This window comes from Loxodonta africana, chromosome 4 (genome assembly GCF_030014295.1).
Source record: "Loxodonta africana isolate mLoxAfr1 chromosome 4, mLoxAfr1.hap2, whole genome shotgun sequence".
NCBI lineage: Eukaryota > Metazoa > Chordata > Mammalia > Proboscidea > Elephantidae > Loxodonta > Loxodonta africana.
Window position 1 is genome coordinate 144,811,121 of NC_087345.1, and position 144,179 is coordinate 144,955,299.

The window sequence follows — 144,179 nt, forward strand, 5'->3', positions numbered from 1 at the left end:
TCCTTCTCCCTGGCATCTTTCAAAAGGGGAAAGGAGCTTCGGCTGTTATCCATAAAAGATAACAGGCCTATCTTTTACAAAGAACAGAACAAGTTAGAAGTTGATTTCAATTAAGAAGAGAGAAAGGACCGCAACTACCCTAACTTTCATCAGACTGAACCCAGAACAACTAGATGATACCCGGTTACTACCACCAACTGCTCTGGCAGGGATCACAATAGAGGAACCTGGACAGAGAGGGAGAAAAGTGTAGAACAAAATTCAAATTCACAAAAACAACAACAACAAACAAACAAAAAACAGGCTTGCTGGTCTGACAGACACTGGAGAAACTCCAAGGGTATGGCCCCTGGACATTCATTTAACTCAGTACTGAGGTCACTCTTGAGGTTCACTCTTCAGCCAAAGATTAGACAGGTCTATAGGGCCAAAAATAATATGTGTGAGGGATATGCTTCATAGTTTAATCATGTATATGGGACTAATGGGTACACCAGCTCAGAAACAAAGATGAGAAGGCAGGAAGGGACGGGAAAACTGGACGAATGGAAACAGGGAAACTGGAGTAGAGAAGGGGAGAGTGTTGACACATCACAGGGTTGGTAACCAATGTCACAAAACAATTTGTGTATTAACTGTTTAACGAGAAACTAATTTGCTCTGTAAACTTTCACCTAAATCACACACAGTTTAAAAAAAAAAAAAGACAAAAGAAATATAGAAGATACTGGCTACAATGTTTCAGCTTCTTCCCCTTGTTCATTTCACCACATAGAAAGTAAGCAGTTGCTATTTGCATGGGCGCTGTAACTATTAAGTGATATGAGAAGACAGTTCTTCCCATTATTTCTTCAGAGTGCAATATAAAACAGCACCTTTCATAGGAATTGAATCTTATCTTATAGGGTCACTATGAGTCAGAATCCTCTCGGAGGCAACCGGTGTGTGATGTGTGACCTGAAAGATGGTCTGCCTTTGAGACATTTGAGCCCACCACATAAGATATTTTCTCAGTTGGTCTTATAACAGAGATAAAGTTAGTAGGAATGTACAAGATGACCCCCCCCACCCATTTCTCTGTGTATAATTCCTTGTTGTGTGCCTTCAAGTCTATTCAGACTCATAGCAGTATGACAGAGAAGAACCACCACACAGGGTTTCCTAGGCTGTAATCCATAAAGGAGCAGATGGCCAGGTCTCTTCTCCCCAGAGACATTGGTGGGTTTCAATTGCAGACCTCTTACTTAGCAGCCCAGTGCTTAACCATTGGGCCACCACGTCTCCTCACAGTTCCTCAAGTTCCATTATTTCTTTTGACAATTATTGAGCTGTGTGCACAAGGCACTGTTCTAGGCTCTGGGGAAACATCAGTGAACAAAAAAGAAAAATCTGCCTGCACGGACCTCACAAATACAATAAGTTTGTCAGGGCAGTGATACCGGGAGTACGGGCGATTTTTAAATTAGGGTAACCAGGAAGGTTATTAGAGATGTATTTTTTGAGTTGCTCCCTCCAGCCCTCATTTAATTTCAGTTCAAGTCAACTAGCCATTTCTGCACATCCCCTGTGCCTACTCGATTTGCCTGAAGGACATAAAGACAAAAATGGGATAAAATCCTTCCCCGCCCTGACACTCTTTCTAGGGATGATGCCCCCAAACAGTCCCAAAGAGCTGATGAATTAGCTGATTTTCATCCTTAACCAGGAAGAACTTTTCTTTCCGTCAGGTGTCAGATGGAAAGGGAGATCGCAGCTCCAGTTCCCTCGCTTGGCCGGCTCACGGCCCCCAGCCAAGTCCCGAGACTGGCGGAGAAGCTCTTTGCCGCACCTGGCCAGGTGAGTGGGGGGGACAACGGTTCCGGGCTCCCAGCGCCGGCGGGGCGCCTTGCAAACATCCTGGGGCCTCCAGCCTCTTCCTGCCCCACCCTCCATCCTCGCACCGCGGAGCACCAGGAGGGGAGGGGTTAAGCAATTTCCGAAAGTGTCCGCCTGGGCGTTACGTTTCCTGGTTCTCAGCGGTCCTCCCTCCGCTCGGGTGACGCGCCAAGGCTTTGACCAAATATGTCCGTTCCCTCCTCCCTCGACCGGCGCCTGCCATCCACAAGCGCCCCCGAGCCGCGGGGCTGGCACTTAAACGTCTCCCTCCCTCAGTGTCCAGGGCCGCCTGCCGACTCAGGGCCAGTACCGCAGTGAGCGCCACCGCAGTAAGCGCCACCACCGCTCCAGACCACACCTTTCCTCCGAGCCCTCCTCCGCGATGCCCTTCAGGAAAGGTAGGCAGAGTGTCTCTGGCTTCCAAAACTAACTTGTTGAAGGGTGTGGGTACAGATGCTCGGCTCTCTGGGGGACGTGAGATCTGCGCTGTGGCCGGGCACTGACCGGCGGTGCGGGCTTGGGCTCCGCGAGCCTCCGTCCGCCGTCAGGTACGGAAAGCCCCACGCGCCCGGGAGCGCTGCTGCGATGCTTGGGTGCTGGCCCGCCGGCTCGGTGTCGAGACTCGGTGCCGCATTGGTCCCTCGGCCCCGCAGCCCCGATTGCGCCCGCGGGAAACCTCGCGGGGAGGCCGGCGACTCCGCGGCGGAAACCATCTGCCCGAGACTGCGCAGCGCTGGAGGGCAGAGGGCAGTGCGCAGAGCGTCCGCCGAGAGTCGCGGGAGTTTTAACAAAACCCCCAGTTCTGCTGCGTTCAAGTCCCGAAAAGCTGACTAAGTAGGGGTCGAGAATTTCAGTGTTCTCTCCTGGAGATTTTAGTTTTATCCCTTGGTGGGAGCTTTGCGCGTTTGATACCGGTTGCTCACTCTGACTGCAGTCTGCGTCCTGGAGAGGGGTTGGAGAGGCGGGGGAGGCCGCGCTGTGGTGGAGAGGCAGATGTGTGTGAGAGTTCTCCCACTCCACTTTTCTAGCCCTATGACAATGACAAAGTTATTTAACCACTCGAATCCTCAGTTTCTTCATAAGCAAAATGAAAACAACTGTAATAGGGACGGCTGTGTGAGGATCGGTGAGACCAGCTGGCCTAGGAAGGTGCCCTCCGGCAAGACCTTCTGCCTGGCACGCTTGCTTGCATCAAGCACCCCACTTGGTCCAGATTCTGCAGGCCCTTTCTCTCTGCGATTACTCTAGCATTTACGCTCTTTCACTCATGACTTTCTCCTTTGCACATGGCGGTGCGAAAGGACTGCCAGAAAGTCTCAGTTACCCGGGAAGGGGGTCGCGGTTGTGTTTGGCCCCATTTTACAAGTCAGGCGGTGATGGAGGCCCAGCCGCTCCTCCAGGTTGTCTAGCTCTCCCTGCTAGGGCTGGGCTGGAACTTTGGGGCTGCGCTCAGGTCAGAGCCTGAGGATAGAAGATAGAGCGATAGAAATAGGAGTTGCCAGACTGCCTTTGAGGATGAGGGGACTTAATTTTAATTTCAAACTCGGAGCTGTCTGGCTTCTACGTTTTCTATTTGTGTTGGGAGGGGCTTGGGCTCGGGCGACCAATTGTCACTCAAGACCCAAGACGCCCCTCCGTCCCCCACCCCCACTTGAGTACAGTTGACCCCAAAGAACTGACAGAAGCAGCCTCAGCTCCTCGGATACCTAGGATGCATGCTGTGTGGCTTTCTGTCCCACTCCCTCCACCCCAGTGGTGTCACTAGGGTTGGTGTCACCCAGTGCTGATAACTCATGGCGTAACCCCCCCATGCTAATTACCACAGTATTATAGCTAAAACACCAGAAAATTTGACAAAATCATAGACTATAAAAACACTGCAAGCAAGGAGAACATCAGTGCTTGAAACAGGTGATTCAAAGCATCATTGTAGTCAGGTAATAATGATAACTCTGACAGGAGCGCATTAGAAGGTTCAAAAAGTAAATTAGCATAGAGTTTAGCCTCGTAGGTATATTGATACATGTAAACTGGGTTTACAGAAACATGTTTTTGTTGTTATAACTCTAGGGATATTTTTATAGACAGTCATTCTGGTGTCACCCCCTCTGACAGTGTCATCTAGTGCAGTCCATATCCCCCTAGTGATGCCACTGCTTCATCCCACCTTTCTTGCCTCTATCTCAACTTCTCTCATAATTCAGATTGTCAGGTTGCTAGTGACACCATACTGGCCTTTGTCCTTTAAACAGAGGTTGCTAAGATGCCATTATGAGCCCCTTGCTGTGGAGGGAGGTGGTTGATGCTGCCTGCCCTGTTGAGGATGCAAAGATGGGAGAGGGTGGTGAGAAGGAAGCCGACAGCTAAAAAACAAGGGTGATGAGATCTGTTCCATCCTCAGTCAGCTGATGCCATTTAGTCCCATGGTCACCGTCTTCAATGTCATCGTCATTGTTATATTATGTGGGTACCTTGCTTTGCCAGGCTCTCAGAGCTCCTCCCCCTCATTTAAATGCAGTGTTAACAGTCATTTATCTTGCGGAGTTCATCACTTCCCTTGCCTGCTCTTGTCATTTTAATCTCTGATGGCAAACTCCTCCAAGGTAAAGACATCTATTTACCAGCCACAGGATTCAGGACATTGCCTCATGCAGCTAGGCACTAAATAACTGGGCTACTAAATTATTTTTTATCTGTGAAAATTTTGCTTTATGACAGTATATTTTAGTGCCTTGTTAGATCACACTGGACAAAAACACTTGCAAACTGCCAACCAGGTATAGCTTTTTTTTTTTTTAATCTTTAAGAGGCAGAGCTGCAATGAGAGGAAAATACTGTATACCCGTTCTGTGGATGCTACTTCCTGAAGGTCCCAGGGTGAGAAGAAGTTGTTGTTTGGAATAAATGCTGTTTAACCTTTTGATGTAAGCTAGGACATGGATAGACTCTGGAGGACTTTACGTCTAAGGCAGAACTTCCCTACTTTATTGAGTTGTGATCCCTTTGAATTTACACGTAAGCACCAAAAAAAAAAAAAAAAAAAAACCTATTGCCATCGAGTTGATTCCGACTCATAGTGACCGTACCAAAACCAAACCAAACCCAGTGCCGTCAAGTCGATTCCGACTCATAGCGACCCTATAGGGCAGAGTAGAACTGCCCCATAGAGTTTCCAGGGAGCTCCTGGCGGATTTGAACTGCCAACCTTTTGGTTAGCAGCCATAGCACTTAACCACTACACCACCAGTGACTGTACAGCAAGTAGATATTAGAGGGAGACAGGGCTTAGTTCAGTACAGTGGGGAAATGTCATCTGTAACTGCTTGGAAGTGAAAAGGTCTGGCTTGTGAGAGAGAGAGTGCAGTACTCGACTCCTGGAACTGTTCAGAAGTGGTGGAGATCTCAGTAGATACATTCTTTTATACTTTTTGAATTTTGAACCATCGGAATGTATTACCTATTCAGAAAATAATGTAGAAAGCCATAGGAAAAGAAAAGACTTTGCTACCACCTCCACCGCCACCCCCAAACCAGAGAAGCCAGATGGAGAAAGACTTCCTCAGTGGGATAGAAGGTTAGAAGAGATGCCTGCCAATGCCCTTTTCCATTTCCCACTGTCTCTGTGTCTTGACAAGCGTAAGACTTCAGGGTTAGGTCAGGGCCCCAGCAGGAAACACATGGCATACTTGTATTGAGTAAGTTGAGAAGAGTTTAATAAAGGGACTATTACCAAGGTTTGGGTAGGGTATAGGAAAACCACAAAGGGTAGTGCAGAACACTAGTCATTACCCTCCCTAGGCCTAAAAGCGTAAGGGGCAGAGCAGTTACTAGCGACAGCTGCCTGATAGGAGTGGTGGCCTCCCCTGGAAGGACGCAGGCAGCTTGTGGTAACTCCTCAGGGAGGAAACTTGGACAATGGACATCCAGACCTCACTCCCTCTGACCTCATAGCATTGGTAGAACTCAGCTGAAGCCAGAGCCCATTGATGTTGTGCATATAGGTCAGTCTGCTGGGACAGAGACCTGGGTGCATTTACCTTTTGGTGGAGAGTGGAGGTGGCAGGACAAACAAAGGTCATTACCTAAGGATCTTACCTACTGGTTCTGTGCCTTGCATATGGGAGGAGCTCAACAAATTGTTATTGGATTTAACTGGGGCCAAGTTGAGTGATGGTATGACATGGCATTTATTTGTTCATTCTCTAGGCTGAGCACTTGTATGTACCAGGCACTCACTAGGTACTAGGTGAATACCACAGATGTAGTGGAGTTAACCTCCTATGCTCTCCAACAAGTGCCAAGGAGGCGTTAGTCAGACGTCAGAACAAAGCAGTTTTTTGGGGGGGATTTAGGTGAAAGTTTACAGAGCAAATTAGTTTCTCATTGAACAGTTAATACACAGATTGTTTTGTGATATGGGTCGCCAACCCCATGACGTGTTAACACTCTCCCCTTCTCCACCCCAGGTTCCCTGTTTCCATTTGTCTAGTTTTCCTGTCCCTTACTACCTGCTTGTCTTTGCTTTTGGGCTGGTGTGCTATGATTGAACATGATTGAACTATGAAGCACGTCCTTAACGTGTGTTATTGCTGGCCCTACAGACTTGTCTAATCTTTGGCTGAAGGGTGAACCTCAGGAGCGACATCAGTGCTCAGTTAAAAGGGGGCATACTTTTGGGGTTTCTCCAAAGAACAAAGCAGTTTTTTTTTTTTAATAATTTTTATTGTGCTTTAAGTGGAAGTTTACAAATCAAGTCAGTCTCTCACACAAAAAACCATATACACCTTGCTAAAAAAACACACTCCCAATTTTTCTTCCCCCAATGAGACAGCCTGCTCTCTCCCTCCACTCTCTCTTTTCATCAGCTTCTAACCCCCTCCACTCTCTCATTTCCCCTCCAGGCAGGAAATGCCAACCTAGTCTCAAGTGTCCACCTGATCCAAGAAGCTCACTCCTCACCAGCATCCCTCTCCAACCCATTGTCCAGTCCAATCCATGTCTGAAGAGTTGGCTTCGGGAATGGTTCCTGTCCTGGGCCAACAGAAGATCTGGGGGCCATGACCACCGGGGTCCTTCCAGTCTCAGTCAGACCATTAAGTCTGGTCTTTTTATGAGAATCTGGGGTCTGCATCCCACTGCTCTCCTGCTCCCTCACGGGTTCTCTGTTGTGTTCCCTGTCAGGGCAGTCATCGGTTGTAGCCAGGCACCATCTAGTTCTTCTGGTCTCAGATGATGTAGTTGCTGGTTCATGTGGCCCTTTCTGTCTCTTGGGCTCGTAATCACCTTGTGTCCTTGGTGTTCTTCATTCTCCTTTGATCAGGTAGGTTGAGACCAATTGATGCATCTTAGATGGCTGCTTGCTAGTGTTTAAGACCCCAGACGCCACTCTTCAAAGTGGGATGCAGAATGTTTTCTTAATAGATTTAATTATGCCAAATGACTTAGATGTCCCCTGAAACCATGGTCCCCAGACTTCTGCCCCTGCTATACTGGCCTTGGAAGCATTCAGTTTATTCAGGAAACTTCTTTGCTTTTGGTTTAGCCCAGTTGTGCTGACCTCCCTGTATTGTGTGCTGTCTTTCCATTCACCTAAAGTAGTTCTTATTTTTTTTTTTAATTAGTGAATACCCCTCTCCCACCCTGCCTCCCTCCCCCCTCTCGTAACCACAAAAGAATGTTTTCTTCTCAGTTTAAACTATTTCTCAAGTTCTTATAATAGTGGTCTTATACAATATTTGTCCTTTGGCAACTGACTAATTTCACTCAGCGTAATGCCTTCCAGGTTCCTCCATGTTATGAAATGTTTCACAGATTCCTCACTGTTCTTTATCGATGCGTAGTATTCCATTGCGTGAATATACCATAATTTATTTATCCATTCACCTGTTGATGGGCACCTTGGTTGCTTCCATCTTTTTGCTATTGTAAACAGTGCTGCAGTAAACATGGGTGTGCATATATCCGTTCGTGTAAAGGCTCTTATTTCTCTAGGATATGTTCCAAGGGGTGGGATTGCTGGATCGTATGATAGTTCTATTTCTAGCTTTTTAAGGAAGTGCCAAATCGATTTCCAAAGTGGTTGTACCATTTGACATTTGCACCAGCAGCGTAGAAGTGTTCCAATCTCTCCACAGCTTCTCCAACATTTATTGTGTTTTTGGATTAATGCCAGCCTTGTTGGAGTGAGATGAAATCTCATTGTAGTTTTGATCTGCATTTCTGTAATGGATAATGATCATGAGCATTTCCTCATATATCTGTTAGCTACCTGAATGCCTTCTTTAGCGAAGTGTCTATTCATATCTTTTGCCCATTTTTTAATTGGGTTATTTCTCTTTTTGCAGTTGAGTTTTTGCAGTATTATGTAGATTTTAGAGATCAGGCACTGATCAGAAATGTCATAGCTAAAAACGCTTTCCCAGACTGTAGGTAGTCTTTTTACTCTTTTGGTGAAGTCTTTGGATGAGCATAAGTGTTTGATTTTTAGGAGCTCCCAGTTATCTAGTTGTTCTTCTACATATGTTATAATGTTTTCTATACTGTTTATGCCATGTATTAGGGCTCCTAATGTTGTCCCTATTTTTTCTTCCATGATCTTTATCGTTTTAGATTTTATATTTAGGTATTTGATCCATTTTGAGTTAGTTTTTGTGCATGGAGTGAGGTATGGGTCTTGTTTCATTTTTTTGCAGATGGATATCCAGCTATGCCAGCACCATTTATTAAAAAGACTGTCTTTTCCCCATTTAACTGTTTTGGGGCCTTTGTCAAATATCAACTGCTGATATGTGGATGGATTTATGCCTGGATTCTCAATTCTGTTCCATTGGTCCATGTATCTGTTGTTGTACCAGTACCAGGCTGTTTTGACTACTGTGGCTGTATAATAGGTTCTAAAATCAGGTAAAGTAAGGCCTCCCACTTTGTTCTTCTTTTTCAGTAATGTCCTATTTATCCGGGGCCTCTTCCCCTTCCATATGAAATTGGTGATTTGTTTCTCCATCTCATTAAAGAATGTCATGGGGATTTGGATCGGAATTGCATTAAATGCATAGATTGCTTTTGGTAGAATAGACATTTTTGTAATGTTAAGTCTTCCTATCCATGAGCAAGGTATGTTCTTCCACTTATGTAAGTCTCTTTTGGTTTCTTATAGAAGTGTACTGCAGTTTTCTTTGTATAAGTCTTTTACATCTCTGGTAAGATTTATTCCTAAGTATTTTATCTTCTTGGGGGCTACTGTAAATGGCATTGATTTGGTGATTTCCTCTTCGATGTTCTTTTTGTTGGTGTAGAGGAATCCAACTGATTTTTGTATGTTTATCTTGTATCCTGATAATCTGCTAAACTCTTCTATTAGTTTCAGTAGTTTTCTGGAGGATTCCTTAGGGTTTTCTGTGTATAAGATCATGTCATCTGCAAATAGAGATACTTTGACTTCTTCCTTGCCAATCTGGATGCCCTTTATTTCTTTATCTAGCCTAGTTGCTCTGGCTAGGACTTCCAGCACAATGTTGAATAAGAGTGGTGAGAAAGGGCATCCTGGTCTGGTTCCCAATCTCAAGGGGAATGTTTTCAGGCTCTCTCCATTTAGGGTGATGTTGGTTGTTGGCTTTGTATAAATGCCCTTTATTATGTTGAGAAATTTTCCTTCTATTTCTATTTTGCTAAGAGTTTTTATCATGAATGAGTGTTGAACTTTGTCAAATGCCTTTTCTGCATCAACTGATAAAATCACGTGATTTTTGTCTTTTGTTTTATTTATGTGGTGGATTACATTAATTGTTTTTCTAATGTTGAACCATCCCTGCATACCTGGTATGAATCCCACGTGGTCATGGTGAATTATTTTTTCGATATGTTGTTGAATTCTATTGGCTAGAATTTTGTTGAGGAATTTTGCATCTACCTTCATGAGGGATAAGTCTATAATTTTCTTTTCTTGTGGTGTCTTTACCTGGTTTTGGTATCAGGGATATGGTGGCTTCATAGAATGAATTTGGTAGTATTCCATCCTCTTCTATGCTCTGAAATACCTTTAGTAGTAGTGGTGTTAATTCGTCTCTGAAAGTTTGGTAGAACTCTGCAGTGAAGCGGTCCGGACCAGGGCTTTTTTTTTGTTGGGAGTTTTTTGATTACCTTTTCAATCTCTTCTTTCGTTATGGGTTTATTTAGTTGTTCTACCTCTGTTTGTGTTAGTTTAGGTAGGTAGTGTGTTTCTAGGAATTCCTCCATTTCTTCTAGGTTTTCAAATTTGTTTGAGTATAGTTTTTCATAGTAATCTGATAAGATTCTTTTAATTTCAGTTGGGTCGGTTGTAGTATCACCCATCTCATTTCTTATTCGGGTTATTTGCTTCCTCTCCTGTTTTTCTTCTGTCAGTTTGGCCAATGGTTTATCAATTTTGTTGAGTTTTTCAAAAAACCAGCTTTTGGTGTTGTTAATTCTTTCAATTGTTTTTGTATTTTCTATCTCATTTAGTTCAGCTCTAATTTTTATTATTTGTTTTCTTCTGGTGCCTGTGGGTTTCTTTTGTTGCTCTCTTTCTATTTGTTCAAGTTGTAGGGATAGTTCTTTGATTTTGGCCCTTTATTCTTTTTGTATGTGTGGATTTATTGTTATAAATTGGCCTCTGAGCACTGCTTTTGCTGTGTCCCAAAAGTTCTGATAGGAAGTGTTTTCATTCTCATTGGAAATTCTATGAATTTCTTTATTCCATCCTTAATGTCTTCTAAAATCCAGTCTTTTTTGAGCAGGGTATTGTTCAGTTTCCAAGTGTTTGATTTCTTTTCCCTGCTTTTCCTGTTATTGATTTCCACTTTTATGGCCTTATGATCAGAGAAGATGCTTTGTAATATTTCAATGTTTTGGATTCTGCTAAGGTTTGCTTTATGACCTAATATATGGTCTATTCTAGAGAATATTCCATGTGCACTAGAAGAGAAAATATAATTGGTTGCTGTTGGGTGGAGTGTTCCGTATATGTCTACGAGGTCAACTTGGTTGACTGTGGCATTTAGATCTTCCGTGTCTTTATTGAGCTTCTTTCTGGCTGTCCTGTCCTTCACTGAAAGTGGTGTGTTGAAGTCTCCTACTATTATTGTGGAGCAGTCTATCTCATTTTTGAATGCTGATAGAGTTTGTTTTATGTATCTGCAGCCCTGTCATTGGGTGCATAAATATTTAATATGGTTATATCTTCTTGGTGTATTGTCCCTTTAACCATTATATAGTGTCCTTATCCTTTCGGATGGATTTAACTTTAAAGTCTATTTTGTCAGAAATTAATATTGCCACTACTGCTCTTTTTTGATTGTTGTTTGCTTGATAAATTTTTTTTTCCATCCTTTGAGTTTTAGTTTGTTTGTGTCTCTAAGTTTAAGGTGTGTCTCTTGTAGGCAGCATATAGATGGATCTTTTTTTAAAATCTATTCTGCCACTCTCTGTCTCTTTATTGGTGCATTTAGTCCATTTACATTCAGCGTAATTATGGATAGGTATGAATTTAGTGCTGTCATTTTGATGTCTTTTTTTGTGTGTTGACAGCTCCTTTTTCCCACTTGATTTTATGTGCTGAGTAGATTTTCTTTATATATTGTCCTTTCCTCATATTTGTTGTTGTTGATTTTTTTCCTGCTGAGTCTGTATTTTTCCCTTATATTTTATTTTGATGAATAGGATAGTTCGTTTCCTTTGTGGTTACCTTATTATCCTTGTTTTTCTAAATTTATAACTAACTTTTCTTGGTATTGCAGTATCTTCCTGTCCATATGAAAGGTGTATGATTACATTTCTTAGTCCCTCTTTATTATTTTAATGTTGTCTTCTTTTATATAATAACATCGCCTTTAGCCTGTGTTGGGCTTTTTTTTTTTTTTTGATTTCCTTGTCTGCGTTGACTTCTGGTTGCTCTGCCCCAGTGTTCTAGTCTTGGGTTGATACCTGATATTACTGATTTTCTAACCAAAGAACTCCCTTTAGTATTTCTTGTAGTTTTGGTTTTTACGAATTCCCTCAACTTGTGTTTACCTGGAAAAGTCTTAATTTCACCTTCATATTTAAGAGACAGTTTTGATGGATATATGATTCTTGGCAGGTGATTTTTTTTCCTTCAATTTTTTAAATGTCATCCCATTGCCTTCTTGCCTGCATGGTTTCTGCCGAGTAAAAAAAACCGAGTAGTCCGAGCTTATTCTTATTGGCTCTCCCTTGTAGGTGACTTTTCTTTTATCCCTCACTGCTCTTATAATTGTCTCTTTATCTTGGTTTTGGCAAGCTTGATTATAATATGTCTTGGTGACTTTCTTTTAAGATCTACCTTATGTGGAGTTCGATGAGCATCTTGGATAAATATCTTCTCATCTTTCACAGTATCAGGGAAGTTTTCTGCCAACAAATCCTCAACAATTTTCTCTGTATTTTCTGTTATCCCTCCCTGTTCTGGGACTCCAATCACTCGTAGGTTATTTCTCTTGACAGAGTCCCACATGATTCTTAAAGTTTCTTCATTTTTTAAAATTCTTTTATCTGATTTTTCTTCAAATATATTAGTGCCAAGTGATTTATCTTCAAGTTCAGAAATTCTAGCTTCTACTTGCTCAATTCTGCTCCTCTGACTTGCTATTGAGTTATCTAATTCTGTAGTTTTATTGTTAATCTTCTGAATTGCTGATTGCTGTCTGTCTATGGATTTTTCCAGCTTATTAAACTTTTCATTATGTTCCTGAATAATCTTTCTAATTTCTTCAGTTGCTTTATCTGTGTGTTCCTTGGCTTGTTCTGCATATTGCCTCATTTCCTTCCTGATGTCTTGAAGGGTTCTGTATATTAAACTTTTGTATTCTGCATCTGGTAATTCCAGGAATGCACTTTCATCTAAAAGATCCCTGGATTCTTTGTTTTGAGAGCCTGTTGAGGTGATCATGGCCTGTTTCTTTATGTGACTTGATATTGACTGTTGTCTCCGAGCCATCTATAAGTTACTGTATTAGTTTATGCTTGCTTACTGTGTCATAGCTGCTTGCTTTGTTTTGTTTTGTTATACCCCCATGGGTTGCTTGAGTGAGCTAGCTTGATTATTTTCACCTTTGGAGCTCTGGTGTCCTGTTCCCAGCTGGCTAGAGCTGTTATCAGGTATATCAGTCTAGGAGTCCATTCAGTTTTCTTGTATGAATTCAGCTCAGGTTTCCAGGTAGCTGATATGAAGTGTGTGGTACAGGCTCTGTCCTACAGTTTTAGAGGGGCAGGAGTGATTGGTGTATACACCCATATCTGACTGCAGCAGGGGGTCACGCTCTGAACAAGGCAGGGGGCTGAGAACTGACCCCCAAGTGTCTCTGAGGAAAACGCATCTCTGTTCCCTAGAGCGTGCTAGTGGGTGGGCTCTGCAGAGGGACCATGGGCATCCAAAGATTTTGTTGTAAGGACTGGGAGGTACCAGTTATCCCTGGGCCCCTGTTGTGGGTGGCTGGGTGACCCAAGTGGAGCCACCAGTCCTTAGGTGCCTTTTGTGGGTAGGTGAGGACCTTGTTTAGTAGGTAAAGCAATGTCAAACTTCAAACACCTACCTCTCCACCACACCACTGAAAGGGTTGGAGTCTGCCAACAAGGGCCTATTCTCCTAAAATAGGCCCACACAGGTTCATGCAGAAGGGAAAGGTGCTCAAGGTCCACGGACTGTTTATGCCTGGACAGGAGCCGGTTCTGTCCTGAGCTCCCCCAGTTAATGGAGCTAGCAAATTATCTTTTCCCCCGAGTTGGAAATTTTTTCCTTCCCCCAGGCCGGGAGGATGGCTTCAGGTGCTCAACAGAGTCTATCTCAGGCCTAGGGATTCAGCTGCTGAAGCCGGCTTGGTGGGTGAGGGGCACGGTAAAATATATGCAAGTACTTAGCTTTTGCCGAGAGCACCCTTCTCCTCAGGTTCCGGAGGTGTAAGTGGGCTGTGTGGCTGGCTGCTTCTCCCTGAGGAAACTGCAGCCCAAAGCTAGGACCAGCCCACCGCCGCTGCCGCCGCTGCTGCTGCTCCAGGAATGGTGCCTGAGGGCTCCCCGCAATTCAGGTCTGGTAACTCTTCTCCGCTTCTGAACCGTCTCTTCCTTCCCCTGCCCCTCAGTTCGTTGTCTAAGCTTGCCTTTGATGCTCAGGGCTCCCAGCTTGTCACAAATATACTCGTTTCACTTGTTTTTTCCGGTCTTTGTTGTAAAGAGGGCTCGACGGAAGCCTCTGTCTATTCCGCCATCTTGGCTCCGCCTCGAGAACAAAGCAGTTTTGGGTCAGAAAGCACCAGCTAAAAAAAAAAATGGACTCTGGATTGGGAGCTATGTGGCCTGACAGACCACACTGGACTGTCAACAGGCTGTGGTTGTGTTGGTGTCATGGTGGTGGCTGGAATTGAGCAGCCATGCTGCCCTTACTCAGGGTGAGACTCAAGTAGCAGCTGACAATGACCTTCTTGGCCCTAGGCAGGTGGGAAAGACATGCAAGCACTGCCTTCAGTGCTCACACCTCTTCTTTGCCAGTCTCCAGGGTAATGGTGGCTGCAGAGGGAGGATAGAAGTTGGACCTTTGGCCAAGCTCTCTGGATTGGGAAGTAGATCTTTAGAAGTAGGTTTTGAGGTGGATTTGAATAAGGAGAAGAAAATGTCTTGACATGAAACATGGGAGAAATTCGTAAGAACAAAAAGGGCAGGAAGGACGTAGGCTAAACCCAGGAAGGAATGTTATAACAGGGTGGTTAAATAGGCAAATGGATTATGAAGGGAGGCTGAGGCAGTGCCTTCTCTGGAGAACTTGAAATGTAAGATAGATGAATTTTCTCAGGTGGTTTAGATGTGGCTGTACTTGAAGATTGGGGTCTTGACTAAATCCTTGAAGTGCTCTTCAGGTCCAGAATGCTATAAAAATGCCTTCAGATAACGGCATCCCAAGGTTTCTTTCTTTTTTTTTTTTATTGTGATCTAAGTGAAAGTTTACAAATGAAGTCAGTCTCTCATACAAAAATTTATAGACACCTTGCTATATACTCCTAGTTGCTGTCCCCCTAATAAGACCGTATACTCCTCTCCACCCTGTATTTCTGTGTCCATTCAGCCAGCTTCTGTCCCCCTCTGCCCTCTCATCTCCCCTCTAGACAGGAGCTGCCCACATAGTCTCCTGTGTCTACTTGATCCAAGAAGCCACTCCTCACCAGTATCATTTTCTTACAGTCCAGTCCAATCCATGTCTGAAGAGTTGGCTTTGGGAACGGTTCCTGCCTTGGGCTAACAGAAGGTCTGGGAACCATGACCTCTGGGGTCCTTCTAGTCTCAGTCAGACCATTAAGACTGGTCTTTTTATGAGAATTTGAGATCTGAATCCCACTGCTCTCCTGCTCCCTCAGGGGATGTCTGTTGTGTTCCCTGTCAGGGCAGTCATTGGTTGTAGCCGGGCACCATCTAGTTCTTCCGGTCTCAGGCTGATGTAGGCTCTGATTTATGTGGCCATTTCTGTCTCTTGGGCTCATAATTACCCAAGGTTTCTTTTTTAAAAAAATATTTATTTTGCTGTTGTTGAGAATATACACAGCAAAACATATACCAATTCAACAGTTTCTACATGTACCATTTAGTGATATTGATTATATTCTTCGAGTTGCACAACCGTACTCACTGTCCTTTTCTGAGCTGTTCCTTCTCCATTAACACAAACTCACTGCCCCCTAAGGTTCCTGCATGATCTTTCAAGTTACTGATGTCAATTTGATCCTGTATATATAGTTCTTAAAAGGCATAATGCTCAAGGCAGACTTTTTTTTACTAATTAAGGTGAACGATTTTTTGGTTTTAAGAAGACTTCAGGGGATATATATATATATAATTGTGCTTTAGGTGAAAGTTTATAGCTCAAGTTAATTTCTCATTCAAAAATTTATACACATATTGTTTTGTGACATTGGTTCCAATCCCCACAACGTGGCAGCATGTTCCTCCTTTCCACCCCAGGTTCCCTGTGCCCATTCGTCCAATTGCTGCCCCTTCCTGCCTTCTCATCTTGCTTTTGGACAGGAGCCATATATTTGAACTAAGAAGCATGTTCCTCACGTGCGTTATTTTTTGTTTTGTAGGCCTGTGTAATCTTTGTTTGAAAAGTGGGCTTCAGGGATGGTTTGAGTTCTGGGTTAGCAGAGTGTCTGGGGCCCATAGTTTCAGAGGTTCCTCCAGTTCCTGGAAGATCGGTAAGTCTGGTCCTTTTTCGTGAATTTGAATTCTGTTCTACTTTTTTCTTTTGCTCTGTTCGGGACTCTGCTGTGATCTCAGGGGATATTTTTGGTTTAAAGTTTAAGGATTTTCTTAGAGCAATAGCTTCAAGGGTTTATCTAACCTTCATGGCTCCAGGAAGCCTGGAGTTCATGAGAATTTGAAATTCTGTTCTGCATTTTCCCCCTTTTGATCAGCATTCTTCTACAGAATCTTTGATCAAAATGTTCAGTAATCATAGACAGGCACCATCCAGTTCTTCTCGTCTCATGGCAAAGGAAGTAGTTGTTCATGGAGGCAATTAGCTACACAGTCCATATTTTCCTTCTGTTCCCGACACTCCTTCTTTTGCTCCAGGTGAATAGAGGCCAATTGTTTTGCCTTAGACAGCTGCTTGCAAACTTTTGAGACCTCAGGCAGTATGCAAGGAACTAGAAGGTAGAACAGAAGCACTAAACAAATTATTAGCCAATTAATTGGCTGTCCCATGAAACTATGACCCTAAACCTCCAAACCAAGAAATCAAATCTCATGAGGTGTCTGGTTGTACATAAGCAGCCTCAGCTGCTCTGTGCAAGAAAAGACCTGGTGATCTGTTCCTGTAAACATTAAACAAACCCATTGTCGTCGAGTCAATTCAGAAGCACAGCGATCCTATAGGATAGAGTAGGTGGTGGATTCAAACTGCCTACCTTTTGGTTAGCAGCCGAGCTCTTAACCACTGTGCTACCAGGGTTCCCCTGTAAAGATTTACAGCCTAGGAAACCCTATGGGGCAGTTCTCTATAGTCCTATGGGGTCTCTAGGAATTGGAATCAACTTGAAGGGACCTAACAACAACATGTCAGGCACAAACCATATAGTATGATAAGCCTACCATAATCAACAGCTTCTTTCACATTAGAGACAAGTAGAGAAACAGATTCAGATGCCTGAATCTTCTCCTAACACCCGTTCTTATCTTTGAGGATGGATGCAATGCAGATGAAAAGCAACGTAGATGGCAGGTCAACAGGGTCTGGAGGGCAGTGCTGTCATAGGTGCTGAACTCATAAACCCTGGTAGGAGTGTCACTGAGAATGATGGGCCATCCAGATGTCAAGGCAACAGCTGCACAAGGTGCTGCCAGGAGGGCTTTGGTCCTTGCTAGGCACAAAGTTTCCATGGATGCTGAGGGAACATGATGGAAAAACAGGATACACCATCTCAAGGGATGAATCTCTTTTAGAATTCCTGTAGGTTGGCCACTTGCAACAGGAACTGAGTCAAAGGTAGGTCAGCACTTGTGGGCCCTAAATCTGGGACCTCTCTTTCTTTTGTCTCCACACTGGAATTACAAAGAGCAGACTCTGAAACGACATAGTACACAGGGAGGGGTGGGTGGGTACTGATGCCTTCATTCCTTTGTTAAGTTCATATGCAGTGCTAGGCACTATACTCGGCTCTGGGTTTCTACCTCAGTAGGTTATTTTCTTAGTTATCTAGTGCTACTATAACAGAAATACCACAAGTGGATGGCTTTAACAAAGATAAATTTATTTCTTCACAGTAAAGTAGGCTAAAAGTCCAAATTCAGGGCATTAGCTCCAGGGGAAGGCTTTCTTTCTGTCTGCCTTCTCAACAATCTTCCTCCAGACTAGGAGCTTCTCCACACAGGGACCCCGGGTCCAAAGGATGCGCTCTGCTCCTGGCACTGCTTTCTTGGTGATATGAGGTCCCCCCATCTCTGCTTGCTTCCCTTTCCTTTTTTATCTCTTGAGAGATAGAAGGTGGTACAGGCCACACCCCAGGGAAAGTCTGTTTACATTGGATCAGGGATGTGACCTGGGAAAGGGTATTACAATCCCACCCTAATCCTCTTTAACATAAAATTACAATCACAAAATGGAGGACAACCACAGAATACTGGGAATCATGGCCTAATCAAGTTGACACAATCCATGACAGTTATGTTCTACAGACTACCTCTTCTCTCCTTGGCACGGAGGAGGTTGCTGGTTGTGAAATGGTTCCCTGGGCATTTCAGAGAATCTACCCCTGACATCCACTGCAGGATGCTCCCCAAGGAAAAGGGACCATGTGACATCAACCTTGGGAGGGCACCTGGCAACCAGGCTGAGCAAGCTCAGTTTGATCAGGAGCTTTCTGTCCCCCAGGTTTCCTCTCTGCAGGTTATCACAGGAATTCTCTGCTAACCTTTTATCACTTAGCTGCACCCTTCTAAGATTTTTCCATTAGTATAGTTTCTGCTGTAGTCCGGTGTATTCCTTAGTCTCCATCAAGTGACCAGCCTAGGGCCTCCTCTCAGCCATTCACCTGTAATATTCCTCCCTCACTTTCTTCTCCCCTTCTCAAGCTGAGCCCCACCTTCCCAAATGCCTTCCACCCTTCTCGCTATAATCATACACACACACGCATATATGCTTCTGGTCATTCTTTAAGGCCCTGCTCAAGTTCACATCTACAGTGACACCTTTTCTAACTACTCTCTGCACAGGGTGGCTCTTGCAGGTATATCCTACCCCAAAGCCAGAGTTGAACACCAATTTGTCTTCAGAATGCCTTCTCTATGTTAATTTTGTGAGCTATTTGAATTCGGGCCTGTATCTTTTTTTTTTTTTTTTTTTTTGTGCCTGGTGGTAGCAAGTGCTTTATAAAGTCTTGTACTTGGTTAATATGTTAAAAACTCCATTTTCTTTTGGAATGGATATTTGCAGAGCCAAATTAAGGCCTTTAGAAGCCCTCAACACTAAAAAGATTATGGTCATCCTCCCATATGTAATTTAAAACAAAGACAGTGCCAAGCCATAAATGTAAGGAGGACAAACCCATTTCTGATTTTTACTCTGACCACTATTTTATTGTTTGAAGTATCAATTTCTGAAAACAAAACGTGATGCTACAAGCATGAGTACACTCTGTGTATTGGTTAATTCAGACATGGGAGTCTCATTCAAGAAAGGTTTCTTGTTCTGTTGTATTGTTGTATGCCATCTAGTCGATGCCAACTCACAGTGACCCTATAGGACAGAATAGAACTGCCCCACAGGGTTTCCTAGGCTGAAATCTTCACAGGAGCAGATCATCAGGTCTCTTCTCTCACAGGCTGGTAGGTTCGAACCGTCACTCATTCCACAGAAATATGGTCATTTTTACAGACCAGTTAGTCTGTTAGTGTTTATTAATTGTTACTGTTGGGACAGTTCTGAAAGAGGCTTGGGCAGGTAACCACAGGCAGTAGAAGTCATGACGTGGTAAGCTGCATGAAGCATCAAAGGAGTGCCTGGACTTGCCTCTTTTGAGGAATTGAGTGTGTATAGAAATAACCATGGTATTGGGGAGAAAACACTGACCTGGGAGCTAGGAAACTAGGTACTGACAAGTCCACTTCTATCAGTAACTGGCCGGGTGATCACAAGTAAGTTACTTAGGATCACTTGGCCTCGGTTTGTTGTTGTTAGGGGCCTCAGTTTACCCTTATGTAAAAGGAGGTTGAACTAAGATTCCATCTGACTCTTTTAAGATCTGTGCTTCCCAACTGCTTTGACACTTGTCACACACACTGCATCTCTAACCTTCCAACCTGTGTGGCCAAGTTGGCTGCAGGAGGCAAAAAAGAATTGTGTCTGTACCTTTGGCCTCTGAAGACCTTGTCCTGGGCACCTGGGCCTGTTATCTCCCAGCACCTCCAGGCAAGAGGCCAGGTTTCCAGACAAGTGGCAAATGTTGCACCTCTTCCGGATGCTCCCCAAACATTGTGTATGACTCCTGGCTGCATCTTGTGTCCAGGGTCTGAGGAAGGGGAAGCCCTCATAAGCAGGCAGGCAAGGGATGTCTGAAGAGCAGGAGGGTTTGGTGGTTGTGTCTGCTGCCTCTGAGTAGCCTATACAGATATTGCTCCAAAAGCCATTCCTGACGTGACAGTTCAGCAAACACACTTCCCCCATCCTGTGTTTTAACTGTCAATTTTGTCCGGTCCATATGTTCCTTAGACTTTGATTTGATGACTGAATTTTATGTCAGAATTCAAGCTCCAGGGATACTTACACTTTTCTTCCTATTAATCAAGTCTAGAACTCTGTCTCTGATGTCAGGCCACCATAATCGTGGGCCGGCCCTTCCTTCAGGTAGCTCTAGGCAAAGAATCCTTTGATAGTTTTCTCAGAGTCTAAAGTAATCCTTACTAACAGGTCTTTCCCTTCAGTGAAGAGTGACTACGTAGTGCATTTTCACAGTTGGGCAGATGAAGAGATTTTATTAGGAAAAAAAAAATAGGAAGCCCTATATTTTTGTAAATATATTCAAATATTAGAAAATACAGAAGATGATAAAGTACACAGAAATTGCTCACTAATTTCATGACCTGGAGAGGAATTATTTCCAAGGTTTCTTCCTGGTTGATGAGGACAGTAGAGTGGAACAACAGTAATAGGGGACTTGGCTGCAGATCTATAGAATGTTGCCCCTCTTCCGGGTGCTCCCCAGTGTATATGACTCGTGGCTGCATCTTGTGTCCAGGGTCTGAGGAAGGGGAAGCCCTCATAAGCAGGCAGGCAAGGGATGTCTGAAGAGCAGGAGGGTTTGGTGGTTGTGTCTGCCACCTCTGAGTAGCCTATACAGATATTGTTCCAGAAGCTATTCCTGACGTGACAGTTCAGCAAACACATTTCCCCCATCTTGTGTTTTAACCATCAGTTTTGTCAGAAAGAGAGCTTCCCTCCTCCACCTGTCCTTAGCATGCAGAAAATAAGCAGATTTCTCAGAGGTAGCAGGCCCTTTCTTTGGGCTCTCTTCCCTTGGTGGGCAGGGTTGCTGAAGTGGTACCGATGTTTTTGAGGTAACAACTGTTTTCTGTCTTTGGGTTAAATTGGTTTGCTATCTTGACTGTCTGCTTGAGATTCTGAACTCTAGCCATAGGATCCAGGAAGCCCTCTCCCCTCGGTGCTTAAGTTATCCAGGAGGCTTGGGGAAGTGGGCCAGTGTAGTCACGGGAGTAGAGAAAGGTTTAATCAGTCAGTGGGTGGTGAACAGGAACTTAGTGAGGTGTCTTCAAAGGAAGTGTGGACTCTGAAACAGGAAGAGACAGTGTGTCTGCTCCAGGCCATTGGAAAGATCCATTCTATGCAGACAGACTCTGGGGACACACTGGCTCTCAGCACCATCATGTGACTGTTCTGGCAGCCAGATGCTGGCTTAGAACAATGGGTACAGAAGCATCATTTCTCTGCAGAACAAAACCAGACTCCTGTGGCTCTTATTCCTGGCTGCACATTAGAATTTAACCAGGGAGCTTTTAAAACATTCTCATGCCTGGGCCCCACCCCCCAGAAATTCTGAGTTAATAGTTCTGGGTTAATGCCTAGACAGAAAGTTTCACGAAACAATACTTATCCTTAGAATATGGGGTATACTCTGATGCTTTTCCAGTCTATTCCATTTCATTACAAAAGGTTCTGGTCTTGTTCCAACAGGTTGACTTCAAGGCCACTAATGGGCTGTATAGGGTCACTGAGTTGGAATGAAATTGATGGGAATGGGTTTGTGTTTTTGTTTTTTAATGGACTGTAGCTCTCCATTTTGAAAATACTGTTCTGGCGCTTCACCTGGTACTACAGAGGATGGGAAACTATAAACTACATTTCCCAGATACTCCTTACAGTTAGGGTTCTGCGTGTGATCTTGGTTCTCCGGCAAGATCTGGATGGTGCAAGTGAGGCAGAGGCCCTGAGTTGGGTACTGCTGCTGAGGCACCTGACTTTTCCCAGGGGGCTTCCTGAGCAAGGCGCCGCGCGGTAGGGGCAGTTTCTCAATTGGCGGTGAGCTTCCTGATGTCACAAGAGGCAATCTGCTTGGTAGTTCTGCAATGTGGCTCCAGAATTTGTTTCTGAAAACTGAACCTAGAGACTGTCTTTCAGCATTAATTTCATGTAATAAGTACCTTTCTGTTTAAACTCTCTAGAGTTGATTCAATACTCTAAAGCTGCACCTACACTGATGTGTACTGCTCATAAAGTAAATAGGGAAAGCACAAAAAAGTTAAAAGCACTGATAATTTCTTCATCCAGGGACAACTGTTTCAATATTGGTGACACTTGGGTTGATTCCACTTTTTGGCTATTATGCGTAATACTGTAGTGAACGTTGGTGTACAAGTATCTGTTTCAGGTCCTGCTTCCAAGTCTTTTGGGTATATACCTAGGAGTGGAATTGCTGGGTCAGATGGTAATTCTATGTTTAACTTTTTGAGGAACTGCCAGACTGTTTTCCACAGTGACTGTACCATTTTATATTCCCACCAGCAATGTATAACGGTTCCTATTTCTCTGGATCCTCTTCAACACTTGTTATTTTTCATTTTTCTGATAATAGCCAGTAGTGGGCGTGAAGTGGTAAGCCAGGTGTGGTTTTAAGTGTTGAGGATACAATGAGTAAAACAGAAAAAAATTCCTGCCCTCTGGAGCTTACATTCTAATGGGTGAAGACAGGCAATAAATGGATAAGTAAGTACAGTATGCCCAATGTGGATGAGTGCCGTGGAGAAAAATAAAGCAGGACAGAGGAAGGATAGGGAGAGCTGGGTCAGGTGGGCTGCTGTTGTAAATGGGATGGTCTCTGAGATGTGACATTTGGGCAGAAACTGAGAGTCAGAGTGGACCCTGCTATCTTAGAAGAGCATTTCAGGCCAAGAGAAGTTCAAGGGCTAGGACCCTGAGGCCCACATGGGCTTGAATGTGGGAGGAACATAAGGTGCAGTTGAAGCAGAGTGAGTGTGGGAGAGCCAGGTAGGAGATGACCAGAAAGGTGGCTGGGGGACAGGGGGAGCGGATCATGTAGATCCTTATGGGCCATTGTAAGGCCTTTACCTTGCACTTGGAGTGAGATGAGAAGCCATTGGAGGCTTTTAGTAGAGGGGAGAGGGGTGATATGAATTAACTTTATATTATAGAACACAGACACTGTATATGGCAGTTTTCCTGAGAACAGACTGTTGTGACAAGGGTGAAGCAGGGAGACCAGGTAGGAGTTGTTATCCAGGAGACAGGCCATGATGGCTTAGGTCAAGGTGGTAGAGTTGATGGTGCTTGTAAGTGGTTGGATTCTGAATGTATTTAGAGTATAGAGATGGCAGGATCTGTGGATGGCCTGGATGTGGGGTGAGAGAAAGAGTGAAGTCAAGCATGATTCCTACAGCTGGTAATACCTACCATTGCATGGAAGAGTAGAGGTGGTAGGTTACAGCGAGCTCAGTAACTACGTGCTGAGCAGCTACCACAGTAGCAGCCACTTGCTCCTGCTCTATCTTTGACAGATGCTCTTGTTTGCTCTGGGCAGCCTATACCAGGAAACTGACCTCCCTGAGCAGTGATTTAGTTTCTGTCTGTCATGGATTGAATTGTGTCCCCCCAAAATATCTGTCAACTTAGCTGGGCCATGACTCCCAGTATTGTGTGATTATCCACCATTTTATGTGATTTCTCTGTGTGTTGGAAATCCTATCACTCTGATGTAATGAGATGGATAAGTGGCAGTTATATTGATGAGATACACAATTTTAGATAGTGTCTTAAGCCAATCTCTTTGAGATATAAAAGAGAGAAGCAAACAGAGAGACAGGGGGACCTCATACCACCAAGAAAGCAGTACTGGGAGCAGAGTGCTGCCTTTGGACCTGAGGTTCCTGCACTGAGATGCTCCCAGACCAAGGGGAGTCTGATGGCAAGGACCTTCCTCCAGAGCTGACAGAGAGAGAAAGCCTTCCCCTGGAGCTGGTGCCCTGAATTCAGACTTCTAGCCTACTGGACTGTGAGAGAATAAACTTCTGTTTGTTAAAGCCATCTACTTATGGTATTTCTGTTTCAGCAGCACTAGATGACTAAGACACTGTCCGTGGTTCAAAAGGACTGGGGCTCAGCAGACATTCAGAGATTGAGTGTGCTTTGGGTCAATCACAGACAGATACTTCAAGAATAAACTGGTTCTTAAAATCAAGGTTGATAATTATTGGCATGTATAAAGCTTTAGTGTGATTTACTTATGGGCACTGAGTAGGTATTTTCCAAGTTGGTAGGAAAGCATTTTCTAGGTTTTCTACATTCCCAGTGTTTCCATGTAAATAGCGAATATAGTGGAGGTATGGTAAATATCTCCCAAAAAACCAAACCCACTGCCGTCGAGTCGATTCTGACTCATAGTGACCCTGTAGGACAGAGAATTGCCCCATAGAGTTTCCAAGGAGCACCTGGCGGATTCAAACTGCCGACCTCTTGGTTAGCAGCCGTAGCACTTAACCACTACACCACCAGGGCTTACATAGTAAATACAGCAAATAAAAAACCCACTGTTGTTGAATTGATTCCTACTCTTAGTGATCCTAAAGGACAGAGTAGAACTGCCCCATCGGGTTTCCAAGGCTATAAATCTTTACCGAAGCAGACTGCCACATCTTTCTCCCGAGATGCCGCTGGAGGTTTTGAACTGCAGACCTTTCAGTTAATAGTCCAGCGCTTTAACCACTGCTCCACCAGGGCTCGTTGGGGCTCCTTATACAGCAAATAGTGTATATAAATAGTACCCAATTAAATTTCTGCTCTTTCCTCATTTTCCATAAATTGTGAAGGGTTCCACTGGGGAGGAGAATAAAACCCCATTCTAGGAATGCTTCCTGAACAAACTTAGCTGAGCTACCAGCTGATCAGTTTAGCTTTCAAAAAGAGTGACTGACTTAGCCTGTTTAGCCAGGGATTGTCCTGGTTTTAGCACTGAAAGTCACGTATCCTAACAGTCTCCTCGGTCCCAGGCAAACCAGATAACCCTTGTGCCATCGGCTTGATGACAGCTACATGGCCTCATTTTAGAGAAGTAGGTTTCGAAGTCTCATTAATGTTTGCACAACAGAAAGAAAGAATCCAAATTAATTTTATGGCCCTGGGCTATAGCTTGAAACCATGCAAGATATTTTTAAAACCAATTCTGCCAAACAGACTGTCTTAGCCATCTAGTGCTGCTCTAACAGAAATACCACAAGTGGATGGCTTTAACAAAGGCAAATTTATTTTCTTACAGTTTAGTAGGCTAGACTCCAAATTCAGGGTGTCAGCTCCAGAGGAAGGCTTTCTCTCTGTTAGCGCCGGAGGAAGGTCCTTGTCATCCATCTTCCCCAGGACTAGGGGCTTCTCTACGCAGGAAAATCAGGTCCAAAGGACATGCTCTGCTTCTAGGACTGTTTTCTTGGTGGTATGAGGTCTGACCCCACCCCTGCTCACTTCCCTTTCCTTTTATCATCTGTTGTAAGATAAAAGGTGGTGCAGGCCATACTCCAGGGCAACTCTCTTTACGTTGGATCTGGGGTGTGACCTTAGTAAGGGTGTTATAATCCTACCCTGATTCTCTTTAACATAAAATTATAATCACAACATGGAGGACAACCATACAATATTGGGAATCATGGCCTAACCAAGATGGCACATATTTTGGGGGGACACAATTTAATCCATGACACAGACATATCAGAAAATCAAAATAAAATTTTATCAAGGTACTGCCTCATAGTAAGAATAAAGGAATCTGAATCTTCAAATTGCCTAGTTTCTTCTCTGAAAAATCTAAAACTTGAATGGCATTCCTTTGTAATAAAAATAAGTCAGAGTCAGTTAGCACAGGCTTTACCAAGAATCATGTTTGCTGCTGTCATATTATTTCCTGTGGCCTAGATATGAGTGGAGAACAACAGAGGGAATCCACTTCAGGCTAAAGTCATATTTTGTTCAAATCATGGATTATATAAAAACTTTTCATTTAAAGTCAATTGAATGAACCAAAAGATCATGTTATCACTATGGCTTTATTCTAAAACTTAAAAAAAAAAAAAATTTGGAATGAATACCAATAACTGCTACACAGCATAACAGTAAAATCCTAACCAACACTATAGAAGAACAAACTTTATGGAGCAAGGAGACAGTTCTTTGTTGCATTTATAGATATGTACCATTCTCTGGTTTCTGTTAGAAATAACTAAATGACAAAACCTTTTAAAAACCAGGTAGTATGTAATGTAAGGAAATAAAGAAATTCAACCTCTTTGGTAATCAGGAAAATGCAGATCAAGACCATAACAACAGACACAATTTTATCCCTATTTGCTTGGCAGAAATTAAGAAACCTGACAGTATTAACTGTTGGAGAATGTGGATCAAAAGGATCTCTTATACTTCGCTGGTGGGAGCATAAATTGGTACAGGTACCTTGGAAACAGTTTGGCATTATCTTGTAAAGTTGAAATTCACATACCATAAGGCCAGCAACTCCATTCCTAGGTGTGTTACGGAGACAAGCTTTTGTGCAGCCGATGTTCATACAGTAACGTTCATAGCAGCCCTCTAACAGAAAAACCTGTAAACGCCCAAATGCACATCAGCAGGAGAAAAACGAAATAATGCTTAGTATAGTCACATGGTGGAATACACTATTATGAGCTACACTCAAATGTACAACTACACTCAGTATTACGGATGGCTGAGTGCTTAACGACTGCACTACCAGGGCTCCATACATTTCTTTTAAAAATACAAGATTCAGGATAATGGTTTCTTCTGTTTGAAGGGAGGCAGGGGCAGGGGATGGAGGAACATATAGGGAGAGGTAACTTATTATCAATAATTTAGATGCCAGTTGGCTAATGGGTTCATAGCTGTCTGTTGTATTATTTAATGAAAAAATACAAAAGAGGATGATTCTAAGATCAGTGACCAGTAGTTCCACTCGATAAATGTCCAAGAGACTTGAAAGCAGGGACTCAGACAGATACTTGTACACCAATGTTCACTGCAGCATTATTCACAATAGACAAAAGGCGGAAACAATCCAAGTGTCCATCAACAGATGAGTGGATAAATAAAATGTGGTATATACCTACGTTAGAATATTATTCAGCTATAAAAATAAAAGACATTCTCATACATGCTATGACATGGATGAACCTTGAAAGAAGATGTTGAGTGAAACAGATCAGACACAAAAGGACAAATACTGTGTGATCTCACTTATGTGAAACATCTAGAATACACAAATGCAGACAGACGAAAGTTTATTAGTGGTTACCAGGGACTGAGAGGGGAATGGAGCGTTTTTGCTTAAGGGATACTGAGTTTCTGTTTGAGGTGATGAAAAACTTTTGGAAATGGATAGTGGTGATGGTTTGCACAACATGGTGAATATAAGTAACGTCACTAAATTATACACTTAAAAATAGCTAAAATGGAAATCTTTCTGTTAAATATATTTTACCACAATAAAATTAAAAAAAAAAAGATCATTAATGAAAGATGAACCAAAAATTATGATTAATCCGATTCTCTCTGAGGTCTAAAAATCAAGAGAATGAAATTTTCCCTACTTGTTGAAAGATCAGCAGCTCCCAAAGTTACACATTTTTATTGTTTATAAAATAGTTGTAAAGCAATGAGATTACCGTTTGTGACTACTATAGTGATGGTTTTCTAAATAAAATGGACAAGCATCGAGAAAAGTATGGTAAATGTAAGACTGAATGTCACACTTCATTGAATATAACAGTAACATTTTCTTAATCTTAAAATTCTTGCTTTGTATTTTTACCACTTATGTGTTTTAACAGAAAAATGAAATTATTTGGAAAATTTCTTTTCCAAAAAGCTAAATATGGCCTTTTAAGTAACAGGTCCTCCAGGAAGAGCACACATAGGTGCTAAAACCAAAGAAAAATCCAAACCTGTTGCCCCAGTAGATGCCAACTCATAGTGGGCCCCACAGGACAAAGCAGAATTGTCCTATAGGGTTTCCAATGTTGTAAATCTTTATGCATCTTTCTCCTATGGAGAGACTGGTGGGTTCCAACCACCTACCTTTCTGTTAGTAGCCAAATGCTCAACCACTGCACCATCAGGGTTCTTTATATAGGTGCTAAGTTGAACAAAATAAATGACAGGCAGTCTCGTAATATAAAATGGCATTTCTCTACCCTACCCTTGGGTTAGTTGTACATCTAAAAAGTGGTTCACATCAAGACCTAATCACTCTCTTTTGCTGTTACTGGCTTACATTTAAACTTAAAAACAAACAAAAAACCCAAAAAGTTAAACGTATGTAAATATACATATCTCAGTCAATTTTACATATGCACACATCCATCTAACCATCACCGGGATCAAGCTATAGAACATTTCTATCCTCCCAGAAGGCTACCTTGTGCCACTTTAAATTAAAAAAATCTTCTCCAGCAGTAACTACTATTTTGACCTCTCTCATTATAGATAACCTTTTGCTCCTTCTTGAACTTCACATAGGTGGAATTATACTTTACAGACTCTTTTCTAAGTGGCTTCTTTTGGTCAAAATTTTATGAGATTTATCCCTGTTGTTGCATGTAGAAGTACTTGGTTCATCTTTGGTGCTTTATAGCACTCATTCTGCAAAGGTACCACGAATTTGTCCATTCTATTATTGATGGACATTTGGACTGTTTTCAACTTGGGTTATTACGACCAAAGCTACTATGGACGTTGTATTTTGTGCCCGTAGCATACAGTCTACCTGCGAAGGTAATGCAGGTAATCAAAGACTATGATAAAGGGGTGGTGGGTAAGCAGAAGATACAGTGCTCTGGGAGCCTCGATTCCAGCTGGGAGGTCACGGAGGAGAAAAGACCCCGCAGAAAAGCAGCAGGCGGCGGTAGCTGTACACAGACGATGCTCAGCCCAAGATTCTAAAACCGAGGTCAAGGTGCTCAAACACCCCTCGGTACCCTCTCCAGAAAACTCCGCTTTGGGGAAGGTGCGGTGCACCCTCGCGCTAACCTGAGAGGCCGGTCCCTCTACTCAAGGGTCTCCTGCAGGGTACACCGGCCAGGGGCGCGGTGGGGCCAAGCAGAAGAGCCTCCTCCTCTCGCTGCGGTAGCCCGGGTCGGGCCGTCCGCCCGCCCGCCCGCCCTCTCTGCCGGGACCAGGCAAACTCCGGCGCGGAACTTTGTGGAGCCCAGCTGGCCAGGTCTGGCCCCACCTCCCCAGAACAGGTCAGTCGGGGACCCGCCGCAGCCGCCGGGCGAGGCGGGGCCGAGCCGGGTGGTTGGCGCGGATTGGCCGCGACACGCGGCGCACGGCTCACCGCACGGGCCGGTCAGCACACGCCCCGCCCCGCCCGGTCGCGCTGCACGCTGCGTTCACGTGCGCGCCGCGCGCCCACCCCAGCCTGCCCTGCGCTGTCGCAGCCGCTTTCCTGGGCTCGTGAGCGCGGCGTGCACCAGCGCGCAGCCGCGGTACATTGTGGCGACTCCGGGGGCTTTTTCCCTCCTGCGGTCTGTTTTTGTTTTCCTCTGCAAGGATATTTTCCAAGAAGTCCTGGGAGCGGCTGTGCTTTGTAAATACGCCAGAGGAAATAGGTTGGGCAGGTGGTTTAGCTGAATCCCGGAGTCGGGCGGGGCCCGGGGCGGGAGCGCAAGCCGCAGAAGAGGAAGGACAAATGAAATGAGATATCAAAAAACCAAAGCCATTGCTGTTGAGTCGGGTCCGACTCATAACGACCCTATCGGACAGAATAGAACTGTCTCACAGGGTTTCCAAGGACTGGCTGGTGGATTCGAACTGCCGACGTTTTGGTTTGCACCTGTAGCTCATGACCACTGCACCACCAAAAAAACAAAATATGTATACATACACACATACTTATATGTATATATATGTCTGTGCGTTATTATATACATATATATAGTTTTGAATTCGGGAGATAGCATAAGAGCATGCAGTGTTTTTATCTTTGCTTAGAGAGTAAATACTACTAACCGCTCCATGGTACACGTTTCCTGCTTGGCAGAAGGGTGTACCAGTCCCGATGTTTGTGGACACCATGTCCGATAACGTGTAAACAACCCACTGAAACCCTGTGAGAGGAGGCCTTCTGAGAGTCGAGGGCAACTGTGGCCCTCAGGTGATGAAACTGCAGCTGCCTCTTCAGTACATAGTGTTTGAGAACTGTAGGACCTCTCTTGGCCCCAAGTTTGAGACCCAAACCCAAACAAGCTGAGGCTCCCAAGGGCCTAGATTGCATTGGGACCATGATTACATCCAATTCTTTGTTAAGAAGGCCTGAAGTTAAACTTGGGGAGAGTGACTAAGCTGGTGAAGGGTCAGGAAATAAAGTCATGAGTGATGGTTAAAGAACTGGGGATGTTTAACCCAGACAACAGAAGATTTCTGCGGTTACAAGTACCTGGATTTGAAAGTCTGCTTGTGAACAAGGGATTAGATTGGGCTGGTTGTGCCACACGGGCTCGAGGGACAGAAGGGAGACTTACAGGAGGCAAATTTCAGGTCAGTTACAAAGAAGGAGAAGGGGTGAACGTTTATGGAGTTCTCGCCAAGGGCCAGGTATCAGGTGTTTACCTATATTAGAGAATAGTGGGTCTAAGATTCTAATCCTGATTTGCTAGACTCCAAGCCTTTGCCTTTTCTTGATGCATCTATTGGAATGGAATGGATTACTTCAGGAGTAATGATACTGCCAGTGATTTTCTGCACTGGTTGATCGCACTGGACTAAAGAATTCGTCCAGCCTTCTTTAGCTATGTCACTGATTCTGTAACTCAGGTAAAGAGGGAGACTGTCCTGGCCCAGGTGAGGATGTAAGGGCTGCTCAGGGATGAAAGAGGCCTTCTGTCTCAACAGCAAGTCAGATTTTCCAGCAGAGTGCAGTTTTCTGACAGCTTCCCTGCAAGTGCCATTGTACCTGCTAAAATAATAATCTTGACTTTGTGTTTAACAAATGCGATCACAGCATCAAGTTGTCCTTCACCTTCCCACTTCCTCCTAGCCCTGTTTTCACATCTGACAGTCCTTCCCTTCCATCACCCCATCTGCCTAAAAAAACCAAACCCATTGCCGTCAAGTCGATTCTGACTCCTAGTGACCCTGTAGGACAGAGCAGAACTGCATCATAGGGTTTCCAAGAATGTAATCTTTATGGAAACAAACTGCCACATCTTTCTTCTGAAAGGCAGCTGGTGGGTTTGAACTGCTGACCTTTTGATTAGCAGCCCAGAGCTTAACCACTCTACCACCAGGGCTTCCCCATGTGCCTAGACCGGACTAAAAAGTGGGATCAACCCAGTAAGAGCTGAGAACTGCAGGAATGAATAGCTTCACCTGAGTTCATCTAAGCCCAAACCAAAGCCAAATCCATTGCTGTCAGAAAGCAGACTGCCACCATCTTTTTCCTGTGGAGAGACTGGTGAGTTCAAACCACAGACCTTTCAGTTAGCAGCCAAGCATTTAACCACTGTACCACCAGGCCCTCTTAACACAATATATAGGAAACCAAAAACCCGTTGCCATTGCGTTGATTCTGACTTACAGTGACGCTATGGAACAGAGTAGAACTGTCCAGTAGGGTTTCCAAGAAGCAGCTGGTGGGTTTGAACTGCCGATCTACTAGTTAGCAGCCTAGCTCTTAACCACTGCACACCAGTCGTGGAGGAAACACCTGGGCTGGTCTAATTCGGCTCATTGGCCACCACTGTTTGATATTTTAGAGTTTAAGCCTATAGGGAAGACGAGTAAAGGAGGTAGTCCTCTCAGACAACTTGGATTTATGAGTTAATATCTTTATGGTTTCTGAAAAAAACAAGAGCACTTTAGAAGTCTCTCTTTGTTTCCACCACATTTATTCAATTGTCAAAGATGAGCCATCTTAACATCCCTGGAGAGAAAGTAGAGGTTATGGAATGGGTACAGAGAGTCCAGGGGTGGGGTCTATCTGTTTTTTCTTGGGTCTATAGCAGACCTAGTTACAATTTCTTAGCAAGAACTTACCTAGTAGGATGTTTGGTTACCAGTAGACAAAATACCAAACTGAGCCCTCTCTCTGTAGAGAAGTTTGCCAGAGGCAGAGTCCCTACTTGATCACCTGCCCTGAACACAATTTTTAGAGCCCTGGAAGTCATTTCTGAAGGTCCTTTTTCCCTCCTTTTAGTCTCCTGTTTTATCCTTAACTTCCTTGGTCTCATTTCTCTCCTCTGCCCTCAGGGTATTAAGGAGTCAGAGATCTACAGAGGTAGTGAAGCCCAGCCCTAAGCCACACTGTAAAGAAGCTAAAACATGTTTGTGTTTGCCAGCTTCCTTCTGACCACTTTGTCCACTTGGTAAGTGCCTAGGTCTCAAGTACTCTCCTACACTTATCAAATCTTCAGATCCTTCAATTGTATCATTTAAAAATCGTAGATAATAGCTCAGTTTGTATTTTAACTCATCTTAAAGACCTTTAACTCAAAAGGTGAAATCTTACCGATGGACTTAGGGCACAGTTTATGGGTAGGGGCATGGGAAAAATCTAGTAGTCTGCTTTCCTTAACCTTCCGCCCACCCCCAGCATTTTCATACAAAAGGACAAGTCAGGTAGGGGCAGCTGTGGTTGTGGTGGGAGGTTTGTGGGTGACTGAGGTATTGCTTTTGAAGGGTGGCCCAGTGGTTAAGGACTTGGCTGCTAACTGAAAGGTTGGTGGTTGAGGGAGAAAGATGTGGCAGTCTGCTTCTGTAAAGATTACGGCCTTGGAAATCCCATAGGGCAGTTCTACTGTGTCCTGTAGGGCCGCTCTGAGTAGGGAGTCGGAGTCAACTGAACGGGAGTGGAATCCTGGGCTTTTGCTCCCATTTACTGAGCTGATGCCCTGGTCACCCACCTGGGCGACCCTCCTGTTCATAAGCCTTCATAAAGTGTGCTGCTTCAGACGTCAATTATAAGATGTCACTTACAAGCTGAAGGGGATTCATTCAATGAGACTGAACCGCCCAGGCTCTGTGCAGGCAAGTGAGAGGCAGAATGGTGTGATGTTGAGCATGGTTCTGGAGTGAGACTTCCTGGGTTCAAATACCACTCCACTACTTGCTCCTGTGTGACCTTGGAGGGGCTCTATAATGTCCCTGTGTCTCCATTTCCTAACCTGTCTTGAACTACTAGCACAAAGCACTTCAAATAGGGCTGGCACCTGCTTGTATTGGAGCCCTGGTGGCACAGTGGTTAAGAGCTCAGCTGCTAACCAGAAGGTCGGTAGTTTGAACCCACCATCACTCCTTGGAAACCCTATGGGGCAGTTCTTCTCTGCCCTATAGGGTCTCTATGAGTTGGAATCGACTCAACTGCAACGGATTTATTCTTGTCTTAAAGGAGCTCTCAGCCCAGCGTTAACAACTCGGGGGTTTCTACTACCGTGCACCTCTGTATAGTTGAAAGGGATGGGATGATCAGCACAGCAGCTGCACCTGCTGTCAGGTGATAACTGGTCTCTCAGGTCTGTTTTGAGCCCTAGCATTCAGGCCTGCCCAGGGAGATAACCAGGTGGTCTTCAGTACTCTGCCCAAGGCAGAGCCTTTCAAAGTCCTGCTGAATGCCTCTCTATCCTGTCCTCCCAAAAGCTCTCCAACAGTCTCTTGTCATACTTTCTTGCCACAGTGGACCTCCTTTGGTGGTAGAGACACCTGGGGGGAGCTTTTTTTCCTATTCTTTCTCACTTTTGTGCCTGTGGGATTGTATTGAAGTCTCTGGTAACCATGAGCAGAAAACAAAAAAAACAAAAAAACCTGTTGCCATTGAGTCAATTCCCACTCATTACAACCCTATAGGACAGAGTAGAACTGCTCCCTAGGGTTTCCAAGCAGTGGCTGGTGGATTAGAACTGGTGACTTTTTAGTTAGCAGCTGAGCTCTTAACCACTGTGCCACCAGTGCTCCACTACAAGCAGAGTTAAATCTTAATTTTAGCAATGAGTAGGGGAAAAGCAGCTCAAAACCAGGCCATAAGCCTATGGAGTTGTTGGGGAGGGGCTAAGAAGCAGGCTTTATCAGTAAATACTGAAGGGACCAATGTAGCCTTGGGATATTTGACTTTGATCTTGGGCTATTGTATCTATTCCTCAGGCAGCTCTGGCTATGATCCTCAGATAGGAAGAAGCTAGCCAAAGCTGACTGGTGGAATGGGGGATGGGCGAGGAACAGGAAGGAGGCGGTTTGCTGAGGGCAGAGGAGCATATAAATTTGCAAAATCTTTAAAAACTATTCTGAAAAAGTTGGCACCATCTGAATGTTTATTCCTGGCCCGAAACCCTAGTCACTGAACTGTGTACAAAACTGGCCACAAACATTGAGACCTGAAGAAGGTCTGGCTCCTGCCTGACTCCCAATTTTGCTTTCATAAAGATTTTATTTTTTGGATGTAATTTTCTTAAACTTTCCCAGCTTCTTTTAGGTTCTGGATCTAGGATGCAGAGAGCGTGGACACATTGATGGTGTACATGGCTTGCTCTCTAGTAGGACTTTATTTTTCCTATTCCCTAATTGCAGGACTTTAAAATTAGTAACATTTGGGGGTTCTTTTTTGCACTGAGTTTTCTGGACTACTACTTGTGGTTATTTTGAAGGTGTGGGGGACCCGCTTCGGAGGCCCACCCTCTGTTTCTTTAATGTGGAGACTATGGTTTTGCTTTCAAGCAAGAGAACTGTGTTTGCTATATACCGGGGCTCTGGAAATAGATACTCATTCCAAGGCATGTGGTGGTGGCGTGCCTGGAGGCAATTTTAAAACCTCTATAGTTGGTTATAGCTTGACTAGTCACCTTGTCTTGAGTGACTTCTTGGATTGTTTGGTGACCTAGAAATTAAAATGAACACTAGTTGCTTCAACCTGAAAAAAGAAATCTACCTTCCAAACTCATTCCCATCTTCGCACTTCTCCGTCTTGTCTTTGTTTCCTTTCTAGTTCCTCTAACAAATATATAGAAGACAGAAATTAAACCGGTCTAGAAACCTGCAGCCACAAAATTTAGCAATATCGTGGATGGTGCAAATGGGAAGATTAAGAATAGAAGTGGCCAGGGAAGGGTGTGGGCATGTAAGGAGGTACTGGTTGAGGGGGAGCAGGGAGGGAGAGTCATTGGCTGGCAGGAGCAGTGGGAAGCAGGGTTGGGGGGTGTAGTGAAGGAGTGAGAGCCTGGTGGAAAGTGATTTCAGAGAAGTCAGAGGAGATTACAAATACTGGGGACTGTGCAACTATGCATTAAGAACTCTCCCATTAATCCAAAAAACTCAAAGCCAAACCAGCTGCCACTGAGTAGATTCTGACTCACGGAGACCCTATGTGTGCAGGGGAGAACTGCGCCATAGGAGTGTCAAGGCTGTGACCTTTCAGAAGCAGATGCCCAGGCTTTTCTTCTAAGGCAACTCTAGGTGGGTTCCAACTGCCAATCTTTTGATTAATATTTGAGTGCGTAACCGATTTCGCCACCGAGGGACTCCTCCCACTAATTCAGCAGCCAAAAAAGGCAGGATCTGCCTCATGTCCTTCTTTAGGCTCCCAAAGGGTTATTTTCAGGGCAGGAAGAAAATACTACAACTTCTCTTTTTTTTTTTTAACTCATCCTTTTTTAATTTTCTAATTTTAATGGAAGTTTTATAATGTACATAATGTATCAGTACAGTAGCACATATGTATAATTTGGAAATAAATAACAGGAAGTAGTAGTTTGTGATCAAAAAAAGTTTGGATCCCACAGCTCAAAGAAACGATTACAGAGTGGGGAGAGAACTAAAAAAAAACGCACAGGCACACAAATCATCTGTAGATCTTGTTAAAATGCAAATTCTGATTCAGTAGGTCTGGGCTGGGACCCAAAATTCCTTAGTTGGAAGGCTTACTCAGAAAGTATGAGTTGGACTACTGTATTCCCCCCCTTTTCCTGCAATATTCCATTTGGAGGCTTAGTCATAGAGGGAAACCCAGAAACCACGAGGATGTCAGGAACAGATGCTATGACGTCTCCTCCCTGAAACACTGTGAGGAAGTCCCCACTCAGTGGAACCCTCGGAGAATTTGCTGGGATCTGTTCCCGTAAAGGATGTGTAATGTGCTTCCCATTGTTGATCTGCTTCTTGGCCTAGGTGGCTTCTGTAGCTCACTGCAGAGAACGTGAATGTGCTGGGTGTAACCAGCGATGAAGACCAGAATCCTCTGAGAGGGGGCGGCAAACAGGCACACAGATTAGAATGGGGGGAGACAAAGAAGCCAGGAGCCCAGGACTGTAGTTCTCCCCAACCCAGAAGCCCTCTGAGTCTTAGTGTTCTGGGCTTTTTTCTGTCAGTCCTGTATGATAGGCCAAATCATGCCTCCTGAGGCTGGTTGTTATCGGCCTCTCAGGTGAGTCTTTTTTGGTATGGCTAGCTCCCACTGGCCAGCACACATTCTTAGCCGTGGCCTGGAAGTCCCAAACCAAGGCACCCCAGTTTTTCCAAGGGTTATTTTTCCGGAGTCAAGAACAAAGGCCACCTTATTTAGGATAAAGCTAGGTCCTTTATCCCACACACATGATCTGTGTTCCCATCTTGATGGCTTTACCCATGCGCGTCCTCCTACTGGGGATGTCCTCGTCTCTCAATCCTGCCCCTCAGAACTCGCCTCACACCATTTCCTCCATGAAGCCTTCCCTGACTTCTTTTGGCAGAGTTGGAGCATTATTTTTGGTACTTCCATCAGGCCTTGTACTTTTATAGTAGAAACTGTTATGTTGCTGTCATCTTGTTCGTATCTGGCTCGCCCAGCAGCCCATGAAAGGGAAAGGCCCTGTTCTATACTCTTCATGTTCTTAATGCTGAGTGCACACTTCCAAACCAGAGGGAGAACTTAAGAAGGTTGTCCCTATTTTTTGCTTCCATGTGTATCTAGTCAATCAACATATTTTTAGCACCCACTTTCTATTAAGGAAGGAGCCCTGGTGGCACAGTGTTTAAAGTGCTTGGCTACTAACTGAAAGACCAGTGATTTTTTTTTTTTAATTGTGCTTTAAGTGAAAGTTTACAAATCAAGTCAGTCTCTCATACAAAAACGTATATATACCTTGCTGTGTACTCCTAGTTGCTTTCCTCCTAACGAGACAGCGCACTCCTCCTCTCCACCCTATATTCCTGTGTCCATTCAGCCAGCTTCTGTCCCCCTCTGCCTTCTCATCTTGCCTCTAGACAGGAGCTGCCCACATAGTCTCATGTGTTTACTTGAGCCAAGAAGCCCACACCTCACCAGTATCATTTTCTGTCTTATACTCCAGTCCAATCCCTGTCTGAAGAATTGGCTTTGAGAATGGTTTCAGTCTTGGGCTAACAGAAGGTCTGGGGACCATGACCTCCAGGGCCCTTCTAGTATCAGAAAGGCCAGCAATTTGAACCCACCAGGCACTGTGCAGAAGAAGATGTGGCAGCCTGCCTCCATAAAGATTACAGCCTTGGAAACCCATTGGGGCAGTTCTGCTCTGTCCTGTGAGTTGGAACCAACTCGATGGCAATGGGGTTGGTTTTTGGGTTCTATAAAGGAATTGTGGTGTGTGCTGTGTCCGAGTATTCAAGCTCTAAAGAAGCGTAGAGTGTAGATTTGAACACACACACAACAACCCACATGAAAGGGTGCAGACAACACAGTCTTTTATGTAATATAGGAAATAAAAGTTAACGGGTGCAACGAGGGAGAGGTGCTAATAGACATGGAGAATGGGGAGGGATTACACAAAAAGGAAGGCAGAGGGATTTCTGGTGGAATGCTCTATAGATATGCAGAGGTGAACAGGGGGAAAGCATGGTGTTTGGGGGAAAACATCAAATGGCTGAAAAGGAGAAGAAATAATGGGGAAAAGGTTGTATGAGACCCCATTGTAGAGGACCTTCAGTGAAGGCTGAGGAGGTTGAAATTGGTTTAGGAGGAAGTAGCAAGCCAGTAACAGTTTCCCAGGAGAGGGAGAATGAACCTAAGTATTGTTTTAGGAAAATGAGCCTTTCAGTGGTTTGCAGAATGGATTGGAATAGGAGAGGCTGGAGGCAAAGAGATGAGAAGCAAAAAGGCATATGGTCTAGGTTAAGTTCTTAGGGTTTAAATGACTGCAGTTGGTAGGAATGGAAAGAACATATATTAGTTATTTGAGAAATACTATGTAAGGTAGAACTGGGTGATTTATTCATTACGAGGCTTGAGAAAAGCAAGTTAAACAGTAAAAGGAGGAATCAGTGATAACCAGGTTTTCCTTACTCCAAAAAACAAAACAAAATACAAAAAAAATCCAAACAATCTATTGCCTCTGAGTTGATTTAGACTCAAGGCAACCCCATGTGTTACAGGGTAGAACTACTATATAGGGTGTTCTTGGCTGTCATCTTTATGGAAGCAGATCTTTGGGCCTTTCTTCTGTGGTGCTGCTGGGTTGGTTTGAACTGCCAACCTTTAGATTATTACTTGAATGCAAACCATTTGTACCGCAACCCATACTAGCTTCACTGAGCTTCAGTTTCCTTATCTGTAAAATAAGGCGATTGGAGATCGGTGACTCATTCTGGTGCTTATATTAGGAACACAGATTTGCTATTTACATCATTTCCCTGATCCAGGTGTGTTTACCAGAAGAAACAGACCTCTCTGACCTTTTCCTGTCTAGCCATATAACGTATTTTCCCAGTCCAAAGTAGTTGTTCTTAGAAAAGTCACCTTCAGTAAGTAATAAACAAGCCTATTTCCTGTCATAGCTTCACAGTCCTTCCAACACCTGGCCTGACCCATATTGCACATCACTGAGGCAGAGAACATCAAGTGTCCAGCTCAAGTTCTGCAGGGTGGGGATTCCATGCTGAGGGCTAACCTCCTGTGTTGATCTCCTGGGTTTTGGCCTAGGGCTACCTGCAGTCACCAGCCAAGGAAAACCAAGAACAGAGCTCAGTTGTCAGGCTTATTTTTGCTTCTCTGGAGTCAGGATTGCCAGCACTGGACTGCAGAGGCCTGGCTGAACAGACCAAGAACTCAACCTTGGGTGGTGGTGGACAGTATGGGGATAGGGTTTACACGGGATAAACCTGGAGTGAAGTACTCCCTCTTTTCATAAGTGTTTTTAGAATGTGATCTTGTCATGAAATGAGAGGAAAAGTCGTGGCCAGTGTCACGTGCTACGTTTTCGCTTGCAGGGAAGGGCCCCTTCAGCCTTTGTGTCTCAGTGTCACTCCTCTGCAGGGCTTTGCTGGGTGACGCCTGAATATATGGTCCTTTTTAGTATAAAGAACTAGGGTGCCAGGAGTAGCTACTGTTTCATTTCTTTTCAATTGAGATTAAATTGTCTTCTGCTTTTCTACTCAAACCACCAGTCTTTACCTCTTCTTTAGTTCTCATGTACAAGGGAAATAGCCAGTGACTGCCAGGCTGTAGGTTAGAGAGGCAACTTTTATTCAAATCCCTGTTTTCCCTCTGATTACTGTAGACCTGCCTGGGAACCTGCGGCTCCATGCTGACCTGCAGAGCTGTTGTTCATATATTCATCCATTCAACAAATATTTATGGAGCACCTACTATGTGCCAGACCTGATTTTAGGTTTTGGGGATCCATCAGTGACAGAAAGGGACAAAAATGTCTGCTTTCATGGAGGAGAAATAACAATAAACAAGATAATAAAACAAAACACAAAGCTTGTGTCTTAGTTCGATAGTGCTGCTGTAACAGAAATACAAGTGGGTGGCTTTAATGAACAGAAATTTATTTTCCCACAGTTTAGGAGGTTAGAAGTCCAAATTCAGGGCAACAGCTCCAGGGGAAGGCTCTCTCTCTTTTGTCTCTGGGGGAAGATCTCTCTTCAATTTGTGTTAACCCGACATTCCTTGATTCCTTGGAGATCTCCATGTGGCATTTATCTTCCCCTCTGTTTGTGCTTGTTTGCTTCTGTGTAATCTACTCCTTTTATTTCTCAAAAGTGTTAGATTTAAGATAATCCTGCACTAATAATGCCTTATTAACATAACAAAGAAAACCCTATTCCCAAATAGGATTACATCCACAGGTATAGGGATTAGGATTTACAACACATATTTTGGGGTGACACAGTTCAGTCTGTGACAGCATGTTAGATAGTGATAAATGCTTGTTGTTGTTTTTGTTAAGTTGATTCTGACTCATAGTGACCCTAGGTACAACAGAACGAAACACCATCCGGTCCTGTGCCATCTTCACAATCATTGTTATGCTTGAGCGCTTTTTTGCAGCCACTGTGTCAATCCATCTTGTTGAGGGCCTTCCTCTTTTTCACTAACCCTGTACTTTACCAAGCATCATGTCCCTCTCCAGGGACTGGTACCTCCAGATAACATGTCCAAAGTATGGGAGCCGAAGTCTTGCTATCCTTGCCTCTAAGGAGCATTCTGGCTGTACTTCTTTCACATGCATATGAGGTGACTGAAAACACCCTGGTTTGGATCAGACACACCTTAGTCCTTAAAGTTGCCTCTTTGCTTATCAGCACTTTAAAGAGGTCTTTTGTAGCAGATTGGCCCAGTGCAGTGGATAAATGCTTAGGAGAAAAAATAAAGCAGGAAAGGGAAACATGAAGTAAGTAAAATTTAACACAAGTTCCATTTTAGAAAGGTGTCCTGGTGGTGCGATGGTTAAGCGCCCAACTGCTAATCTAAAGGTCAGTGGTTTGAACCCACTAGTGGCTCCATGGAAGAAAAGACCTGGCGATCTGCTAGTGTAAAGATTACAGCTGAGGAAACCCTATGGGGCAGTTTACTCTATCACATGGGGTCACTATGAGTAGGAATTGACTTGACAGCACCTAACAACAATGACATATTTAGATAAGCCAGCAAAGGCCTCACTGAGAGGTGACTTTGCAGTAAAGACAAGGAAGTGAGGGAATGAACTAGAGTATCTGGGGGAAGAGCATCCCAGGCAGCAGGATCAGCCAGCCCCTGAATTGTGAAGTGGACAGAACTTACTCCTTCCCCCCTTCCCTTGCTGTTCTCTCCTCTCCCTCAGGGCCTGACACACCAGGCCTCTAGATACTTCTCTGGAATGGAAGGAAGCCAGACATTATTTTCTCCTGGGGTTGAGGATACAGGTCTTTGCTTTAAGTTTGGTTTCTGATTGTGAAATAAAAGAATTTATTGCTGGTAGAGCAATTTCAGCCCTGGCATATTGAAGAAATATTTTAAGGCCAGTGGGCTCTTTGGTGCCCCTCTGTATGTTCAGCCTCTGGCTGTCTCCTCTGCCTTGGCGTTCCTGCATTGTCATTTGTTTCTGGAAAGTGGGCTTGGTGAAAACATTGATGGAGGGCATTAGTTACGGCTGGGCCCTGCCTTTGAAGCTAGCTAGCTGCCTTGGGAAATGGCCACTAGCCCCAGTTTCCTCCTCCCTCTCAGAGATAACTGCTATCAAAGTCCTCCACCCCTCCACCACTTAGTGTCCTTGGGCAAATTACTTAATCTTTCTGAGTTTTTTTTTTTCTTCTTCTTATCACTAAAACAGCAATAATATCTACCTGGTTGGGTAGTCCTAAAGATTAGAGATAATCTATGTAATCTATGTAAAGCAACCAACACAATACCTGGCACCTCCAATAGAAGGTGGTGGTGGTATTGTTTGGTGCCCCTGAGTCCCAGCACATAGTGACCGTATGTACAGCACAATGAAACACTGCCTGGTCTTGTGCCATCCTCACAATCCTTGCCACGAGCCCATTGTTACAGCTACTGTGTCATTCCATCTCGTTGTGGGTCATCAGCTAAGAATAAAAACAGCAAACATTTATTGAGCTCTATTCTGTACCCTGTTTTACAGGTGGAAAATCTGGGGCACAGAGATTAAGATATTGGCCAAGGTTGCACAGCTAGTAAGTGGTGGAACTGGAATTTAAACCCAATTAGTCTGGTTCCTTTCTGGGGAAGAGCTGTGGCAGATGAAGGTGAAGCAGGCAAGGCCTTGCAGCTCTATGCTGCTTTTGAGCTATTTGTCTCAATTCCTTATTCTGTACTTGTAACTATCTGATCATTTATCAGTTAACAATTTGTTCCCTTCTGTGCCGAAAGGCCCACATCTCTAGGAAGAAAGAATGAGGCATAAGGGAGGTAAAAACAAATCATTCAGACAGTTCCCCAGCAAGCCCCTGGGCGATGTACAGCAGGATTTTTCTCCTCCTCCTCCCTCTGCCCTGGGATGTTGCAGTCAATGGGGCTGTCAGACTTGTGTGGAGGCCTTTGAGGGGCAGCATGCAAAAGGTGCCAGAAGGGTAAGAGCCCATCCTGTGACTTTCACCTGTCACAGGCTGTGTTTCCAGTGGTTAACTGAGAAGCCAAGGCCAAGGGAGCTGGAGAGATAGGAAGGGAACACTGTTCCAAACATATAGATACCAGAATAATAGAATATATAGGGTGGAGTGGTGATAGTTAAATTCAGTGTTTATTCTAGTTTGATAAGTTGTGAGATGACCATGAGCTACCTGAATGACAACCAATCATGTGAACATCTCAAGACTGGGACCCATCATTAACAGAGCTTATTAAAAAAAAAAAAAACTTGGGTTTGCCCTCCAGTTGATTCAGACTCATAGTGACCCAATAGGACAGAGTAGAACTGCCCCAAAGGATCTCCAAGGAGCAGCTGGTGGATTCAAACTGCCGACATTTTGGTTAGCAGCTGAACTCTTAACCACTGTGCCACCAGGGTTCCATCAAAGCTTCCAGCAAAATTAATCTAAGAGATGGTCATGACCAGCATCAAAATTCCTGGGCTCATGGAAATCAACCATACAAAGTAATCAGCTTTTAAAATGTTTGCAGTTCACATAATTTTGAAAAAAGCAATTTTTTTTTGAATGATAAAAATAATACAGGCCCATTTTAGAAAGTACAGGAAAGTATAAAGAAAGAAGTAAATTGTTCATAATTTCATCACATAGAAGTAGTCATTGTTAACATTTTGCTGTATTTCATTCTGGTTCGTTTTCAATGTAGTTGATCATCTGATGTATGCAGTTTTGTATTCTAATTGTCTACTTTTAACAATCCAAACTAGCATGTCCTACTCTGTGTATTAGTTCTTGGACAAATAACAAGATTGTTGTATGTGTTCCTAAAACTAGGAGATATCCCTGCCACATAACATAGAGGCTGATATTCACAATCCTTTAAAAGAGTTTGGAGCATGGTCCCTGGTTTCTGCCCCCCTCATGTCTTGCCTTCCTCCTCCTCCTCTCCCCACCCCACGGTCTTCTTTCTCTCCACTTCCTTCTCTCTTACTCCTCCATCTTCAGTGTACGCACACACACACACATACCCTGGAGGAGATGAGGGATCCTAGAATGCAGAGGGCCCGAGGCACAGAAAACAGCAGCCATGTTTGCTCAGGTGTGGGCAGGGGAGAGACTGGGGCATAAGATGGGGAAGAATGAGAATAGCCCGTGGATCATTAATAACAAGTTGTCTTGCAGCTAATACTGGGCCAGAAAAGGGCAACAGGCAGGAAGACATCCAGCTGGATTGGAGGCCAGTGTGCAAGTGGGGCAGCCTCTCTCCATCCTAGTTCCACGTTGGGGAGAAGGAGGAGACTCTGAAATAAGAGGCCCAGCCCCTTCTCTAGGGTCTCCTAGGACCAGTGTCCAGTGGCCTCCCATCTGCTTTCCACTCTAAAGTACAAAACAACTGGCATAACAGCAAGCTTTGATCTGTTAGGAGTAGAAATACGTCCTTGACCTTGGTAAAGCAGAATGCCCCCTTCCTAGCACCCTCACCCAGGCCTCATCACACCAGGCCAAGCATATGCAGTCTTGGTGCCCGTGGAAACCTGTAGAAGAGAGAGGCAAGCCCCACCTTGTGTTTTCACTGAGTTGTCAGCTGAACTGAATGATACCCAAATGTGAAGTTTTGCATCCAGTCCAGGGCCAGAGAAGGGAGGGCAGAGTACTCGGATTTCTGCCAGACAGTGCAGTACCTTTGCCAACGCCCTGGGGTCTCCACTTTCTTCAAGTTGGGGTTAGCCAGAGTGGCTTTCAGTTCCCCTGGACCCACTCTTTGGGCCTCAGGTTCGGAAAGTGGACGTGGTGAAGCTCAGCAGGGTCTGGAGTACCAGAGGACAGAGTGTGCACCCAAGCATGCACACACACACATATGCACACACCCTCAGGGTCAGTTCTGCTCCGATGCTCTGTACTTTCTAGTCTCATCATCTCTCCCAGGAATCTCTCGCGCCTCTTCATCTTTTGGCTGTGGCCTAGAGATAAGAGGAAACCTGTAAAGCCTGATGGCAGAGTTCAAATCCCACCTATATCATTATCTAGCTCTGTGATTTATTTTAGGTAAATTTTGTAATGTCTGTGTGTTTCAGTTCCCTCTTCTGTAAAACGGAGATAAAATAATGCAAATCTCATAGGTTTTGGTGAAGAATGGATAAATTAATATATATGACACAGAATAAAGCCTAGCCTGTGGTAAGTGCTGTGTAAGTGATTATGATCACTGTTGTTATTGTTCTTGGCTGCTAAATCCGTTGCCTGTGTTGCCAATAGGGTCTGTTCCTATCAACTCTGCTTTCTGGGGTTAGGGTGTCAGAAAGTGGGTAGCCTGGAAGGAAGAGACTGGAGCACCAAACTAAGTCCCCTAGCTTCCTCTTCTGCATACGACCTCCAGGTTGATGGGGAGGGGAGGTTTTCACCAGTGGACCCGGCAGAAGCCCTGTGTGTGACACCTGATTCCCCCGATTAACTAATAAAGGACCTTGGAGAAGTCACTTAACTTCAGAGTCTTAGTGTATTTGTCTTTAAAGTGAGCATTATTATAATGATACCTATCCTGTCAATCTCACTGTTATGGATTGAATTGTGTCCCGTCAAAATGTGTGTCAGCTTGACTAGGGCATGATTGCCAGTATTGTGTGGTTGTCCACCATTTTGTGATGTGCTGTAATTATTCTATGTGTTATAAATCCTAAACTCTATGATGTTAATGATGCAGGATTAGAGGCAGTTATGTTAATGAGGCAGGGTACAACCTACAGGATTAGGTTGTGTCTCAAGCCAGGCTCTTTTGAGATATAAAAAAGAGAAGCAAGAAGAGAGGAGAGGTACCTCATTAGCACCAAACAAGAAGAACCAGGAGTGGAGCACGTCCTTTGGACCCTGAGTCTCTGCGCTGAGAAGCGTTTAGTCCAGAAGATTGATGACAAAGACCTTCCCCCAGAGCCAACAAAGAGAGAAGGCCTTTCCCCAGAGCTGGCACCCTGAATTTGGACTTCTAGCCTCCTAGACTGTAAGAGAATAAATTTCCATTTTTTAAAGCCATCCGCTTGTGGTATTTCTGTTATAGCTGTGCTAGATAATGAAGACAGTCCGTATGCCATTGTGAGGATTAAATGAGCCGATCAAAAAAAGCTGATGATGAAGAAAGCCACTTTATATCGTAGAATTCAGCATGTGTGAGATAAGTGATAAACACATCCAGGGGAGATCTGAGGAAACCCAGATGTGTTTTCGTCTGCTGATAAATGGGTTAAAATAAACTCTTGGGAGGAAATAGGTGGTCAAAGCTGGATGTAAAAGTTCTGGAACCTGTGTTAAGACTATTTCCCTTAGCTTCCCTCATCTTTACCCAGCCTTTAATACTGTACAACTCAGGATGAGCCAATAGTATCCACCCAGCCCCATCCCTGGGTGACTTAGTCCTTACATTCCACACTTGCTGTTCACACTGGGGGACTCCCAGTGGCTCCTTCTATCTGGGGTGAAGGGACTCCTGAGGGGGCTTTTATAGGCTATAGTAGCAGGCATGAACAGGGAATTTTCTCTGGAAACTACCTAGTAGTTTTAGTATCCTAAGAATTTACCCAACCTACTTTGAGGTCAACCCAGACCTTCATTCCTCAAAACAAACACACACAAAACTTTTAAGCCTGCTAAATGGCTTGTCATAAGCCGCATAAGAAAAAAAAAAAAAAAAGGCTGCAGACATAGCATGAACACCAACTGCAAGGCATTGATTTATTCTAGAATTTCCCCAAAATACTTCCAAACTCTACTATGATTTATTTATAACTGCTTCCTGTACATATATCTCTTGTTTCCTCAACAAGATATAAAATCTCTTTAGTCAGGTACCATCTAACCCACTGCTGTCAAGTTGATTCCAACTCATCCTATGGGAGAAAGTAGAACTGCCCCATAGGGTTTCTAAGGCTGTAATCTTTATGGGAGTGGACGGCCACATCTTTCTCCTGCAGAGCAGCTGATGGGTTTGAACCACCGACATTTTGGTTTGCAGCCAAGTGCTTAATCACTGTGCCACCAGGACATCTCTATATTCCCATAGCCCTAGCCTCATGCTTAGCAACAAAACTGGTACTGTGTTTAGGAGGTAGTGATAACTGGCCAGCCGGGCTGATAGAATTTTTATTTGTCTAGCCATTAGAATCACTTGAGAAGCTTTTTAAAAATTGCAAAGCCTAGGCTTCACCCCAGCAGTGCTGATTTAATTGATCTTGAATGGGGTTTATACAGTGGGTATTTTTTTAAAGTTCTCTGGATGATTCTTAGGTGCTGCTGGTGTTAAAAGCCATTGAGCTATACCATGGTTCAGGTTTAGTAACCAGTTTTGTGTGTTTAGATACTCTTTCCTCCCCCTCCTCCCCCTGTATTACCCAACAAATCAATCAGCCTTGGATTTCAATTTATGAAAACCCAAGACACAAAAAACTGATTTAAATGGCCAGGAGACTGGGTTCTTAATATACATGAGGAATCTATTAGGCAGAGTACTCTTTACTCTATAGGCTGGAAGAAATACTTAGGTGACTATATATGCCCAGAAGGTTTCCTGGTGATGTTGCATCACGTCTCCATCCGCCCACAAGACCTCTGTGAAACAGGTGTCGAGGAGCAGAGGGTTAGATGCTCTGAGGCACATATCCACACAGCTGTGATAGCCTGGAGGAGCCTGGCGGTGCAGTGGTTAATAGCTCAGCTGCTAATCAACACGTTGTGAGTTGGAACCCACCAGCTGCTCCACGGTAGAAAGATGTGGCAGTCAGCTTCCATAAACATTACAGCCTTGGAAACTCTAGGGGGCAGTTCTACTCTGTCCTGTAGGGTCGCTATGAGTTGGAATCAACTTGGGGTGATAGCCTGAAAAATCCCCTACTCTAGAGTGAAACCCTCTGCCGTTGAGTCGATTCTGACTCATAGCCACCTCATAGGGTTTCCAAGGCTGTAAATCTCTGCAGAAGCAGGCTGCCACATCTTTCTCCCGTGGAGTGCTGGTGGTTTTGAATTGTCGACCTTTCGGTTAGTAGTCGATCACTTTAATAGACACTATGGTAATGGTTCTCAAATGAGGGTGATGTTGCCCCTCCCCCAGGGAATATTTGGCAATGTCTGGAGTTATTTCGGAGCCCTGGAGGCACAGTTGTTAAGAGCTTAGCTGCTGACCAAAAGGTAGGCAGTTCAAATCCACCAGCCACTCCTTAGAAACCCTATGGAGCAGTCCTACACTGTTCTGTAGGGTCACTATGAGTCAGAACCAACTTGGTGACAATGAGTTTTGGCTTGGAGTTATTTTGGGTTGTCACAACTGGGGAGTTGTTACTGGCATCTAGTGGGTAGGGGCCAGAGATATGGCTAAACATTCTGCAGTGCAGAGGCTTGCTCCCCACAGCAAAGAATTATCTGGCCCGAAATGTCAGTAGTGTCAAGGTTGAGAAACCAGCTCCAGAGAGATTTCTATCAGAACGTTCCCTCCAAGAACCTTGTGGAGTCGTGAGAAACAGGTCACCTGATCTTTAGACACTGTTAGTGGGGGGAGTCACATCTGGCTTTCTTTCTTTTTTTTTTTTTGTAGTCTCCTAGCATGCTGTGTAAGATAAAAAAAAAAGCTATGCATTAATATTAGGACTTGAAGTGTGGGAAACCAAACCAAACCTACTACTGTCGGGTTGATTCTGACTCATAGCGACCGCGACTGCCCCATAGGGTTTCCAAGGCTGTAATCTTTACGGAAGCGAACTGCCACATCTTTCTGCTGAGAAACAGCTGGTGGATTCAAACCACCCACCTTTCAGTTAGCAGCTAAGCACTTAACCACTGCACCACCAGGACTCCTTGAAGTGTGAGCAGCACCCTGAGTTTCAGAGGGACGACTAGTTAGTCATCCTCACTCTCCTGGGAGACTGTAGAAACAGCCCCTGTTTTCATCAGCAGTCCATTTATAAAGCATCGCAGGATGGGCTTTGTCTGCAGATAACTTAACACACCCATTCTACACTGACGCTTTAGCATCTGTTGCAGAGATGAACCTGTCTAACGTTGCCCCGAATTCTGGGAGTGCACATTAGAGCCTGTGGCCTCCATTTATTAAGTAATACATGTGTGATGGATAATTTTGAGTCATGAATGACAAACTGTAGTCCACTGCTTGTTAAGCTTATCGTTTCAGACAAAGCTATTCAAGTTGTAAAACCTCTCCAGAGTCCCTGAAGGCGATGATGTGATAACAGGCCAAGTGACTGGTTCTCTGTTTCATTTATGGAAAGGACTGAAATGGCCCAAGTGTTCTTCAAACAAGGGCCCTCACATCTCTGAGACAATATACAGGGGCTTCTCAGTTATTGAATCCTTTGGGATGAAAGCTCCTTTTAATATTATATAATGCATCAACAAATTTTAACAAATTGTAGGAAGTACCAAAAATACCCTTGTCTAGGCACAGCCTTCCTCTATCCCAGGCTGACCCAAAGCTAAGCTGCTGTAATACGGGATTTTCTTCCTTTTTTGGTTTCCTCCAACCCTTCAAATTAGGGCTCCAAGCCCTTCCTTCTCTTGAACCGCCTCCCCCTCCACCCCGAGGCTGGGGAGGGACAGGAAGTGATCAGGTACCACCTTTTATATTTGATAACTGGCTAGTTCCATGTTTACTGTATCTTGTTTTCATTAAAATGTTATTCAACCTGAGTTTGCATTGTATGTCTGACTAAGAAATGAGAGGCTTTGTGTTCTACCTCAAAAAATATTTGAGGACCAGCAAATAGAGGGAAGTAGTAGGGGCAGTGCAGGGGAGTGGCTCGCACACAGCTGCTTCCTCTAAGGGTGGGGTGGCCCCTCCTGGCTAGGGTTCCCTGGCAGACCTTTCCCATCCCCAGTCCTGCTGTTCTTCCTCATTTCTTGCCTGTCTGTAACCCACACCCTCCTGTCTCTACCCTAAGGCTACTAGAATCATATAGTTGTTGTTGTTAGGTGCCATCCAGTCTCAGTTCCAAATCATAGTGATCCTATGCACAACAGAACAAAACACTGCCCGGTCCTGCCCCATCCTTACAATCATTGTTATGCTTGAGCTCATTGTTGCAGCCACTGTGTCAATCCATCTCCTTGAGGGTCTTCCTCTTTTCCACTGACCCTGTACTCTGCCAAACATGATGCCCTTCTCCAGGGATTGATTCCTCCTGACAACATGTCCAAAGTATGTAAGATGCAGTCTTGCCATCCTTGCCTCTAAGGAGCATTCTGGCCGCACTTCTTCCAAGACATTTGTTCGTTCTTTTGGCAGTCCATGGTATATTCAATATTCTTTGCCAACACCACAATTCAAAGGTGTCAACTCTTCTTCTGTCTTCCTTATTCATTGTCCAGCTTTCACATGCATATGATGTGATTGAAAATACCATGGCTTGGGTCAGGCACACCTTAGTTTTCAGGGTGACATCTTTGCTCTTCAATACTTTGAAGAGGTCCTTTGCAGCAGATTTGCCCAATGCAATGCATCTTTTGATTTCTTGACTGCAGCTTCCATGGCTGTTGATTGTGGATCCAAGTAAAGTGAAATCCTTGACAACTTCAGTCTTTTCTCCGTTTATCATGATGTTACTCATTGGTCCAGTTGTGAGGATTTTTGTTTTCTTTATGTTGAGGTGTAATCCATACTGAAGGCTGTGGTCTTTGATCTTCATTAGTAAGTGCTTCAAGTCCTCTTCACTTTCAGCAAGCAAGGTTGTGTCATTTGCATAACGCAGGTTGTTAATGAGTCTTCCACCAACGCTGATGCCCCGTTCTTCTTCATATAGTCTAGCTTCTTGTATTATTTGTTCAGCATACAGATTAAATAGGTATAGTGAAAGAATACATCCCTGACGCACACCTTTCCTGACTTTAAATCAATTAGTATTCCCTTGTTCTGTCTGAACAACTGCCTCTTGATCTGTGTAAAGGTTCCTCATGAGCATAATTCAGTGTTCTGGAATTCCCATTCTTCGCAGTGTTATCCGTAGTTTGTTATGATCCACACAGTGGAATGCCTTTGCATAGTCAATAAAACACAGGTAAACATCTTTCTGGCATTCTCTGCTTTCAGCCAGGATCCATCTGACATCAGCAATGATATCCCTGGTTCCATGTCCTCTTCTGAAACCAGCCTGAATTTCTGGCAGTTCCCCGTTGATATACTGCCACAGCCGCTTTTGACTGAGCTTCATCAAAATTTTGCTTACGTGTGATATTGTTCTATAATTTCCACATTCGTTTGGATCATCTTTCTTGGAAATAGGCATAAATATGGATCTCTTCCAGTCAGTTGGCCAGGAAGCTGTCTTCCGTATTTCTTGGCATAGACCAGTGAGCACCTCCAGCGCTGCATCTGTTTGTTGAAACATCTCAATTGATATTCCATCAATTCCTGGAGCCTTGTTTTTCCCCAGTGCCTCCAGAGCAGCTTGGACTTCTTCCTTCAGTACCATCGGTTCCTGATCATATGCCACCTCTTGAAATGGTTGAATATTGACTAATTCTTTTTGGTATAATGACTCTGTGTATTCCTTCCATCTTCTTTTGATGCTTCCTGCGTCGTTTAATATTTTCCTCATGGAATCCTTCATTATTGCAACTCGAGGCTTGAATTTTTTCTTCATTTCTTTCAGCTTGAGAAACACTGAGCCTGTTCTTCCCTTTTGGTTTTCCATCTCCAGCTCTTTGCACATGTCGTTATAATACGTTACTTTGTCTTCTTGAGAGGACCTTTGAAATCTTCTGTTCAGTTCTTTTACTTCATGAATTCTTCCTTTTGCTTTAGCTGCTCGACGCTCAAGAGCAAGTTTCAGAGTCTCCTTTGACATCCATCTTGGTCTTTTCTTTCTTTCCTGTCTTTTCAGTGACCTCTTGCTGTCTTCATGGATGATGCCCTTGATGCCATTTCAGAACTCGTCTGGTCTTTGGTCACTAGTGTTCAATGCGTCAAATCTTTTCTTCAGATGATCTCTAAATTCAGGTGGGATATACTTAAGGTCATATTTTGGCTCTCGTGGACTTGCTCTGATTTTCTTCAGTTTCAGCTTGAACTTGCATATGAGCAATTGATGGTTTGCTCCACAGTCAGCCCCTGGCCTTGTTCTGACTGATGATATTGAGCTTTTCCGTTGTCTCTTCCCACAGATGTAGTCAATTTGATTTCTGTGTGTTCCATCTGGCGAGGTCCATGTGTGTAGTCGCCGTTTATGTTGGTGAAAGAAGGTATTTCATATGAAGAAGTTGTTGGTCTTGTAAAATTCTATCATTTGATCTCTGGCATTGTTTTTGTCACCAAGGCCATATTTTCCAACTACTGATCCTTCTTCTTTGTTTCCAACTTTCGCATTCCAATCGCCAGTAATTATCAATGCATCTGGATTGCATTTCATTTTTGACAATTTCCAGTTTTCCTAGGTTCATACTTTGTAGATTCCAGGTTCCAGTTATGAATGGATTTTTGCAGCTGTTTCTTCTCATTTTGAGTCGTGCCACATCAGAGAAAGAAGGTCCCGAAAGCTTTACTCCATCCACGTCATTAAGGTCATACTGTGGGAGCTTGTATGTTGCTGTGATGCTGGAAGCTATGCCACTGGTATTCAGATACAAGCAGGGTCATTCAAGGAGGACAGGTTTCAGCTGAGCTTCCAGACTAAGACAGACTAGGAAGAAAGACCCGGCAGTCTACTTCTGAAAAGCATTAGCCAGTGAAAACCTTATGAATAGCAGTGGAACATTGTCTGATATATGCTGGAAGATGAGCCCCCCAGGTTGGAAGGCACTCAAAAGATGACTGGGGAAGAGCTGCCTCCTCAAGAATTATATAGAGATTTCCTTAAAGAAGATTTCATTTCAGGAAGATGGTAGAGCACAGTGGTTAATAGCTTGGTCTTTTGATTTTGAGATGTGACACATTTGAATTAGAATCCCTGTTGTGGGACCTTGTGCAAGATTTTTACCTCCCCAAGCTTGGGTTTCCTTATCTGAAAAATGGAGATCATATTACCTGTCTAATTGAGTTGTTGAGAAAATACGTGTAAAACCAGGGGGCCTGGCCTGGAGTAAGTGCTCAATAAATAGTAGCTATTTTAACAGTGATTAATATTATAATTATTCTTTGCTGTCTGGTGGATTCCGACTCATAGTGAAGTCTCCGTAAACTCCTTTTATCTGGAACAGTTCTCAGCCTTTCTTGTCTCTCATGACCTTGATATTTTTGAAGAGTACAGGCCATTTATTATTTTTTTTAAGAATATATCCCTCAATTTGGGTTTTACTTTTGCTTTCTTACAGTTATATTTAGGTTCTATGTTTTTGGCAGAAGTAGTGATGTGTCTTCGGTCCATCTATCAGGAGGCGCCAGATAACTCTTTGTTTCATTACTGGTGATTTTAACTTTGATCACTTGCTTAAGGTGATGTCTAACAGTTTTCCCTATTGTAAGTTTGTGGCTTTTCTCTTTGTAATAAGTATCTTCCGGGGAGATACTTTAAGACTGCAAATGTCCTGTTTCTTATCAGACTTTCACCCACTTGATGATTCTTGCTGGAGACAATTATTACAAAGATGATTAACGGGTGGTGACTTTGCAGATTCCACCAGCCCTTTTACATTTATTTGTTGGCAGGCCACTGTAAGGAAAAAGCACTTTCTTCTTCTACATTTGTTTATTTACTCATTTATTTTATTTATATTTGAATGCATTTACAGATTCTTATTTTTTTCCTGGAGTATAACCTGTTACTGTCATTATTTAGAGCCCTGGTGGCACAGTGGTTAAGAGCTCAGGTGCTAACCAAAAGGGTGGCAGTTCAAATCCACTAGCCGCTCCTTGGAAACTCTATGGGGCAGTTCTCCTCGGTCCTATAGGGTAGCCATGAGTTGGAATTGACTCGACGGCAACGGGTTTCGTTTTGGTTTATCATTATTTGTTTTGTTGGTCATATTGTACCAGATTTGGCCAGTGGGAATCCCTTAAAGTAGGCTCAGGTATCTTTCTTGACATTTCCTCCCCAATTTCTCTTTACTTTCCATTTCAATATTGATGTTTCCTGTGCTTCTTACTTTGAAATAATGATTAATTATGGGTATAAATTAAATACTAATTAACTAAGGTTAAATCAATTTAAAGTTGGACAATGACCAAATCTACCACAGTGGCCAGTGATATTCATCTGAGTGAGAAACCAACTGAATGGTAGGAGTACACTCATCTAGCTCCCTAACCTCTGCACGTGCTCAGTGGATGCACACTTGGAGGCTCTCAAATGCTTTCGTTTTAAAGGGAAATCTGTTGGTTGTGTCCTCCAGGAAGCAGACATCAAGATGGAGTCAAAAATGGAAAGGATTTATTGTGAAAAATGAGAGGGTTGCAGGTCTGATACTTGTGAAAGGAGAAGGGGAAGGAAGCAGGCTTGAGCAGGAAGAGCCTTAGACTGCTAGATAGCTTGGAGAAAATCTTAACCCACCTGAAAGGGAGCTCCAGTGCAAAGACTGGCTGTAGAGGAGTCCCACGTGAGGCAGAATGGCCAGGACCCAGTGCCCTGCTGTGCTCAGACATTGCCTGAGGGCTGCCTGGGCAGAGTTACCTCAGCTCATAGACTACAGTGGCTGTTGAGGCGCTACACTTGGAGGCTCCTTTAATTGTACTCCTTGCAGCTGATAAACAAGTTCTTTCTTGAAGGGAAATCTGAGGGTGAGATCTCTAAGGCTGCCACAAGAAAAATATTTAAAGAATATATATATATTAAAATATTTGAAAGTGAAACAGAACTATTTGTACTTGAGATGCGAACCTCATATCACAATTTTGTGGATCCCTGAGGTATAATCACTAGACAACAAACTAACATCTTTCTGGTCTGGAGTTTTGAGCTAGGAGTCTTTGGTTTGGTTGCTTTTGTATTTAGCTGCCATTGAGTCAGCCTTTGTGATCCATAGAGTTTCCATTGGCTGATTTTTCAGAGGTAGACTGCCAGGCCTTTCTTCCTAGTCTCTCAGTCTGGAAACCCCACTGAAACCTGTTCAGTGTCATAGCAACACATAAGCCTCCATTGACAGACACATGGTGGCTGTGCTTGAGGTTCATTGGCCAGGAATCTCCTGCATAGAAGGCAAGAATTCTACCATTGAAGCACTACTGCCCCCTTGGTTTGGTTGAGAGGTACCATAATACTCTCCAACTACTCCAAGGCATGAATGGGAAAAAATTAGTAGTCCAGTTCAAATTGAGATGCCAACTGTTGTGAATTAAATTGTGTCCCCCCAGAATATGTGTCCACTTGGCTAGGCCAAGATGCCCAGTTATTGTGTGGTTGTCCACCATTTTGTAATTTGATATAATTATCCTATGTGTTGTAAATACTAACCTCGATGATGTTAATGAGGCAGGATTAGAGGCAGTTATGTTAATGAGGCAGGACACAATCTACAGGATTAGGCTGTGTGTTGTTGAGTCAGTCTTTTTTAAGATATAAAACAAAGAAGCAAGCAGAGAGAGAGGGACCTCATTACCACCAAGAAAGAAGAGCTAGGAGCAGAGCATGTCCTTTGGACCTGGGGTCTCTGCATTGAGAAGCTCCTAGGCCATGGGAAGATTGATGATAAAGACCTTCCTGCAGAGCCAACAGAGAGAAAACATCTTCCCCTAGAGCTAGTGCCCTGAATTTGGCCTTCTAGCCTCCTAAACTGTGAGAGAATAAATTTGTTTGTTAAAGCCATCCACTTGTGGTATTTCTGTTGTAGCAGCATGTGATAGCTAAGAAACCAACTTTCACTGAAAACACAATAAAATATTAAAAAAAAAATTGAGACATCAGCAGGAATCACTCAAGAGCCATTGCATTCCAAGGGACTCGTCAAAAGAATGCCTCACCCAGCCTGTGTAGTTGGCTGCCATCCCTTTGACTATCCAAGTTGGTCAAATGTATGACTAAATGCTACATCAGCAGATTGATACCCAGATTTACTTACTATTGCAGTTCTAACATTTAAAATGGAAAAGGACCATTGAGATCGTTCCAAGCTTGCAGTGCAGGGAAGTGATTGTGCAAAGTCACCATTGATAGGAGAGGCAGAGCTAGGACTGGGCATTGGGCATCCACAGAATCTTAGGGTCCCCGATGTGCACGGGTAGTCAGAAGCCAGCTAATTTCATGGTAAGCTGTTGTGGGAACCCGTGTACAACGTTTTTGACAGATGAGAGTCTGGCTGCTGCTGGGAATCATAATGGGGCAGGCACTTACGGTCCCTGTACCATTGTTGTCCACTGTAGGACAGCTGATGGCCCTCTCTGTCTACCTTCTAGTCAGCAATCTCCTTTCTGCTCACGGGAACAACACAGAATGCAGGGCAGCTCCTCCTTTACTTGTAAATAGCATTTTATCTCCTTGTCTTGTTCTTTATCACATGTCTGTTCTTTAACTATTCCTCACAGGCAGTTTCCAGATGTCTCCAACATCCTGATTGTCCTTCTCTGCGGGTATATGAGCTTGTTAAAGTTCTCCTTAAAAGGAGTCACTAGAACTGAACGTGATACTTCAATTTGGTCTGATCATAGGCCATTACAGTCATATTCTGTAATTTGAATGCTACACATGTATTAATACAGCCCAGCTGTGGATGGTTTTGCAACATTTAGTCAGCATCTCTTTCCAAAATCGGCTTTTTTTGCGGGGGTGGAGGGGAGGCTTGATTAAGCTCTAGTTTTACAATGTTTTCCACTGCGAGAAATAAGACTTACGAGAGGGAACAGAGAAGGGAAAGAGTGCCTGTTCTGATTTGTCAATCACAGGCTTGCACGACGCCACACTGTCTGCACCACCCCATGTGAGCAGGCCTTGCAACATAGTGCCCGTTCCCCACTTTCTCAACTGCATGATTCCTCTGCTGAGCACCGTGGTGTGCTTTCCCAGTCACAAGGTGGTCGGTCTGGTTGTCAGTCACTGCTCTCACCAAAGTCCTGGGTTAGGAACCTCAATTTGATTTTGGCTTTACCACTCACTCTTGAGGGGGGAGTGTGTGAGTTGATCTGTTGAGGAGACCGAATCACAGAGCAGTAAAGATTCGAGAACATCTATTCAGACATCAAAGGATCTCTGGTAGTGCAATGGTTAAGTGCTCAGCTCCTAAATAAGAGTTTGGTGAACCCACCCAGTGACTCCATGGGAGAAATACCTGGTGATCTGTTCCTGAAGAGATTATAGCATAGAGAACCCTATGAGGCAGTTCTTCTTTGTCACATAGGGTCACTATGAGTGAAAAATTGACTCAATGGCACCTAACAACAACAACATTCAGACATCTAAAACCACCAGCCTGGGGGTGGGCCTGCTCAATTAAGAAATGCTAATTCTTACGTATTTACTAACTACTGTGCAGTTTTTCAAAGAGATTTGATCCTCATAACAACCTCTTGAGGTAGACAGGGCAGTTATTATCCTCATTTTACAGATGAACCAGCCGATGGTCACATGGAGTGGCCATCTATGTACCTCAGAACCTTGTGGTTTCTAGAGGATTTATGGAAGCTACTCCCATCCATGAGGTGAGTCAGTACATTACAGGTATGATGGTTTGTTCACTAAACAAAGGTATTTTGAACACCTGTGAACCTGACACTGTGGTAGGCTCCAGCGATACAAGGATGAATAGCTGTCCTTGTTTTAAGTCACCAATAGTCTAGTAATTACTATAAAGTTCCAATTTCTGTTTCATTTTGAACATTAGGCTCATTGGTCTTTGCTGCTGGAGAAGTAGAAAAGATGCTTAAAGACCATCTAGCTGTGGTTAGACGCCTCATCAGCTGATGAGGGAACTGGGGTCTGGAATGGGAAGTCCTATGACTAGGTTTAGACAGGGTCAGAACCAGGATCCAGGTCTCCTAACTCCCAGCCCACGTTCTCATCCCCACACCACGCTATCTCTTCCCTGCTCCCTTTTCCCACTGGAGTAAGCTTTGGAGATGAGACAAGCCTGCTTCGTAGTGGTTGAGTATGTAAATCTAGGTTAGTCACAGGTTTCCTATAATTTTTGTCTTAATAATTTTGAGTCACTAGCTCATTTTGGTATTTACCGTAGGTCTAATAGTGCCACTCAACACTTAGCTCTTCATAGAACCTGATTCTGTTAACACCATACCATGAGGCAAATTCACTCTTTTAGTCCACTTAGCTATGTGCCATATGAAAACTGTGTTTATGCTATTTTAAAGTCCAGGAATGGGCTCCTTTGTCAGGAGAATGCACCTTTTAATGGGAACACAATAGCCACTTACAAATGTTTGAGGGCAAGCTTCTCTTGTTGGAAGAGGGCACAGGCTTATTTTGTACGGCTCCAGCAGACAGAATGAGAGCCAGTGGAGGAAAGTTATAGGAAGATAAAATTGGCTCAGTGTAAAATGTATCTTTCTAACCAGTATCAAAAAAAAACCAAACCCAGTGCCGTCGAGTTGATTCTAACTGATAGTGACCCTATAGCGACCCTATAAAGCACTGCCTAATAATTTTTTTTTTTTTAATAATGGAACAAGCAACCTGAAGCCAGAAGGTCAAGCTGAGGCTGCTTGTGAGGGCTGTTGGGGAGGGAGTGTGTAAATACAGTGGGAAGACGACCTAGGAGGAGATAGCCAAGGGCCCTTGTAGTTCTGTGGTTCCATAGGAAGGACGTGGTCTGGAAGGAGAGCAGTAAGCTTGTTGTTAGGAAACACAATTCCTGCTCCTCATTGAGAAGCTGTTGCAGTAGCAGAGGAAGATGCTTAGTGGGGAGATGAGTGAAGCTATTTGGAGCTTGGAGCATTCTCCTATAGCCTCAACTTCGTCACTTGGCCATATCTAACCTGGAGGTCCAGAAAAAGATTTAGTTAGACAGCTAAATATTGGGGTTCTGCAGCGAAGGAAGATGAGGAGAGTGGATATTGGAAAGTAACTGGCGGTCTGCCTCAGGAAACGGAACCTTTAAATACGTAATAGGTTTGACTGAATTGTATGGAATGGGACAGAAAGAGGAAGCAGTGGAGGAATCGGGGAAACTCAGTTTTCTAGCTTAGGTGCCACCAACTGGTTTAGAGAGTTCAGGAAGAGATGCAGATTCTGTGGGAAGCTGATGGGTTCAGTTTGCATACAGTTCTTGTACCAAATATTGAGCACTACTATGTGCCAGGCACTCAGCTGTGTGCTTTTCATACAAAAACCCTATTAGAGAGATATTGTCCCCATTTTAGAGTTGAGGAAACTGTGACTTGATGTGAAATGGGTTGTTGAAGGTCCTAAAGCTCTTAACTCCTTCTCTTTCTCTCACCCTTCACCCTTCATGTTTGATGCCTGGGAGGCCTCCCAATGAAGCCTGACAGCTGGATGTCAGACCTACACTGTTGACGGAGAGGTCTGGACTGAAGGTGTATTTCCATTCATCTCAAGTCTATTGGGTTCGCTTTTTCCTATTCTTTCTAGCATCCTCTTTTCCTTGTCTAGTAAACTGTCCTGACTTTGACAAGTTTAATACCCCTATTTTCATATATCCTTCCGTCTCTCTCTCCTCATGCACCATCTTTTAACATCAAAGAAGTTATTGGTGAGTTGGAGGATGGATGGGAGCGTAGGGCCAGGTGAGAAATGGGTTATACCATCCCTGACAAGGGTGGTAAGTGGCTACCTGCAGATTAAAAGCTGAGCCCCCCATATTTGGGTGGAGCTGGGATTGTTGTCTTTCCTTAAACTGGTAAACAAAGCAATATTGATTGTTATGGCAATGGGCAACGGGGTTACAGATTAGTTAGGAGCCCTGCTGGCATAGGGATTAAAGCGGTTCAATTAAAGCGGTTCGCTGCTAACCCAAAGGTTGGCCATTTGAACCCACCAGCCACTCCTTGGGAGAAAGATGTGGCAATCTGCTTCCATAAAGATTTAAAGCCTTGGAAATCCTGTGGGGTAGTCCTCCTCTGTCCTGTAGGGTCTCCATGAGTCGGAATCAACTCAACGGCAACAGGTTGGTTTAGTTAGAGATTAGTAGCAGCCATGGTCTCATCTACCTCATAACAGCTTTACCTAGAGCTGTTATATCAATTTATTTGGGTCTTACCAGAGTTCTGGATTTTTTTTTTTTTTTAATCAATATTTTGTGCCTGTGTCTACAAAATACTGTTGCTGAGAAATGTTTCTAGTGGGAAACAAAGGCACAAATATTCTAGGGTATATTTCCATGGCTTACAATGAAAAGAAGCAAGATTGAGATGTCAGGGAGCGAATTGGCCAGCCCCTCAGCCACACCTCACTGGGTGGCTAGCCATATCTGTGTGAGGTCACTGTGGCCCAGGGTTTTGTCCGAAGAGTTTCCTCTGTAGAAGCTGGATTTTGGCAGTGTACCCATAGACAGTCAAGCTTAGAAGACTGAGGTACAAACCAAACTGGTAAAAGAGAATGAGTATGATATATAAACTAGGATGCCAATGTGATACATTTCCAGGAGGATCACAATTGTGAGTCAGAATATTTAGGTTGGCTTACCAGCAAATTCTCTCTGTTATAGAAGGTGCGTGATCATTAGAAGGCTACTGTACATGGTGGAACAGAGAAAAGAGAATGCCAGCTATTATAATTGCTACTATCATGGGCCAAGGTAGCCTGTTACATCAGTTTCTCAATAAGTTATTAATTTATTCTCGCTCAGAAGGTAACTTTTTTTCCAAGATATGAGGGCCCCTTACTACAAGGTTACACAACTGGTTTGCACTTGACTATGGAAGAAAGGCCTGGCAGTCTGCATCCGTAAAGATTACAGCCAAGAAAACCCTACCCTGTAACATACGGGGTCGCCATGAGTCAGAATCAGAATCAACTTGCCGGCGATGGGTATTTTTTTTTTTTTTAACATAATATAGTGTGGTTACAGTTTCTGATATCCTGCTGTTCTTTACCCCACCTACCTCTTGTTTTCACACCTTCGAGAGGGATTTTCCAGAATAAATTTTTTGATTCACCCTCTTTTTTTAGTTTTGGGAAGGGGTGGTGGCAAATAAATAGTTTGAAACCTATCTCAGATGTAAGGTCCTGCCTTTGGTATCTCCTTTGCTCCCTTCTCATTACAAACCAGGTCAGGGATTCGTAACCTCTTGAGATGTAACCAGATTTTTAAAATTCAGTACCAAAACTAGAATGTAAGGTATCTCAATATTTTTTTACTTCGTAACATGTTGAAATGATAATATTTTGGATATGTTTGGCTAAATATATTATTAAAATTGTTTCTCCTATTTCTTCCTGCAACTAGAAAATTTTCAGTTGTGTATGTGGCTCACATAGTAGAGTGCTGCTCTACGGATTGTGGAAATGTCATTTCATGAATGCCTGCATGAGGTAGGCTATCCCATAAAAAGGTACTTTTTAACAACAGAGTTTTGAGATGTACCTAATAACTTGAATACTGATGGAAATTAGGCGTATTTCTTCTCTTCATTCCCTTTACTAATAAGTTAGGGTATTTCCGAAACTATTGAGAAGTACACAAAAGCCCAAAACTTCCTCCACATTCTTTTCTTTTTTAATGCTGATTCAGTTTTATTCCATAAAACTGCTACTTCCTTTTAAATTGACTTTACTGTGACTTTTCTGCATCACAAAGTGGAAGGACTCTCCAAGTGTGACTGCTGAAGCATAAAGGACCCTGTGAATCTCTTTGAGAGGCTGGCTTTCTGTCCCCATGTGTGAAGTAGCACTTTACATGGTGGGGTCATTTGTAAATATTAGTCTTCTAAGTAATAATTTCTTAGGATGATTCTTTTTCTTATTTCCACATTAGTTAACTTACAGACTCTTATCTAAAACACTTGAATCCAAAGTTTTGTTGCCAATGTTATTGAGGAGATTGAGTGTTCTAGTTGGAAAGTGATTTAATTGAGAGAAACTTGAAAGAATATACCAGACTACCTGAAAATCTTGTTTTTTATTCCTTGGCTTATTAGTTATATGATCATAAGCAATTCATTTAATATATCTGAGCTTAAGTTTCATCAAATCTAAGGACAAAATGTGTGTGTGTGTTTGTGTTGGGGAGATACTATGAAATTCCAAACTGAATTCGTAATTCTGACAAGGACCATTCTTATTTGACTTTATAGCCCCTGGTATAGCTGGCTGATGGTGAATACTTGTTGAAGATAGAAAGAAATGAGCGATTTTGACTTTCGGTTGTCTGTGCTTGTCTTAGGACTCAGTAGAGAAAACCTGAAGAACAATGAAAGGGATATGAAATTCTTGGTTGATCTACTTCTAATTGTGGGGTAGCTTGTCTTACTATCCCGACATGAAGTGATCCTTAGCCTGCGTTTGGCATATTCTTACATAACACCTCTCTCATAGTTTCCTACTTTTATTCTAATACATGTACATGTATTAAATTATAAGCTTTTATATATGGGGGATACTTCTTTGTAATTCTCAGCATGAGGCTTGGCATTACACCATGAGGACAGCTATTTGATCACCTACTTCTCTTCCCTGGCTGGACCCGAGATCATTGAAATTCCTTCGTAGCTTTAAACGAATAATTTCTTTAGTAAGAATCAGCACAAAGCTGGTTCCTATGAGGTGGAGGTTAAAGATGTCTTAAATGTCCAACTTCTCCAAGCTGCTGTACCACTCCATCATCTCTACCACCAACTACTCTCCCTCCCCTCAGTACTCTTCCTCTTTTTGGGGGGTTCGGTAATTTGCTGCAACGTCTCACGGAACTCACAAACTACTTACAGTTAAATGGTTTATTAGGGAAGTAACAGTGCAACTCGGAATCAGGATCGACTCAGAAGTAACAGTAACAACTCAGGAGACAATACACAGTTCATCAATGAGGACAGCTTCCAACCAAGACAGCTCTCAGATCTTTCTCGGCTGTGCCCGCAGGTAGGCCCTTTGCTCTGGCCTAATTTCACCTGGCCTACTCAGGCCTACTGTCACCAGGCTCTGTGTCTCTTCACCACTTCTTGCCGTCTCACTCTGCTTCTTGCTGTCTTCAGTGTTGCAGCTCCTTCTCTCTCTCCCCGTGTCTGTCTCTAAAAACATCTTTGGTAAGCTGCTTATATAGCAAGCTCCTTATCGATTTCAAGGCATGGCCCCGCAACAAGACCACGAACTAACCAATCCCCTCAGTAGACCAAAAGTCACTCACTTTGCACAACTCGAAGGATGTGATCAACGTCACTGAATTGTACATGTAGAAATTGTTGAATTGGTATATGTTCTGCTGTATCTATTCTCAGCAACAACAAAATAAATAAAATTTCAAAAAATGTAAAGGCATCGGAATAAACCATACTATTTGAAGAAACAAATGAAGATACTGGTGGTAGAATAATGTGGAAAAGAATAGTGAGAATGCTAACACAACTTGAAGAATGTAACCAATGTCACTGAATCGCACATGTAGAAATTGTTGAAATGGTGTCTGTTCTGTTGTGTACGCTTTCACCAAAGTTAAAAAAAATTTGTTTAAAAAAGTCACTCATTTTGCATATAATCAACCAATCCCCGCAAGGGTTTTATGCACCTTATTTGCACAGTAGACTAACCAATCCCTGTAAGATAGTGGCCCATCCATGTGTTTTGGCAGAATTATAAGCCCAAGGCCACAAAGGCCATATATAAAGAGAAACTTACTGCACCGCAAGCTTGTTTCTTGTAGACTGGCTGACGTACAGCTCCTGTTAGTTTTTTTTTTAATACATGCTGGGAAGAAGATGGACAGGGTGACCCATGTGTACCAGGATAGTGAGCTTCTTGAGTAGTTGCTCATCTTTGTGCCACCTTTCACCTCAGAGGGACAGGTTCAGTGTAAACCTCTTGGAGGCCTAGGCAGAACTCTGTGTGACCATCTCTTCTTTATTTTGTCTTAAACATGCAGTCTGGTGACAAAGACTACAAACCCACTGATATTCTCCCAGAGATCTACATAAAGCCCAGAAATAGAATCATCCCCCAAATTAAAGCACAGGTTGAGCTCAATTCTGTTTTTTCACAGGTGCAGGATTCATGCAAATTCCATTTGTGTGTATTTGTGTGTGTGTGTAATTTGCAAGAAGCAAAAGTATTAGGAACACATGTAAATCATCAGAGCTCTATAATACCTTGACTACCTTTCCATTAATTTCTTCTTTCCTCAACGCCTGAATCTACACAATCTATGTATTTTTTCAGAATTTGAGTAAACCGAGCCACAGTTGATTTTTCAAAATTTATCTTTTTAAGCTTTTGTTTTGAAATGACTGAATACTCACAAGACATTACAAAAGTAGGTAGTACGTAGAGTCCCTGAGCCCTTCACCCAGCTTCCCCCAATTGTGACATCGTGTATGACAGTAGTAAAAGACCAAAGCCAGGAAGTTGGCATTGGTACAATACTGTTGACTGGAATACAGTATTAAAAAACCAGTTGTTGAGTCGATTCCTACTCATGGCAACCCCATGCTTGTCAGAGTAGAACTATACTCCCTAGGGTTTTCAATAGGTGATTTTTTGGAAGTAGATTGCCAGGTCTTTCTTCCAAGGTGCCTCTGGGTGGGTTTGGACCTCCAACCTTTCAGTTAGTAGCTGAGTGCTTAACCATTTGCATCACCCAGGGACTCCTAGACTACAGTGTAACTTTTATAAAAAATAAAAATATTTCAAAGTCATGAAATAATACTTTTCAATATGATATATGCCTTGATATTGGTTGAGGTTGTTTACAAGGAGTGTAAAATACTGTCAAAGCAGTAGGCAAAGTGTGATGCTAGATATGAAACCCCAGCTGAGAGCTTTAGGAGCATGGCCCCAAGCTTAATGATGTGCCTTAAAAAAAAGAAAGGGCTGCAGGAGGTGTAGTAACATGGATTGGGCAGAGGGAAATGGAAACTTGCTGAACAGTTTGGTGGAACTTAAGTTATACAATTTGAGTTGATTCACCCAATGCCAGATGGTGGTTGTAACGCCAATTATGAAACATTTAAGCCCACTTGATTAGAGGAAAAAAGCATATAGCATTTGTAGAAATGATAATGAATTGGAATTTCAAACCCTTGATGTGGCATTGTGTAGACAGTCTCTATCTCTGATTCATGTATGCGTTACAAACATTTTATTAAAATGCAAAAAACAAGAAAACCTTATCAACAAGGTGAAAAGACAATCTACAGATTGGAAGAAAATGTTCAGGAACCATATATCAGATAAAGGCCTAATATCCAAAATATATATAAAACTATAATTTAACAACAAAAAGACACACAACCCAATCAAAAAAATAGGCAAGGGACCTGAACAGACAGTTCACCAAAGATGATATTCAGTTGGCCAACAAGCACATGAAAATATGCTCAACATCATTAGCCATTACCAAACCAAACCAAACCAAACCAAACCCAGTGCCGTCTAGTCGATTCCGACTCATAGCGACCCTATAGGACAGATTAGAACTGCCCCATAGAGTTTCCAAGGAGCGTCTGGTGGATTCGAACTGTCGACCCTTTGGTTAGCAGCCGTAGCACTAAACCACTATGCCACCAGCATTAGCCATTAGGGAGGTGCAAATCAAAACCATAATGAGATATCACCTCACCCCCCATTAGAATGGCAATGATCAATCAAATGCAAAATAAGAAGTGTTGGTGAGGTTGTGGAGAAACTGGAACCGTCATCCATTGCTGGTGAGAATGTAAAATGGTGTAGCCACTGTGGAAAACAGTTTGGTGATTCCTCAAAAAGTTGAACATGGAATTACCATATGACCCAACAATCCCAATCCTAGGTATATACCCAGAAGAAGTGAAAGCAAGAACGCAAGCAGAAACCTGTGCACCAGTGTTCATTGCAGCGCTTTTCACAATAGTCAAAAGGTGGAAACAACTGAAATGTCCATCAACAGATGAATGGATAAACAAAATGTAGTACGAATATATACATACAATGGAATATTGTGTAGCTATAAAGTGAAATGAAGTTCTGATGCATGCTACGACTTGGATGACCTTGAAATCATTATGTTGACCATAATAACCAAAAAAAAAAAAAAAAAAACCAAACCCATAATAAGTCAGTTGCAAAATGACAGATACTGTATGATCTCACTTTCATGAAATGAGCAAATCTATAGAAGCCAAAGATTATTAATGGTTACCAGGGTTGGGGGGAGAGGGAAATGGAGATGGTTTGTTGGGGGAGGTCATTGAGTTTATGTTAATGGTGGTGAAATGTTTTGGATGAGGATAGCAATAATGGTGGCCTAAAAATGGAAACCCTGGTGGTGTAGTGGTTAAGTGCTACAGCTGCTAACCAAGGGGTTGGCAGTTTAAATCCGCCAGGCGCTTCTTGGAAACTCCATGGGGCAGTTCTACTCTGTCCTATAGGGTTGCTATGAGTTGGAATCAACTCGACGGCACTGGGTTTGTTTTTTTTTTAACATGAAAAATGTAAAAAATGTCAATGAGTTATAAATGTGGAAGTTGTCGTATTGTCTTATGTTTTGGTATATATGTTTTCACCACAATAAAGAAGAGAAAAACCAAACCGCCTTTCTCCCTCCCTTTGGATGGGTGGTGATACAGGGTTTGGATTCAGTCAGTTATCTCACTTCACCCTCTCATGTTGTTGTTGCGTGCTGTTGGGTCATGGTGACTCATAGCGACCCCATGTGACAATAGTAGAACTGGTCTGTAGGGCTTTCTAGGCTGTACTCTTTATGGTAGAAGATCACCAGGTCTTTCTTCCACGGAGCTGCTGGGTGCATTTGAACCACCAACCTTTTGGTTAGCAGCCCAGTGCTTAACTGTTGTACCACCAGGGCTTCTCCTCCTTTTACCCTGTCAAACATGGGATTTTTCAAGGGAACAAGTAATGACACTTTGTGTCTAATTAGCAACTTCTGATTGCTCACAGCCTGGTGCAGATTGTTATCTCTCTCATTTCCTCACTGGGGTGGAGGTAGGCATTAGCACGGTTTAAGTCTGGCTAGCTGGCACAGGATCATGGAAATGGGGTTGCTTTTTGTTGTTACAGTAGCATTTGGGATTGGGGTAAGGGTTAGATGACACTGGGTATCAGAGGAGAAGGGGAAGACAGAAGGTCATCTTTTTTCACTTCTCTCCTCCTTTCTCCAAGGCCAAATCTACCTGAATGAATCAGCCTCCATAAAGCACCTCACCAGGCACTTGGTAAGGTCTTAATAAATGAATATACTAGAGTATCATTTTAAATAATTGCTCTGCTCCTGTCTCGTTCTACACAATGATGGTCTTTCTCTGCCGTTTCCTGACACAGAGCTCAATTGTTCTGGATCTGCTGTCTGTGTTAGGAAAAACCCAAACCCAAACCTTTCCCTGAGGGGCTTCGTTCCTTGACCTTTGACCCAGAACTTGACTTCTCTAATTTCTAAACCACCATTAATCACTCATAAAATGAGGGTTGACTGGATTTTCCTAAGGGTTTCATCTATGTCTAATAGTGTCTAGGGCCATGAATCACAGAATCTAAGAAAAATTGACAATCTCCTCTAGTACTTGGAGTAGTCATGGCTATAAAAATATTGTATAGAAGAAATTTTTACATTCTGTCTTCTGAGGAATGCAGTTATGCTCTCTAGGCTGGAGACAGAAGTTGGTGAAAGGGCTGGAGGGTGACAGGTGGAGTCAAGATGGGGCCATGAGCGGAACTAGAGGAAAAGTTAAGAGGGTGTCTAAACCGGTAAACTCTGAACCAGTAAATCTTGGAATACAGTTGGGTGTACTTAAATGATTTTGTAGTGAAGCAATTATATTTCCCATTAGGACTCTACACTAATTTACGGCTGTAAACATCACAAGGAATTCTAGCTGGCCTTTTTTTTTTTTTTTAAGCAAATGTTAGTTCGCCCTTATCCTCCACATATTCCCAGCCATGTCCATATCAGAAGCAGGGGGGAGGATTAAATTTACATCCATTTGCCTGCATCCATATCTGGTGCAAGAGGTGACTGTGAAGAATTTAGTCTTTACTCTGGAGAGATGGACTCCCAGGGAATTACTGACATACAGGCAAGGAAAGTGCCAGGGGTAGTGCAAATGGAACACGAACTGCCCCTTGCCCTAAGAGCTGACCCCTGGTCAGGTACTGTTGTCTAGGCCATGAGATTAAAGATGTGTCTCCTCTGGTGTGTCCCCCACACCCTTCTCAGCTGAACCTAGCTACAGTTTGCAAGTTTGGAGGGAGGAAGGAATGACACCTCCTTCGCTTGCTTTGCCTGTAAGTTTGGGCAGAAAATCCCAATGGGAAAGCTGGAACGCATGTACATGGTTATTATATGAGAGGCAAGTGCTAGGTGGTGGAGGGTAAAGTGCTCTCGGTATGCACAGCCTCCCTCCCTCACCTGACCCCAGCTAACCCCTGGGGGCAGGAACTTTTCCTTGTGCAGGCCTTGCTTGCTGCTGTTTTTCTCTTAGAATCAGCCCACTCTTATTTCCAGAGTGGAGTTGGACTATCCTTTGGGAGTTATAGGGTGTCATCTCTGGGATTTGCTCCCACTGCAGAAAAACAAGCCCAGTTGCAATGCACTCAGGTTTCTGAACAGCTGCCTGAGCACTCGAAACCAGACAGTCAGCAAAGCTGTCTGAAAGCAGGGACTCCCGGGAGGGGCGGCACGGGGCAGGGTCCCGGGTTGTGGGGTTGGGGAGACATCCCGGGACCCGCCTAGAGGGTGATGCTCACCAGGGTAGAGTCCTAGGGTGGGCTGTGGTGAGGGGGACTGGGAGAGGAGGCTCAGGAGGTGGGGCATGCGCGGGAGCAGCTGTCCCAGCCGCCCCCTCCCTGCACCGCCGCTGGGCCGCTGCATCGCAGCTGCCGCCAGGGTGCGGGCGCCCTCCCAGCCGAGGCATGCGGGACGTGAGCTACGTGTGGCAGCCTCTGCTCCTGCTTTTCCACTGAAGTGTATGTTTCTGGGAGCGGAGCTGTTTTCTCTCCCAATCACAGCATAACCTCAGTTTGAAATATGCATCTCTCTGCAGGGCAGCGCTTCTGTACTTATGCATTGCATGCTAACGTGATGCCCGTTAGCCTCACATGAATGTAATAGAACCGTGCAGACGACAGTGCCCCGCGAAAAGCACCCCAGATCTTGACGAGACCAGGACTAATCTGACTACACGACTGTCAGATGTCGCGAATCGATGCTAAACTGAGAGGAACGGAAACTTAGAAAGGGCCCCGCACACACACACAAACATACCCCAAAAATTGGTGAGGAAAAGATCTAGAGCTGTGCTGGTAAATGTCATGAATTTTAGGGGTTTGCATAATCAAGGTGCCCGCCTCCCGATAGTTACTCCTGGGCGTTTAGTCAGGTAATGATGCATTTCAAGTCAGATTGGTGGCTCATTTTATTTACTCTTTTACTAGGAGAGAAAAAGGTTTATATACTATTCGGTAAATGGTGAGTATGGAAAACAAAATGTGGAGCTTGTCAGTTTAGCCTCCCAGGCTTTCCTGCGCCCCCCTCATGCCCAGCAACATAGGCAGCCCGCAGGAGCCTGGCCTCCAGGTCTTGGGGCTGAGTGTGGTGGGAGCAAGTTCAGCACAAGTCAAGGTTTCTGAGGGATTCAGGAAAGTGAGCGAGGTGTGAACGAAGGACCAAGGAAGTCCTCTTCCTGCGGTAGTAGCGGGGGTCGTGGTGGGTGATGACTCAGCTATTATTAGGGGACACCTGTAGGCAAGGAACGACCCTGAGAGCTCTTCCCCACAGGTGCTCTCAGTATCCTACCCTCCAGTTTCCCTCTAGGGTAGCAGACTCTCCCTCACCCCCCTCCTCCTGCGCTGGAACCTTTATCCCTAAACCTGCGTCTTCAACTAGGCTGTGTCTGACCCGGGGCGCATGTTACGTAAGAATGCAGAGTGTTGGGCCCCACTCCCAGAAAGGCTGTATCACCAAGATGCATTTTGACAAGCATCCTAGGTGATTCTGTTCTGTTGCGGAGGGGAGGGCGGTCCATGGACCACAAGGAACAGCGCAGCTTCTCTCTCAGCAGTTGAGGCGACGGACTGGAATTATTCTAAGAAGTTGTGTCAGTTGTCCTTAGGGGATAAATAGGAGGCTAGAGAAGTTAGAGACCGTCATCTAGGGCTGGACGTGGTCCCGCCTTACTTTTAGGGGGTTATCAGAAGTGGGAGCGCGGGGTTAGTCGGGACTGGGTCTGGGTTGCAGGAGCAGGGAGCGCTGCTCTCAAGGGCCTGTAGGGGGCGTCAGAGGGACGCCTCCTGGCTTCCCCACCCCCTCTTCTCCCCCACGTGAAAAGGGGCTGGAACCAAAAGAATGTGTCCCCGCCCCAAGACTGACGTGTGCGCCCTGCCGGCTTCAACTCTTAAAAATACCAGTGGTGCGCGGGGCATCCTCGCAGAGCTTGAGAGGCAGACGAGCAGGAGGGGAAGCGAAGCGCAGCAGGCTCGCAACTGGTGCACATTCCGGCCATACCCGGTGGAGACCGCGGCTGTCACGCCGCCCGGAGCATTCCCGGCGTGCGAGCGCCCGGGCTTCCCAAAGTACACAAGCCCGACCCTGTGGGCGCTGCAAGTGCAGCTCCTGTATCCCCATCCCTCTTCCAGCGGCTTGTGGTGCGGAGCCTCACACACGTTGCCAGCGTTAATTATTTAACACAAAGCACTTTTTCAGAAAGCAGCGCTAAGGGAGAGCGCCCGGGGACCGTGCTCCCGCGCAGGCATCCTCTCTTTGTTTCCTGAGGTCAGCAGGCCGCCTTCTCCCCCAAATTTGAGTACTTCGTGAGGGTTGGAGGGCCGCCCGAGACTAGGCAGTGAAGATGCCCTTGGAGCTGACTCAGAGCCGAGTGCAGAAGATATGGATTCCTATCGACCATCGCCCCTCGTTGCCCAGATGTGAGTATAGATGTGCACCGAGTCCGGGCTGCAGGGGTGGGGCGCGCCGCGTGGAGAGCAAGGGGCCATTGTGTGGCCAGCGCCGAAGAGACGCTTTTGTGCGGATTCTCCTCCTCTGGAGCGCGTTGAGCAGGGCTGTCCCCGCGGGGCCGGGAGTGCTGGGCGCCCCGCCGCTTTTCCTCGGGCTCGCGGAGCGGCCGGCGGAGGGTGCGATTGGGGTCTCGCCGTGCCTCGCGCAGGGCCGGGGGAGGTGGTGCAGTGGACCGCGCGCGGCGAGGGCGCATGCGGAGGGCAGGTGCCGGACCGGCGCTGCGCCTTCCCTCGCTGGGCGTCGGGCGGCGCTGTGGCGGCGGGGCCGAGCCGCTGGCCTCAGTCTGCGTCTCAGGGGAGGGCGGAGGGGGGGCGGCGCGCGGCGACGGGCGGCGCTTTCCAGAAATCGAAAGAGGAAACCCGGAAATGGCGATCGCCGCGGACCCAGCGTTCGGGAGTGGCTGGGGGTGGGAAACGCAGGATATTGCCGAAAGCCATTCACTCGGGTAACTTGGAAAGATGGCCCACAATCTCCCCTTCGCCAGGTCACTCTTCCCCGAGCGCTGGGCCGGGCGGAGTCCGGCCTCGTGACTCGGCGGCCGGTGCCTCTTCTCCATATCTTTATCACTACCCCTTTTCTTTTTCTACCTTCCTTTCTCAGTCTCCGACTACCTCTCTCTTTCTATCTCTGTGTTCATATTTTCTTCTTCTTTGTCTTTCTTTAGGGGCTCTGGGCCCTCGTGGTTCATCCAGCAGTGACTGCTGGGGCCCCGGTGCTGGGAGCGATGGGAGACCCACCTGGAACCAAGCCTTTACCCTCGGTTTTGGAGGGGGTTAGTCGATACATGACTGCATAGTTGGCGGAGTTTTACATACACGCGCGCGCGCACGAACACACACACACACACTCCATCGTACTCGGAATTTGCTGGCAGTTGGTCTTCCCCGATCTCATCTGTCTTCCACCATAAATGCTTTGGAAAGTTTTATCTGGGAATCCATTCCTAGCTTTGTACACACACAGAGACTCCTCTTAAAAGTGCTATTAGAATGATTAGAAGGCGAACGTCGCCTTTTCCAGGTTAAACTGTCAAGGAGGGAGATTCGCCTCTGAGCCAGTCAGATGAATAAGATTGAGGTGTTTGGTGTCTGGAACGCAACTGTTCCCTGTTTGCAGTGCCGGGCGAGGTACACACCGTTTGAGGTGGCTTTTAGTCATTTAATGGCGCCTGAGCGGGAGGCGTGTTGTTGAGTTTCTGTGCTGCCACGTTTCTAAGCAGAGACGTGATACCGCGGGATGTGACAGAGAGCCTTTGGCTTTGCCGGTGTCTTGATCACTGGTATCCCCGCCTGCCCCTCCCAGACTTGCTCTTGGGGACGCCGGGAGAGCTGGGCCCCGTGGTACTCAACTGCTCGCGTGGTCATTGTGGGGTGGGGACTTGGCAAGGTGCTCCCTGACACACTGGGTAGCCACACCTCCACCAGCTTGTCTTCCTCTGCTGGTAGCAAAGGCTTGGGGGCCCTTCGGTAATGCAAGTCTTTTTCTCCCTTCAGGAGAAGTGAGCTTCTTTACAAGGTAGTGAAGGGCTGAGAGGTATGCAGACCTGGAAATGATTTCTTAATCCTTAACCCTTTCAGATATGCTGTTGTAAATAGTTCACTAAACTGAGGCTTCCCCAGATCTCTTATTCTTTCTAAACACGTTGGTAGTGTGGAATGCAACTCCGTAAATTTGGAGATTTGCCAAGGCCAGATGCAGAAGCAACCACCATCCCCTTTTTACTTTTGAATAATACTAACATTATTTATAGAACACTTAGTAAGCTGTAATTGGTCCTGCAAATACAGGTTGGTTTTATATCTGTGCCTGCGTGTTCGTATGTGCGCATGTACACACACACACACATATAGTCCCCACAGGTTCAAGGTGGTGGGTGCAAGGTCTGGGAGGAAAGACTGAGTTCTGAGCTTCTGCGAAGGGCACTGAGATTGGTTGGCATTAGCTCAGTAGTGTGATTTTGTGAGAACACGATGCTTTTTTCCTTCGGGCTTTAGAAACCAATCCATTAGACTCCGTGAGCCAGCACGTCTCACACGCAGAAGAGGGATTTACCTAAAAATCCTGCTGAGCTTGAGGGGGTGGGCGGGGCAGCAAGGGGGAGTGCCTAAAGCTGATGGATTAAGTCCTTTATCCTTGCCCACTCCTGGAATCCCTGCATGTAGTTCTTTTTTTATAGAAATTCTTTCTTATAAAAATGTCTGCAGCCTGGGTATTTATGACATGTCCTTATTTCAAGTAGTGGTGCCTTTTTCAGCTTATATAGTCTTCACTGGAATGGAGAAAAGAGGATATTTCTTACTGGTGTCTTTCCTGATACCTTTCTTCCCCTCCTCTCCTCTTTTCTAATGTACTGGATCATTGGATGGGTTTTTCTTCCTCCTCCTAAAGCTGTTACTGTCTTTATGAGTCATCTACAGCAGATTCCTCTGAGGTTTATTAACTAAAGGAGGGCATGGAGAACATTCTGTTCAAACAGGGAACAGTAAAACAGCAACAAAAAGCCTGAGATTGATTAGTTCGATGACACTTTCCCCTCTGAAGAGCATTAATCGTGTGCCTTGTTGCTACACCAGGGAGTCCTGGTGGCCCAGGGGTTAAGTGGCTAACCAAAAGGCTGGCAGTTTGAACCTACCAGACGCTCCTTGGGAGAAAGATGTGGCAGTCTCCTTCCCTAAGAATTTATAGCCTTGGAAACCCTGTGGGGGCAGTTCTGCTCTGTCCTATAGAGTTTCTGAGAGTTGGAATTGGTTCTGTGGCAGTGGGTTTGGTTTTTGGGGGTTGCTACACCAACATTGTGGTAAATATTTCTTAAACTGGCAGCTTCCTTCAAATGCAAACCATAACTTGGGGAGACTTGCTGGACTTGTGAGCCAGCACTTAATCGACAGGGAAGTGAATTAATGGCTGGCAAGAGCCGGCTATTCTTTCTCTTTATTATCACTAAAAATTGAGAACCTCTGCGTTATCTGGATGAGTTGTTTAACCACTCAGAACCTCAGTTTTCTCATCTGTGAAGTGGGTTACATTACTGTTTACTTCAATGGGGTATGAGGGATTCCATACAAGTGGTGGGTCCTCCGACAAGGTTTGCTGCTTAGTGGGCATTAGATAGTCACCACCATCAATAAGTGTGAAGGAGATGTTGATAGTGGTCATTGCAGAGGTTATTTGTTTATTATTCTGAAATGAGGTAAAGTGCTAATTAATCTTTGCTCAAGGATTTAGACTAGACCAGCAGGGAAGAAAGATCGAGTTAGTATTCAAACACTGATGCAAAGACTTTCATGTCCTTAAGGAGATTAAACCCATTGCTGATATTCTAACTTGAAGAGAGATGGGGATGTTCAAGAGAAAGCCATACCTTATCTGTCGGTGGCCACTACAGTTTATAGTAGTGATTCTTAGCTCTGGCGGCACATCAGAATCGCTTGGGAAGGTTTTGAAAACAAAAAACTAAACCCATTCTGAACCCCAAACCAAGTTAAAATTGCCTGAGATGAGGGCCAGGCTTCCTAGTTTTTAAAGGTCCTCAGGTGATTTCCTTGGTTTAACCATTGGCTGAAAACCACTAGTTTAGGAAAGAGCACTTAGAGGATTTCAAGCAGGGCTTCGAACCAGTACAGATGTTCAGGAACAGATCAGTAATTGCTGATGTAAAGGAGGGCAGTTTAGGCATTGCAAAGCAACCAAATCTGTTGCTGTGGATTTTGCCTCGAGTAAGAAAAAAGCCTGGTGGTATAGTGGTTAAGAGCTACGGCTGCTAACCAAAAGGTCAGCAGTTCGAGTCCGCCAGGCGCTCCTTGGAAACCCTGTGGGGCAGTTCTGCTTTGTCCTGTAGGGTCACTGTGAGTCAGAATCGGCTCCATGGCAGTGGGTTAGGAAATAAACAGCAGTGCTCTGCTCAAAGATGGCGGCCAACTGTGCTGCTTTGAATGTGTGTTGCTCTCTACAGGCCTGCCAATAATCCAATTTCCTGTGTTTAAAAAAAAAACAAAAACAACCACACCCATTGCCATGGACTTTTAGCAGGCACCGCTGTTTGTTTCCTCCTCAGGTCAAAACCAATAGCCAACAGATTTGGTTGCTATGCAGTGCTTGCGCTTCCCAGTCCTCATTTACATGGGCAGTTACTGAATTGTTCTGAACCTGTTCAAAGGCCTGATTTTAAGTGAAAAAGATTTAGGCTGAGCCCTGATTCTGTCACTTACTGTTTTTGCTTTGTGGCCTCAGGCAACAATCTTGATTTGTGAGTCTTAGTTGTCGAATGTCTGGAATAGTGGTAGAATAGTGATAGCCAGAATGGCTGAGACTGATCGAGAGCGTTGTATTAAGCATTTTCATGTATTCCGTTGGGTGGTGCAAATGGCTAATGCACTTAGCTGCTAACTGAAATGGCGGAGGTTCCAGTCCATCCAGTGGTACCTCGGAAGAAAGGTCTGGTGATCTATTTCTGAAAAATCAGCCACTGAAAACCCTGTGGAGCAATTGACAAATATCGTGTCATTTATATATGTGTGTGTGTGTGTTTAACAAATATGTATTTTAATGTGTTTTCGATGAAAGTTTACACAGGAAATTAGGTTCTCATTTAACTATTTCTGTATGTATTGTTCAGTGACATTGGTTACGTTCTTCACAATGTATCAGCATTCTCAGTATTTCCATTTTGGTTGTCGTGTTTCCATTAATCCAGCTTTCCTGTCCCCCCTAGCCTTCTCTTCTTTGGTCTAGGGTAAATGTTAACCATCTGGTTTCCTCTAGATGATTATTTTGAGGCGCACAGTATTCATGGGTGATATTATTTATTTTACGGGCCAATCTATTATTTGGCTGAAAGGTGACCTCTGGGAGTGGCTTGAGTTCCAGGTTTAAAGAGTAACTCAAGGCGATAGTCTTGAGGGTTCATCTAGTCTCTACCTGTCCAGTAAGTCTGGCCTTTTTTTTTTTTTTTAAACAAATTTGAGTTTTGTTCTACATTTTTCTCCCATTCTACCCTCAATAAACCCATTGCTGTCGAGTTGATTCCTACTCACAGAGACCTTGTAGGATGCCCCCATAGGGTTTCCAAGGAGTGGCTGGTGGATTTGAACTGCTAGCCTTTTGGTTTGCAGTTGTAGCTCTTAACCACTATTCCACCAGAGCTCTGGGACCATCTTTTGGGTTCCTGGTTGGAACGGTCATTAGTGGCAGCCGGGCACTGTCTAGTTGTGTTATATATATTTTTACAACAATTAAAAAGAAAAGAAAATGCTATGGAGCACAGTTTTTTTACTCTGATGCCACGAGCTGGAATTCACTCAGTGGCAATTTTTTTTTTTAACGTTATATTTAATCCACACAACAACCCTTAGGAGGCATTCCTTCAGTTTACGGAAAAGGAAACTAAGACACTGAGAGATTAAGTAACTTGCCCAAGGTTCAAGGAAGTGGTAGCCAGGCTTTGAATCTTGAACACTGCTTGACTCCAGACCCTGCAGTCTTAACCACTGTGCTGTTCTTATTTTGCCTCCAGAGTTTGTCACATGATGGGCTAAAAGGCTCAATCCCAGGTTGGGAAGGCCACTCTCCAGACAAGATTACACATTAGTTTAAATATGTACACAAATTAATGCATGTACTCAGTAGCAATCAGATAGTACAGAAGGCATTTGAAAGAGCTTTTGGAAAGCTGAGTCCCTGTGTCCACCCCCCCTTCCCCCCCTTCCCTGAGTCAAGCTCACTTATGATGTTAATTCTTGATATTAATAAGCAGACTCCTAGGATGCACCGGGCTGATCTGATAACAGGAGAGAGAAGGGGATTGTGCCCAGTAGACAACAATCAAGTTCCCCTGATCCCTTTCTGTGCTGATGTTTCCTGCCTTCCATTCTCCTGAAGGCCTAGCATGTTAAGCTGGCTTCCCAGAGAGACCTTCTTAGGGCAGTAGTGTAACCACAGGATTAAAGCAGGTCTTTGTGTGCCATTTTCATTTTGCACTTGGCTTGGTTGGAATAGGTGGTGGTGGTTATTGTAAAGATACAACATTCTAAATTCAGTTAGGCATTTACGGATCCCTTCTTGGTTTGGAGCACAGTTCTACTCTGACACACACAAGGTTGCCATGAGGTGGAATCTACTTGATGGCAACTGGTCCTTGGTTTGCCTGTCATAAACAGCCCCTTTCATTTTTTCCTTTTGAACTTTTAATGAAGTGTAACTTACCTGCTTCTAGAACACAAGTGTCTTAAACCAAAAAAAAACCAAACCCGTTGATGTTGAGTTGATTCTGACTCATAGCAACCCTACAGGACAGAGCAGAACTGCCCCATAGGGTTCCCAAGCAGTGGCTGGTGGATTTGAACTGCTGACCTTTTAGTTAACAACCGAGCTCTTAACCACTACACCACCAGGACTGCACAAGTCACGTAGCTCCTTCTTTTTGAGGTTAGTGTTTACGATAAAGTTTCTGCTTTGCCAAGTAAGGGAGTGATGGTTTGTCTGGGCTTGAAATTCAACCCTAACTCCTGGCTTTAGGTACTCCATCGTGCCTTTTACGGCCTTTTTCCCCCCTCAGAGTGTCTAATTTTAGAGGAGATTTGTCCATAAGATTAGTGGATAGACAGAATCCCCAATTTGATACATCGCCCATTCTCTACCTCTGGCTCCTTGGCATTATTCCAATAAAAATGTCTTAGGCATGTGCACAGCTGAGTGTGTATGCATATGCCCCTGTCCCTGAGCATGTTTTAATGCTCTTGAGAGCAGTGGCATGGGGTGGGGGGAGGTAGGGGGTGGGGGGGTATCCGTTAAACCAGGGGGAAGAGCCATTGCCTTGGGGGAAGGATCGGTGGAGTGGGTATTGTTTCCTGGCACAAGTGAGAAAACTTCAGCAGTCACTGTCACTTTTCTGATGTGTCGGCTGCGGCTGCCAGAATGCATCCTGGACACGATAGGGTCTGTCTTATGTTCCCATTGGTTTTCAGGGAGACTGTCATCTCTCTGCTTGCCCCTTGGGACATATGCAAGCCCATTGGTACCAGTCATGTGTGTACCCCTGCTGTCTCATCCTGGGCAGTGAAATGTTTCTGTTTTCTAGGAACTTGTTTGCTCCAAGGTCCCTGGAAGCCCAGGGAATACTGGCCAATGCTTTTTTGTGGCTCCTGAATGTCTCCTGATAGCCTTTCTACCTCCTCCGCACTGAATGGTCTAAAAATACTGGGGAAGAAACAATCCAAAGCCCCCTGTCTATTATGCTTGCTTCCTCCTTACCCCAGCCTGCAGTCTAGGAAACAGATCCCAGAATAGCACAGTGGGCGTTTGAACATGTGTCTCAGCTTGGTCAACAGGCTGAGCATGGAACCGTGATGGGATGCCCAGCGGCTTCCTCCTTAATCCGTGCAGGAGGCAAGGCGCCTATCAGCGATGATGTTGGTGGCTTTCCTTCCTCCCCCACACTGACACTCGCCAGCTTATACTTGCATATCAGAGCCTCTTTCTAATTCTGACTTGTGGGCAGATTTGGGGTAGAGCTTTAATAGGTCTCTCTGCACCCTGTGTGGCCTCCACTCCACCTGTGAAGCGATTTCGCGTAGCTGATAAGGAGAGCTTGGCCCATCTCGGCAGCCAGTGAGCGCAGCCTTGCAGAGCCGCAGCTCTGCCCGGGTTGGGAGTTGTCAGGCAGCGGGTCTCCTCCTTCCAGTGGAAGGGCACCTGCTCACTCCTGTTACTAGGATGCGGGAGCCGCCTGTTCGTCTCAGGGGCAAGATGACAGCAAAGGAAATACTGTGTCATACATTCCCAGAACAGGGTTCTTTTTAAAACTCCTGGAAACCTCCCTCCCTGGCATTTTGTTTTACTGAGATTCTGAGGAACGTGGGCCTGTATTTCAGTAACTGAAGCAAAGAAATTCACAAGCAAAAGCCGCTGGGTTTCCCAGAGATGAATGGTGGAGCCAGGCCCCTGCCTGGGTCTTAGCCGGGCCCCCTGCCCTCTGACCCGCCTTTCATTCAGCGGGGCTCTGGCATCAATCAGAACTTGGCAGCAGGGAAGGGGAGTATCAGGGAAGGGCATGAGAGTCTCAGGGATGGAGGAATTTATCCATCAGCCTTCACTGGGAGCCATTTGGAAACCCTGGGTGGCATAGTGGTGAAGTGCTATGGCTCCCAACCAAAAGGTTGGCAGTTTGAATCCAGCAAGTGCTTCTTGGAAACTCTGTGGGGCAGTTCTACTCTGTCCTATGGGGTTGCTATGAGTCAGAGTCAACTTGACAGTAACGGGTGGGTCTGCTTTCTTTTGATAAATTCTTTTTTTAAAATTGTCCTCTTAAAAAAATATATTTTTATAGAAAGTCCACCCAGACCTACTGTGTGGAAGTTAGGGAATTGATGGTTGGCTTCTCTCTGTTTTGGCTCTCTGGGGGCCTGCCTCCCATGTCCCATTCATGCCTGCCACATCAGCTTACATACCGCACTTGGAAACCTCCGCCTCCTACTGTTAGCCTCGCCTTTATTGGTGTTGGTGATGCTTTTTCCCACATCCTTGAGGAGTGCTCTTCCACTGTAGCATTAATAACAAGATTCCCTGGCTGGGTCCAGGACACTTGGGTATCCGGTTGGGAATTTGGTGTTGGGACTCAGACTCTGAAACCAAGATAGAACTGTAAGGTGTGACTTAGACGCTCTGGCCACCAGGGGGCCCTAGTCCCGGTTGAGTCTGAAATACTGGGTGCTTTGAGATGGGGAATGAAATAAGGCTGCTTCTGTGAAAATTCTTTAAAGTTTGTTGTTGGGCATAGGACTCTGTTCACCAACTTTCACCACTTTGTTAACGACACCTCCTTTTGCTCTTTACAGCCTGCGGGCCGAAGCTGACCAACTCCCCTACAGTGATTGTCATGGTTGGCCTCCCAGCCCGGGGGAAGACTTACATCTCGAAGAAGTTGACTCGCTACCTCAACTGGATTGGCGTCCCAACAAAAGGTAAGGCTAGGTAGATCCACTGAATGCTGTGATCCTGCTTGCCTAGCCTCTGGAAACCCTGATGGCATAGTGGTTAAGTGCTATGGCTGCAGACCAAAGGGATGGCAGTTCAACTCCACCAGGGGCTCCTTGGAAACTCTGTGGGGGTAGCTCTACTGTGTACCGAAAAAAAAAAAAAATAATCATTTCCAGTTGCTGGTACAGATGGTGTAGAACTACTGTGGGGCTGGCCTGTCTGCCTGTATCGGATTCTAATCCCACCTCCCTTTTCAGCTGTGTCACCTGTCTCTGCTGCACACATGCCCTTTCATGTTGGGATTTTATTGTCACTGCTGCTCTCCTCTTTCCCACTCTTCTGAATCCTGCCCAATTCAGGTTTCCCTTCCTTGATGAAGCCCCCTCTGACCACTTCAGCCCATGCAGATCTCTCTCCTTTAAACTCCCATAGCACTTAGTTGTAGTATTTCTCTACTCACTGTCATACAGTGCTCTGTACTATTGGTTATATTCTTTGGTTCTTTGTCTACTCTTCCCAACCTGATGGGAAATGTCTTGAGGATGGGGACTAGTTCTTAAATTTTCTCTCCACCGCTGTGCCTAACATGGTGCTACACGCATACTGAGTGCCCAATCCATATTAAATGCACTAGGGAAAATAGAATTAAATAGCCTTATTGACGTTGAAGGAGCCCCTGTGGCGTAGCAGTAAAAGCACTTGGATGCTAATTGAAAGGTTGACAATTCGAACCTACCTTAAGGCCCCTCAGGAGAAAGACCTGACGATCTGCTCCCATAAAGATGATAGCCTACAAAACCCTAGGAGGCAGTTCTACTCTGTCATTTGGGGTCGCTAAGAGTTGGAAATTGATGACACCGGACAACAGCAACAACCTTGGCTCTGGCTGCCGAGTCAGCAGAAGAGCAGCTGGGTTGGACCTGGCAGTGGGTGTGAGACCCACTCACTTTTGGAGACTGTTGGCCCGAATCATCACCCCTGTGTTCACTAGACTTGTGACTGACCCTGTTGTTACAGTCTCAATCTGTGGTCCACAATGTTGTGTGACTGGGCTTAGAGACTGGACCCAATTCAAACTGGTGGGGTTTTGTTTGTTTTTGAGATTGTGTTTCCAGTTGTGAGTAGGCCCCTTCATCCTGCTTGGTCATCTCATGCTGGCCTTTTCCATCCATAGTGTTCAACGTCGGGGAGTATCGCCGGGAGGCTGTGAAGAAATACAGCTCCTATGACTTCTTTCGCCCTGAGAATGAAGAGGCCATGAGAGTGCGAAAGTGAGACATGAGCTGCCTTGAAGGCTTTGGGTTTTGGTTTGCTATGCCTTTTTAAAACATTTTCTATAAGGGGAAGAGAAAGCTGGCCTGCAGTGTGGCTCTGTGGCCTCTGGCTTATCTAGATAGGGTTGATGGCTGTCAGATTTGGCCCCAGCTCTGCTGGCAGCAGCTGCTACAGTATAGCTTAGGACAAGCTTCTGGGCCAGTCTGAGACTCCTTGCTTTAATGTGATCCCAAATCTTCTAACTCAGCTGATGGGATACAGAGCAACAGCAATACTACCTTGTTAAGAATAATCAAAATAATGTTCACTGAAAACTATCTGTTTACATTTGGGAAGGATTTTTTTTTTTTTTTTTTTAAAGCACAGGTGATCATCAAACCCTAGGGCAATAGTGCTCAATCCTAGCTGTGCAGTAGAATCACCTGTGGAGCTTCTTAAAAATCCCCATGTTAGGCCATACCCCAATCCAGTTCAATTAGAAGTTGTTCATTGGATCTGGGCATCAGTTTTTTGAAAGCCCCCAGGGGATTCCATTGTTCATCCAGGCATGAGCACCACTTCCTGAGGGTGACTGAAGTACTTCCACCCTGGACCTCACCCTGGGGAGCCTCTGGGACTCAGGGGGCTAACCCCGAGGAAGGCTTGGCGAGGTTGGCCACAGCGCTGGGCAGTTTCGAGACAGAACTTGCAGTTACTCTGTTTATTGGGGTTGGTGAGGTGGGTCACTTGGACTTACCCAATCCAGATAAAAATGGGCCCTCCCTAATGCTTGGCTTCTCTTTCTTGCATGTTGCAGGCAGTGTGCCTTAGCGGCCTTGAGAGATGTCAAAATGTACCTGACACAGGAAGGGGGCCAAATTGCGGTAAGTCTAGGGAATGCCATGGTCTTGCTTTTTATTTTTAATCCCATATCAGGTTGGCATCCTCAAGAGAGTAAATGTAAACATTGGCCTGAGGAAGTGCCAAGAGCCATTGCTGAGGCATCACAAACAGGGACAAGTGCCACTGGCCCCAAGGGCTGAGGGAACCACGAGGTTAGGGCAGTACAGTGGCTTAGCAAGGTGGTTGGTGGGGGTGGACTCGACACAGCAGCTGGAGTGCTCTGCTCACTCCCTCCTCCATGTGCAGTTAGGCCACTACCCACCAAGGCTGGGAGGACCTGGGGGAGCTGCCAGCCACAGTAGCTAGTGGATCTTCCCCATACATCTTCCTCCCATTGCATGTAACTTTTTGTTTGTTTTAAATAACTGTTCCCACCCTGTCCCCTTCTGTCCCTCCGAGTTGTGGGGAGTGGGAGAGGGGAGGGCTGGCATGCTCCTGGAGAGGCCTTGGGCAGGGCACAATCTCTTCTTGAACCAACATTTTTGGCTTATTCATGGAGGTGACAGGCCTACCTGACCTACTTGGGGTTTTTGCTAAATATTGTTGAACTCAAATTAGATTCGTCTTCACTGCCTGCCTTTCTGTCTCCCTATCAGGTTTTCGATGCCACCAATACTACTAGAGAGAGGAGACACATGATCCTTCATTTTGCCAAAGAAAATGATTTCAAGGTGAGTCAAGCTTCTTGTCTTCTCTTGTCCCAGAGAGCACAGGAGAAAGGAGAAGACCTTGGGAGGGGCCAGTTACCATGTCTGGAGCACCTCTGCTTCCTACTTGGTAACTAACCTGCTGCTGCCTAAAAATATGGCCTTCCTGTATTAGGATGCTTAGGGTCAACCTGACTAGGGAGGTGGAATGCTTCTCTGAGTTGAGGAGGGTGCAATGGGATTGAATTAGTGGGTCTTTTATGTATTTGGGAATTTAGGAATGGAGTCCTTCTTTCTTGTATGTGATACTTACATCACAATGATAAAAACATTGGTGTTTTCCTCATACGCATTTGTTGTTTCTTAACAGTTTGTTTTGCTTCCATCCAGGTGTTTTTCATTGAGTCTGTATGTGATGACCCTACGGTTGTAGCCTCTAACATCATGGTAAGACGAAGCAGAAAACCCCCATTCTAGTGTGGTAGCTTAGGCTGCCAGGATATTTGCAATCAGAGGACAGTAGGCCATGCCCTGAAAGTCAACTAAACTTTCAGAATGAGCTGGTTCTCCCTGTTTTGTTGATTTTGTTTGAGAGGTGGGATACTGGGAGGTTAGAACTGTGAAGCAGTATTTCTTAACTTAGAGGCATGTTCCATGACCTAGGCTGGCTCTTCCTGGGGTCTTTTCAGACAGTCAGCAGTGAGCACAGTCCTTTCTGGGCCATGAAAGGTAAAGTGGGGAGGACTGGGAACAGTGTATGTAGGTGGCAGTAGCTTGGCGGACCCAGATGGTGTGTGTGGGAGCTGCTTGGGAGAAAGGAGACAGAAGCTCAGCCCTGCCAGATGGGAAGGTAGGCAGCAGGCTGATCTCTTTTGCTATTAAGGTCCCTGATAGGTAAGAATGATTGTGTATTGACAAAAGCGTATAGAATTCATTAAACTGAAGTCAGAGTTTCCAAGTTTCGGAAGAAGTGGGATAGTAAAATTATCTCTTCAGATGCATCAATGTATATGGCCAGTCTCCCTTGTGTCAAGGGGAGGTTGGCTCTATACATGGAGGGTAATTGGCAGCTTAATTCTTAAGTTTTATCAGTTGATAGCAAAACATATCACAAACATTGACAGAAGTGGTTACTTTACCACAGGTCACCTTTCTTGTGGAGTAGATAAGTTTATGTCCACTTTAAATATATCAGAATAGGATGAATCTATAAAGCAGAGCAGTCTTAATACTTCTACGGGGAACTCTGTGGTAATGCTGAACAGACCGAAAACCAGTTGCTGTCAAGTGGATTCTGACTCATGGCAGCTCCTGTGTTATCAGAGTAGAACTGGGCACCGCAGGGTTTTTGATGGCTGATTTTTTGGAAGTAGATTACCAGGCCTTTCTTCTGAGATGCGTACTGGTTGGATTCTAACCACTGATCCTTCTCTTAACAGCTGAACATATTAACCGTTTGTACCACCCAGGGACTCTATAGCAAAAATTTTAAAAGGATGCTAAGCATTCATCAGCTTCTTGTGTTGGACCTCTTCTCCATGGCAGTGGGAATATTTCAAAGCATTTCTAAATCAGAAGTTCATATTTCAGGAAGGGCTATTTGAATTGTGGAAAATCAGTTCAGTTGAGTTTCATTGGCTTCCAAGGAAGTGATTCAAAGTACAAGGAAGCAGATGTTGCAGTAATCTAAACAAAGGGTTTTGCTGTAATTCCTTGGTTTGGCTTTACTAGTTTCCCTAGGTAGTGAAGCAGAGTGCAGCTACTGAGTGATTTATCCCCAGTGAGCTGTCACCAGCGTGCTTAGCCAGGAGATTACCGTTCATCTCTTAGTCCCTTTTAGCACATTTAGTCATTTGCCCTGACCCTCTGCGTTCAGAATTTTCTTTCTCTGACTAAGTCTCAGAGCCGCTTTGCAGGTTCAGTCTGCCCACTGTGTTCTTTATGTGGGCGGCCGAGCTAGGACGGAAAGGATTTGTGAACTGAAGATTTTTGAAGAGTGGCTGCCTTTCTTTCAAAACTGTAGTAGTTGTTGAAGGAAAAAAGCTTGCACGCATATAAAAAATTCTGGGTTTTCCCCAGATCTACCGGGTTGCTCAGACCTACTGCTCAGTTACAGGCTGTGGCTGGTCTGAGTGTCACTTCTGCACCCCCTCCCATGACAGCGAGTGCCCCTGAGCAGGAGAGACACGTGTTCTGGGTAGAGAAGCAAAGGGCTGGTGTTGTACACCAGCTACATAGTTAATAACAGACCTATTACAAGTGTTTGCTGCCTTGGTCTGTGGGTTGGTGGAGGAGTTGTACCTGGAATACAGGGCCAGGGTCCTCTCTAGCAGCGATGGAGTATGCCTTTTATAACCAACAACCCACCCTTTGGTATAGGGAATGTTGCAAATGCTAATGTAGAATTGGGTTGGATTCAGGGCTAGGCTGTCTGGTGGTGACTCAGTTCCTGAATGGTGGACTATTCAGAGGTTTTCCTTAAGGAATCCTCACGGATGTCCTGTCTCTGTCCTCCCTGAGGGCTGAATGGGTGGCACATGCCTTCCAACCAGCAATTCTCTATCTCCCATTGGTACCCTCACTGTAAAATAATCAAGTTATGACTCAGCCCCCAGCTTCTTTTTTTTTTCCTCTTAAACACTGGCTAGGATAACCTTTATTCTGAGACTTTCTGTACATCCCCCCTTTTGAAAGCACCAAATCCTGCTTAATCTAAGCAAAAAGCCTCCCAGCGTGACTCATCTGTCAGCTGCCTCTTTGTGGTGTTACAGGAAGTGAAAATCTCCAGTCCGGATTATAAACATTGCAACTCAGCAGAAGCCATGGAAGACTTTATGAAGAGAATTAACTGCTATGAAGCCAGCTATCAGCCCCTGGACCCTGATAAATGTGACAGGTAATTCCTAAGAGGGGACTCTTTTCTCAAGTACCCATGTTTGGGTTTTTACTGTTTTCTTGAGGTTCCCACAAAGCATGCGCTCCTGCGGACTTTTACGTACTCTCTTTAAAAATGTCTTTTCGCCTCCTCCCTGATTACGAACGCATTCATAGTCAATATTTCAGATAGTACATAAAAGTATAGAAAGTAAACATACATTTGAGTCTTAGTCTTGCTACTGTCCCCCGATGTTTTCTTTTCCATTCTCTTGCTTATCTGTCCCCCTCTTCTGGGAACCCAGCCAACCTCTTGGCCAGGCCTTCTGCTATGGAAATTGGTTGCTATGCTTTTGCTCTCTGGCTCTTGTAGAAAATAGGTTCAGTCTGCTCTCAAGGAGCTCACAGTCTGACTTGGCAGTTCTGTTGAGGAATGAGTCTCCTGGAAGTGGGGCCAGGGGATTTGTACATGAGGCTAGGTGTGCTGTGCTGACAGGTAGAACATTCTGTTGGCTGATCCTTGGTGGCGTTTCTATGCAGGGACTTGTCACTCATCAAGGTGATCGATGTTGGTCGGAGGTTCTTGGTGAACAGAGTCCAGGACCACATCCAGAGCCGAATCGTGTACTACCTGATGAATATCCATGTGCAGCCCCGCACCATCTACTTATGTCGGCATGGGGAGAACGAGTACAACCTCCTAGGGAAGATTGGAGGTGACTCCGGCCTGTCCAGCAGGGGCAAGAAGGTAGGAGGAAGTTGAGGGATAGAGCAGGAAAGGAGGGGTATGTCTCCTTTCCTTTAGGGAAGTTGTGAGGTCCGTGGGAGTGGGCAAGGTGTTGCATTTCCTGCTGCTGCTGCCTCAGTGTGCTTACTGTGTGTGTGTACTGAGAAGGCAAGGATCTACTGGGGCTTTGAGGAGGGGCGATCTGGTGTGCATGCAGGAGGCTAGTCCTAGTTGCTAGGGGCTGGAGCTAGTTGCTGCCAGGCTCTTCACCATTCTGACTACAGTAGCGTGATAGTCCTTAATGTGGTGGGTGAATGACTCGCCACTGCTTCTTGGCGGAGGAGCAGGAGCCCTGGTGTCCAATGTGTATATTCCCCTATCATCCCATACCCTCTCAGTTTGCCAATGCCCTGAGCAAGTTTGTTGAGGAACAGAACCTGAAGGACCTCAAGGTATGGACCAGCCAGCTGAAAAGTACCATCCAGACAGCAGAAGCCCTTAAACTCCCCTACGAACAGTGGAAGGCACTCAACGAGATTGATGCTGTGAGTATCTGGATCTGGCCATGTGGGAGGGCTGGAGGGACAGGGGCTGTGGAGGCCTTTTTCCCTGGAACCACCTAGAAAGAGGGCAGCCTGTACCCGCACAGATCACCCCTGGGCATTGGGACTTCCCGAGATCTCTTTCAGACTCACAGGGGTTGCATTGACCCTTTTGGGCGTGTTCTCTTGAGTGACCTCTGGGTGTTTCTGCCAGGGTGTTTGTGAGGAGATGACCTATGAGGAGATCAAGGAGACTTACCCTGAGGAATATACCCTGCGTGAACAGGACAAATACTATTACCGCTATCCCACTGGAGAGGTATGTGTGTTGGGGCCAGCCTCATTTCTGGCCCTTCTTTTCCATCTGTAGTCATTTGTTCACTCAGCAAATAGTGATCAAGTGTATACTGTGTGTGTTGTGTGTGGAGAAGCTCATGAAGCACCTTAGCAGAGGCCAAGAGAGGGCTACTAGGGACCTGGAGGGATCCCCCAAAAAATGAAACAAAGAAACCTGTTGCTGTCAAGTCAATTCCGACCCATAGTGACAGAGTGGAGCTGCCCCATAGGGTTTCCAAGGAGTGGCCAGTGAATTCAAACTGCCGACCTTTTGGTTAGCAGTTTGAACTCTTAACCACTGCACCACCAGGGTTCTGGAGGGATCCCTGGTACTGATTGTGGACGGCTGAGTGGTCAGCTCCAAGGAGGACGGAATCTGACATCTAACCAGTATTTTTTGAGCTTCTAATGTGTTCTGGATGCCTGTTGCCAGCACTTTCACCTTTGAATTGAGTCTTGCTACACTGAAGCTTGCAAACAACTCCAGGAGAAGCACAGTCGCATTTTCCACTCAGTGAAAAGTGACAGAAGTGTTTCTCAAACAACATCTGTAATGATATGGGAAAGAAAGAAGATAACTGGTGATTATCCACCTGACACAAAGGTGTTGCACTTGACTGCAGGCAAGCTGGTTGACATGCCAGCTGTGGACATTTTACCGTCTGTCACTTGTACTGACGTACATTGGTGCTCACGTAGGAGTAGTTTCCCAAGCCAGGTGTAAGACTCACTTTGGTTGGGGAAGCAGCTGCTGCGAGCACTGGGCAGAGTGTTCAGATGCAGTGGGTGCCTGGGGTTCTGGCCACAAGCCTTGGGGGGCGGGGACACCAGCAGGGGTCTGTCCTGTGACCCTCCTCAGCATTTGTCATAGCATGAATCCCTTGTGGGCCAGGACACACGGGGTCACACTGACCCTTAGTCACAGGACCCGGGTTTGTAAGAGAGGGAAGGATGGCAGCAGAGGGACCCGTGTGACTAGTAACCTTGGTGGTCTTGTGTTAAAGTCACAAGCCTACCCATTATTATTATTTTTATTCTTTATTGAGATAAAATTCATATAACATAAAATTTACCATTTTAACCATTTAAAAGTGTACAGTTCAGTGGTTTTTAGTATATTTACAATGTTGTGTAATCATTAAAACCAAAAACCAAACACGTTGCCGTGGATTTGATTCTGACTCATAGCGACCCTATAGGACAGAGTAGAACTGCCCCATAGGGTTTCCAAGGAGCTCCTGGAGGATCTGAACTGCCGACATTTTGGTCAGCAGCCACAGTTTTTAACCACTGCGCCTCCAGGGTTTCCATGTAATCATTAAAAAAAAAAAAAAAAAAAAAATTACCACTGTTTAATTCTAGAATATTTCTATCACCCCCCCGCAAAAAATAACAGACCTGCTGGCAGTCAGTCCCAATTTCCCCTTTCTTCTTGTCCCTCGGCAGCTACTAGTCTTGCTTTCTGTCTCTATAGTTGTGCCTATTCTGGACATTTCATGTAAATGGAACCATGTGGTATATGACCTTTTATATAGCTGGCTGACTTTGCTCAGCATAATGTTTTCAAGGTCACCCATGTTGTAGCATGCGTTGGTACTTCATGCCTTTTTATGGCTGAGTAATATTCCATACCTCTTCTCAGCTACCCGTCTCTTTCCACATGCTGAGGATTAGAAAAGGAATTTGCTCAGAGAGAAAGGTAGAGGTGATTTGCCTTTTCGAGGAAGCTGCTTGTGCTAGGTCTCCCTGGTAAGAGGTTAGCACTCAGCCCAGCCCCTGTGTTGGGATGCAGATTTAAAACATCACAGGGTATTAATTGAGCGACTGAGTGTTGCCTGGCTTATGATGGTGAGAAAGGTGTGGCTGGGTGCCAGAGCTCCCGTCTTCTCGAGTGCGGTTCTGCTCTGACTCAGGGCCCTGCCCCTCTGTCTTGCAGTCCTACCAGGACCTGGTCCAGCGCCTGGAGCCGGTGATCATGGAGCTGGAACGGCAGGAGAATGTGCTGGTGATCTGCCACCAGGCCGTCCTACGTTGCCTCTTAGCCTACTTTCTAGATAAAAGTGCAGGTACTGCCCATCCTCTGAAGCTTTCTATGTGGGGAAATCAGGAACTAGGGAGGTTTCATACTCAAGGAGGGAGGAGGGGAACTGACCTTTGAGTGTGGCATATCTATATACCACATCATTTCCCACCAAGACGCTGTTTCTGTTGTGTTGCTGAATGTTAAAGTCAGTGTGTGTCTGGCCGCACCGCCCACAGAGGGGTCTTCTCTGACACAAGTTTCCTTGCTAGCCCTTGGGAAATGCTTCAGAACCCAGTTTGATATACAGTGGGCTTAGTAGCATCATCAAACAGCTACCAAAAGCCCTTGGCCTCCCAAATCTAAGGATCTTTGAGGCAAGTTGAGGTGGGGGAGACTCTTGTCTTCAACCCACCTTTGGGGAACAGACAGCCTAGAATACTCTAAAGATGCTATTAATAGGTAAGTCTTGTGTCTGCCCAAGGTTCAGTTGAATCCCAAGACAACCTTATTGTTTTGGGGGTGCTTTTTTTTTTTAAACTCTAATTCTGACATTGTGTAGGGGCGGATTTCTTTATTTTGTTCCTAGGCTAGGTATCTTTTTCTGTTTCGTGCTGGTCTGTGTGCTGGGGGACAGCTCCCCTGCCTGGGCCTGGCTTCTGGGGACACGGGCATGTCAGGAGCTCCCACTGTGAAGTGTGAATGTGGGTGTCAGTGCATAAATCCTCCTCCCTGAAGTCTCATATCTAATCGTGCGGTCATATCTGCTTTCTTTTCAGAGGAGATGCCCTACTTGAAATGCCCTCTTCACACAGTCCTGAAACTGACACCTGTTGCTTATGGTAAGTGACGTAGCTATTGCCAAGGTACACTCCCCTGTCACTGTGGTTCCTGGTGGCTATGGAGCTTTCAGTAGGGCCCACCCCTTGTTAACAGAAGCTGTGCTCTTTCCCCTCCCTGTGCCCAGGTTGCCGGGTGGAATCCATCTACTTGAATGTGGAGTCGGTGAGCACACACCGAGAAAGGTCAGAGGTAAGTGTGCCTCCTACTCCCTCAGCATCCCCACCTTGTCCTTTGTCATGTGAAGGACTCCTGTGGAGTAAGGGACCAGTGGGCTTACACACTTAAGAAGAACGAAGTCTTGATTGAGTTGCTTATGGACCTTTCAGCTGGTTCTTACTATAGTAATTTTTAAAAATTGTTATTAAAAAAATATAACCTAACACTTGCCCTATCATCATTTTTCACATGTACAATTCAGTGACACCAATTATATCAGTCATGTTGTCACTATTGTAATTTGTTTGAAATAGGCCTGCTGACTCTTTCCCCTCCTTTTTCTCCACTTCTTTGTATTCTCTTCCCATCTTTCTTGTGGCTTCTGGGAGCTTTTTGTATTTTCTTTTTTCTCCCCAGTGCTCTTTTTCTCCATTTCTACCCGACTTAAGAAGTGAGTATTAAAGAGGGAGATAAATTTTTCTCTTTTAAAAATAACCTAGCACAATTATTGTTGCCTTTTCCTTTCAGGCAGCTACAACTATGTTTTCAGGTTTCAGAGTTCCTAGATAAAGCAGGACTGGGCATCAGCTGAGTCATCTGTATGTGCTTAGGTACAGAACTACAAGGGTGATGATAACACAGAAAAAGGAAGTGGGACTAGAGAAAAACAGATACGACTTGGGAGTTAGAGACATAAGGGATGGTGAATGGAAAGTTTTTTTTCAAAGGACCCCAGTGTTTGGTTTTGGATGACTTCCACCTTGGGAGATCCGAAATTTGGTGGTTCCTCAGATGGGGTCTCTCACCTAAGCAGATCAGAGTTCTGCCCAGGTGTATGTGGTGCAAATACCTTTGAGTTAGCATTGTACAGGCTGTTAAGACAGAACGCTTTGCCAGTATTAGTCTAACCCTTCCTGGTTCACCAAGTGTGGTATCCTGTCCATGGAGTCCTCCAAAGCAGGTGACTTCCCTGTTGTCAAGGAGCTTGGCTACAAGATTTCGGCATTAAGGGGGTGTGTGTGAGATGTCGGCTTAGTTTACACTCGCTAGCAGTTGCCTGGCTGGTTGGCTGAGCACCTGCCTCTGACCACCTCTTTTCAATGTGGTAAACTGCCTGCTGCATTGCCGTTAGTTGTGTGAGGAGCAGCCCTGGCTGGGGAGGGTGTGGCTGGTGCGGGCTCTCAGCCTGGCTCCAGTCTGCTGTCCCAGTGCTTTGGTTGGGCCTGAACTCGGCTCCAATGATCCATGAACACTTCCCTGGGGAGGACTGGGCAGGGTCATGGCAAATGCAGACCTGGACTTAAGACAACCGGGCCATGAGCTGCAGAATGACGGTCTGCAGGACTTCAGAGCCCTCTCTGCTACTAGGTAGGAGAGGCCCGCCTCATCTGAGATATGGGGCTTACATTCTTCTTAAACTTTTCCAGAAGGAAGGCCCATCCTCAGCCCATAGCAGCCTGTTATGTTGATCACAAGGCTGGTGTTTGGGCCTGGCTGGCGGGTTCTGCCTCCCTTAGGTTTTCTGGGTCTTTAGTTTCATGGCTGATTTCGAACCCTTCATTTCCTGTCCTAAATCAGGGCATTTATGTGGAGCATGAGTTGTTCCATGTGTACTCTGCAGAAAGGGAGGGGTCCTGGATGCCGGACCAGCTGATCAGTGGAAGGCAAGCCCAGCAGATACGCCTTTTCCTCTCTTCCTCTGTGCCTGCCACACTGTGGTTACCAGTGAGCCTTGCCTCCTGTCATCCTCAGAGCCCGGCCTCTCTCCTGTACTCCCCCTCCCTGTGCCTTTCTCAGAGTCCAGAAGCAAAACTCTTTTCTTGGACCTCACTACCTGCTGTCATTGCATAACTTGTTTGTGTTGAACTGAAGTGCAGAATTTTTACTGGTCTTCTTCCCTCACCTGCTGCATCTTCTGTACTTTGCACACATCCACTTATACTTGTCCACGTGGTGTCTTTTGAAATGATCCGGAAAAGGAGCACAGGAGGAAGTCATCCCCTGTTCTTGACAGCTGAGGGTCCTAGGACAAACACAACTCCACGATCCCAGGGCCTTTCCCCTGGTTAATCTTGTTTCACTAGAATCCAGAAGCAGAGAAATTTTTTTTTTTTTGCTTATTTACCTTTCCCCTCCTTGTAACTGTCGCCTTCTCTCCTTTGTCTTTGTCTTGCTTAGGATGCAAAGAAGGGACCTAACCCGCTCATGAGACGCAATAGTGTCACCCCACTAGCCAGCCCTGAACCCACCAAAAAGCCTCGCATCAACAGCTTTGAGGAGCATGTGGCTTCTACTTCCGCTGCCCTGCCCAACTGCCTGCCCCACGAGGTGCCCACGCAGCTGCCTGGACAAGTTAGTTGATTCCCTCTTCCTCCTTTGCAGTCACGTCGCCTACCTGTGGGTAGGGAGAAGAGTACCCCATGGGGTACAGGAATGGCCTCAGACACAGGGGAGCGTGTGTATGTGTGTGTGTGCAGCAGGTTGGGGATGTGGGGGAGGGGAGAGAATAAGAGAATGTTCCTCTGAAGTTTGGAACACCGTGGGGGTCCTCCCTTGCTGACACTGGTTGTGTGCGCCTCCCGCTTCCTGAGACACAGTGCGCCTCCCGCTTCCTGAGACACAGAACCAGGCAGAGCAGAAGAAATAGTGATGAAATGCCTGAGTTCCACCCACGTGGATAGTTTTCTCTGAAACAAAATCTGTAGGCAATCTCTAGTTCAGAAGTCTCTTCCATTCCGCCTCTGGGCCCCTTTGCTTCTGTGTGTGGCCTGGGGACTTCTACCTGTCACATGGCCATGCCTGAGTATTTTCACCTGTCTTCTTCTCTCGTGATTGCTCCCCATTACAGAAAAGCTGGAGGCAGAAGGGGCCCATGAAACTTGTCCTCCTGCCGGAAACCAGCACAGCCCCTTTAGAACCCTGCAGCCTGACTCTAAGGGCTGGGTAACTAGGAAATGACCACTTTCGCACTGAACAGAGTTACTTCAGACGGATGGGAGGGAAGAGAAAGAAAGAAAAAAAAAACAATAACAAACAGATTTCACTTATTTCTTTAGCTTTGAAGATTAAAGGCTAGAAGATTTTGATTTTTGGGTGTTAAGATTTATTTTCATAAGACCAGTCTTTTCCTCAAAGACAGCCAAGAACCTTTTGCAGATATGTGAGATGTAGAAATCTCCCGGCACAAGTTTTGTTACCTCCCAAGAGTCCCCCCCACCTCCACCCACCAAGCCTGGTCTCTTACAAAGAACGAGCTAAATGCCAAATTGCATTTGTTGGTGAACTGGATGTGTGATGCTGAGGCTACCGTCAGTGCTGCCTCTCCAGACCAAAATCTTCTCAGATTTCCCCCACAGCTTACTTAAACTTGGCGGGGTCTGGAAATGTGATGTGGAGGAGGACACCTTGCGACCTCGGGCAGGTCGTGTCACCTCTTTAGGCCCCAGATTTCTCATCTGTGGAATGGGGGAATAACACCTTCTACAAAAGGCAGGTCCATGGGGGTAATTCATGCCAACTGTCTAACATGGTGCGCGTGGCATGTAGTTAGTGCTCTGTAAGGGTTAGATGGCAAGGATTAATGAGAATTTGAATTGTCAGGCTACTTCACCTTTCTGGGCCTCAGCTTCCTTCTCTTTTAAAATGAGAGGGTAGGACCAGGCGATCACTAATAAATAGTTCTTCCGGTGTAAAATCAGAGGATGTTTCCTGTGAAAACCGAGAAGAACAAAAATAGTGTAACTATAACTTTCCATTTTGTTATAAATGTAGGGTCCTGTTCAGAAGTGTAGAGGCCGTTGTTATAGCTACTTGGGGGGAGACAAGGCTGGACAGGAGTTAGGTGATGACCAGAGACCCCTGACCCCAGTCATAGGACAGAGTGGCAGATGCCCTAGTCCACTCCCCACCTCCCATGACTTTGAAAGGACAGTCCTTCAGCAGCCTGGAACCCGTTGGCTGTGCCAGGTTTGGGACATTTGACAGCGTTATCCCAACAGAATGCACTCTCATTTCAGGTGACTTGGCCCCCGTGCCCTGTCTCCCTACTGACTTCTCTCTCAACTTTTTCTCTCTGCAGCCTTTGCTAGGGAAAGCCTGTTTGTAAGTATTTTTCTCCAAATCATTTTGCTGTGCTTGCACCTCTTTCTTGTTGCTTGCCAGTTTGAACCCCTTCCTGTTCAAATGTTGAGGCTAACGATGGTTCCTGTGAAGTCTGAAGTCTTCCATGGGGGAAAGGGAAGATGGGGATGGGAGGAGGGGGCAGGGACTCCACGACTTCTCAGAAAAGGATGTACAAGGAATAACTGCGGCCCAGCAGTTTGTCACTGTGTTCTGTTGCTGCTACTGCTACAGGTTGCATCCGCTCAGTCCCTCTCAGGGTTCTGGGTTGCTGTTTGCAATTGGAATGGTCTGTGGCTTGGCTTAAATCCAGTGTTTCTCTCTTAGAGTCAGATTTTGATGGCAGGCTAGGTCTGTGCCTGCTATAGCTGTCTTTTAAGCTCCTTCTCCTCCCTTTGTAGACCGCCTTCCTTTTGAAAGGAAAATTTACCCACAGCCTCATCTGCAAAGCAAATAGCCTAGGAAGTACTCAGGTGGGGAGTGTGTTGTAGGCCTGGAGCCCTGCAGCCTCTCCCTCCCTATCCTGGTGGTGACCCCTAGAAGGCTCCAAGGAGCCCTCCATGCACAGGAGGGTTCCATGTGGAAACCATTCTTCTGGGTCAGGTGGTTCTGTATCTGAATCTGCTCCACCTTAATAGTCATGTCCAGGATTGGGTGCAGGTTTCAAATAGACCTATCTGGTGTCCCCCTTTCCTTCAGCCAAAGCTCTGTGGCAGAAAGTTTCTGGAGAAGCACCAGTTGTAGCAGCCACTGGATAAGTCACTGTTTTCATTGCTCCAGTAATCCCCAACCACAGCAGGTACCAAGGCCTTCACATGACAGAGTTTAATAATAGCCACCATAAACTATCACCCTACCCCACCCCACTCCCAAGTCATTCTTACCCCATTGTCCCCTTTGTGCTCATTAGGTTCCCTTGACTGATTTATGCTGAAACTGAAAACATTTGAAGAGTTCAGCCTGATGAGCTTAAAAAAGTGGCTTGTTTTTGGAAAATAGTTTTTTTAATATCGTACTTAGCTTGTGGTAGTACCGTCAAAAAGCCAGTTGCCATGAAGTCTTTTCCGACTCATGGTGACCCTGTGAGTGTCAGAGTAGAACTGTGTTCCATAGGGTTTTCAATGGCTAATTTTCTGGAAGTAGATTGCCAGGCCTTTCTTTTGAGGACTTGAACGTCTAACCTTACGGATAGGAGCTGAGCGTTTGCAGCACCCAGGGACTCTAGTGCAGTACCACATGCAGTGCTGTATTTTGTGGTGCTCTACAGCTCACGGAGAATCTGCTTGCATACATCCAGTGTCTTTGGGCCTTAACATAACTTCGAGGTAGGCAGGGCAGTTACCGTCTCCATTTAATAGATGAGGACTGAGGTTAAGTACATGCTGGTGATCATCCGGCTAGGAAGTAGTAGAAACAGGTCTTGAACGAGTCTCCTAATTCTGAAAGGCGGCTTCTTTTTCTCTGCCAGTTTCTGGGAACAGTCAAGGTACTATTTACTTACCTGGCCCCAGAGGTACCTGATGTTTGCAGCCCCTGGGGCACTGCCCCAGGTCTGTTTGACTTGGCCTCCTCACCCCTGCACCTGCTTGCTTTCAGCTGTGACTAAATGTTGTTTACTTAATGGTGGATTTTCTCCATTAATTTCCGTCTTTATAGAGTAAGAGATCTTCACAGTCCATTATCTCTGTTATCCCCTGGAAGCTAGCATTTATACATGGAATACTTGAGAATCAAGGGTTCACCTTGTATGAAAACTGGATTTGGACCCTGTGGCTTTACAGCTATGCATAACCTGGTCCTGTGACCATAGCCTGATGTTGCCAGGGAAGGAATCTTCCTGCTTGAGGGTGGCATCTGCAGTATATCCTCAACTCTCTAAAGTTGAACTTGCCCACCTCCAAGATTAATAGCGCCTTTGGCTAGACTCCCTCTAGCTCAGCAAAAACATACTCTATGGACCCGTCCTTCCTGACTCTACCCTGGAGTCCCATGCCCAGGCCAGCCTGGCAGTGGGATGCTCACAGAGGCACTAACCATCGGGATTGTAGACACATCTGATTCTGGGAACTGACCTGGGCACCAGGACCAAAATCATTGAAGTCAGACCGAGCTGGCTTTGAATCTTGGTTCTACTACACTCTATCTTTAGAGCTCTGGGGCAAGTAACACAATTCTAGATCTTAGTTTCCTTACCTATAACATGGAGGTAATAACTTTATAAAGTGGTGTGATAATGAGAACATAGGCACAGCACTCAGCCCGATGTCTGGCACATAGTTAGTGCCCAATGGCCGATAGCTGTTATGATTTTTGGGTGAGTGACTTGGTGCCCTCTAACTGTAGACACGCCTAGGTGTCACTGGGTTTGGGCCACACCACTCTGTATTCTACACCAAGCCAGTGAGTTTCCTTCTCAAGGACAGCGTTAGCACCCAAAGACGTGAGAGTAGGGACAGTCCCTGGGGTCATAAGGGTTGTGGCCCGACTATCCATATTCCGAGGTCTGTTGCCTGTAATCTTGGCTTCCCAGTAAAATGGGAAAGAGAGCCCAGGACAGAGGGCAATGTGGCCCTCTCCCAGGTCTGCACTGGCTGCTCGGGGACCCAGAGGCCTTCCGGCATTCATGATGCATACACCCTTTATTTTTAAATTTCAAATAAATGCACACTGAAAAGAGAGTACTACTGAAGATTTTTTCTTTTTTAACCTCCTTTTTTTTTCCTTTTCCCCACTATGCTTGAAAGACGAACTGTCTGTCACATTTTCTCAAAGTTTTCTCCTTACTAAGCCTTGAAAAGGTAAATGACTCGGTGCATGCCCCTCCTTTGTCCTCACTGCATCTCTGAGTCCTGGCATCTCAGCCTCTCAGGCATCTTGCTCTGTGTGAAGACTGGCCGTTGTGAAGTTTGTGGCTCATATGTCTCAGTGCCAGAGTTCTTTTAAGAGCGGCACCATTGTCTTGAGGTCCTCTCTATCTTTCCCTCTTTCCGGTCTGTCTCTCCTCCTCCCCCTCCATGTGTCCTGAGCCAGGGGCACCGTGAGTGAGTGCTGTGGTTATAGCCCATTCCTTGTGGTCCTCCTCTGTCATTGTTGCATTGCCATCATTTGTGGGTGTCAGAAGTTGTGCTCCCCAGCTGGTGTTGTCCGAGGGCAGGTTAGAGCCAGCAGCTGTGGAGGGAAACAGCACAGCTCACTGTCCAGCTCCAGAAGGTGGCTGTGGTTCTTTCTAGATGGGAGGGTTCTGGGTACCATACCCTCCAGGAGACCTACCCACTCATGGAAGGTTTCTCACTGTGGTGGTTTGAGGACCAGGTCACCTGGGTTCCAGAGTCTGTGCAAGAGCAGGCCCAGATCCAAGTTGGCTTCATTGCTGCCTCAGCCCTGAGATTCTCTTACCTAGAGACTTCTCCGGCCTTGGAGCCTCAATTCTGCTGGCCGTAGGAGTGGACCATGGTGATCCTTATATATCTGTTTGCCTGGGTTCTGCTATCTCTTCCCATTCCCTTTAAAAGAGTCTCAGTGGAGACACTCAGGGTCTTAGAGAATACTTCTAAAACCTGTGTGTGTTTCTTTTCTGGAGGGGTAGATTACAGAGGGTCGGTAGAGTCCTCTACCTGCAGTAGGAGCCATCATCTGTCCCCAGATGATTCAATTTTTCTACTAAGAAGAGTTTTGATTCTGGCAATTTCTTAGGGGTAGGGCTTCCTATTCAGAGCACTTTTATTAGAACTAGAACGGGAGATTTTGTGACACCTGCCTTCTCTGCTGTGGCCCCTCAGACCCCACTCACCTTGACTGGGCCTTCTGCTGTGTCCACCCAGCCCAGTCATCAGTGTGTTGTCATTTGCCAGTCTGGCATTCCCAGAATTTGGATCCCAAGAGCTGGGGATGTGTGGCGGTAGCTAATTTGGGAGGAGAATGCCAATGCTTATTTAGAAGGCCCCGGCTCATCCTCTGAGCTCACTGTGTGGGGGGTAGAGGGCAGCCATGAATTTCTAAAGGACCTTGAGGATGACGTTTGCTTAATTACCAGCACCCAGCTCCTGCCAGCTCACCATTCTTCCCGGAACAGCTGCTGGTTTTGAGCCAGGTGGTATTCCTCTGCCTGCCCCCCTCACCTCCTACAGGCAGATGACAGGCTTCTCTGCTAAGAGGGTTCCCAACTGTGCCCAGCCCCCTTCTTCTGGTGTGGCTGTTCTGGGACCACCCCTGGGCCCACTTCAGCCTACTTAGTTGATCATGCTTTTCTGGGGTTGTTCTTGTTTGGGGTTCTCAGTTGCTTGGCTTTGAGTCTTTTGCTTGAGAGGCATAGTTGACAGGAAATAATAATTCCCTGCCCCCTCTCCTCTTTTCTCCCCAAAACAGAACATGAAGGCTCCCAGAGCAGCACAGACACCTCCCCCAGGGGACGTTGAAGAGACGAATCCGGTTCCAGCCCATTTCCATTTCTGAAGCTTTGCTTGTGCTCTTCCATCAGCCTGAGGCCACAGCGATCCTGGGGACTTCTTCCATGACTGGGTGGGGGTGGCGATGAGGGGGTCTGCAGGTGGGAGAGAACCCGCGCTTCCAGCGGCGTGTGGGGCCGAGGCACTCAAAGGCCTTTTCTGTGTTGCTCTGCAGACCACCCTGTCCTCTGCCCCCTCCAGTCTTCCAGGGATGTCTGGCCTCAGAGACTTTCAGGAGGCTTGGAGAGTAGGGTGAGTGAGTGGTGGATAAGATGCGAGAAGGCCCGGAGGAGGGAATGTTGGATGCCTCCGTTCCGTTCTGTTTTGCTTGTTTTATCTTGGCCTGGGATGTTCACAGCTGGTCAGAGGACACTGGCAGCAGAATTCACAAACTAAGGAAGAGCTAGATGCTAGTTGCTGAAGTTTAAGGGGTATTTAAAAGCTTCGCATGGTTCTTTGGAGCCTTGTGGCCTGAGAAGAAGCCTCATGGAGAATGGACTTGGGCATGTGGGGATTTGGAGCTGTGGGAGCCACGCTGGGATATGGAGAGATGAATACTTTTTTCCAGAGAGATCCCTGAGCTGAGACTTGCTTGTCAGCTAAGCCGTGACACTCCCGTGACTCCCACATTTCCACGTACATCCCAGGTCTGTGTTCTGCCTTGGACGGAGATGTTAAAGGACAAATGAACTATTTTGCCGAAATATGCTAGCTTGGGCCTCGCTCTCACAGGGGGCTCCTTGTTTTCTCTTGTTTCCTGCCTGTATTTGGAGGCACCTGAGAGCATCACTCTCCTGGGGCTGCTTGGTCTTGCACTTTGTTATGGAAGACGTGGACGAGAAAGTTGCACTTTAAGGAACTTTGGGTTTGGGTTATATACCCTTGGGGGCTTCGAGCCTCTGAAAGAATGGGGGATTGGGCATGCCCATGAGATGGGGAATCTCAGAGAGATCCCAGTAAATTGACCAGGGATCGAGTCTTCAAGTAATCTAAAGACTGCCTCTGGAAGCTGGCATGGAGAAGCACAAGGACCTGGCTTCTTCTCTTCAGGACTTTCCTTACCCCCCCGTTTCCCAGGTGGAGACAGTGGCCCAAGCAAGGCCTCATTAGATGCCACTTCCTCCAAGGGGCTGTCTGTGGTTTCCCACCGGGATCCAGCTCAGTTGCATAGGTTTTTGTCAACCATCTGCTGTATGCCTGCCTATCTCTGTGCTGGGTACTATGGGAAACTCAAGAGAATAAAATGTAGTGCTTGCCTTGCCTTCATGGCCCCTGGGATATTGGGTGGTAGAGGGGAGGGGAAGGATGGAAGTAGGGCTTATGGGACAGGTGGCCCTAAATAACTCTTGTTTCTGCCTATTGGCTTTTCCTTGTTGCCTCCAAGTACTAGGGGCAGAGAGGTGTCTCGAGGCCCAGAAGAAACAACTTCTAAATTGAGCGGTAGAGTCTGTCCAGATGACCCTTTTAAGGATCTCTGGAAACTGGTGCCAAAGGTCACTTTTCTTTCCTGTCTTCTGCAGTTGAGCCCTTACGTCCCTTGCCCTCCTATCTCAAGGGAACGGTTAACTGGAAGTTAGACACCTGAAGCTGGGAGTAGAAAGAAAGAAGCTCTTAAAGAATGAATGCACTTTCCCTGGTCAGGATCAAGGGAAACAGGGACATGCTTCAGATACCCTACAACTGTGTGGTTTTCACACCAAACCGTTCAATTATTCCCTGCCCTTGCCCCAATTTAATTGGCTGTCTGCCTGAGAGAATGTCTGTGTATACATTCCTGTACGACTTAAGTCTTGGATTCTTATCCCCCTTTCCCACTGTCTTGAGTATTGTCAAATACTGTGTGTGTGTGTGAGAGAGAGAATGTGTGTGTGTAGGTTTTATTTTTAGACATGAAGGGCCTACAACTTTGCTCTTGAGAATGGTTTTCTTACGTCCCACTTTCTGGCAAGAATGGCTTCTTTCTTGTTGTCAGAGCAGACTTCTTTGAATACAGACTTTTCAGTCTTATACAAGTGAGGGCTTTGAGAGGGTGGATTTTCCCCTCCTCTCTGACTACTTAAAATAAATACACAAATAAATAGGCTTTGCCTGACATAGAACTTTAATTTGGTAAGGGCTGGCCGAGATGGGGAAGGATAGAACACAAACGTGCATGCGTGGGGAGGGGAGATCTTGGAGAGAAGTCGGTTGCTGCTTTACTTGAAAGCCAGTGATCTGACCTGTGGGGAGGTGTTTGGAGGGCGTGTTTGAGCTACAGTCACGGAGCTTCTCCTGAGAGGGCTGAGTCTCATTCTCCTCCCTACTCTCACCCGACCCCACAAAAAAAAAAAAAAAAACTGGGGCCAGTCTTTTTAACTTTGTGTATTTGCTTTTGGATGAGTTTCACCCTCCTTATTCTGTCCTGAGAGTATAACCTTGGGCAAAGCTCTTCATTTGGGAGGAGAAGAGAAACTGTTTGAACCACACCAATGATGTTTTTCATTTGTAATACTTGAAATTTATTTTTTTATTATTTTGATAGCAGATGTGCTATTTATTTATTTAATATGTATAAGGGAGCCTGGAAATAGAAAGCTGTGTATAGATTGGGTTTAGTTGTTAATTAGTTTAAAAAATTAGTTTAGGGGCCTTTTATGTGTGACTTACGACTTATCTGTGTTCTGTATATTTGTCTGAATTAATTACCTGGGATGAAGCTATGCTAGCTTTCAAACAGGGAATGCCTTTCAGAAATTTGTATATTTTGCAGTTGCCAGACCAATAAAATACCTGGTTGAGATACACTGATGAAGTACGCCTCTGGTCCTTTCTTGGGGGGAGGAGGAGTCTGTAATTGACATTTGTGGTCCCTGCACCAGACTCTACCATTTCGTTCTTGACCTTCCACTTCTTATCTTCCTCTAAACAGACCATTCTGATATAGGTGGTCAGTTGCTTGCGTTTGGGAAATAATAAGCCACGTCCATTTTTATTTCTCTCCTTGCATACCCTTTCCTCCTAGCTCTTTGAAACAGCAGCAGCTCTAATACAAGCATTGCATGACATAACAAGGCCCAGGCAGAATTACAGGAAGGCATAGTTCATTATGCATTTCTTTCACTCTATTGTCCCACAGCATCCCCCTTCTAGCCTCTTAAGTTCTCACAGTAGACCTTCTATAGCTACTTTGCCATTAACTGGTTGCCAAAGTTGTTTCCCTTCTGAAATTCAGTATCTTCATCTCTACGGGGAAGGACACTGAATGAGAACCTACATATGGTTATAAGGAAACACTCGAACATTTCCTTCAGGCAGCGAGTGTCGTGACCTGGAGTGCTCTCACTGGGCTGACTTTTTTCCAGAGTACCCCTACTGCTCCGTATCAAAAACATTTCCTATTCCCTGTCTTAGGCTGGGTTCTCCGAAGGAGCAAAATGAGTGAATGTGTGTGTGTGTGTGTATACATATATATATATATATATGTAAGAGATTTATTTCAAGGAAATGGCTCACACAGTTGTGGAGACTAGCTAGTCCCACCCAAATCAGTGGGTCAGGCATCAGGCTGGAGGCTTCTGACTCACATGGTTGTAGGGGCTTATGAACCCAAAATCTGCAGGTCAGATGGTAGGCTCCTGGCTCACGCCCCAAGAACTGGAGTTGATAAGTTGGGTGTGGGATCAAGAGAAGGCAAGCTTTGCCAGAACATCCATGTATATATTGGATGCAGGCCACACCCCCAGGAAACTCCCCTTTGAACTGATTGGCTGTTCACATCAGATCACAAAATGGAGAATGATTATATACTATCTGCCAGACCACTCAGAATCACAGCCTAGCCAAGTTGACACATAACCTTAACCGTCACACTCCCAAATTAGTCTTTCTTCATTCCTTACGCTTTTCCAACCCTAGCTGTGAAGAGAATAGGAAGGAGTCAGCAATTTGGCACTTCCCTTTTGAAATAACTTCCAAACTTAGTATTTGCGGACAACGGTGATGGGACAGAGTGTTTTGATCAAGAAGCCTTGCCCAGTGACAGGTGTAAACACTCACTCACATCCACACTTCAGCCAGAACTTCTCGAGTTCTGAACATGTGTTTTAGTTCTCCTTATGTGTTGGGTGAAGTCCCTGGGTGGTACAAAGAGTTAATATGCTTGCCTGCTGACTGAAAGGTTGGAGGTTCAAGTCTACCCGGAGATGCCTCAGAAGAAAGGCCTGGTGATCTAATTCCAAAAAAGCAGCCATTGAAAACCTGATGGAGCACAGGTCTACTCTGACACTTATGGGATCTCCATGAGTGAGAGTCGATGGCAACTCGTGGTGGTGGTAGGTGTGTTGGGTGCTAGGGATACGGCAGTGGCCTCGACGGACACAATTCTTGCCCCCAAATCAGGTCAGTCTTTTGAGGCTATCTACCAAGGAAATTAAAAGACTGCTTTAAAACAGGACATGCACGTGTTTAAGAAGCCCTGGTGTTGCTCATGGTTAAGTGCCTACTAACCAGAATGTTGGTGATTTGAAGCCACCCAGCGGCTCTGCAGAAGATCTACTTCCATAAAGATTAAAACCAAACACCAAACCCATAGCCATCAAGTCAAGTCTATTCTGACTCATACAGATCCTATAGGACAGAGTAGAACTGCTCCATAGAGTTTCCAAGGAGCAGCTGTTGGATCCGAACTGCTGACCTTTTGGTTAGCAGCCAAACTCTTAACCACTGCAGCACCAGGGCTTCATAAAGATTACAGCCTGGAAAACCCTATGGGACAGTTCTACTCTGTCACATGGGGTTACTATGACTTGAAAATAACTTGATGGCATCTAACAACAACAACATAAGGATTTTAAAGTCCTGTGCCTGCTGGGTTATGGCAACCTGCAAAACTTCCACGAGCATTTGGGCAAGCTCTAAGAGATTCATCTGTGTGACCTTGGGCAAGGTCTACAATTACTGAATAAATATTAAGGAATGAGTAACCAGGTGGATGAGTTGTGGGAGGAAGGGGCCAGATAATGCTAGAAGGGCATCCATTCAAATATTGAAGCCCTAAAAATGCTCCAGGCACTACTATGTGGCTCTTGGTTCCTTGAAAATCAGACTAGAATTCCCTTGTAGCATATAAAGTTTTTATGCCAAATACTGACAGCTACAATGCTAGGTACTTTGTATTAACTATCTTCCTTGACCCTCACTAGTGCCCTAAGAGGTAAGGCTACTAATATACTCATTTTACAGATGTAGATTTTTGGAACTCACTGAAGGTAAGTAATTTACCCAAGGTCACTTGGCAGGTAAATTTCAGAGCAGGAATTCAACCCCAAATATCTGTGACTCTAAGCTCCATGGCATTAACCATTATAAAATCCCACCTCCACCTGTACTTGGTTTATCCACAGTAATAAGAGAGGTCACCATGTGGGTCAGCTTTAAGCTGCTTGCCTGGTGGGCTAGGAGGTGTGCTCTTCCCTCTGTCATGTGCCCCATAGTGGTAGAGCTTGTAGCCCAGCCCTGGTGATCAGAGCCTTCAGGGAAATCATAAGCAGCCCGTAGGAGAAGGTGGGGGCTCTTGTCCAGATTTTGGAAGTTCCCAGGTAATACCCAGAATTCATCTTGGCAATAGTTCTTCCCATCAAGAATTTTACTAGCCCTTCGAAGAGGCAGCAAATACCACTGTGTCACTTTTCCCTTTCCCTGTAAGCCCCTCTGGTAGGTGATCAGTGGGGGGTGAGCGGGGGACAAAACTGTGAGCAAGTGGGTGCTAAGGAAGGGTTTGCTGCAGTGAAATAACCTGTGATAGCAACCTTTGAATACAACGAAGTCATTTCAAAATGGAGGTCTCAATTGAAAACCCTATAGAGCACAGTTCTACTCTGACACACATGAGGTCACCATGAGTTGAAGTCAACTCTATGGTAACTTGGTGGTGGTGGTGGCCTGCGGCTGGACTGTGCCTTGATTCCTCATGCCAGGGCTGAACTGGACAGAAGGCTCCAGCCCAGTTTGGCGTCTCACCTTGCCCTTGGCCTCACTTTCCACTTTTCTCATAGGCACAGTTGAGAATGTTTTACTTAGAATTATTTAAAAAGCAATACCAGTAGAACTGGTTAACAATTTGAAGGCAAAAGGCTAATTAGATCATAGCAGCATACCATACACATTGATCTAAGTGTTAAAAAAAAAAAAAAAAAATCATACTACTAAAAAGGAAAAGAAAATATTGCTGAATATCTAATTTTGGACAGAAAACAACTAAAAAACAATAAAAGAAACTGCAATGGAAATAAGGAGCCTTGGTGGCATACTGGTTAAGTGCTCAGCTGCTAACTGAAAGGTTGGTAGTTCAAACCCACCAGCTGCTCTGTGGGAGAAAGATGTGGCAGTCTGCTTCCATAAAGATTACAGCCTTGGGAACCCTACGGGGCAGTTCTACTCTGTCCTGTAGGGTCGCTATGAGTTGAATAGACTCTACGGCAACAGGTTTGGTTTTTCTGGTTACAAAGGAAGTATTGAGATTTCACAATTTAAATGTTTCAAGTTCAAGGTCATAAAAAGCTATTATAGACAAAAGAAAAAACATGCTAGGAAAATTTTGACCCTTCCCTCTTCTCCCCCTCCATCTTAAAATATAAAATTGAGAGGAAAACATATACAGAGCAATAAGTAAAACACTAAGACCCTTTTAGATACCTGGACAAAGGCTTTCGTTTCATCCTTACTGCAGACTTACTGTTGTTGTGTGCTGTCATCCAGTGGAGTCATGGACGGGTTTGAAGGGCCAAATTTGGTTAACAGCTGAGCTCTTAACTATTGTACCACGAGGGCTCCCATGTACAAACCTTTACAGCCTTTTAAAGAGGGCAACTAAGGGTGGGTGGAGTTAAGTAATGCACCCAAGATCTGCAGCTGCTAAGTGGTGGCCTGGGATTAGGTCTCAGTTCTATCTAGTCCCAGCCTGGCTCTTGCCACCACATCACACTGCTTTAGTTCTGGTGACAAAACTAAACAGTAACCCGAAAATAGGTTGTCGTATGCACCAGAAGGACCCTGGGCAGAAAAACCCAAACACCACAGGCTGCTGAATTTTATGAATTGGCAGATGTGATGGGCGAAAACCAAAAACCAAACCCACTGAGCTTAGATTACTTATATATTCATTTATTGTTTATTCATTCACCACACATTTATTGTATTTCTTTACTAATTTCAGTTAAGTTTCTGCAATCAAAAGGAATGTGAGGACCTGCCTTTGAAAAAATCAGTTGCCATCGACTCTGACTCATGGTGACCCTATGAGTGTCAGAGTAGAACTCTGCCCCACAAGGTTTTCAATGGCTGATATTTTGGAAGTAGATCTCCAGGCCTTTCTTCCAAAGTGCCTCTGGGTGGATTCAAGCCTCCAGCCTTTTTGTTAGCAGCTGAGTGCTTTAACTATTTGTTGTTGTTGTTAGGTGCCATCGAGTCGGTTCCGACTCATAGCGACCCTATGCACAACAGAACGAAACACTGACGGGTCCTGCGCCATCCTTACAATCGTTGTTATGCTTGAACTATTTGCACCACCCAGGAATTCTGCCTTTGAAAAACAAGGGCATGTATTGGTGAAATGCTGTGATGTGACCAGGGCCTGGCTCATATACGGTGGGCTCTCACGCCCGGGCAGATGGTCTTTCTGAGATTCTTAGCTGAACCACTCTGCTGCTTTTCCAAACTCAAGTTACTTTCTAGAGGGGCAGCACCTTTGGGCCGTGAGGTCAGAAGTCCCACAGACTCGGGCTGAGCTGCTTTCTCAGGCCTTTGAGGAGGAGCAGCCAGGTTCACACTAAGGACCAAGTAAGTATACCTGACTTCTACCACTGAAGGAGGGTGGCTACATGGTCCCCTTTGACTACACTCTTCCTCTCTCACTGCTTCCTCCGTTTGTTTCTTCAGAGCCTTCTTAAATCATTCTGTCAACTCTACAAGTTTAAAATGGTGGTGACAAGGCATTCCACTACTGTCTTTGGGAGACTGAGTGCTTATAGTCCACCTGGCCCTGGAGACCCATGACTTGTCATCTTGAACACTGTTCTTACCCCATAGCTGACCAGGCCTCAGTTGGGAGCAGCACTGACTGTACCAATCAATCTTGGCAAGTCAGCCTTATGACCTCCTAGCTTGGGTCCCAGCCGAGTAGGGACTATGCGTAATAGGCAGAAGTCAGAGCCCACTGACTTATCTCTCAGAATTGCCTAGAGAGATTTTCTACAATGCACATATCCTCGTCTTACTCTGGGACATTCTGATTCATAATTCAAAGGTACAATACATCTGTTTTGGGGGAGGGCGCTGCTACAGTGGTATTTGGAGGAGAGAGATGCTGCCCTACGAGATTCTGAGAAATCCCAGTAGAGAACCATTGACCCAATTTCTTTATAAGTAGAAGAATGAAATGTATCCAATAAGCACGAACTGTCACACAAGCCCTGGTGTTTTCAATCACCTCATATGCATGTGAAAGCTGGACAATGAATAAGGAAGACCTAAGAAGAATTGATGCCTTTGAATTGTGGTGCTGGTGAAGAATACTGAATATACCATGGACTGCCAAAAGAACGAACAAATCTGTCTTGGAAGTACAATCAGAATGCTCCTTAGAAGCAAGGATGGGGAGACTACATCTCACAAACTTTGGACATGTTATCAGGAAGGATTAGTCCCTGGAGAAGGACATCATGATTTGTAAAGTAGAGGGTCAGCGAAAAAAAAAGAAAGACCCTCAACGAGATGGATTGACACAGGGGCTGCAACAAGGGGCTCAAGCATAGCAATAATTGTGAGGATGGCGCAGGACAGGGATATGTTTCGTTCTGTTGTGCATACAGGGTCGCTTTGAGTCAGAACTGACTTGACGGCGCCTAACAACAACAACAATCACACGAATGCCTTTACTATGGCCTGGGATTGATGTGAGGACACAATGGTGGGCAGTAACCTTCACCCCAAAGAAGTTTACAGTCTACGGGGAGAGGAGTCATAAATGCGGAAGCGTAACTTCTTTAAAGATAAATCTCTGTGTGTTTTTGCCTCATATTAATATCTCACCCATCTCTTTCCAGACACCCCACTTCCTAACACACATGTAAGTCCGATGTGAGACACTGATTTCTTGCCTCAAATTTCAGCCAGGTAGAAACCTGAAGAAACCCTAAAGTGCAAATCTGTCTCTTTTATGGAAGCCTGAGCACACCATATCCCTGGGTGCTGCAAATGGTTTGCCCTTAACTACTAACCTAAGTGTTAGCAGTTTAAACCCACCCAACAGCACCACGAAGCCCTGGGGATCTGCTTCCAAAAAGATTACAGCCAAGAAAACCCTTTGGAGCAGTCCTACTCTGTCACATGGGGTTGTCCTGAATTGGAATCAACTTGACAGCAACAGGTTTTTTTGTTTGTTTGTTTAAACATCACTACTGAAGAAGCTGGAAACCCTGGTGGTGTAGTGGTTAAGTGCTATGGCTGCTAACCAAAAGGCCAGCTTTTGAATCCACCAGGCACTCCTTGGAAACTCTGTGAGGCAGTTCCATTCTGTCCTGCAGAGTTGCTGTGAGTCGAACTTGACGGCAACGGGCTTTTTTTTTTTTTAATTGAAGAAGCTCAGAATTAAGTTGATTTGAAGAAAATAAATGCCTGAATTTATAATATATACCCTGGTGGTACACTGGTTGAGACCTATGGCATGCTACAGCTGCTAACCAAAAGGTGGGCAGTTCAAATCTACCAGGTGCTCCTTGGAAACCCTATGGAGTGGTTCTACTCTGTTCTATAGGGTAGCTATCAGTCAGAATCGACTCAGTGGCAGTGGGTTTAGTTTGGTTTTTGGATATATACGTATATTTCTATGCCTACATTTTTGGAATACTCCTACACAAACGTTAATGGATGTTTGCAGCTGTTTCTTCTCATTTTGAGTCATGCCACATCAGCAAATGAAGATCCTAAAAGCTTTACTCCATCCATGTCATTAAGGTTGACTCTCCTTTGAGGAGACAGATCTTCCCTAGTGGTATTTTGAGTGCCTGCCAACCTGAGGGGCTCGTCTCACTGGCCAATTTTTTTCAGAAATAGTCCACCAGGTCCTTTGTCCTAGCCTGTTATCATGGATTGAATTATGTTCCCCCCAAAATGTGTGTATCAATTTGGCTGGGCCATGATTCCCAGTATTGTGTGGTTTTCCTATATGTTGTAAATCCTGCCTCTATGATGTTAGGGAGGATGGACGGCAGTTGTGATAGTGAGGTAGAACTCAGTCTACAAGACAGGACTATGTTCTTGAGGCAATCTCTTGAGATAGAAAAGAAAGAAGCAAGCAGAGAAAGAGGCAGGGAATCTCATACCACCAAAAAAACAGTGCCAGGAGCAGAGTGTGTCCTTTGGACTTGGGGTCCCTGCTCTGAGAAGCTCCTAGCCCAGGGAAAGATTGATGAGAAGGCCAACAGAGAGAGAAAGCCTTCCCCTGGAGCCGACACCCTGAATTTGGACTTGTAACCTACTAGGCTGTGAGAAAATAAATTTTTCTTTGTTAAAGCCATCGCTTGTGGTATTTCTGTTACAGCAGCACTAGATGACTAACACACATGTCTTAGTCTGGAAGCTGCTCTGAAACCTGTCCACCATGGGTGATCCTGCTGGTATTTGAGAAACCAGTGGGATAGTCTCCAGCATCATAGCAAGTACAGTATGGTATTAATATCATTAATGTCACATGCAAGTACAATTTTGTGGAAGGTAGTTAAAAAACGTTTGCAGCATTACATAGACAGGAAACTGCCAGAAATTCAAGCTGGATTCAGAAGACGTGGAACAAGGGATGTCATTTCTGATGTCAAATGGATCTTGGCTGAAAGCGGGGAATACCAGAAGGATGTTTACCTGTGTTTTATTGACTATGCAAAAGCATTCAACTGTGTGGATCATAACAAATTACATACATTGAGAAGAATGGGAACTCCAGAACTCTTAATTGTGCTCATGTGGAACCTGTACATAGACCAAGAGGCAGTTGTTCAAACAGAACACGGGGCTACTGTGTAGTTTAAAATCAGGAAAGGTAAGAATCAGGGTAGTATCCTTTCACCATACTTATTCAATCTGTATGCTGAACAAATAATCCGTGAAGCTGGACTATATGAAGAAGAATGTGGCATCAGGATTGGAGGAAGACTCATTAACAAACTGTGATATACAGATGACACAACCTTGCTTGCTGAAAGTGAAGAGGACTTGAAACACTTACTGATGAAGATCAAAGGCTAAAGCCTTCAGCGTGGATTACACTTCAACATAAAGAAAACAAAAATCCTCACAACTGGACCAATAAGGAACATAATGATAAACGGAGAAAAAATTGAAGCTGTCAAGAATTTTACTTGGATCCACAATCAATGCCTATGGAAGAAACAGTCAAGAAATCAAACAACGTATTGCATTGGGCAAATCTGCTACAAAACATTTCTTTAAAGCGTTAAAAAGCAAAGATGTCACTTTGAAGACTTAGGTGCACCTGACCCAAGCCATGATATTTTCGGTCACCTCGTATGCATGAGAAATCTGGACAATGAAAGAGGAAAACCGAAGAATTGATGCATTTGAATTATAGTGTTGGTGAAGAGTATTGAATATACCATGGATTGCTGGAAGAATGAACAAATCTGTCTTGGGTCAATGAAAAAGAGGAAGACCCTTGACAAGATGGATTGACACAGTGGCTGCAACAATGGGCTTAAGCATAGCTATGATTGTGAGGGTGGTGCAGGACTGGGCAGTGTTTTGTTGTGTTGTACATAGGGCCACTATGAGTCAGAACCGACTCCACGGCACGTAACAACAACCTATACAAATAATCAAGTTCCAATGTGAACCCATCAACTTCATTTCAGTAAATGGCCAGAAATCCAGGAGTGTTTTTTGGCTTCTCACTTTGAAATTCTATATTCAGTCCATCTGCAAATCCTACTGAAGTACCTTCTAATTATGCCCAAGTCTAAACACTTCTCATCACCTTCACTGTTACTGCTGTATGCTAACATGCTATTGTGATGGCTAAAGTCATGTGTCAACTTGGCTAGGCCATGATTCTCAGTGATTTGGCAGATATTATGTAATCATCCTCCATTTTGTGATCCGATGTAAGCAGCAAATCAGTTGAATGGGAAGTTTCTTTGGGGGTGTGGCCTGCATCCAGTATATATAGATGTTCTGGCAAAGCTCACCTTCTCCTGATCCTGCATCTGACACGTCATTCTCTGACATCCAGTTCATGGGATGTGAGCCAGCAGCCTACCGTCTGGCCTGCTGATTTTTGGTTCGTCAGCCCCGGCAACCAAGTGAGTCAGAAGAAGCCTCCAGAGCCATTTCCTTGAAATAAATCTCTTTCTATATATATTTACGTATGTGCTTCACTGATTTTGCCCCTCTAGAGAACCCAGCCTAAGATAACCATCATCTCTTGCATGGATATTTCAGTATTTTCCTACCTAGGCTCTTGCTCCCGCCTCTGCCCTCCTGTATCTTTTATCCACATAATATTCAGAAGGAGTTCTTAAAATGTATATCAGATCTTGTCATTCTTCTCAAAATCCTCCAATGGCTTCCATTTTGGATAGAACCCAAAGGCATTACCATGGCCTACCAAGGCCTTATATGTGATTTCTTTCCATTTCTTCTCTGATCGCTGTTCCTTCTACTCTCTTCCACTCCTTCCCTTACTCCCTCTGCTCTAGCCACACAGGCCTAGTGCAGTTCCTTGAACATTCCAACACGAATTCCATCTGTCTGGAAGATCTTCCCCCAGAAATCCATGACTCCCCCAACCCTTCCTCCACATCCCGTTAAAATGTTATCATAGAAAAGGCCTTCGAAGGCTATGCTAAAAAAGGGTTTGTCTGTCTTCCAAGTCACTCTTAGCTTCACTTACCTGCATTATTTTTCTGTGTATCATTCTTTACCATTTCACATCCTATGGATTTACTCATATATTTTGTATCTCCCACCAGTAGAATATAAGCTCCATGAAAACAGGGACAGTTCACTGTTGTATTCTTGGTGCCTAGAACAGTACCTGGCTCATGGTAGGCTCTCAGTAAATATTGCTGGATGAATAATAGGTACTAGATAAAAAACATAGAGAAAAGGCCTTGAAAGTACAGAGTGAAGAATTAATTCTGCTTGGTGAGGGAAGACTCACCACAGAATAAGGGAAATTTGAATAATAACTTTAGTTAAAAACACTTTTGTTGAGTTAAAAATAAGTATGTTAACAAACATAAGCAAATTTTAAGCCTTCATTAGTTTTAAAAACCTAAATAAAATAATATTTTATTTCCTTTCTTTTTGTTACTTTTTTATTGTTAAAATATGTTGTTGTTAGGTGCCATTGAGTCAGTTTCTATTCATAGCAACCCTATGTACAACAGAACAAAACACTGCCCGTTCTTGCACCGTCCTCACAATCGTTGTTATGCTTGAGCCCATTGTTGCAGCCCCTGTGTCAATCCATCTCATTGAGGGTCTTCCTCTTTTTTGCTGACCCTCTACTTTACCAAGCATAATGTCCTTCTGCAGGGACTTGTCCCCTTTGATAACATGTCCAAAATACGTAAGATGAAATCTCGCCATCTTTGCTCCTAAGGAGTATTCTGGCTGTACTTCTTCCAAGACAGATTTGTTCATTCTTCTGGCAGTCCGTGGTATATTCAATATTGTTCACCAACACCGTAATTCAGAGGCATTAATTCTTCTTCAGTCTTCCTTATTCATTGTCTAGCTTTTGCATGCATATGAAGTGATTGAGAACACCATGGCTTGGGTCAGGCGCACCAAAGTCCTTAAAGTAGCGTCTTTGCTTTTTAACACTTTAAAGAGTTCTTTTGCAGCAGATTTGCCCAATGCAATACGTTGTTTGATTTCTTGAGTGCTGCTTCCATGGGCGTTGGTTATGGATCCAAGTAAAATGGAATTCTTGACAACTTCAATATTTTCTCTGTTTATCATCATGTTGCTTATTGGTCCAGTTGTGAGGATTTTTGTTTTCTTTGTCTTGAGGTGTAATCCGTTCCAAAGGCTGTGGTTTTTGATCTTCACTAGTAAGTGCTTCAAGTCCTCTTCACTTTCAGCAAGCAAGGTTGTGTCATCTGCATATCACAGTTTGTTAATGAGTCTTCCTCCAATCTTGATGCCACATTCTTTTTCATATAGTCCAGCTTCACATATTTATTCAGCATATAGATTGGATAAGTTTGGTGAAAGGATACAACCCTGATTCACACCTTTCTTGATTTTAAACCACATAGTATTCCTTTGTTCTGTTCAAATGACTGTCTCTTAGTCCATGTGCAGGTTCCTCATGAACACAATTAAGTGTTCTGGAATTCCCATTCTTTGCAATGTTATCCATAATTTGTTATGATCCACACAGTTGAATGCCTTTGCATAGTCAATAAAACTCAAGCAAACATCTTTCTGGTATTGTCTGCTTTCAGGCAAGATCCATCTGACATCAGCAATGATATCCGTGGTTCCATGTCCTCTTCTGAATCTGGCTTGAATTTATGGCAGCTCCTGGTCTACATACTGCTGCAACCATTTTTGAATTACCTTTAGCAAAATTTTACTTGTGTGTGATATTAATGATATCATTCGATAATTTCCACATTCTGTTGCATCAGTATAGGTGATACAATATTTGCCAATTCAACCTTTTTCATTTGTATAATTCGGTGAAACCAATTGCATCAATCATGTTTTGCAACCATCACCAACATTCATTGTCATAATATCTGTGATGGTTAAGGTTGTGGGTCAACTTGGTTGGGCCATGATTTTCAGTTGTTTTGGAGTTAAGATGTTGTTTGGCAGTTATGTGATGATATAATCTCCTCCATGATGAGCTCTGTTATGAGCAGCCAATCATCTGAAAGGGAATTTCCTTGGGAAGACAAGTATGGCCTGCATCCAATATATATGAACTTTCTGCCAAAGCTTGCTGGCTTTTGCTATGCTATGGACCCTGTATTCAGCTTGTCATTATCAGAACTCCACTTCTTGGGACTTGAGCCAGCAGCCTTCCCATTTACATGCTGATCTTGGGATTCATTGACATCCGCAGCCTGTAAGACAGAGGCCTTCCGTCTGATCTGCCAATCTCGGGTTCATCAGCTTCACTGGTTTTGCTTCTCTAGAGAGCCCAGCCTGAGACAATATCCATTCCCATTAACAGAAACTCAATGCTATCTAATCAAAATTCCCGTCTTTCCTGTTCCCTCTTGTTATTGGTAACCATTGTTAAACTCTACTCTCTATACTGACATAATACTTTTGATTTCTTAAGATTGTTTCGTAAACTTAATTTTGAACTCACTTTTTTCCAACACAGTGTAAACGGGTTTGGATTAAGTTTTTCTCATTGTGTGAACAGACCTTTTCAATCAATGTATTGATGTCCTAGATAATCTGTAAATGTACTAGTTTTTATTTACCTGTTCTTACATAATCCTAAAATCATATTAAAAGAGAACCATTGTAAAGACAACAGAAAAACCTCAAAACATGGTACTGAGGGCATTTAGGGTTAAAGAGGACTCTCTCCACACTCCCTGAGAGAGGTCTTGGGATGTGTTAATGGGCATGAGTGCTGATAGCAGAAGCCTTGTCCCTTTTCATACAGGAATCATTAGCCATATAAAATTCAATGAAATGAATCTTAATAGATAGGCTGAAATGAAAACTAAGGGCAGGTTAAGGTGGTGGGCTTTTAGAAACCTAGTGGTGGTGGAGATGAGTGAGAGTGGACACAGGGAAGAAATGTCAGGTGCACATATAAAATATTGTATTGTCATAAATGCTCAGTTCTGGTGGGGGGAGGGTGGAGAGTTTACTCGTAAGTAAACTGTCCGTTGTGTGTTCCTAGAGATCCAAACTTAAGCGAAGGTTCTGGCAAGAATGTTTTGATGAACAAAGGGCTGTGGAGGCACTCAAGGTCTATGTGAAATTTGGTTCATTTCCACAACCCAGGAATTGAAGGGGTTGGTGAGAGGGGCAGCCATCAGCCTGGTACAATGAGACAATGAAATAGCCCTAGGCTTTGGAGCAGGACAGTTCTGGGTTCACCCCTCTATCCCACCACTTACTAGATGTGTGGACTTGAACAAGTTCCTTCATATTCCTGCATTCATAAAATGGGGATATTCATACCCTATTTTTTATTATAAGATGCAATATCAGTTCAGTAACTTTTTTGTGCAAAATAGAACAAACTATATTCACATCCAATGTAAGACAAATGTAAGACAAATTCCAATTTCAGATGTGTTAAAATATAGATGAAAACTCTTTTTAAAGGTGAAGAAATACCATAATTACTTGTCAGGCTTTTTGTGAGGGCTAAATCTTATAAATATAGGGCTCTTGTCAATTCTGGCAGAGTAAGCACTGAAAAGGTAGTCATTAATCTAATAACAACCTGTGTGCCAGGTACTTTAAAATGCAAGGTAGACGTCGTTATCCTCACTTTACAGATGTGGAACCAAAGCTGGGAAAACCTAAGGATCCTGCTAGATTTCACCAAGTCAGAAGTGGAGATAAACTCTAGGTCTGTCAGACTAGCCGGCTGGTTGTTTTTAGCCAAATCACTCAGCCTGAGGACTCCACGGCCTGAGCCAGGCCCTGCTAGATGAATCAGCAGGCCACAGGAATACGAGTTAAGTCCCATATTAATTAGCAAATAGGCTTTTGTTTCCCTAGGGCTATGAAGAGAACTTTCTGCATTCAGAATGAATAACACATTCTTTGAGGGGTTGTGACTCAGGACGCTCACATACCTTAGAGACTAGACTGTTCAGTCTCAAGGTTATGTGTTTCCCATCCCCACCTTTTTCAAACAGCGCCTCTAGACCAGTGTGTCCTGGCGTATTCTATTCCTGGGGCACATGAAGACTTTTCAAGAGGCACACCTGCATAGATAGTAAAGGAATTTGTTTCCATATTCTCAGCTTCCAGAGTTGACCCTTTTCTAAAGGATTGACCCTTTTCTAAAATTGCCTGAGAGATCTGCTAACATTAGTAATACTCTTTCTCTGCTTTGCCACCCCAAATCTTCTGGCAGTGCATTGCCTTCAGAGTAGGAACACCTCCAGGGCACCAAAAGGAAAAAAAAAAAGCGGGGGGAAGCCTCCTTTAATGATTAATCCAGGCACCATAAACTCTTAGGGGTTTCTGTTTTATCCCTATCTTTCTGTCAAGGATGAAACTTGGCTACTGCTGGAATGTTCAATTTAGGGCAATTAAAGCAGTGTAAGCAAGTCAGTGCAGCAGTTCTCGAACTTGTGTGTCTCAGGATTTCTTTACACTTTAAAGATTATTAAGGACCCCATAGAGCCCTTGCTTATGTGGGCTATATCTATTGATGTTTAGTGTATTTGAAACTAAAACTCAAAAGTTTAAAAAAGTGTATTTAGTAATTTATTTTAAAACAACAAGAATAAACTCATCACGTTATGAACAACATATTTCATGCAAAATAATTATTTTTCAGAAGTTAGTAAGACGAATATTTGCTTTTTTAGAAATTATTTTGATGGTCAGCTTGATAGAAGACCAATTTTCATATCTAGTTCTGTATTCAATCTATTATGACATATTGTTTTGGTCAAAGTATATTAAGAAAATCCAGCCAACACAGATAAGTAGTTGAAAAAGGGAAGAGTATATTAATATCCTTTTCAGATAAATGTGAATATTCTTCTTTAATTCTGTACCCAAGCCAGACAAATGGTGGTTTTTTAAAGGTTAGTTGCAGTGGTGAATCTGAAATCCTATTGGTAAACTTTTTGTACTTTGTTATATTAAAATCCATTTGGTCTATCTTGCTCTTCGAATTGATCTTTTACCCAAGCGTGATTTTGTAATGTCTTACATAGGTCATTTGGAAAATATTTGTTTACTGAGTTATAGAGATCTCCAAGATCTCATTTCATAACACAATATCAAACACGTTTCATATCACAATATCAAAATATCACACCAGCTAATATTCCTCCTATCTCATCAGAAAATTCTTGAAGTATTGGAAAGCTATCAGTCTTATAGTGGCAAATACAAATTTTCCAAAATTCTGGTTTTTACTTGAAAACTTGGAATTTATCATTGGTAACAAAAAATTTGTTTTCTTTGAAGTGACAGGCTTGTTTCATTTATTTTTGAGAATTTTCCTTTTTTTTTTCCTCTTAAAAAATATTCTTTGCGTTTTTAAAACAAGCAGGAATTGTTTTCACAATTTAAAGCTTTTTTATTAAAAAAGTAGGAATCTGGTTATTCCTGTGCATAAATCCTTTCAGTGACCACCCACTCATTTCCCACAAAAAAGATAAGACATTAGTATGGCAGGTAATGCCCCCAAGCCCGAGAATCTGCTTACTTTCTAGCTCCTTCTCTGACAGCTCCCTCATGTTGCAATTGAACTCCCACCATTCTCAGTCTCTTTCTGCTTTCCCCCTTTTCCTGGATCACACATCTTCCACTCCAAATTCAACCAAGTCGGCTCATCCTTGAAAACTCGATTTTAGATGTCAATATTCCTCAAAGTCTCCCATTCATCCTCAAAATTATGCACTCTCCAGGCACCCCAGGATTACTTTTATGTTTGCATACAGCTATATAATGGGCTGTTTACATTTTTTTTTTTACATACCTGTAGACTTTTTAAGGTTAGGACAGTGTGGTGGTTATAGGTATGTGTCAACTTAGCTGAGCTATGATTCTCAATGGCTTGGCAAAGATTATGTTTTCATCTTCCATTTTGTGATCTAATGTGAGCAACTGTTGAAAACAGAGTTTCCTTGAAGGCAAGGCCTGCTGCCAGTATATAAATGCATGCCTGGCAAAACTTGCTCTCTTTTGATCCTGCACTCTTCTTGTCACTTAACCTCTGGATCTTGGGACATGAGAAGCCTTCAGCCTGCCACCTGATCTGAATATTTTGCATTCACCAGCCCCTGCAACCACGTGAACCAGTAGGAGCCTTCAGCGTGCTGGAAGCCTTCAGCCTGCCACCTGACCTAGGGATTCGAGATTTGCCAGCCCCCACAATTGCATGAGCCATTTCGTTAAAATTGCATGGGACATTTCCTTCAAGTAAATCTCTCTCTCTATATATCTATATATGCTTCGCAGATTTTGCTCTTCTAGAGCATCCAGACTAAGGCAGACAGTCTTATTCTTCTTGTATACAGAGTTCAAAGTGCACCCAAGGTAACCATTAAGTATTCAGTAACTTGTTTCAGAGTGGATAGGATGATGCTGAATGAGTGGAGAAGGGCCATTTGGGAATTCTCATCCTTCTGTTTAAGATTACTTTATGCCTTTCTGTCTTTTACCAATCAAATTGTTTTAAAATTGGTTAATCACAATCATACTCTTGGCTGCGATTTTGATTGTATGATATTTATCAGATGCTACAGTGGCTTTGACTATGCAAAGGCATTCAAATGTGTGGATCATAAAAAATTGTAGATAACATTGCGAAGAATGGGAATTCCAGAATGCTTAATTGTGCTCATGAGGAAGCTGTATATAGATGAAGAGACAGTCATTTGAACAGAACAAGGGGGTACTGTGTGGTTTAAAGTCAGAGAAAGTGTGCATCAGAGTAGTATCCTTTGACCATACCTATTTAATCTGTATGCTGAGCAAATAATCCAACAAGCTGAGCTGTAGGAAGAAGAATGGGGCATCAGGATTGGAGGAAGACTCACTAAGAACCTCCATTATGTGGATGACACAACTATGCTTTCTGAAAGTGAAGAGGACTTGAAACACTTACTGATAAAGATCAAACACCGCAGCCTTCAGTATGGATTACACTTCAAGATAAAAAAAAAAACAGAAATCCTCACAACTGGACCAATAAGCAACATCATGATAAACAAAGAAGAGATTGAAGTTGTCAAATATTTCATTTTTCTTGAATCCACAATCAATACCCATGGAAGCAGCAGCGAAGAAATCAAAAGATGATTTCCATTGGGCAAATCTGCTGCAAAAGACCTCTTTAAAGTGTTGAGAAGCAAAGATGTCACCTTGAAGACTAAGGTGTGCATGACTCAAGCCATGGTGTTTTCAATTGCCTCCTATGCATTTGAAAGCTGGACAATGAATAAGGAAGACTGAAGAAGAATTGAAGCCTTTGAATTTTGGTGTTGGCAAAGAGTACTGAATATACCATGGACTGCCAAAAGAATGAACAAATCTGTCTTGAAAGAAGTACAACCGGAATGCTCCTTAGAAACAAGGATGGTGAGACTATGTTTCACATACTTTGGGCACGCTGTTGGGAGGGATCAGGCCCTGGAGAAGGACATCATGTTTGGTAAAGTAGAGGGTCAGTGAAAAAGAGGAAGATCCTCAATGAGATGGGTTGACACAGAGGCTGTAACAATGGGCTTAAGCATAATAAAAATTAAAACAATGGCACAGGACTGGGTAGTGTTTTGTTCTGTTGTACATAGGGTTGCTATGTGTCAAAAACTGACTCGATGGCACCTAACAACAACAACAGCACAGTGGCTGACAAGAGGCAAATGGAACCCACTCAATTCTGCCTTCCCTTCTGAATTCCAGCTCTTGCTCCTCATGAGTCAGATGGAGATGGTGGCCTCCCTACACTATTTTCCAAGGACCTGGGTTCTCCCAGCCTTTTTTCTGCCCAGATAACCATGGCTTGTTAAGGACAGTGGACTTCCAACTGCTACAAAGGTTTTCTCAGGAAGTAATGGAAGACTTCTAAGAGGTAAGGGAAACAGCAATAGTTTCTAGGGAATCAATTTCCAGATCTTGAATTCCATATGTATTCTTCTGTAAAACTGATCTGCCCTAGAATGTGCCTCTAGCCCATTTCAAATCTTACCAAGTTACATTGACCCAGGGTATAAAAAACTCCAGGGCATCAAGCAAAGAGTAAGACTCCCTTAGTAATTAATTAAGGTACCATAAAACCTGGTGCTTCCTGCCTTTTCATACCTTATATATATTTCTGTAAAGGGAGAGTCATTGGATTAGAAATGATTCTGAATGATATATGGTAGAGTGGGTGTTAGAATTAATAATCATTTTAGTTTCAATGTTGACCTTTTCCAACGTTGACTCTACTAGTGTCAAAGGATATCTCTTTTGAAAGAAAGTATATTGAGAGCAAAGCAAAGAACATTAGTAAGGAATATTGAATGCTAAAAATTTAAAATAAATTTAAACATAAGCAATTATTTTCAGGTCATTAAAAAAACAGGAAAGAAAGAAAAGACCAAAATGGATGTCAGCAGATGGAAGGAATACACAGTCACTGTACCAAAAAGAATTGGTCAACATTCAGCCATTTCAAGAGGTAGTATATGATCAAGAATTAATGGTACTGAAGGAAGAAGTCCAAGCTGCATTGAAGGCATTTGTGAAAAACAAGGCTGCAGTAATTGATGGAATATCAATGAGATGTTTCAACAAACGGAGGCAGCACTGGAGTCGCTCACACATCTATGCCAAGAAAATTGAAAGACAGGTACCTGGTCAATTGCCTGGAAGAATCCATATTTGTGTCTATCCCAAAGAAAAGTGATCGAACAGAAAGTGGAAATTATCAAACAATATCATTAATATCACGTAAGTAAAATTTTGCTAAAGATAATTAAAAAACAGTTGCAGCAGCATATAGACAGGGAACTGCCAGAAATTCAAGCTGGATTCAGAAGAGGGCGTGGAAGCAGGGTTATCATTGCTGGTGTCAGATGGATCTTGGCTGAAAGCAGAGAATAGGAAAATGATGTTTACTTGTGTTTTATTGACTATGCAAAGGCATTCGACTGGATCATAACAAATTAAGGATAACATTGCAAAAAATGGGAATTCTGGAACACTTTATTGTGCTCATGAGGAACCTGTGCATAGACCAAGAGGCAGTCATTGAACAGAACAAGGAGATACTGTGTGGTTTAAAAATCAGGAAAAGTGTGTGTCAGGATTATATCCTTTCACCATACTTATTCAGTCTGTATGCTTAGCAAAAATTTGTGAAGCTGGGCTATATGAAGAACATCACAGCATCAGGATTGGAGGAAGACTCATGAACAATCTGTGATATGCGGATGACACAACCTCCTTGCTGAAAGCGAAGAGGACTTGAAGTACTTACTGATGAAGATCAAAGACTACAGCTTTCAGTATGGATTACCCTTCAAGATAAAACAAAAGTCCTCACACCTGGACCAGTAAATAACATCATGATAAACAGAGAGAAGATTGAAGTTGTCAAGAGTTTCATTTTACTTGGATCTACAATCAAGACCCATGGAAGCAGCAGTGAATAAATCAATTGACATATTGCATTGGGCAAATCTACTGCAAAAGATCTCTTTGAAGTATTTAAAAGCAAAGATGTTACTTTGAGGACTAAGGTGTGTCTGACTCAAACCACTATTATTTTCAGTTGCCACATATGATGCAAAAGCTGGACAGTGAATATAGAAGACAGAAGAAGAATTGATGCCTTTGAATTATGGTGCTGGTGAAGAATATTGAATATACCATGGACTGCCAGAAGAACGAACAAATCCATCTTGAAAGAAGTACAGCCAGATTGCTCCTTGAAAGCCAGGATGAGGAGACTTTGTCTCACATACTTTGGACATGTTATCAGGAGAAGGACATCTTACTTGGTAAAGTAGAGAATCAGTGAAAAACAGGAATACAGTTGACGAGATGGACTGACACAGTGGCTGCAACAAATGTGCTCAAGCATAGCAATGATTTTGAGGATGGAGCAGGACCAGGCAGTGCTTCATTCTGCTGTACATAGGGTCGATATGAGTTGGATTGGAACCCATTGGGTGGTACCTGACAACAGCAATTATTTCCCAACTATTCTCAATATTCATCTGTGGCTAGAAAGAGAAATACCTTTAAACAGCCAGAGTAGCAAAAACCAAAAAAATAAACCCCAAACTCGTTGCCATCAAGGAGATTCCAACTCATAGAGACCCTATATGACAGAGTAGAATTGCCCCATACAATTTCCAAGGAGCAGCTGGTGGATTTGAACTGTGGACCTTTTGCTTAGGAGCTGTAGCTTGCCGTAGCTATTAACTACTATGCCAATATAGGTTAAATGCAGGTTAATCATAAATTACATTTAAAATGCAATTGAAATGTTTTCTAAGACTACTAACATTTTTAAGAGACATTGACTAAAACCCACAGATAAAACTTTTATGTGATCTCGTATACAACTGAAGGGGTAAGGTATCATGATGTCTACATATCACAGCTTACTCTTTAATGGTTCAAAAAAAAAATTAAACACATGAATATATATGTGTATATATATACACACATACACAGACACAAATCTATTGATAGAGAAAATGTTAAAGCAAAATGGGGGAAAAAAACAGGTGAATCTGGATAGAAGATACATATTTGTTTTTGCACTATTGTTATCCTTTAATTTTTCTGTACATTTGAAACTATTTCCAAATTAATAGTTAAAAACTTTTACATGAATTCCTTAAGAGACTGTCTGTATCATTTAGGGTTAAAACCTATTTCATCAAATCACATAAAATATTTATTCTGAGTGCTATCATTTCTCCTTTTATTTTACCTTTGAAATCTGTAGATTTTTTAACTCCTATTAACAAAAAATAAAATTACTTGTCAGCTGCCAGATTAGATTTCAACTGTATAAGCTTTTCTTTTTCATTAAATATATGTAGGTAGAATTTGAGTAGAGTAGTTAATGAAATAATGGAGCTACTTCTGATTTTTATGCTTGATTCTTAATCTTTTCCTGAAACCCGAAAGCAAGTTTGATGACTCACATACACTTTTACCAAGAAAATATAATGCCTTTTATAACACATCTAAGGAGTCTTGGTGGTGCAATGGTTAAGTACTGGGCTGCTAGCTGAAAGGTTGGTGGTTCAAACCCACCAGCCTCTTTGCAGGAGAAAAGACCTTTCAATCTGCTTCTGTAATGATTACAGCCTAAGAAACTCTATGGGGCAGTTCTACTCTGTCACATGGGGTCACTATGAGTCAGAATCCACTTTATGGCATACAAGGACAACAATGTAACACATCTTCTTCCATAAATAATGTAATTTTACTACACATAATGTTGAATTATTACAAAATAATGAGAAAAGGAACTAATATTTTATGACTTATAAATCATATAATTTACTTATATTAAATTGATATTTTTATTTTCAATGGATTGCTTGTAGTACTCTTACATGATGTATTCCATATAGAATATTTACAATATGCCTCGAAATGCATATTGACTATAGCCAACTTCTATCTAAAACCACCAAGTTAACCTGTTCATCATGTGAAGTTTACTAATCATACTGCAATAATGGAAAGGAAGAAAGACCTGGCAATCTATTTCCAAAAATCAGCCAATGAAAACACTATAAACCACAATGATTTCATCCCCAACCGGTCATGGGGATGGTGCAGGATTGGGCAGCCTTTAGTTCTGTTGTGGGTGGGGTTGCCATGAGTCAGGGGCTGACTGGATGGCAGCTAAAGGAGAACACACTTTGACAGAGTCTTGTGTTTCACAAAGGTGAGGTTAGGAGAAGATATAGGTGTTGGTGTCTGGGCTCAAAAGGTTTAAGGTGGGTCTTTCGAAGAGGGGATCTGATTGAGAATGGGTAGAGTTCATGATACAATAGTTGAGGATTGATGGGCACAGCGAGGCAAGGATCTTGAAGCTGGGCTCAATCAGCAAGCTGGTGAACAAACTGCTGCCCTGAGATAAGAGAAATTTTGCTCATAGGGCAAACTCTTTGCTTGGACAAATTTGTTTGCAGGAATTTCATAAAACAAAGAGTGAAGTTATTTATTGCTTTATGGTCTTATCCAAAATTTCCTGAAACAAATAGTTAAGTCATGTTGTCATAAATGGTCTCAGTTTTCAGTCCTGATAGTTCATCCATGTAGATGCAGGTAATCTCAATTCCCAGTATACACCCATGAAATCGTTACTGTAGTAAAGATAATGAATATATCCATCACCCTCAAAAGTTTTCTCATGGCCCTGTATAATCCCTTCTGTCCACTCCTCCCATTTTCGGGAAACCACTGATCTTATTTCTGTTACTTTCTGATCACCTTGCATTTTCTAGACATTTATATAAATGGAATCTTACCGTATGCATTTTTATGTCTGATTTCTTTCACTTAGCATAATTATTTGAGACTCATTCATGTTGTTTCACTTATCAGTAGTTCATTCCTTTTTATTGCTGAGTGGTATTCCACTGTATGGATATACCACATTTGGGTTGTTTCCGGTTTGGGGCAATTATAAATAAAGCTGCTACAAACATTTGCGTACCAGCGTATGGACATAAGCATTCATTTCTTTTGGGTAAATATCAAGGAGTGGATTTGCATATAGTAAGTGCATATTTAACTTTTTAAAGAAACTGCCAAACTGTTTCTCAAAGTGATCATTCCATTTTATATTCCCATCAGCAGTGTATGAGCATTCCAGTTGCTCCACATCCTCACCTATACTTGGTATGTGTTATGGATTAAATTGTGTCCTCCAAAAATATGTGTTGTAAATCCTAACCTCTGGGCCTTTGAATTCTGGTGCTAGTGAAGAATATTGAGTATACGATGGACTGCCAAAAGAATGAGCAAATCTGCCTTGGAAGAAGTACAACCATAATGCTCCTTAGAAGCAAGGATGGGGAGACTATGTCTCACATACTTTGGACATGTTATCAGGAGGGATCAGTCCCTGAAAAAGGGCATCATGTAGAGGGACAGCAAAAAAGAGGAAGATCCTCAATGAGTTGGATTGATACAGTGGCTGCAACAATGGGCCCAAGCATAACGATTGTGAGGATGGCACAGGACCGGACAGTGTTTCATTCCCTTGTACTTAGGGTCTCTGTCAGTTGGAACCAATTCCATAACACCTAACAACAACAGGCCAGTGTTATAATCCCATTTGGGAACGGGTTGTCTTTGTTATGTTAATGAGGCAGGATTAGTGTAGGGTGTGTCTTAAGTCAATCTCTTACAAGATTTAAAAGGAACAGATTGTTCGGCAGAGTATCGGGATACAAGATAAACATACAAAAATCAGTTGGATTCCTCTACACCAACAAAAAGAACATCAAAGAGGAAATCACCAAATCAATACCACTTACAGTAGCCCCCAAGAAGTAAAATACTTAGGAATAAATCTTACCAGAGATGTAAAAGGCTTATACAAAGAAAACTGCAATACGCTCCTGCAAGAAACCAAAAGAGACCTACATAAGTGGAAAAACATACCTTGCTCATGGATAGGAAGACTCAACATTGTAAAAATGTCTATTGTACCAAAAGCTACCTATACATTTAATGCAATTCTGATCCAAATTCCAACGACATTCTTTAATGAGATGGAGAAAAAAATCAACGACTTCACATGGAAGGGAAAGAGGCCCCAGATAAGTAAAGCATTACTGAAAAAGAACAAAGTGGGAGGCCTTACTCTACCTGATTTGAGAACCTATTACACTGTCACAGTAGTCAAAACAGCCTGGTACTGGTACAAAAACAGATACACAGACCAATGGAACAGAATTGAGAATCCAGACACAAATCCATCCACATATGAGCAGTTGATATTTAAGGCCCCAAATCAGTTAAATGGGGGAAAAGACAGTCTTTTTAACAAATGGTGCTGGCATAACTGGCTATCCATCTACAAAAGAATGAAACAAGACCCATACCTCACTCCAAGCACAAAAAGTAACTCAAAATGAATCAAAGACCTAAATATAAAATCTAAAACGATAAAGATTATGGAAGCAAAAATAGAGACAATGTTAGGAGCCCTAATACATGGCAAAAACAGTATAGAAAACATTATAACGTATGTAGAAGAAAAACTAGATAACTGGGAGCTCCTGAAAATCAAACACCTGTGCTCATCCAAAGACTTCACCAAAAGAGTAAAAAAACTACATACAGACTGGGAAAAAGTTTTTAGCTATGACATTTCTGATCAGTGCCTGATCTCTAAAATCTACATGATACTGCAAAAACTGAACTGCAAAAAGACAAATAACCCAATTAAAAAAATGGGCAGAAGATATGAATAGATGCTTCACTAAAGAAGACATTCAGGTCGCTAACAGATGTATGAGGAAATGTTCACAATCACTAACCATTAGAGAAATGCAGATCAAAACTACCATGAGATTTCATCTCTCTCCAGCAAGGCTGGCATTAATCCAAAAAACACAAAATAACAAATGTTGGAGAGGCTGTGGAGAGATTGGAACACTTATACACTGCTGGTGGGAATGCAAAATGGCACAACCACTTTGGAAATCGATTTGGCGCTTTCTTAAAAAGCTAGGAATAGAACTACCATACGATCCAGCAATCCCACTCCTTGGAATATATCCTAGAGAAATAAGAGCCTTTACACTAACAGATATATGCACACCCATGTTTATTGCAGCACTGTTTACAATAGCAAAAAGATGGAAGCAACCAAGGTGCCCATCAACAGAAGAAAGGATAGATAAATTATGGTATATTCACACAATGGAATACTACGCATCGATAAAGAGCAGTGATGAATCTGTGAAACATTTCATAACGTGGAGAAACCTGGAAGGCATTATGCTGTGTGAAATTAGTCATTTGCAAAAGGACAAATATTGTATAAGACCACTATTATAAGAACTTGAGAAATAGTTTAAACTGAGAAGAAAACATTCTTTTGTGGTTATGAGAGGGGGAGGGAGGGGTGGTGGGAGAGGGGTATTAACTAATTAGATAGTAGATAAGAGCTACTTCAGGTGACGGGAAAGGCAACACACAAAACAGGGGAGGTCAGCACAATGGGACTAAACCAAAAGCAAAAAAGTTTCCTGAATAAACTGAATGCCTTGAAGGCCAGTGTAGCAGGGGCAGGGGTTTGGGGACCATGGTTTCAGGGGACATCTAATTCAATTGGCATAATAAAATCTATTAACAAAACATTCTGCATCCCACTTTGAAGAGTGGTGTCTGGGGTCTTAAACGCTAGCAAGAGGCCATCTAAGATGCATCAATGAGTCTCAACCCACCTGGATCAAAGGAGAATGAAGAACACCAAGGACACAAGGTAATTATGAGCCCAAGAGACAGAAAGGGCCACGTGAACCAGAGTCTACATCATCCTGAGACAAGAAGAACTAGATGGTGCCCAGCTACAACCGATGACTGTCCTGACAGGGAACACAACAGAGAACCTCTGAGGGAGCAGGAGAGCAGTGGGATGCAGACCCCAAATTCTCATAAAAAGACTAGACTTAATGGTCTGACTGAGACTAGAGGGTCTCCGGTGGTCATGGCCCCCAGACCTTCTGTTGGCCCAGGACAGGAACCATTCCCAAAGCCAACTCTTCAGACATGGATTGGACTCACAATGGGTTGGACAGGGATGCTGGTGAAGAGTGAGCTTTTTGGATCAGGGGGACACTTTACACTATGTTGGCATCTCCTGCCTGCGGGGGATATGAGAAGGTAGAGGGGGTTAGAAGCTGGCAAAATGGACATGAAAGAGAGAGGGGAGGGAGGGAGAGGGCTGTCTCATTAGGGAGAGCGTAATTGACTCTGTCCTATAGGGTTGCTATGAGTTGGAATCGACTCGACTGCACTGGGTTTGTTTTTTTAGTATTTTTTTTTTTTTTTTTTATGTAGCAAGGTGTATATAAGTTTGTGTGTGAGAGACTGACCTGATTTGTAAACTTTCACTTAAAGCCCAATAAAAATTATATGTTTATGTAAAAAAGGAACAGATTAAGTAAGTAGACATGGGAGAAGATATGTGCCAAGCCACATGGAGATCTCCGAGGAACCAGGAAACAGAAGCTGAAGAGACAAGGACCTTCCTCCAGAGCCAACATAGAATGAGAAAGTCTTTCTCTAGAGCCAACACTCTGAATTTGGACTTCTAGCCTCCTAAACTGTGAGAAAATAAATTTGTTTGTTAAAGCCATCCTCTTGTGGCATTTCTGTTAAAGCAGCACTAGATAACTAAACCAGGATGTATGGTCAATCTTTTTAATTTTAGACATTCTTGACATTCTAATAGATGTCTATTCTAAGAGTGGTCTCTCATTGTGGTTTTAGTTGGCTTTTCCATTATAACGAATGATGTTGAGCATCTTTTTATGTTCTTATTTGCTCCATAGCTCTTTTTTGGTTAGGTGTCTATTCAATGCCTTTTCCCATTTATTAAAAAAAAATTGAGTTCTTTGTTTTCTTCATATTGAGTTTTGAAAGTTCTTTATATATTCCAGATACAGGCATGTGATTTAGGGTTAGGATTTGTAAATATTTTCTCCCAGGCAATGGCTTGTCTTTTCATTCTCTTAACAGTGTCTTTCAAAGAGCAGAAGTTCTTAATGAACATTGATGAAATCTGATTTACTGATTTTTTTCTTTCATGGATTTTTTTTTTTTAGTGTTGTATCTAAGAAATCTTTTTCTAATCCAAGGTCACAAAGATTTTCTCCTATCTTTTCTTCTAGAAGTGTTATAGTTTTAAGTTTAACATTTAGGTCTATAACCCATTTGAGTCACTTTTTATATGTGGTACGTATTAGTTAAGGAGCCCTGGTGGCACAATGGTTAAATGCTAGACTCCTAACTGAAAGGCAGAGGTTCAAATCCACCAGCCTCTCCGTGGGAGAAAAGACCTGGTGGTCTGCTCCCATAAAGATTTCAGGCTAGGAAATCCCACCGGGCAGTTCTACTCTGTCATATACGGTTGCTATAAGTTGGAATGGACTCAATGGCACTCGAGAATAACACATATTAATTATTTATTGCTGAGTAACATGGGTAACAAATTACTGCAAATTTAGCAGGATAAAACAACATTCATTTATTATCTCAAAGCCTCTGTGAGTCAGAAGCCCGGACATATTGTAACTGGGTTCTCTGCTTAGGTTCTCACTGTACTAAAATCAAGGTGTTGGCTGAACTGGGTTCTCATACGGAGCTCAGGTTCTGCTTCCAAGCTCATTCAGGTTGTTGGGAGAATTCAATTCCTTGCAGCTATAAAACAGAAGTTCCCGTTTCCAGCTCTCTGATTTTAGCACTCATTAGCAAGCATTCACTAGCGTATCTTGCTTACAGACACTTTAATTATTTTTATTTATTGTATATACTTGGTGTTAATTAATTAATATGTATTAGTGAATATTACCCCCACGTGTCTGTCAGTTTGTCATACTATGGGAGCTTGTGTGTTGCTGCGATGCTGGAAGCTATGCTACTGATATTTGGACACCAGCAGGGTCACCCACGGTGGACAGGTTTCATCTGAGCTTTCGGGCAAAGACAGAATGGGAAGAAGGACCCAGCGGTTTACTTCTGAAAAGAATTATATAGTGAAATCCTTATGAACAGCAGCGGGGCATTGTCTGATATATTGCCAAAAGATGAGCTCCAGATTGCAAGGGACTCAAAAGACAACTGCAGAAGAGGTGCCTCCTCAAAGTAGAGTCCTCCTTAATGAAGTGGGTGGAGTCAAGCTTTCCGGACTTTGCTGACGTGGCATGGCTCAAAATGAGAAGAAACAGCAAACAACCATTAATAATCAGAACGTGGAATGTGCGAGGTATAAATCTAAGAAATTGGAAATTGTCAAAAATGAAATGGAACTCTTAAATATTGATATCCTAGGCATTAGCGAGCTAAAATGCACGGGTATTGGCCATTTTGAATTGAACAATTGTATGGTCTACTATGCCAGCAATGACAACTTGAAGAGGAATGGTATTGCATTCATCATCAAAAAGAACACTTTAAGATCTATTGAGAAGTACAATGTTGTCAGTTACAGGATAATATCCATATATCTATAAGGAAGACCAGTTAATAGGACTATTATTCAAGTTTATGCACCAGCCCCTAGGGCCAAAATTGAAGAAATTTAAGATTTTTAACAGCTTCTGCAGTCTGAAATTGATCAAACATGCAATCAGGATTCATTGATAATTACTGGTGATTGGAATGCAAAAGTTGGAAACAAAGAAGAAGGTAGTTGGAAAATATGGCCTTGGTGATAGAAACGATGCCGGATATCACATGGTAGAATTTTGCAAGACCAAAAACTTCTTCACTGAAAATACCTTTTTTCACCAACATAGACAGGGGCTGTAATACATGGGCCTCGCCAGATGGAATACATAGGAATCAAATAGACTACATGATGGAAAAGTACAATATCATCAGCCAGAACAAGGCCAGGGGCAGACTGTGGAACAGACCATCAATTGCTTATATGCAAGTTCAAGCTGAAATGGAAGAAAATTAGAACAAGTCCACAAGAGCCAAAGTACGACCTTGAGTATATCCCACCTGAATTTAGAGACTATCTCAATAATAGATTTGACATGTTGAACACTGATGACCAAAGACCAGACAAGTTGTGGAATAACATCAAGGACATTATACATGAAGAAAGCAAAAGGTCATTAAAAAGTCAGGAAAGAAAGAAAAGAGCAAAATGGGTGTCAGAAGAGACTCTGAAACTTGCTCTTGAACATCGAGCAACTAAAGCAAAAGGAAGAAATGATGAAGCAAAAGAGCCGAAAAAAAGATTTCAAAGGGCGTCTCGAGAAGACAAAGTAAAGTATTATAATGACATGTGCAAAGGGCTGGAGATAGAAAACCAAAAGAGAAGAACATGCTCAGCATTTCTCAAGGTGAAAGAACTGAAGAAAAAATTCAAGCCTCGAGTTGCAATAGTGAAGGATTCTATGGGCAAAGCATTAAATGATGTAGAAAGCATCGAAAGAGGATAAAAAGAATACACAGGGTCATTATACCAAAAAGAATTGGTTGCATGTGATCAGAACTGATGGTACTGAAGGAAGAAGTCCAAGCTGCACTGAAGGCATTGGCTAAAAACAAGGCTTCAGGAATTGACAGAATATCAGTTGAGATATTTCAACAAGTGGATGCAGTGCTGGAAGTGCTCACTTGTCTATGCCAAGAAATTTGGAAAAGAGCGGCCAACCGACTGAAAGAGATCCATATTTATGCCTATTCCCAAAAAAGGTGATCCAATCGAATGGGGATGTTATGGAGCAATATCATTAATATCACAAGCAAGTAAAATTTTGCTGAAGGTCATTCAAAAGTGGCTGCAGCAGTATATGGACAGGGAACTGCCAGAAATTCAGACCAGACTCAGGAGAAGACGTGGAACCAGGGGTATCATTGCTGATGTCAGGTGGATCCTGGATGAAAACAGAGAATACCAGAAAGTTGTTTACCTGTGTTTTATTGACTATGCAAAGGCATTCGACTGTGTGGTTCATAACATATTATGGAGAACATCGTGAAGAATGGGAATTCCAGAACACTTATGTTTGTTCATGAGGATACTGTACGTAGATCAAGAGGCAGTTGTTCCGACAGAACAAGGGGATACTGTTTGGTTTAAAGTCAGGAAAGGTGTGTGTCAGGGTTTTATCCTTTCGCCATACCTATTCAATCTGTATGCTGAGCAAATAATCTGAGAAGCTGGACTATATGAAGAAGAACGGGGCATCAGGATTGGAGGAAAACTCATTAACAAACTGTGATATGCAGATGACACAACCTTCCTCGCTGAAAGTGAAGAGGACTTGAAGCACTTACTGAAGAAGATCAAAGACCATAGCCTTCAGTATGGATTACACCTAAACATAAAGAAAACAAAAATCCTCACAACTCGACCAATAAGCAACATCATGATAAATGGGGAGAAGATTGAAGTTGTTAAAGATTTCATTTTACTTGGATCCATAATCAACAGCCATGGAAGCTGCAGTCAAGAAATCAAAAGATGAATTGCATTGAGCAAATTTGCTGCAAAAGACCTCTTTAAAATGTTGAAAAGCAAAGATGTCACCTTGAAGACAAAGGTGTGCCTGACTCAAGCCATGGTGTTTTCAATCGCATCATATGCATGCGAAAGCTGGACAATAAGTAAGGAAGATGGAAGAAGAATTGACATCTTTGAATTGTGGCATTGACGACTAATATTGAATATACCATGTACTGCCTAAAGGATGAACAAATCTGTCTCGGAGGAAGTAAAACCAGAATGCTCCTTAGAAGCAAGGATGTCAAGACTGTGTCTTATATACTTTGGACATGTTGTCAGAAGTGATCAGTCCCTGGAGAAGGACATCATGCTTGATCATTGAAAAAGAGGAAGACCTTTAAAGAGATAGATTGACAACAGTGGCTGCAACAATGGGCTCAAGCATAACAATGATTGTGAGCATGGTGCAGGACCGGGCAGTGTTTTGTTCTGTGGTACATAGGGTTGCTGTGAGTTGGAACTGACTCAACAGCACCTAATAACAACAATAAAAGTGAATATATATATATATTATCAATTTTGTTAGTACCGTGGTGTTCTGATGGTGATTTTCTACTTCCCTCATTCCTTTACATTTGTTATTTGTAAATCTTATGCGTGGAAGATTTGTCCCCTCCCCTCATTGATTTACTTATTCTATCATTTATTTATATCACTATAGATGCATGGATTTTTCATGTAGATGAGTTTTTAAGTATCTTACCAGCTCTGCAATTCTCTGATTTCCATGGGCTCCTTGCCTTTCACTATCCAGAATATTTAGCATTTAATATTCCTGACTGGAAACTCTGATGGCGTAGTGTTTAAGAGCTATGGCTGCTAACCAATAGGCTGGCAATTCAAATCCTCCTGGTGCTCCTTGGAAGCCCCATGGGGCAGTTCTACTTTGTCCTATAGGGTTTCGATGAGTCAGAATCAACGCAATGGGTTTTATTCCTTACTAGGACAGGCCTGAGCAGGGCACATTGGCACCTCTAAGTATAGAAGCAGTTACCTCATTTTCCACCCTGAGCTGCAAAACAGAGGCATCCTCTTTTGTTTCCCTCATATGCCTGCAGCTACCATGGAAGATTTCTCTCAGGTGTTTGGCTGGAACCCTGGGGGATGAACATATTCTCACTGTACTGCCCTGGAAAGGTTTTTTTCACAGCAGATTCCATTACTGTCCGGCCTGAAGGGGCTTGTTTTGTTTTTTCCAGTGAAGCTTTTGTAATGTGACCGAGGTAGGGGCCATCTCCACTAACAAGTGTTTGTTGAATGCCTGTTATACACAAGTCATTGCTGTTAAGTGTTAGAAACTGTTTTAACACTTGTCAGCACCCCTACAGAGCCAAAATCTAATAGGAATGCTCAGGTCCTTACAGTTCCAACACAGCTAAGGTGGCTGTGTGGAGAAGAAACCAAAAGATTCAGAGAATGTTTCATTCAAGAGAAAAAAGAGGAGAGAGAGATCTCATTTAAAAAGCCTTATTGTAATAATGGGAAATAGAGCTGTTTCTGGTTCCAGGACAACTTTAACATCTTTTGTCCAACTCCAAGATTTGAGAGAAACTCAGTCCAAAACATTCTTTACTTTGTTATTAAATCCCCGAATGCATCATTGGATGAAGTTAGTCAGAAATGACAAGAATAGAGGAATAAGAAAGAAGATGTAAATCTACTGTGACAGATTCAGAGATACCGTCTGTTCTGTCTGAAGGGAAGCAGGGACATGGCCACTCTGGACAGGCTGGCCGTCGGGTATTGCCACTCTAATTCCACTTGCAAATCTAAGCCGTCAGCTGAAGGCAGCCATTTTCCTGTGATGTTCCCTTTGGGGCTGTGACTTTTTCCACTGGGGCCAGTTCTGTTTTTCTGATTCACCTTGCAGATCTCCTCAAATGTAGTGAAGAAGAAGGTGTAAGACACATTATTATTCTGTCATTTTATAACTTCCAGTGCTTTGGAGTTAAACGTATTAGCTATCTGTTTCCTTAGCCCATGGAGAAGAGAGGATGCCTTAGCTGTGTGGTGCTTTTCTGGGCCTCAGGTTTCAAAGCAAGAGCATGACACCAACTCAGTTGCTGGGGCTAAGAAAGCACTGCGCACACAGGGAGCACTAAATGAAGCACATTCAGTGAAGATAAAAACTCTCAGTTCTCCAACACAGCTTAACCACCACAGGCCATAGGAATACTATTTTGGTGAAAGTAGAAGAGAATTTCTGGAGAGAATATGGATTCTCCAGACTCATCTGATTGCTTACTCTTTTTTAGAAAACAAAACAAAATGCTACCATATTCCATTCAGACCAGATGTAAGAGTGCAGGCTCAGTACCCAAGTGAGGACGTAGTCAGTAGGTGCTCTAGGTCAGGTCAGACCTTAAAGCACACCTCAGTGCAGTCAAGAACCTGGACTTTCTTACACGATAGTAAATTAGTTCTTCTGCAAGGAGATTATATTTGGACAAGTAATTCTTGGTCTTTTAAATCCACAGCTCACAAAGGATTAGGGTGGAATTGAGAAGGTGAAAAGGGTAGTTAGTGACAAAGACATGTTGGAGTATTAGAAATGCCCTCATCACTCAGGGATGGTGCTGTGTAGAATTGAGCTAAAGGCTGGGTTTCACTCATTCTTTCAGAATTTGTGAAGTACCTATTATGGTTCAAGATTGTGCTAAATGCTAAGAGGAACATTTACAGGGAAGGAATGAAAAAAATATTCCTGTCGAAGAGAAGCATAAATTCATTATAAAATGAGTACTTTTGTCTTAGAATCCTAAACTGCTACGGCTGGTGATACCTTCAAGATCCTTTAGTCCAGGAAGGAAATGGAGGCTCACAGATGGAAAATAACTTCAGATGTAAAAGCAGCCAGAGCGAAAACTACTTGACTCCTGACCCAGCTCTCTTTTCAGTGAGAGATGTTGTTGTTAGCTACAGTTAAATTAATTAGCCCGCGACTCACGGCGACTCCATGCACAATGGAACCAAATCCTGCAATACCCATGATGGGTTGGGGATTGGACTGTTGTGATCTATAGGAATTTCACTGGTTGATTTTTGGAAGTAGATCACTAGGCATTTCTTCCCAGTCCTCCCTTGAAACCTGTTCAGCATCATAACACGCAAGCCTCCACTGACAGTGGCTGCGCATGAGATGCACTGGCCAGGAATCTACCACTGAACCACCAATGTCCCCTCAGTGAGAGTTACTTCCCTAGAAGGAGTAAGAGAGAAAATCATGCTCCAGGGTGAGGCATCAGGAGTTCTGAGCTCTGTGTGGCATTAAGAAAAAGGCTCTAAGCTGCCAGATACAGCAACTACAACTAACGATAAGAGAACAATTTCCTTCCCACTTCCGAAAGCTAACTCCTCGTTCCTCTTTCTCAAACACTCTCCATGCGATGCCTTCAACATCCTGTTTTCTTCCCTCAGCCCCATTGTTTTGCTGGGTGGCTTTTTGATGCTAACTGTCGACTCTGCTAGATCCAAGCTTTCTTAGAATCTCTTGTTTAAGGAGTGAATTTGCTATGTGATACCAAGAAACAACTGGAGCATTTAAACCACAGAAAACAATCCTTTAATCTCAGAGCAGGCACTCTCTTTTGACAGCAGTAAGGAGAGGTTCTCAGGGGCTCTAGTACAGAGAAAAATGTCAGTTGTACTAAGTTAGGAGCCAAATAAGCCCCCTGAGATGGTTACAACTGGTGTTTATAACCCAGCAGCTGGCACGGTTACCTTTTCCTAAGAGCCTGGCTTCACAGACCTTGAAATTCAGTTTAAGTCTCAGAAAAAGTAAGATAGAGGACTGAGACCATTATGTAGATCAATCAAGGGCAACCTTTGCTTTTATTCATTCACTAGAAGTAGAAACAAGACACCAAAATAATTGCCTTCATTCTCTGGTATGCTAACCCGGACCTCACAGGTGTTAAGACATTAGTGTACGTCATGGCGGGCCTGTCTTTCTGTTGGGTGGAAAACTCCAGTTCAATCTGTGGGGGAGAAAACACTGTCAGCTTATGAAAAAGAGGCAATATTTCTTTTATTTTGTGGGCCAGAGCTTGATCTAAAATGGGAAGACTTTGCAGCTCAAACAGCTTGATTTAATCGCTTAACAAAGCCTTTCTCTTGTGGGGAAGGAAGAAGACTCCAACAATTAGCCCTCTAAAAATGTAGGTTTGTGAAAACAATTAAGAGGAAATAAGCAGTGACATCCATCCACCCACTGCTTTCTGGGTAGTCCTGGCCAAGCCTAAACCAAAGGAAAACAAATCCAGTTGGTTCAAGAGTTCGGTTTTCCCTTCGTGAGAAGCCCAGCTTTCATTTCCTTGGCCAATCATGATCTCTGTACCTATTGCACTTCTGTGTTGTCTTATCTTCTGGATCCTCCCTAGCCCTTTGAACCCTTTCTAATCTTGATGGAAAGGAGGTATCTTATATCTTTTCAGTTGTCAATCTTGGTGTCAGAAGGTGTCTTAGTTATCTAGTGCTGCTATAACAGAAATGTACAAGTGAGTGGCTTTAACAAGCAGAAATGTATTTTCTCACAGTTTAAGAGGCTAGAAGTCTGAATTCAGGGTGCCGGCTCTAGGGGAAGGCCTTCTCTCTCTGTCGGCTCTGGAGGAAGGTCCTTGTCTCTTCCGAGCATCGGCTTCTGGGCGATCTTCATGTGGCTTGGCATGGGCCTTCACCCATTTCTGCTCTGCCCGCTTGTTTAATCTCTTTTATATCTCAAAGAGATTGACTCAAAATAAACCTACACTAGTCATGCCTTGTTAGCATAGCAAAGACAACCCATTCCCAAATGGATTATAACCACAGGGATAGAGGTTAGAATTTACAACGCATATTTTTTGGGGGACATAATTCAATCCATAACAGAAGGTTCTGGGAGTCAGGGCTGGAGGCAAGAACTTACTTGACTTTCTTACCAAGGAACGTATGAATGGTCCCAATGAATTAACAAAAGTAATATTTGAACGGAAACCCTGGTGGTGTAGTGGTTAAGTGCTATGGCTGCTAACCAAAGGGTCGGCAGTTCGAATCCACCAGGCGCTCCTTGGAAACTCTATGGGGCAGTTCTACTCTGTCCTATAGGGTCGCTATGAGTTGGAATTGACTCGATGGCAGTGGGTTTGGTCTTTTTTTTAGTGTTTGAATGCTGTCATAGGTTAGATGTTTTAGTCTTACAGCATTTAATTTTCCCCACAACTTTAGGAGCTAGTTATATTTTTTCCATTTTGAATATCAGAAAACTTGGAGGTTAAGTAATTTGAGAGGTTAAATAACTTGATGGAACAAGAATCAAACCCGGACTTGCCTGACCATGAAGCCAATCAATGCCTTTGCTGTTTTGCTGGATCCAACTTGATTAAAGACAAGTCAGTGTGTTTCCAGAAAGGTAAGAAACCCTGAGGGAGCAGAGAGTCTTTCAATGTGAGAAAACTGACCCTTTCTTTCATTTTATCAATGTGATTTCCCTGTAAATTTATTCACTTACGGTTTTCCTTGACTCATGTAAAGGTGTAAGGTGTTAATTTTTTCTGGCTTAGAAATTTCATTCTTTCTCCTTTTTTGAAGTATTTTATAGTTTTAAAAAATGCACTTTTGTTGCTCTTGTTAAGCTCCTAAAGGTTAACTCTCATGGGCAGGTATTTAATGAAACACTTCACAAATACTTTTTGAACCTACTACATGTAAAACGCTGTTTGATTTTTGTGGAAGATACAAAGGTGACTCAGAAGTAGTCTGAGCACTCAGGAGCAGAAAGCATATACAACAGTTTAATATATAAAAATTTAACCTAAAATATAAGGCAGAATATGAAGGGGTTGAACTAAATCAGAGGTTCTTAATTTAGCTGCATACCAGAATCACCTCCTGAGTTTAAGAACAATGCTGAGGGCTGGACCTCACCCACTGAGGCTCTGTTTTAATTGGTCTGGGTGCCTCCATCTTTCCCCAGGATTTTTTTTTTTTTTCAAATTTCCTAGGTTATTCTAATATGCAGCCAGAATTGAGAACCACTGAACTAGAGTAAACCTTCTTCCAGCTCTCAGATTGCCTAAGCCTAAATCAATGTAAGTGGCAGACTTTGGGAGTTCAGAGGATAGGGCCTGGGGGTAGGAGGAAACCACTAGATATTTTATCTCATATATATGTTTATATATTTTATCTCCTTTAATCTCCACAAAACCCTGCATCCCAGGCATCATGTATCACCTTCCCTCAGCCTATGGCAGGGCCAATCCTCCATCTACCCATTCTCCTCTCAGCAGTTGCCCCCAGGGCAAAAAGTGACTGCAGATCTCCCTCTCCTGAATTTACTAGCTCCCTTGGAAACCCTGATGGTGTAGTTGGCAGTTTGAATTCTCCAGGCACTCCTTGGAAGCTCTATGGGGCAGTTCTACTCTGTCCTACCCGGTTGCTGTGAGTCAGAATTGACTCCACAGCAGTGGGTTTGGTTTTTTGGCTTTAGATCTCTTAGAAAGGCTGGTGGCATAGTGGCTAAGTGCTATGGCTGCTAACCAAAAAGTTAGCAGTTCAAATCCACCAGAAGCTCCTTGAAAAATCTACGGGGCAATTCCACTCTGTCCTACAGCATCACTGAGTCGGAACCAACTTGGCGGCAGTGTGTTTGGTTTTTGGTTGGTTTTCGATCTCTATGGAAACCGTGGTGGCATTGGGGTTAAGTACTATGGCTGTTAACCAACAGGTCAGCAGTTTGCATCCACCAGGTGCTCCTTGGAAACTCTATGGGGCAATTCTGCTCTGTCCTATAGGGTCACTATGAGTTGGAACTGACTCTACCGCAACGGGTTTGGTTTTTGTTTTTAGATATCTATGGAGCCTTCGAGGTGCACTGGTGAAGAGCTTGGCTGCTAACCAAAAGGCTGGCAGTTCGAATCCACCAGCTACTCCTTGGAAACCCTAGGGGGTAACTTTACTCTGTCCTGTAGAATCTCTATGGGTTGGAATCGAGTCGACTGGAACAAGTTTGTTGTTTGGTTTGTTTGTTTTAGATCTCTATGAGGCGCAAATGGTTAAGTGCTCCACTACTAGCCAAAAGGTTGACAGTATGAACCTACCCAGAGGTACTGCGGAAGATAGTTGTAGCCACCTACTTCAAAAGTCACAGCCTTGAAAACCCTATAGAGAAGTTCTACTCTACACACGTGGGGTTGCTATGAGTCAGAATTAACTAGACAGAGACTAACAACCACAGACTTCTTTGAGTTCCCTTGGTGGCACAAACAGTTTGCATTTGCGGTATAGTGAATTACTTAGTATGGCCCTTCTAGCTGTAATCTTTGTGACACTCACGCAATGATTGGGTGTGACTATGCAAATAAGGTGTATGGAACCTGCGATGATTAAGGTTATGTGTCAACTTGGCTGGGCCATGATTTTCAGTGGTTTGGCAGTTATGTCATGATGTAGTCATCCTCCATTTTGTGGTGTGATATAATTATTCTCTATTTTGTGATGTGTTGTAAATCCTAGCCTCTATGCCTGTGGTTACTGTCCCATTTGGGAGTGAGTTGTCTGCTATGTTATTAGGCAGGATTAGGGTGGGATGTATCTTGAGTCACTGTGTTACTAGAGGGTGTGACTCAAGTTACCACCCTTACAGCTCTTATTCAAATCACACCCTTACAAGAGAAAAAAGGAGAGAGAAGTGAGCAGAGAAGGGGGGACCCACTACCACCAAGAAGAGCTAGAAGTGGAGTATACCCTTCGGACCTGGGATCCCTGTGCTGAGAACCTCCCAGACCCAGGAAACAGACAGCTGTAACACCAGAGACAGTGCAAGATGACAAGAAGTGGAGGCACGTGTGACAGAGAACTGGCAACAGCAGAACCAGGAGACCAGCAGGAGATGGCGTGGTGGACTTCCCAGCCCATGGAGTGAAGGGGCTACAGTGAGTGTGCTGACCCATGGAGCAAGAGTGCTAAGCGCCTTTGGGCCAAGGCTTACTGGCCGAGCGGGGTGCCCCCCGCACTTATTGGCTGAAGAGATTTGTAACATTTGCCCGAGCAGGGCAGAGACTGGTCGAGAAGCTGAGGGGCCAAGGGGCCAAGGGACCAAGGGCCAAGGAGAGAAGCCTGCCTGTGGGCATGGCTGAGAAGAGGCTATCCTGATCAAAGAACTGTATCCTGAGTAATTTTTGACTCTGAATTGTAACCTGTTACTTCCCTAATAAATCTCATAATCGTGAGTATCGCCTATGATTTCTGTGTGGCCTTTGTAATGAATTATTGAACCCAGCAGAGAAGTAGAGAGTGCTGTGGGAGGGATGGCTGGTGTCAGAATTGGTAAAAAAGCTGAAGAGAGGAGGTCTGTCTGACCACCGCCTCATAGGAATCAGCCTTGGGCTGTTGATGCTGTTAATGATTCTCTCTCCTCCTTGTGAAGTTAGATGAGAAGGTCTGACACTGCAACCACGCCATTTTTCGGCACTTGACTACCAAATTAAAGGTTGGCAGTTCGAAGCCACTCAACGGCACTATGGAAGAAAGGCTTGGCAATCTGTTTTCATAAAGATTATAGCCCAGAAAACCCTATGGAGTAGTTCTACTCTGTAACACATGGGGTTACTATGAGTTGAAATCAATTCAACAGCAACAGGTAGATTTTTTTGATAGCTCAATAGCTTTTATATATATATATCTTTAATATATATATGTATATATAAAATATAACTAATATATACATATTTTTATACATATTTTTTAGTTTATCCAGTTTTCTTTTTCTTTCAATTGTGGTGGGAGTGATGACTGTTGCAATATTTTACGTTCCAATCAGAAGCAGAACATTCTCTTTTAGGTGTTAGGAAGTTCTGGCAGAATGAGTTACATCTAGGAGCCCCTGCTCTTGGAAACCCTATGGGGCAGTGCTACTGTGTCCTATAGCGTGGCTATGAATCAGAATAGGCTCAATGGCAACGAGTTTGATTTGTTTGTTTGTTTTTTTAATGGGCAGAGAATAGGGTATTGTACGAATGGAACAGAAAGAGACCAGTGAGAGAGACACTGGGAGAACAGTCTTCAAGTTGTAGGGACTGATGCGAATTTGTGTCTGTCTAACTACAAAATCTGAACTCTTAGCCTATATCATCTGTGGAATTGGGCACAAGGTGTGACTAATATAGAAATAAAGCTCTTTGACCTAAGCTGTTATCCTTGTGTATTTGTGGGATATGCTTTTTTGGCTCTTGGGACTCCTGCATTCAACTTTGTTGATTGTAAGTGTGGATGAGATGGTTCAGGGAAAACTCATGCCCAAACTTATGAGTAACAACAGTTCAACAGAACTGTCTCTGTCAATTTTCATTGTGACTTTCTTTGATGTTGTTTATGATTAACAGTATACTTTCTGATTGGTAGTTAGATAATAAAGCAAGTATAATTTTTGTTTTTATAAGTTCATCTTTCCAACTGAGTGATTCAGCTTCTAGAAATCTGTCTTAAGACTTGTGTAGGAAGTTGTTTATCTGGTGATGGAAATGTCTTATGTATGAGAATGATTATGGAAAATATGGTATCTATGTTACAGAATGTTACAGTCACTAAATGATGTTTTCAGGTAATACCTGACATGAGAATTGCTAGACACAGGAGAGGTTAAAGGTGAACAAGATCATGATGTTTATAGTTGAGTGATTGGTGAATGAAAAACAATGACATACATAGTTTAAAAAATGGATGTATTTTTTAGAGATATATAAACTATATATGTATATATAGGCACACACACATAGATAAAAGAGGAAAGAAAATATACTAAACTATTAAAAGTAGTTATTTCTTGGTTGTGAAATTACAGAAATTTTTGATTTCCTTAAAATTTTTTTTTTTGTATTTTTCAAGTATCCTTCAGTGTGAACATTACCTTTGTGCTTGGAAAAAAAACTATAGAAATGAGTCTATATGAAAGTTGTATATGACTTCATTTTACATCAATATTTATATATTTACATGAATATGAATATATAGGGATATTAATTACAACATTGTTCATCATATGAAAACATCTGAAACAACTTAAATGACCATCAAAATGAGATAAGTTAAATAAATTATGATATGTTTATACAATAGAAAATTATGAAACAATTAAAAATAATAAAATATATATTTTCAAATTTGAAAAATATCTCCAATGCATATTGTTGTATAGTATGATACCATTATTTTCCCCTTGTGATGTATGGATGTATACACAGTAAAACCTGTGAAAGCTGGAAACCTGTGTAAGCTGGAACCCTGTCAGAGAAGGAAAACTCAAATATTTCCCACCAAATGGAGAGCAAGTTGAGTGAAACCTGTGAGAGCTGGAACTTGACTGGATTGCTTTGTTTTTCCAGGTCTTGAAAGTTTTCTGCCTTTAACAAGGTACAGTCACCACTTTTCTACTGCTTTCCATTTAGTGGAAAATATTTGAGTTTTCCTTTTCTGACTAGTTTCTGCCAATGCACAGTAAAAAAGACTAAACCCACTGCCGTCTAGTTGATTCTGACTCATAAAGACCCTATAGGACAGAGTAGAACGGCCCCATTGAGTTTCTAAGGAGTGGCTGGTGAATTCCAACTGCCGACTTTTTGGTTAGCAGCTGAGCTATTGACCACTGTGCCACCAGGGGTCCAGTAAAAAGGCTAGAAAGATACATATCAAACTATTAATAGTGGTATCTTAGTCATCTAGTGCTGCTATAACAGAAATACCAGAAGTGGATGGCTTTAACAAAGAGAAATTTATTTTCGCACAGTCTAGTAGGCTAGAAGTCCAAATTCAGGGTGTCAGCTCCAGCAGAAGGCTTTCTTTCTCTGTCAGCTCTGGAGGAAGGTCCTTCTTGTCAATCTTCCCCAGGACTAGGAGCTTCATCTCGCAGGAACCCCGGGTCCAAAGGACACACTCTGCTCCTGGCACTGCTTTCTTGGTGGTATGAAGTCCTCCTTCTCTGCTTGCTTCCCTTTCCTTTTATCTCTTGTAAGATAAAAGGTGGTGTAGGCCACACTCCAGAGAAATTCTTTTCATATTGGATCAGGGATGTGACCTTAGTAAGGCTGTCACAATCCCACCCTGATCTTCTTTAACATAAAATTGCAATCACAAAATGGAGGACAACCACACAATACTGGGACTCATGGCCTGACCAAGTTGACCCATATTTTTGTGGGATACAGTTGAATCCATGAAAAGTGGTAAGTTAGTTTTGGAGTTGAAGTGGATTGGGGTGATAAAGGGGACCTTTGTGTTTTATTCTATAAACTTCTAGAAATATTCAGCTGCTAGACATACATTTGGATCTTTTATAATGAGAATCATTATATCTAGGGTTTTTAAAATTACCTGTGTAATTAAAAATAAAAAGAATGTTAACTGCTGCCTTTAAAAGCTCTATGACTTTTAGTTTTCTTCCTTCGTGCCTTCTTAAACTTGGCTACCTACTGAAATATGAAAAAGAAAAAAAAAATCACTCTCTCTTTTCCAGCAAACGAAAGTGGTATCATACAATTTTACTAATTGGATAACTGCTTTGGGGTGAACTAGCTGCCCTCTAGGGTCACAAAGAAGCTCTGTTAAGGTCGATGGCCATGAGTCACAGGATGTGGTACCTGTATGTCACTCGGTTTGTTCCAGGCGAGGGTGACATTGTGTCAGCCAACAGTGAGATATGCCTCTGACATGAGTTGTTAGCTCAGAAACAGCTCCCATCGTCCTTGGTTCCAACATTCTTCTACCTTGGCTGCGGGGGTGGAGAAGAGAAGAAAACGAGGTGCTGCCACAGCTTGGAGGGGCACTAAGTAGAGGGATGGGTGGGCAGTTTATGCTCCAAGACAAGAGAAAGAACATAGTCTTTAGGGAGCATTTGTTAAAAAGTAAGATGTTTCAGCTTGGGAAGAGGAATAGAATGTCTTTTAATTTGTGTGTTTTCAGATCGTTAGTTTTTTCTCTTTGTTGTTGTGTGCCCTTGAGTTGATTTTTGACTCATAACAACCCTATGTGGCAAAGTGGAACTGCCCAGAGGGTTTCCCAGGCTGTAATTTTTATGGAAGCTGACTGCCAGGTCTTCCTCCCTCAGAGCCACTGGGTGGGTTTGAACCACCGCACTTTCAGTTAGCAGCAGAGCTGTGCCCCAGGATTGCTCGTTTTCTCTTTACCTCCTTCTGATTATCTGCAGAAGCCAGTCTTCGATGCGCTCCTTACCTATTTAAGAGTTAAAGGATGGCATTGCTGGAAGGGACTGTGGGTCACTGAGTCTAACTTTTTAACTGTCAGGGCAGCACACTGAGGCCCAGAGAGGTGACCCACGCATCAAGGAGCACAGGTAAAGCCTAAACAACAAAATAAAACAAAACAAAAAATAAACACCAAACAGGTTGCCCGGCTCATGGAAACCCCATGTGTGACAGAGTAGAACTCTACTTCATGGAGTTTTCAATGACTTAATTTTGCAGAAGTAGATTGCCAGGCCTTTCTTCTGAGGCACCTCTGGGTGGACTCAAAATAGTACTTTGACCGCTTCCTCAATTCTCTGGTTATCTATTGAAAGTGGTTCCTAAGGATACCTGGTTGAAAGAAACCACATTAACCAGAGCTAAAGGTGAAGACTCAAAGAACGTGTTTCCTTGTTCTGTGGTCACTTGTGACTTTCTCAGGTAAGTATCAATAGTATAAAACTTTTCAGTGTCTTTACTTTTTGTGCCAGTACAAACCAAATGAAAAGGACAGTTCTTCATCAACCTTGCAGCAATGTGACCTCACATGTTGTACGGTTAGGTCACTTGGATGCTATTTTATATAGCAGTGTGGTAGAGATTTACAATACCACCAACGATGCTTTCTACTCCGATATTTCCAATCCCATTGCAAAATTAAGTAAAATGTAATTAATCTATTTTAACAGAAAAATGCAGAAGATACTTTTCTGGGTAAGATTATTTCAACAGGTGTTTTCCTTATCTGACTGTGAGACTTGAGACTTGAGAGGAATAAAGAATAATTCTTTTTTTTTTTTTTTAGTTTTGTTTAATAATCAAAACCTTGCCAGAACAAAGGATGATGCTTGATGGTACAGGCTTTGCCGGGAGACAGTAGGGGTGTGTGCATTTAAAGAGGCGGAGGACTCCGGGTTCTGAGCAACGTAAGCCTAGTGATGCTTCTATTCCAGGCTCAGAAGGGCAGGCTTGGATAAGCCTAC

At 43.7% G+C, this 144,179-nt stretch overlaps 1 protein-coding gene and 1 long non-coding RNA gene across 6 annotated transcripts; both read left to right on the forward strand.

Annotated features, from left to right (window-relative positions):
* Positions 1–2,142: 2,142 nt before the first annotated feature.
* On the forward strand, positions 2,143–102,164 carry PFKFB3 (6-phosphofructo-2-kinase/fructose-2,6-biphosphatase 3). 5 transcript variants are annotated; one of them, XM_023548947.2, is made up of 16 exons: positions 69,611–70,101; positions 79,024–79,149; positions 80,340–80,436; positions 81,237–81,303; positions 81,919–81,993; positions 82,360–82,416; positions 84,741–84,865; positions 85,384–85,591; positions 85,969–86,115; positions 86,327–86,431; positions 88,385–88,514; positions 89,248–89,310; positions 89,436–89,500; positions 91,646–91,819; positions 93,546–93,568; positions 97,952–102,164. In XM_023548947.2, exons 1-16 carry the CDS (start codon positions 70,026–70,028, stop codon positions 97,956–97,958), a joined length of 1,545 nt encoding a protein of 514 aa, XP_023404715.1. In that variant the 5' UTR covers positions 69,611–70,025; the 3' UTR covers positions 97,959–102,164. The 5 variants fall into 5 exon arrangements, with proteins under 5 accessions (XP_010589057.1, XP_023404715.1, XP_010589059.1 ...); XM_010590755.3 differs by lacking the exons at positions 69,611–70,101; positions 93,546–93,568 and adding an exon at positions 2,143–2,273; XM_010590754.3 differs by lacking the exon at positions 93,546–93,568 and having other exon boundaries at positions 69,612–70,101.
* LOC135231267 (uncharacterized) lies at positions 57,747–69,854 on the forward strand. Its single transcript, XR_010321948.1, has 2 exons — positions 57,747–62,118; positions 66,346–69,854. It is a non-coding gene; the product is annotated as an uncharacterized LOC135231267 (long non-coding RNA).
* Positions 102,165–144,179: the final 42,015 nt, after the last annotated feature.

What these genes read in the sequence shown, in the direction of transcription:
- PFKFB3 (XM_010590754.3), top strand. Translation starts at nt 70,026, where the DNA reads ATGCCCTTGGAGCTGACTCAGAGCCGAGTGCAGAAGATATGGATTCCT. An exon ending in GAGGCCATGAGAGTGCGAAA is followed by an intron (nt 80,437 to 81,236) that starts GTGAGACATGAG and finishes TGCATGTTGCAG; the next exon opens with GCAGTGTGCCTTAGCGGCCT. An exon ending in CACTCAACGAGATTGATGCT is followed by an intron (nt 86,116 to 86,326) that starts GTGAGTATCTGG and finishes TGTTTCTGCCAG; the next exon opens with GGTGTTTGTGAGGAGATGAC.